Source organism: Cygnus olor, chromosome 1 (assembly GCF_009769625.2).
Source record: "Cygnus olor isolate bCygOlo1 chromosome 1, bCygOlo1.pri.v2, whole genome shotgun sequence".
Taxonomy (NCBI): Eukaryota; Metazoa; Chordata; class Aves; order Anseriformes; family Anatidae; genus Cygnus; species Cygnus olor.
The window spans coordinates 49,912,467-50,056,645 of record NC_049169.1 but is presented as its reverse complement, the minus strand read 5'-3'; the positions used below and the strand labels follow the sequence as shown (position 1 = coordinate 50,056,645).

Below are 144,179 nucleotides of genomic sequence, written 5' to 3'. Positions count from 1 at the left end.
AAGGGCTGTGCAGCCCTGAAGCAGGCTGCCCACAGGGAAGGTGGAATTTCCATCCTGAGACGTTTTCAGGATTCAGCTAGAATGACCCCATGGCTGACCTGATCTGGTGTTGGCAATAGACAGCCACTTTGTATGAGAGGTAGTCCTCAACCATTTCCAAAGTCTATTCCAAACAACATTTTTATGACTTCTGTTTCTTAAAGTTAGGAGACCCTATTATATGAACTGGATCTGTAAGTTTAATATCCCTTATATTCACATTGCTGTATGCATGCACACATATGCTCACACACACAGAAATGACAAATTGCCCAGTGTCAAGACAAGAGGCAATGGACACAAACTGGAACACAGAAGGTTTCACCTGAACGTCAGGAAGCACTTCTTTACTGTGCAGTTGATGGAGCACTGAGACAGGCTGCCCAGAGAGGTTGTGGAGTCTCCCTCCTTGGACATCTTCAAAAGCCACCTGGACATTGACCTGAACAACCTGCTCTAGGTGACCTTGACTGAGAAGGATGATTGGACCAGATGACCTCTAGAGGTCCTTTCCAACCTCAACCATTCTCTAATTCTGTAATTCTGTGAACCTGTACTTTTAAGAACACTAAACATACCTGCATTTTCATTCATACTTTGTAGACAAGTAAGTTCCAGATCAGGACTTCTAAATATCTGCTTGACCTATGTGTAAGCATTATTTTTGCCCTAGCTGTGGGCTGTGGACTCCATAGGCATTTGCAGGATGATTCAGGGAAGGGAAAGTTGCATGTAGAGCGCAGCAGTCAGCAGCAGCTCTGGTCCTCCAGGCTGGAGGCATGAGTACAGCTGCTGCAGTCATTTCAACTAGTTTGCCCTCTCCTGCCCAGGAAGAACTGAATGGCTGCTGTCTCAGGAGATAGCTCAAAGGTAATGTAAATGCGTGTCACATTTTGTAGGGCTTCGAGAGGTACTCATGTTATCTGCCTCTTGCAGTGCAATATTTCAGAGTTTTAAGGTTAGATGAATTGGACAGGTTTACTAGTGTTGCACTGCACGCCTCCAAAAGGGTAAGCTGGTTTTGACAATTAGACAAGGCTGTGATTAAGGTATGTTCAAAGAGCAGTAGCTCTTCTGAGCAGCCTCAATAAATGCCTGGGTATCTGGAATGCAATGAGAAGGGGAGGACACCTCTGTGGAGCAAGGCCAACCTTCCATTAACTGAATTCTGCTTTGCTGGACTGATGCTAATTTGCAGTGTATGTTTTGATGGGAAGAAGCAATCATTTTAATTCAAGAGCCAGTTTCATTCTAAGTCTCTCAGGCACTGCAATGCTACTTGAAGAAAAATTAACCTTCAGACCACAACTTGTACCTTTGTCAAAAGCAAATACTTCCAGAAGGTTTGGTATAGTCTACTTTAAAAATAACAGAGAACAGGCATTTTATTTGCTTTTAGAAATATTTACTAGTCTCAGAAGACACTGAAATTACACTCTTTATACACCTGTGCATAAAGCTTACAGAAAAAGAAACAAATACTGCAAATCTGATATGTTTAGCATGCTCACTACCCACAAACCTGGTTGCTCTTTTGTCCCTTTAAGGATCTGCTTTATGGTCTCCTTATGTAGAAAGAAATCTTCCAGCAGCCAAATAAGCTGTAGTTGCAATGCAGCATAAAAACTGTTCAAACATAGTCTAGAATTTGCTCTTACCACTGAACTACAGCACTGGATTGAAAGTACACTGTTAATAGATTTGTAGGATTCAAAAGTTACTTGATATTAGTGTCCTTGTTCTAACTACTCTCTGCTCCCCTCTCTAAATCCTTCCTCTCGAATCCTTCTGTTTCCTGTTCTGTGTTCTCAGCCAAGACACCCTTTGCAAAAGTGAGCTTGGGCTCTCCAATGCCCACCAAATCACACACTTTTTTGTTCACCTCTCCCTGATCCCTGATATTTCTGGCTCAGTGCAGTTCTTCCTCTTTCCCAGGCCTCAGTTTTCCAATACATCCTACCTACCTCTGCATGTTTTTGGCAGAAAGGGACAGGGGGAACTGGCAGCTGGCAAGCAGCAGCTCCCAGCAGATGAGCAGGGCAGGGAAGGAAGGAAATTCTGCAGCAAATGGTGCAGATGGAGCCTGACCCTATTGTGTTCACTTGGCCCTGCCATTCAATGACCAAATCCTTCCCTTAGCCAGTTCTTTCTGTGGCTGCTGCAAACCCAAGGCTAGTCAACAACTCATTACACAACTGGGCGCTAAGAATTTGCTTTCTTAAATGTCAGACTTGTCATGAGTTTAGTCTGTCATGAGGAGCAATAGTTTCTGACATATGAAGTAACCCTTAGAAACAGTAAAATAATGGGAAATTACTAAGAGTTACTTTAATAAGGTGTTAGGTAGGAGGCATTCCAGATGAAAAAGCCTGAACATCATTATTTTTGATAAACACAGCTATCTTATTGTCACAGATTCCAGGCAAGCAAGGGGCATAAGCATATATTACCCATAATATGCAACAAGCTGTCTTAGTGAGAAAAAGAGAGCCATAAAGTCTAAAACCTATCTTCAACAAAAATCAGAAGAGAGCTTTTGTATTGCATTGTTGTGTTACATTCTCATAGAATTCCCTCTAACACAATTTAGTAAATGATATTTTCTATTCAGCTTTAACCTACAGCTTCCTGTTTATTTGGAATTCTAGAATGGAGTTTATTTTCCACCATGTGTTAGTTTTCTTTGTTGTTCTTGTGCGTGTGTGTTTTCTTTTTCTTGTCTTTTTTTTTTTTTTTTTTTTTTCCCAAATTGTTTCAATGACTAGTAAAAACTGATGGGGAAGTTAGTTCCAAGAACAGAGTTAATGAAGGCAGTGGATTTTGATTCCTTACAGAATTAGAAAACCGTGTCCATGGAAACAAAAAGAGAAGTAAAACCTAAGATTCCCCTTTTCTTCTGTGCTGTATGATGTGATGAGAAATAATCAATGTAGTGATATCTGAGGACAAATCTTTTGTTGTAGTAATTCCAATACATGAGGTGCCAGGAAACTAGCATCAGACAAGCTCCAAATGATGACACATGCTAAAAAGTAACACCTGCAATTTCCCCAACTAGTGTTTCTTGGCATGTAGCTTTGCAATAAGTATCCCAAAGCTATGGGTCTGCCGGTTTGTATGGAGTTTGTATCTATTTATTCTGTATAAAAAGAGAAATTAATTTTGATTCTGGTTTGTGGAAATATCATGATAGCTCTTTAACCATGAGTTAATGTATGATCATAGCTTCCATGTTGCTAAAGTCTCAAACTTGACTCAAGAGATTATTTCCCTCACACAGCTATTTATTTTATTTTTTTCATTGTAATCTAGAAAGTTACAGGATATTTTGTGATGATGTGTCAGAAAACCTGATCTGGGGTGGCATTTTTCTCCAACTGTGTTTTCTATCTTTCCAGTTTTTTCATTTTCTATTTAGAATTGTGTGCACATACATACCAGTTATCTCTCTCAGGAGAATATGACATTTATAATATGTATTTGTAAAACTTTTGTTTTAAAAGCACCTTCTTAACAGCATAACTCTCCTCTCTGATTTCCCTCTGACATTACTCCCAACAGCCTTGTAACATCTTCCTTACTCTTCATTTAGAAATGTTGACCTCCCATTCTTTTAATTTTCCTCAAGAGTACAGACCTGCTTTCCCTACTCTTTTTGATCAGGTCAGTTTTTCTGTATCACTCACTCCTGGTGCCATTCACTGAATCTTTTCTGTTGCCACAGATATACATTAACCACCTCTACTTTAATAACTTGTGGCAGCCCTTTCATTTTAAACCTCTAAGTTTTTTCCACTTTGGGGAAATTTGAAGGAAGGATTTAGCAAACATAGTCATAGTTATGAAATATGAGTCACATCGAGGTAAACGAATACACACACAACACCCCACACATGCATGCTGGTCATGAACAGAGCAATTTCTGAACTAATTTGTTTTATTGACCAAAAACTGCAGCTCGACACTTACTCCAGGTAGAGTTTTACTATCAAAGTCTTCAGTTCTTTCAGAATGGGATCACAGGGACAAGAAGCTCAAACTTCTTTTTGACCAATAGCAGGAAACTAAATGCTTAAACTCCATAAGACAGTTTGAGAGATACTATTTTTTTCTTTATTTTTTCATCTAGTCAACACAGTCCAGTCATTCCTCCTTCTTTCATCTGCCTTTGTATCTCCTTTAATGCTAAGAATTCTTATTTAAGATGCAGAGCCCACTCCCTTATCTCCACAAAGGCAGTGCTCTAAAGGCTGGCTCCATCTGAAAATAACCTGGGTAACTAGCTTAAGTACCAGTCCAGCAAAGGGACAGTACAGAAACATCAGTAAAGTTCTCTCTGATTTAAAAATGAGCCTCTTCTCATTCATTTGCCCAACTGACTAGAAGCAAGCAGGAGAGATTGAGCTATAGCAAAAGTGATGGTACTTTTCCATTAAAGTATGCTGAGTAGCTTGAGCTAACTTATTTGGAAAAGTGCTCTTTTACTTCATCATAGTTTAAATAAAAAAATAAAAAAAAGGTAAAGCTGAGTCTAGAACTGGCAAGGCTTCAGAAGTATTCAGAAGTCTCCCTCCCCTAAGAAAAAAAAAATAAATGAAAAAAGTAAACTGTCTACCCCTTGGCAGTGATTAGTTTCCTTTGCATAGACTTCAGCATGCATTGTCTCCTGAGAGAAACAAGTGAGGCACATGCTTACGCATCAGTAAGAGCATATTTGGCTAAAAACCTCTCCCTAACCATACCTCTTTCAACTCTGAACAATTTCACCTATTGTTTGGGATATCTTCTACAGAAAGGTTGATCACCTAGCTTTAAAGGAGATTATCCAAACATTTCTTCTCACTACCTGAACATATTTCATTTCTAACCTCAGCTGGTCATTACTTTCATTGAATTGTCAGAGAGGTAGAGTGGGTGCTAAACAACTTATCTCCTGAACTGGAAGCAGCTTTACTTATGCTACTGCAGAACTCCCCTTGGGTTAATCAGCCCCAATGCAGGGGCAGCACACTGTGCTAACAGCTGTGCTGCTGCCAGGCCCCAGATAACTTGTACTACTGTGCTAGCTCATGTACCTGTGATGTCTAGACAAATCTGTAGTGCTGTATTTTCACTCACACTCCACAGAAAACTTTTTAGAAATCCAGGATTATGAAGTCTTTGGCTTCCCTTTAAAATTCTTTCTGGCAATTCCTGCAATTAGTCATGCGTGACTTTATATTTAATAGCTATAATTAAATCATAATTTATCCAGTGCTTCAACTGTGATCTACATGAACAGCTTTGCTTTCCCTAATAGGATAGTTACTCAAGTCAATAATTTCTTGGCCATTCCATAGAATCGACTCAAATGGTAAAAGTGAGATTAACCTCTGGGGAGTGCTGAAACATCCCACATTCCAAAGGACAGTTAAAGTGTTTGAACTCAGTTCTTTGCCTTGGGACAACAACAAAAATTCTTTCAGACACAAGGGTTTTATTATTCTTCCTAGATTTTTTTTGGGGGTAGGGAGGGGGGTGTGGGGGTTCAACTTACTTCTGGTATCATCTCAATGTCTTTGGGTAATTGTGCTTCCTACAGATGAAAAAAAATTCTTTCCTGTATCTGCTCCTTTTCTTTACCTTATATGGTGAAAATTACCGTAATGTTTTAGCAATGTCTTTACAAAACAAATTGCCACTTTTTAGAAGCCTGACAGTCTGTTTCAGATGTTTCCTGTTTTCCTATAATAAAAATGACTGATTTGTTATTGATTTCTGTGCAGTCTTGATTTCTGTTAGTGACACCTGGTTTACAGCTATGCCACTATGTCATTATTGAGTTAACACCCTATTTAGGCTGACTTCTGGAAGGAGAGACTGGTCCTTCCTCAAGAAGTCTGCAAAGACACACAGGGAACCAAAGGACAGACATGGTGAACTTGACTGTGACTACTCATGAAAATCCACTCAGAGTGAAGGACAGAGTGTAGATGTCTCAAAGTATGCCCAATACCTTAACCCACAGATCTTTCTTTCACTGTGTTATTGCTTTTCTTTCCTTTTTTCTATCTTTAAGATCATTCCAAACAAGTCACAATGCCTCTTTTTGTCCTTTGACATCTGTTCTCTGAAACACAATTAGAATAATCTAAAAACCAACTTTTAAATCTATCATTAATAATTTGGAGTAAAAACAAGAAAAGATGAGTATTCTTTAGCTTTATTTCTCTCTCTCTTTATCTTTCTGCCTTCCCTGCCTAGTGCTGCTGCTTTTAGAATCCTCTTACATCCTTCTTTCCCATCCTTGAACAAAATATTTAACAGCATTAGGTTAAAGGTTTGCTTAGGTGTGATTATCCTCTGTAATCTGGGATACTCTTGATGAAGGTCCATATCTTAACTTTCCTGCCGACTTCCCTAATTTCCCTTTATCTATCTAACCCTTTAGCAACAATTCATCACAAAGAACAATTCATCACTTCCAATGACACGTTTCCTATCTTGTCATAACTTCTTTATTTTGAGATTGTGCTTCTTCCAATTTTCAGTCTGTTATTTTTCTACATTTTATTTACTATCTTTAAAAAACAATATCTGGCTGAAGTTCTTTCTTTGGCAGGAAAGGAGTGGAACATACAGGTATAAGAACTGCTTTACCTGGGTAGATCAGAAATCCACCTAACCCATTCTGCCCATTTTGATAATGGTTACCAAAAGTTCTTTGAGGAAGGGCAAAAGTTTGTGCAATGAATTCAGTGATCTTTCCCTGAGAAATCAAACCTGCCTCTGACAGACAGTCAGCACACAGACTTCCTGAGACAGAGGTTGCATCCCAAATAGTTGGCAAGAGACGTTCTTGCAATAATTTCACATTGCTACAAAGAGTAGATCATGGCTCCCAGTGTTTCTTCTCTTCACCATATATGATATTAAAACTTCTTCCATAGACCACAGCTCCTTCCTAAGGTCAAATCCTCATCTTTATTTATCTAGAAGGAGTAGAATGGCCATTTCTAGAAGGGATCCAGGAACACTTTAGGCAGACCTGCAGTATATTTGATTTGAGGACAAACACTCATATTCCAAGCACAGCCTCTCCATTGTGAGACAGGTGGTGGTGCTCTGCATCACCCTCCAGCCATCTGTGTAACTCATTTTTGGATTTATTAAAATGTCTTTAAAGTCTGGGAAGTGTGGGGTCTCTTTGCATCTTACCCTCTCACAGGAATCTTAGAGCTATAACATGTGCATCAGAGTCATTGAGCAAAAATTCATGAAGGGAGAGCACAGCACCTCACAACACGGTGAGATCTTTCAGATCCAGCATATCCAGACCCGACCTGAGTTTCTGGGACATGCAGGTAAGCAGCCAGGCAAGCACCTATTTAGTACTCAGGCATCTCTCTGTTGCCACATTGCTTAAGAAAAATGTGTAATTACTCCAGCAAGCAGTTTTACATGATATGTAGGCAGACTGTCTCTGCTACGCTTTAACAACCTCTAGCTATAAATAACATTATTAGGAAAGCACATTGCCTTAGATGGAGAGAACAGAGATAATCACCTTTCTGACTGTCTAGAAATATATTTAGATTTCATGTTTAAAGACTAAAAATAGACTCAACAAATGCACTCAGTTTCAGACATTGTGTTAAGCTTCTTACGCAAATGATACAATTGACACAATAATGCCAACAGTTTATTACAAGTTTTAAAACTCATTAAAATACTAGTCAAAAATCTGAGACCTTGAAAGGCTCTGTAATCAAAAGGTGAACATTAGGGCAGTGACAGATTCATTCCAGGAGGTGTAACGCAGGTGGCTGACACAGCTACTCCCTAGCTGTACACTTCACTAGCCTCCCAATGGACACAGCTGCCCTGAACCTCCACAGGCTTCAGCTTAGGTTTCTACCCAGTATTGGGACTGCTTTATGTAAAATGCCAGCCTGCAAATTCTGGCTGGTTTTGGATGGGATATTCTGTGTGCCTCCCTGCGGTGTCAGGAACATTAGAAGTTAAAGCCATGTACCTCTTGTCCTGTCCACGTACCTCCTACATGTCCCAGAGCCAGGTGGTGGAGGAACTTGGAGTATCTTTCACTGTCCTCTTCATGGAGCAAAATGGAAGAGCAGTGCCTACAGTCTATCCCTTACATCCTTCTTTATGTCTTGACCCTCAACTCCTCCTTTACATGGGGGGAAGAAAGACCCTGAGCCCTGTATCTCTGCTTCTACTTTCGTGCCCCCAATTCAAGCATGACTGGCCCACAGACAAGCAGGCCTCTTGCAGTGTGCAGGTGTTGATGCCACAGCTTTCACGAGCATTGTTAGCATGCACAGAAAAGTCTGCATTGGGTGTCTGTGCCATACACACTTGGGTCCATTACAGCCCTTTATGATTTTCTTCCAGTTTGGTCCGTGGAAGGCCCTAGCATCTTCAGAAAGAGAAGCTGCCAGCCAGCCTAACCTGTGACCAGCTGTATCCAGCAGTGGGCTGTCAGGTGGAATTTCACCAAGCAGATATACATATCTCAGTGGAAAAAATTAATTGGCCAGACTTATCAAACCAGTGAACTACTTATCAGATTAGGACAGCTAGGTTGGACTTCCACTTTCTGTTTGCAGAGATGCAAAATAAATACATGCATACACTGAACCATAGCGCCTTAGCAAACAAAGAGCAGAAAGGAAGATGTAACTGGCCCACAGCCCATACAGGATGTTCATTCACACATGATACCTGCTCTGAACACTCCTTGCTATAAATTTAATTTTGGTTGTTTTCCTGGCAGAGTGGCAATCCCACACCCAGGCACTCCCCATATGTTCTCAGAAAACTTGTAAAACAAGCTCTCTGAGTCAGGAGTTACACATTGTGGGTAAATAAATCTGATAACGGCCCACAGTCTCCCCAGGCCTCTGTTTTACAAAGAATATCAGGTGTGGGATTTTATTGGCATACATGGTCCTGTGTGAGCACCAAATATGGTGAAATATCCAATGTAAGATAAATTATTTTATAGTTTACGAGGAATATAAATAAGATTATTTTAAATATATTTTTGTATTCACCATTTGGTTCATCTGAAATCAAATATTTGCATCTTCTATTATTACATATTTGCTTCTGTTCATCATCTATTCACCTAGCTGGAATGACTTGTCCTTGATCTTCATGCCTTTCCAAATTTCATAGCAGCTGGCTCTTTTTAGTTCCTCATCTCCATTATTGCTAAAGAAAGAGATAATGACCACAAATGCAAATGTGTCTAAACATGAAAACACTGAAAACATAAACAACTCCTTTATGTTAATAGTTATATCACGTTTAAAATACTGAATAGCTGAGAACACAAGTGACAACCAAGTTAAAAACACACCTTCATTATACGCCTGGCAGTAAGCATACAGCTGGCTTCTAAAGGATGTTCTACTTCCTTCTGCTTTCCACATATGTAATGTTTTTTTAAATTTCAGTCGACTTATGCAAACTGGACAGTTCTACAAACTTCTGATTAGATTGTTTAACTTTCTGGTGAATGTGTGGTACAAATCCCTCTTTGTGACAAAACCCAGAAGACAAACATATTACAGACTCTTGCTGTCAGGATTCGTCTCTTTAATTCAAACTGTAACAACTCAAGGTCCTGGTGTAATGGTGAAGAAAGAACCATCAACCTTGCTTACACACAGTATTCAGACAGTGGATAATTTTTGTTACATCTAATTTTTATTTGTTTGATTCTCTGAACATCCGCTTTTTGAATGGTAAACAGGGAGATTAGAAGCCTCATAATAAGATCTTCCTTAGTTAAAGCAAATTCTCCACAGAGGAAGAGGCTGTTACTGCACACTTTTATCAAACATGGTGCCTGTAAAGAAAGGTGAGTCTATGTAGTCTTTTTGCATAAGCATTTCTTATAGATTATTTTTAGATCAGTTTTAGTTGCTATTAATTCCCATGAATATTCCTGATCTAATCTCCTTTCTCACTAGGGAGAAAGCCCAGCTCTCAGCAAAATAGATGGGAATCTTTCCATTAATTTCAGTTGGAACTATAGTGATCCCTAATGATCAATTAGCAGATCATTGTTTAGTTATGTGCAAAGCTCTGCTAGGGGTGGATTTTACAACTATTTTGTAAAAGAGACATCTAGAAACTGGAATTTTTTTTCCTGTAGTTTTAAAGCTCAGAGTAATTCATGGCCCCATAGGGTAATGCAGTAGAATGCATTATGAGAGCTAATGTGAGCACCAATATATAGACAAATATCTCATTCACTGCCATCAGGGCTCTCGAAAAGAACACCCCATAAATTCTTAATGATAAGTACCTAAAATAAGTGTCACTGAGACACAATGGATCAAAGCAGAAAACAAACAAGGTATCATATTATAAGATCTTTTCAGTACTGTTTAATTATTACACCTGAAGAGGATATTGTCCTCCTTTTTGAAAGAAATATATTTCTAAAGGTGACATTTACATAGAACATAAAATAAAGTCTCCCAGTTATAGTAGATGTGGGGAAATCAATGCAAGAAAAAGGTTGCCGTGCTGTTTTGTGCTGTCTCCCAGCCAAGAGAGCCAAAAACAGATTCCAATTTCCAGATGAAACACATTTGTCCAGAAGGAAATATTAAGAGTTCTTGGGTTTGTTGGGTTTTGTTGTTGTTGCTATATGTGTAACAGTATAAAAACGGCATTGTAAATAAATATTAGTTAGAAGTGTAAAAGTAAATGAAGAAATCAAATAAAGTTCCACATGGTTTTACCACATCTGGCCATCCAGATATCTTTCTGTGATAAGATATTTGTCTTTCGGGATGAATGAAAGGTGGATAAAATATTTGAGGAGCTGGGAAATTATTAATTCAACAAAGATGTTTACTGAAAATGTAGGTTAATAACAAATAGAAGACAAGTGCTTTTAAAAGGGAAATTGGCTAGAGGAAAAGGGATATTGGCTAGAGGAAGACTAGGAAAGGTGTTTCTAAAAGATCAGCCAAGACACCCATCTTGTTCAATACTGTTATCAGAGAATTTGGCACAGGAATACAAATGAGCTAATGAAAGCTGGTGACAATTTTTACTTGAAAGTATTTGCCATCACATTGTGGGAACAGGCAAATTTAAAAGAAAAACTGGACAACTTTAAGATCTACAGTAAAAGAAGTGGCACAAAATGCAACATTATCATTGCAAAGTCTTTCAATTTGTAAAAAGATTATTTGCCAGAACACACTGCTTGGGAAAAAAAATGAAAGGAAGAAATAACTGAGAACATCAGTTGCTCACAGGATGATTATGAGCCACCAGTGTGATCTGACTGTGAAAAAGGCAAGTGCAAACCTTATAAACCTTATAAATCACTTTTTCAGGAGAGATAAGAAACTATTAATGTCATTGTACTTGTGAAACCTTCTCTGTGTATGGTTCTGATTGCTTGTGTTTAAGAAAGCTGAATGCAAGCTGAAGGAAATATAGTGAACAAAATAATGACAAGCAACTGAAAGTGCTTAACTTGTCTAGCAAAACAAGAACTGTGAGGTGATATGTTTGCTGCACCTCAGAGGTAAAAAAAAAAAAAAAAAAAAAGGAGAGAAATAATATATTAGAGCTGGAGGACAATGCCAGGGTGATTAAGTCCAAGTATAAATTGACCATGCATGAAAATAGCCCAGAAATTAAGAAAAGTTTTGTAACCAGCAGGATGTCATGAGCTGGAACAGCTTTTCTTATACAAGTATGAGGCAATACTTTTCATGAGCTTATAAAGAGAATATAACATGGCCACCTGAGATAGTAAAAGATTTGCACCTCTAAACAAGAGGATCACTTCCAATAAAAAGTTTTACATACATCGATTTCACTCTCCACTTCACTTAAAATCTCCTGGGGTGATTTTGATGAGTAGATAGGTGAATCTGGGTCACTCAGGGGCCCAACTGTAGTTTTTCCACAAGCCCTGGAGGCTGATGACTGGTTGCAGCAAGTTCAAGAGCACATTAGCAATCAGATCATGAGCCAGAGGTTGGATGGATGTAGCTTTTGTCAGAATGTTTCCCCTTGCTGTGGCACCACACAGTATGCATGCACTGAAGAGAAGGAACAAATTATTTTCTCATTCCCTTCCCCTTCGTCTCATATTTACCTTCATAAATGTAGCCCATTACACTGTCTGACGCATAAATATTCCCAGACGAGAAAAGCAGGGTAATTCGTATATTTGACCTATTCCAGGTAACAGTTGAACGTAAGATTATTTTCTGGGAACATTAAAATAGCTTTCCACAGATAAAAAACACAGAGATAATGGGTTTTACATGTTTGTTTGTTTGTTTTTCAATAAACGTGTTGATATCACCAAGATTTCTCTTCAAATCTATAGTTCTGCTAGGCATCTATGTGGTTTAATTGTAAAAGCAAGAACTGTTGCAGGTTCTTGAGAGGATTAAGATCCCAGCAGTAATTTTTATATGATCTACTTGTATTAGCACTCTCCTCTTTGCCAAAGGAATTTCACACGAAAACCTTCATGGTGTTGTGTGAAGTGTTGTTACTTGCACTGTACTCATGGGGACCTGAGAGATTTTATGACTCACTTAAAAAAAAAAAAAAAAAAAAAGTATAAAAATACTGTGAAGAGATCCCAAGCAAGATGTCCTGAGGCCTAAGTGACTGCTTTAGCCGCTGAGTAACCCTCCTCTTTCACCCCAGCAAACATCAGCTGAGGTTACTAGGGGTTCCTGCATGTGAAAGGCCAATGGGATTCTTGACTGGAATAGAAAGTACAGAGTGAGGCCACATATATTTCTAGTCTGTACAGCTGAAATGACAAACAAAACACCATCAGTATTTCCTACGGCATAGAAGAGATGTGGCTACAGAAGGACTCTTGGCACTCAAGCCCGTTAATTTTGGCAGTCTGAATAAAGGGTTGTGCTGTCCTGTAAAAAAAGGCATTCTGTTTCTGTTGTAAAAGGGGCCATGTAAGAATGGAGGAAGGCAAATACACAAGAGAGCTTAAAGAAGGAAACCTCTGACGCACTATGTGTTTCAGATCTTTATCATTGATTTAACTTGTCCATGGCAAGGAGCTGTTGTTTATAGACCTCATGTTCCTCTCTGATGAGTGATTTGGGCTGCGTTGATTTATCAAGTGAGTGGACTGACTATGCTTTTGAGTTACTCGCTTTGCCTTCTTGTCCTGTAGAAGCCACCAAGAAGTTTATCTGGGGAGATACTCTCTGTGGCTTCTGCTTACATCCTTTGTTCAGGCTTAAGAACCTACATCAAAGCTATAAGAAAAATGAGATAAAGTGAGTTACTTTTAGGAACATGAGTCTTTGTCAGACCCTTGAAGATCCAGTACTATTTGCACCTCAGACAGGTAATCTGAACAGCCTACTAACTGGGGCATTCGTTTAGAGTTAGTCAATAAGAAACACTGAGATTAGAGTTGTGTTGGAAATCACTTTTTCTTTGAGGGTTAAAGTCTTTGAGACAGAGAAGCAAAAAAAGATCTTACAATATCTTTGCTCTTCAAATCCCTAGACTGTCACCACTGGACAGGGTGAATCTGTATTTTTTCATTATGCAGTATCCATACAGAAGCAACCTACCTTTTATTATTATGGCCGAGAGGTTATAGTTTCTACTTTTGCCTGCACAAGATTAGAGCTATATCTCCCTTGTACAGTGGGATTACATGAATGGGCAGGTCATCAATTAGCCAGGAAGACTTCTCTCCCTTTGCTAAAGCCAGGCCAGTATGAAGCAAAGAGTTAAAAACTGGTGAGCAAGAGAAGGAATAGCTGCACGGTCCTAGCAGACAGCCTTTCCCTTAGACAGGACCTCTGCAAAAGCGCTATTACTTAGACACTTTTGTCCTGGCTCCTTGATGAGCAGTGGCATAACAGTCAGAAAAGGTGGCTTTTCCTGGGAGTTGGGTTTGAAATTCTGAGACGGGCTCCATGTCTTCTAGAAAAGAAGTATAAACTGTTAACACAAAAAAAAAACCTGATCTCCTAAACCCCCATATTTTCAAAAGAAAGCCAGCACTGCTATTCTGAAGGGCCTTATGCTATCATCATAAGTTAAGGTTTCTCTGAGCATGGGACATGTGTCTCGCAAGGGACTTAGATGATTAAACAGCTACTACTGCTCTCAGATGAGACCTGCAATTCCTTTTTCTCAGAAAACATTTCTGTGGATGAGCACAGAAGTATAACTCTATGCACTGCAAAAATGTAGGGTTAAAGACAAAGGCTGAGGTTAGCTGCTTTTTCTGACAACAAGGTTTTCTATCACAGTTTTGAGTTTAGTCTCCTCAGGAACATTTTGCTACTGCTTTAGGATCAGCATTCCCTACTAAATATAGCCCTTGATCTAGGCATGCACTTTAGCTGTAAAGTCCAAAAGCAAAACTAAGCATGAAATCGCAGCTTTGTCTACACAAAAATACTCACCAAAAGTGCAAATGCAAAAGGTCTCTGGAGACTGTGCCTTTGGATATGTTCTGTGTCAGATTTTGAACCCTGCTGACTTCAAAGGTCTCGCACTGCATGTAATTGAGAACAGATCTACACTGTGTGTATCTAAATTGCTTTGCTTTATATGCATTATCACTAGTTAATTCACCTTAGGTGGCATAAGTATCGAAGGTGTAAGTGAAGCTAAACTGGTAAATGATTTGTAGTGATGCAGTGTTACATACCCAAAAAGCCTCTCAGCTGAATTGTTTGAACTCTACCCGGTGGTACTGGCGATACCATGGTTTTAGTGTCTCCCAGACACTGAAGTAACATTCACATTGAATACGCCAACCTAGAAAAAAAGACATAAAGAAATCACATTTAGAGGAAATTCCTTCTCTCCCTGGTCACATTACGTTTTGAGAAGAAGTGGCAGGCACCAGCTTTGAAGTGCAGCTTTGCCATGCTTGGCAGCGATGTTCTCTGTGCCAGCTGCCAGCGGAGCTGCAAGGTGATCTCATTGCCACCTTCTCCTCAGCCTCATTTCCTGAGGAACTTGAGCTTTCCTATGCATGCTGTCTTTCCATTTGTATCTCAGTTTGTCTGTCATTCACCTCCTACCCTGGTATCTTCTAAATCTGACAGCTGTTGACAGTCATGTCTGACTGAAAGGGAGAATTTCTGATGGAGAGGAGTTCCTACAGGTCTCCTGAAAACCAACAGATTGGTAGAGGAAGGTGAGTGATGTAAATTCATCCATTCAGAGAAATGTTTCAATATGAGCTCCACACAACCTTGTAGCTGGACAATCACCACGTGTGTGCCTGCTTCCTGGTCAGCATGCACACGGGTCACAGCATCTGCAGTACTGCACTGTCTCAGCCCCCAGTAAGGGACAGGGGGTGAAACGAGGAGAGGAAAAAACAGAGAGTTATAGGAAACAAGAGTAAATTAGGATTGATTTGAGGATGTGTAGCAGACATGAGGAGAATGGAAATGTATGGGACTGGGGAAGTCTTATGGACTTTTGAGAGAAACTATGATTACCATGGGAAAGTCAGATGAAAATCCATAGGAAGTTGGGCTTCCGTGTTCTGCTTCTCATGAAAGGATACGTGGCACATGTGAGCAACTCCACTGCTGAAAACAGGGTATCTGGCTTTAAATTAAGGGAACACTCTCTGCCTCAAATTGTGAATGTGAGTTATTTTCAAGCATAAGTGATGTCCTCGCCATGGAAGAAGCAGGCCCCCACCAAAGATCAACAGAAGTCTCTTCTGTCACATACTTCAGCTTCCTGTTTGCTGCCAGCATCTGATCTTCTCATCATTCATGCTGCATATATGCTACCTCACTCCCAGGCTCCCTTCTGAAGTGAAATGACTAGTTTCCTTGGAGAGGAAGCCTAGACACAGTTGACAGAATAGTTTGCTCCAGGCTCTGCTCCAGACAGACGAAATGGACTTGGACTACAGCAAGTTTAACTCCCTCAGCCCGTGGCAGTCGTCTGATATTATTCCAATAGGCCTTGTGTCCTCAAATCCCCTACGTACTGTCATGGCATGTCCCAAGCAGGCAATGCTTACTTTGAATTTGGAAATTGCAAATGCATAATAATAGGCTCTCGGGGCCATTAGGGACCAGATGAGACCTGTGCCGAGCTCTATCCCATGTCATGCCATGCTGCCTCAACAAGAGCTGCTCCTGAGCAATGTGGACAGGAGTCCTCTTGCACCACTTGGCCGGAGGTCAGAGTCTACCCCAGGGCAGCTGCCTTCATATCACAGACGTAGCCGCAGAGAAGCCAGGGCAGACGCCAGAGCTCCCAACTGAATGACTTTGCTGGGCTCACTTTGGGCTTAGGGCTGGAATTTGAACTATTCACACTGATAGGTGCGACCCCTTGCCAGCAACTTTCACTCGGGAGGCTCACGAAGCTCCTCCAGTCTTTCTCCTCAGAGGCCGCTTAAAGTATTCTCTCAAAATAGATAAAGAGGTAATAATTTTATTTTCCTAGTTGCTTAAGAAGAGTGTTAGAACAGTTAATCCGGGGATCAAAGGTCTTTGTTAACAGAGTCTTTGGAATCCCATGTGTGCAGGCCACAAAAATAACACAGAAAATGTACAGATCTGAAAATGACAGCCAGGATGGAAACCAAATCAGCTTAACAGTAAAAAAAAAAAAAAAAAAAAAAAAAAAGAAAAATCTTTTAAAACCAAATCTGCTTAACAGTAGTTAGTGTTTTTTAAATGTTTGGGTCAAGTTTGATTTTGTTGTTTTGCATAATTTGTTGTAGAATTTAGCCAGCTGCTATATCTTTTCATGCAAGGAAAACTTTCCAAGAGGCCCTTAAACTTCAGTGACAAGTACAGTTATTTGTATGTCAACTGCAGCTTCTATTTATAGGATGATGAAAATACCCCCCAATCAGTAACTCTTTAACAGACAGGCATTTCATAAAAATAGATTACAAAAAAAAAAAAAAAGAGTAGACATAGTTTATGTTAACAAAAGCATTGATATTCCAAACTCTTGTTGTGACATTTATATTCAAAACGTTGGTAAATACAGATAGTAAACCCATTCAAACACAAACACACAAACCTTACATAGGATAAGGAATTATTTGGGTAATTTGGAATTATTTGGGAATTATTCAGGGAAAAGGAATATTAATATATCCTATAGTGAATGAACACGAAAAATAAGTGGAGGTTTTCAATGACTCACATAAAATTAAATTAACTGCTTTCTGTGATACCCAGTAGAGTCTGAATGAAGGCACTTAACAGAGGTGTATGTGTTTTTAAAGGGTGTTGATTTAAGACCTGATTTGTTTGAAGATTGACTTGAAAGAATTTCAAAGGATGTAGCTTAATTAAAAATATTCCAAACTTTGCATTCCTCACAGAACCTTTTGACCTCTCACGACATTTAATGCTTGAAGGTGAGGAGTTGACTGACTGCTTCTCACTTCACCAAAGGAACTCCTGATCCTTCCCCGATGCAACAGCCATCATTAATTGTTGATAGGTGCTCATTACACCAGCCTAAAATAAGCAGCTAGAGAAGTGGCAGATTGGTATGTCACAGGCATCTTGTGCACCAGGGCTGGGGGTGGGGGGCAGGTTTTCCAGCTGTGCGTCAGACCTGGCTCACCCCTTCCAAAATCCCAAGCACAGAACGCACACTCAAAGCTCTGCGTGCTGCAGCCATCACAACGTCTGGCATTCCCACTGAGGGAGAAATCAAACGGAGCTATCCATTAACAGGCCAGCGAGGAGCCATTAGAGGGACTCCTCTGCCCCCCACTGCTTCCCATGACGGATGGCCTGCTGTCACTGCCTCCGACGGGCCTCTCTCAATGCAGGCTGTTTGCATTCAGTCAACACTTTGCTTTTATAGGCCTGTGGAGCCAAAGATTGCTAGACTTTTGAACCCCAGGCTAACTTCTGTCTGGCTACAGCCTCATTTTCTGGAGCCAAAACCTTTTTTAACAACCACACAATAACAAGTAATTAGGGTAAAGTCTGCTAATCTTCTCTTTTGGGCCTGGAGGTTATGTATTCAGAATCAGTTGGGGTGAAGGTAGAATTACTGCCATCAAAGCCCGATGTTACTTTGTAAAAGGAGTTGAACTCCAGGTCAAGGAAATGTTAACTGGACAAAGAGAGATCAGGGCAGATAGTGTTAAAATTAAAACTGTCCTACTGAGATAATGCAGAATTGACTGCTTTGGCTCTGGAAACTCACTGAATGCAAGACGTGAAAGAAGGCAAGGACCTTTCTTTCAAAATGAGAAAGCATGGCTAGCAATAAAGAATCTATTGACTTGCTTTCATTTGGGAATGTATTTTTAGCCTTTTCATTCAGTAAGACAAAAGTAAAAGATCCTATTTTTGATGGCACCTTGTATTTGGGCCATCCCGTTTCCTAAAGCTGTACGGTTTACTGAATTAAATAATCTGTCTTAAATCTTTGTCTCTCACCAAAGCCCCAGCACAAAATTCATTAGAAATGGAGAGGTTGAATTAAGAGTCCTGGGAGCAAAAGGGACTTGCAGTGTGGCTGGAAGGACAAACAAGTCCAGAGTCCCACATGCAGTGGAGGAAGCATACGCCAGAAGTGTCCTGCATATAGCATGGGGCTGTGTTTTGTGCCTCTGCTGCTTGCATGTAGCACAGGTTGAGGTGAGATTTCGGTTTTTCAAGAGATCAGAGCCTAAACACTGAAAATTTGTCAATGTTCAAAATAAGATCACACATTGTGCCTGGAAATCCATCACAGGCCAGGGCAGCCCTCATTCCCCAGCATGGAGTCAGACCAAAATTAATTCCACTCGCTGCTGTCAAGGATAACAAATATTCCAGCACCGCCTCACCGGTATCAGAGCTGACAGCTCTGGCAGCATCAGTGGCACTTTGTTCTCCCCACCGCTGACAGCGGGCCCTTGGCTGCTGCTGCCGGTAGGTGTTGAGTCTCTACATGGGAGCAGAGGGGCAGAAATGTTGAGAGCAGCTATTTCACATGCCAGGTCCTGCCAAGCTCTGCCATGGCACCCTGGCCACCTCCTGAGCTTTCAGGAAATGGACAGAAACACTTGGGCTTGAGCAGGCCAGCGGTATCTCTAGAAATCCTCACTACGTGGTGGCAATTAACACAGCAGCGGACTTACATTGCAGTTCAGGTCTCAGGGCAAAGATGTGTTTAATGAGTTGCATTTGCCAGCTGGACTCAGCCAAGCACAGTCAGGCAGATATGGCTTTCTGCTCCCAAGCTGAGGGAAAGGGTCCAGAAAGGGTACCAGAAGGGTCCTCTCATGGGTCCTCTGCAAAGCTGGAGGGTCTCGGAGTAGCTGGCACAGGTACCGTGGTGGCTGGAAAGCAGTTCTGTAAAAGACCAACGATTCTCAGCTCTGTGGTGGGATGTTTGACAGCACAGGAAAGGATATCTCCAGCTCCACAGCTCCCTTCCAAGGAACTGGCATTTAAGAGCCCTGCCTGGGCTGTGAACAGGAGATTTTCTATACTGTCTGGGGAAAAAAAAAAAAAGGGGGGGGGGGGGGGGGGGAGAAAAAAGAAAAAAAAAAAAAGCAATAGCCAGGCTTGTTTAATTGCTTGTCATTTTGTTGGTATTTCCCAGGGTTTCTAGGAACCTGAGGCTGGCATCACCTTTATGAAAGCTTTATCCATACATGAACTAAATGAAACAGGTCTCATCAGTCACAGATTTCTTTCTTGATGGGTAGGTTTTGAATATATTTTCTTTTAATTATACTAGAGTAAAATAAATTATTGGTGATGACTAATCATGGGCACAAAGCTATTTTTTTTCCTCTGAAACATTCTTCTGACATAGAGTTAGAAAATGACAAGTGCATTTTTATGCTAATTATGGCCATGTGAATTACCCTAGATAGATAGCAAAACAGTGTGAAGGGTGTGTTTTTTTCCTCAGTCTAGGACAGGAGTAATGTCCATGGTACAATAGACATTGGGGTATGTTTCTTCAAGGATCAAGTTAGAAGTAACTGCTGCCTGCTACACTAGCAGCAACAAAAAATCTAGTTAAAACTCCTCACAGGTTAAACTAACCAGTGTAACTGTATCATAAAAGAGCTCTGTATTTGTGTGAATATGACAAACGGTCTTTAGTCAGATACTCTCAGAATGAAATGCAAACCTGTCTCCTGATTCAAATGCCCCCATCCATGCTCTTTTCTGGTTTTGCTCTGTAAAATGGCATTTTGCTTTTACCAGTGAAAACTGCCCATCAAAACACCACACAATGATTCTTCAGTTAGGAAGGTTTTTTTTTTTGTTTTTAGAACTCAATTTATAAGCACATTGTGGCTATTACACAAAGGTTTTTACAGAAAGGGAAGAAAAATCAGAAAATGATGATGCCATATAAAATACTGATCACCTTCTGTAAGTAACTTGTCATTTTCCATGTGGGAGTTACCCATGTTGCCAAGCCAGTTTGGTGGTCTTGCTGGCTTCATAGAATCACAGAAAGGTTTGAGTTGGAAAGGACCTTAAAGGCCATCTAGTTCCAACCCCCTGCCATGGGCAGGGATAGCTCCCACCAGACCAGGTTGCCCAAAGCCCCATCCAGCCTGGCCTTGGACACCTCCAGGGATGGGGCATCCACAACTTCTCTGGGCAACCTGTGCCAGTGCCTCGCCATCCTCAGAGTAAAGAATTTCTTCCTTATATCTAATCTAAACCTACCCTCTTTTAGTTTAAAGCCATTACTCCTTGTCCCATCACTACACTCCCTGACACAGAGTCCCTCCCCTGTTTTCCTGCAGGCCCCCCTTTATGGACTGGAAGGTTGCTATAAGGTCTCCCTGGAGCCTTCTCTTCTCCAGGCTGAACAACCCCAACTCCCTCAGCCTGTCCCCATAGGAGAGGTGCTCCAGCCTTCTGATCATCCTTGTGGCCCTCCTCTGGATTTGCTCTAGCAGATCCATGTCCTTCTTGTGCTGGGGCCCCAGAGCTGAACACAGCACTCCAGGTGGGGTCTCAGAAGCAGAGCAGAGGTGACAATCACCTCCCTCGCCCTTCTGGCCACGCTGCTTTTGATGCAGCCAGGATACAGTTGACTTTCTGAGCTGCAAGCACACATTGCTGGCTCATGTTGAGCTTCTTGTCAACCAACACCCCCAAGTCCTTCTCCTCAGGGCTGCTCTCCATCCATTTGCCTGTATTTGTGCCTGTCCTTTAAGACAGAAATCAAATGTATGAGCCTGGTGTGCCCTCAGGTACTATCCCATTTTAATTCTCGAAGATTTTTTTTCCTTGAACCCAACAGAAGCAGACATCAGGAGGCAGTTTGCTTGCTCAGAAACTCCCCAGCCTGTCTTTCCAATTAATTCTACACCCAGACACTGAGGGCATAGTTGGATTTTATAGCTAAGCCAATCTGAGATCAAGCTAATGCCCAAAGATTCAGTTCTGTCAATCCCCCTATTGCCACTAATTGCATTTTCCTATTCCCAGCATTACATTGTGTCTGATGTTTTTCTGACCTCACAGTGTGCTACATCAGGGACAGGTCACCAGAAAAAAAGAAAAAAGAAAAAGAGGAAAAAAAAAAAAAACAAAGAAAGTTTTGCTGAGCTTTGCAGACCGGCGATTGCTTTTGATAGCAGAGGAAGAAACAAGGGGCCACAACAGAAGGAGAAGAGAAGGGGACAGGCTGCCTTTTCAGAGGCATCTGATCATCTGACTGCCTGGCCTTGCATTAGTCAGTACCCTGCACCCCTACACCCTTGCCCTCCCTTCTATCTCAATGCAACAACCGTGATTGCTTCCCTTTTAGTCTGGTGACTTTTTTTTTTTTTTCTGTGCAAACAACAGCTTGCCCATCATATTCTTGTTTTTGCATGCACAGACCAAGCAGTTTAGTACTGCTCAAGCTTTGTCACGCACTCCTTGCCTTGGGCCATAACCCGTGTCTGCTTCCTACCATCACTGTATAAAAGAGCATTTATTAAATGCTCTGGTACTGAGTATGAAAGAACCAAACCCACTGTATTTAGCCAGGTCTGTGATTACCAGCAGATCAAAGACCTGCCTGACAACAATTGTGACTTCTAGGCAGACACCCAAAATACAAAAACAGCTAGAAACTTCTACAGGGAATGAATCAATCCTCATCATAACTGTAGGAAGGAGGCACACGGAACAGAATCATTTGGCTTTCACCTTGGAGCAATGCAGGTTCTTTCTACATTTCTGAAATAACAGTAGTTCACATTTACAAGAATACATTAGAAAGTCTGTTCTTCCATTTTTATTTTTTCCCCCAAGTAATGGCACTCACACGCACAGTTCCTGGGCCTGATTCATCACCTTATTACTTCATTACTTTATTATTTCAGGGACTCCATTTATAGTGCTGCACCAACATGAACTATGAGCTCTGTCTGTGATACTTTTAGAAACGAAAGGGTAAGATGGGCTTCTCCAAAATGGCTCGGGATTTGGGACCGACTTGTCCAAGTTCCCTGTTTGATGATCTTTTCCAGGACCAGACCCCCAGGGTGTGAGGGCTCTGCACCTCCCAAGCAAGCTGCTTCCTCCTCCCCTATGCTGAGCAGCTAAAACACAAGGGCATTTGGTTCACTAGTTAATTCAGAAAATTCCAGTGGTGTGTGATATTGCCCTGTCCAAAGATTCCTGGCTTCTTCAATCATTAGCTGATATTATTGATTATTATGCAGCCTGCACTCTGCAATGTGTTTTCACAGCCAAAAGAATGCCCCAGCGCCTGATTTTGCCAACAGTTAAGCATGTTAATAACTTTATTGACAGCAATAAGCTCATTGAACTCTGTAATAAGACTCAGCAATCCAAGGATGTAGGTAAGAACAGTCATTCTGGAACACAGCAACATGCATGTTATTTAAGTTGAGCACTTATTGAGTTATTTATGACTTACTGAGTTATTTAAGTTGAGCACACTGTACCTGGCTGTGTGGGACTCAGTAAAAGGGAAATTTTCTTTTGACCTCAGTTAATTATCATCTTTATTATTAACATCACAGTAATGACCCACAGCTCTAACCAGCTCTCATTAACCAAGGTACTGTATAAACATATCTGATGATTAAAATCCCTTCCAAAGGAAGCTTGCATACACTTTGAAGCATAAAAAATGAGAATCCTGTTAATTTTATTCCACTTCGATTGACAGGGTCTTTCAAAACCTTAATGCTCTAATAACAAACTGAGGGCTCAAGTGTGATCTCAGCTACTCTTGTGTAAAGCCATAGGAATGCCATTCGTTTAGACCTCATTGGAGAGGTTGAAATATGTATTGCTGCATGAAGCAAAAACTCTATTAGAAGAATACTATTAAGGTTGTGATGCCAAGCACTTTGAAGGCTACAGGAGAACTTGCACACCTAGCTGCCACCAGAGACACCTCCAAGTGTACAGTTTAGCTGCCAATGGACCCCTGAAACTACCATTTTCTCACCTCTTGCCTTTCCAGCAGCAGTCTCCAAGATACCCCACTTCTGCCATCCGATGTGCATTTTCTCCTCTCTCTAAGCTGAAACATGTTCACAGATCGCTGATCTCAGCCACGCTTTGCCCTGGGAAATGGGGTATAAGGGACATTTATACTGCATAGTGCAGGACACTCCAGCTAGCTGTGATCAGTACTGCTGAGGTACAGAAACCACACAGCTCCTCCTGAAGCACTGCATGGCCAGAGGAGCCGCCAGGCATAGTCCCCGGCCAGAGGGAAGCCTCTGCCCTCACTTCTGGGGCTGGCATTTCTTCAGGCTACTCAACACCAGGAGCCTGCTCAGCTGCTTTTTATTGCTGCTAACTTGCAAAGAAAGTTTGAGATACAGTTACTTGGTACGTGCAAATTGCCTTTTTCCAAGTGCTCAAACCTTGGGCAAGGAGAGTTTTCCAGGGGGGCGGTGGCAGGCTCGTTCCCCACACACCCTGCCAGATCTCTCGTCCCTTCCTCCAGGCGCCCAGCTGTTCAAGGAAACAGAAACAGATTTTGTTGTAGAAAGAAAGAAAGAAAGAAAGAAAGAAAGAAAGAAAGAAAGAAAGAAAGAAAGAAAGAAAGAAAGGAAGGAAGAAAAAGGCATCTTCTTTAGAAAAATGGGCCAAGACTTTTCAGATGACATTTTCAGAGGGATATTCATTTTTTTTTTATTTTTATAGATGAGCCTGAGGCATTTATATTCGAGTTCAAACAAAGTCTAGCAAAGTTGTAAACATCTGAAAAGAAAGTCCTCTTACAAGAGGAAGCATCAGTCCACCTTAATAATAGACATCACTGCCTGCTCTGACAATAATTTGCAAATAAAAAAAGTTTTTGTTCATGTACAGTAGCCTGCAAAATGTCAATTAAAACCAAAACCTGGGTGAGGGACTGTAAAGGTATGTGTGACGACTAATTTGTTGTTCCTGTTTTGCGTTCCCAGAAATCAGACACATTTTGTCTGTATTTATAACAAAAACATCCTGGACGGAGTCTGCGTGTTACCCAATTACCTAACAGTTAAATGAAGTATCAACTCCTAGCACAGGCTGAATTTCAGCCTGGATGAGGGGTGTCGAGCTACATTTCTTCACAGCGGGCAGGGTTGGCCTAGAAACCCCTCAAACAAATGAATGTGATAGAAGTACTGACACAGCAAATGCAATTTAGATCACTGATAGCACAGGAAATCCTCATCAGTCAAGCAACAGCTGAACTGTTACTGATGTTGAACTTTTTTAATGTGTCAATAGGGCCCCAGGACACTGAAGTATCATTTTAAAAAATAAGGAGAAAAGTTGTTTCTCGCTACTCTGAGATATTTTAACTTTCTAGTTCTGTCTTGTTCAGAAACCTAGAATATTACTGTATGCAGGGGGAAAAAAAGGATCTACAGAGATCAACAGTGTCCATAATGGCCTCTATATAGGTGCAGATAGCATCATCAAGGGGATTGAGGATGTTACGACCACCTGTCAGTGTCAGAGTCTCTGCTGCTATGCTGATTTACACCGCTGGACTGTTCAACCCATCAACTGAACAACTAATGTGTTTTCACAAATACTACATATTCCAGTCTGCTTTCAGTCTGTTTTTGTAAGGACATCGTTTCCCAGCAAAGGGAAAAAAACGCCACCTTTAAACTACAGCGAACTTTTGCCCTGAGTAAGGCAAGTGTCAGCCATCAATCTGTTTTTCAGATGGCTTCACTTGCAGATGGGAATTTATTTCCTGCAGAGTTGAGATTGGCAGGAAACAGAATGAAAAAAGAGACTTCCATGATGCCCCAAAACACGGCTTTAACAGAAAAACAGAGAAATTAATTAAAAAGGAAGTCTCAGAGTTATGAGAGGACAATGCCCATTTGGAAAGACGGAAGACCTTGGCAGCAGGACTTTCCAGAACACTTGTGCCTCTGGCAAAATGAGCAGAGTGCTTCACCATGGCCTCCACATTATGGTAAACAGACCTCCCATGTCGTACCATTTTCTGTCACTGGTATCTGCAGTGCTGGAACAGCCCGGAGATGGGAGAGTGCCAGCATTGCTGCACGCTTCCTGCGTCCTGGGGATCAAAGCTGTGAAGTAGAGCAGGGTGCACTTTCTGTTGCATCTCTCAAATATAGTCCTGAATGCAACTTCTGTCATTAAGAGATATTTCCTAAACAGACTCCATACCCCCACTTTCCATCTGATAATCATCTCCTTGTGTTAGCGCTAAGTCAACATCCTTCATCTGTGCCTTATGAGGGAAAGCTATGGCTGTGAGCGCACCAAAATTCCCTCAGCACTTGCAGATTCCTATGATAACAAACAACAGAAAGCAGCTAACAGGTGTGTTTTTTTTTTTTTTTTCCTTTCCTTACAGAGACAAGCACTTTACTTAAAAGACAGCAGCTCCTATACCAGCTTTCTGTCTGTGCTATCTGCTAAGTGCAGCCAATGCTTATCTCAGATTTAGCACGGAAGGAAGGAGAAACATGATGCAGCACCACCCCTTTCTGGCTCTTGGGGTAGGAAAGGGCAGGGTCCCTGTACCCTAGTGACCCCACGTGCCATGAGAAAACACCAGTGGGCATTTCCCTGGGGCTGTGAGGTACTTGAAGCAGACTCAGCCACCTTGCCTGTACTCAGCAGCTCACTGCAGTCTGGGAGTTACTGCTGTGTGATGGGGTCTGGCCCAATCCTTGTGCTCCTGCGGTAACTGAACGAGGCTGAGCACACACACACCATGTCCAACACATCTGTGCTGTACGCCCAAGGCCTAATGGAATATCAAACTGGGATTAGGAATTTGTCCTGCCACCTTCACCCAGGCAAAGCTTTTACTGGTTTACAGTGGTGTGATGAGAGGGTCTAGGCTGCAACCTCACTTAAGTGTTCAAGTGCAGCTGTTTTTCCCAGAGTTCTGAATGAAGTGTCATCACACTCCTCAACAGGGAACATTTTTTGGATAAGCTTTTCAGAATGCAAAAGAAGCTGAAGCAACACTCTCCATATACACAACCATTACATCCAGCTTTGATTTTGCCAGCGCAGCCACCTTTGGTGGCCACATGCTTGGTCTCTCCCTGCTTTCCATCCTTCCTGACCCTTTGGGAAGCCACACGGAGCCTAATCTACACAGAGACAGGGAGTGGTGGTGGGGAATAAGCTCATCTTCTAGGAGCTAATAAGAGGACAACTGGGGCCTTTTCTTACCTCTTCTGCTTATATACACCTTTCCTGTAGCTCACTAAAATTGACCTGGTCTATGAGACTCGTCCTGTCATTCTCCTTTTCACTGATAAAACAAAGAGGATAAGGGAGGCTTAAAGCTGGGACAAAGTTGAGTTGATTTAGGAAATATGAGGAAAACAGGAAAAGTGTAACAGGGGAAGGGTAAGAAAATGAAAGAGAAGTAAGAAAGGACCACAGAGTTTAGCATAAGGCCTGTGGAAGAACAGAAGGTACAGGGGAAGAGCAGGACTGAGAAAGGACAGTTAAGAGAACAGGGAAAGAGAAGATGATGAATACAATAACAACAAAACCAGAAGGAGGTGGAAGACATTTTGAAGGTGCCTGTCAAGTGGTCTGAAAGGCTGTGAGTGGGAAAGAGGAAATGTGAGAAGAGGAACCTGCACTATGAGCCACGCTATGTTATTGCACAGAAAGTGGAAAGCTAAGTGCTAATGTGCACCCAAGCGCTGAGGGGAACCTTGACCTTACAGGAGCAAAGGGGATGTTGATGCCACAGGACATAATTTCACCCTTTGTGTTAAAGACACAGATGGGTTATGTGAGAAAGTTCTGGTCTTGCGGGATTCACTGCTGGTGGTATAGGTTTCCTTCCTGATATCCCCATAGCTTCTGAAGTAAGTCAGTATCTCACACCCCTACATTATAATATGAAGCAGGTTGTGATTTTTTAGCTACAAAGCAGGGATATTCCTCCCCCCCCACCTTCCTTACACACATTGGGCCTGTCCCTACAGGCACAAAGGACTTATTCTTCCCTTTACAAATTACTTTACCAGCTGAGGAACTGCAATAACTGCCAAACGCCCCAGAAGACCAAGACCTCTGCCCCATCCCAACGAGGACTGAAACAAGGGAGGGGAGAGAGGATGCGAGTAATTAGGAAACAAGCGCTGGGGGGGCTGCAGGGGCAAACAGATCCCAGCCTCAGAAAAGCCAGCGAGGACTCGTGTAGCACGTGCCATTGCCTTCACGCTGCTGGGGCACAGCTACCGGGGCACGAGCATATGTAGGAGAGGTGAATGTTGCTGGGGAGAGACCCTTGCCTCTTTTTCTTCCAAACCATTTGTAATTAAGAGCTGGCACATAAGCAAGTGAAATTAATAATGATAATGATAATGATAATGATAATGATAATAATAATAATAATAATAATAATAATAATAAATCAGAGGTTTAACCAGTTTGGGGATCTGCTCCAGTTGTGGTTTGGGTTTGCCTGCACCCAGTTATTCTTGTGCAGTCCCAGTGCACTTTCAGCCACGGTTTCTGACCAACAGCCCTGCTTCAGGGCTTGTTTGAGGACAAACTATGGCTGGAATGAGTTTTCTGCTTGACTCTGCTGTAGGGCGTGTGAGAGCAAATCTGGTCTTCTTTGCTTGCTTGTCCTGAAAAATGATGAATTGCAGAACTACCCCTTGGTGTTAGTCATTCGGTGAAGCAGGAAGGAAGCAGGAAGCCCTTGTGAGCACTAACTCTTCAAAGCAGTTTGCAAAGAAAGCAAAGGCCCTCCCCTAGGCTACCTCATCACACACAGCTGCTTACCTCCTCACCTTAACGGCTACCTAGGCATGATTAACATTCGCAATTCATTTAGCCGGAAATATTTGCCCGGCGCAAACAGCTGAGGCACTGCCAGTGAGCTGTTTCTATACGCAATGCAGATCAAAAGGGGGAGGGAAGGGGAGCCCTACACTTGCTGAATGGGAGAGGCCTGACTGCGCTCAACAGGTTCGGTTCACACTGTGACCCTGCCTGGCTTCCTGCTATTCAGATGTGTTACTTCCCCTTTGTGGTAATGGCCTGTGGCAGCCGGCCAGAAAACACTATTAATTTCAGAAGTGGCCTGACAACAAACCCGCAGCGAAACGAGAGGAAGTGGCAGGGAGGCCATCTGTTGACTTCAGCAGAACAGTAGGGACACAGCTATGTAGGTTTCTACAAGGAAAGCAGATTAATAATCCACAAAGAGGAAACTGGCTAAAATTATCCTCAGACCATATTAAAAAAAAAAAAAAAAAAAAAAAGGAGTCACTTGAGCTGCAGCTGGACAGGAAATTGCTAGAGCTGCTTGCAAATCTCCACTTTGAACAGAGCAGCACAGGGAATGCCAAGAGCGGAAACCGTTCGAAACTGGATTAGCACAAGCCAAGTTTAACTGCAACCCACTTCTACTTTCACAGTTTATGCACTCAATCTAGGCCACTACTGCATGAGACACTGACTCACTTTTTTCCCATGTTTTGTTTGCTTTTCATTTCACACACTTGCAGTTGCTAAAATTACATGAAATGCGCTCCGGCTGCCAGGAGCTGTGCAGAACCCTAGCTGACAGCCCAAGCTGGAGGAGTTGTCCACCTCCCCTGCACTGCACATGGGTTTTGGCACCACCCTACCACAGGCCACTTCTCCTTAGGAAGGATGTTAGTACATTGCAGCAGGAAGTTTTGCAATCGCAAGAATCCCCCTTTTCCCTCCTGCAGAGACGGGGCTGTTTCAAGGGTCCAAAGAGGACGTGAGGTGACTATGGGTACTACGGGTACGTAGAGACTTTTCCTCCTTGGCTGCACGTGCTAAATTGCAGTGTGGCTGAGCAGCGACAGAAAATCTTTCACTGGCTGCAAAGTGTTTATGGGTTTCTGGGAAATGAGTTCCTGCCGGACAGATAAGGAGAGCACAATCCCCTCTCCTGTCATCTGTAATAGTGGCCAACACTTGTAAATAAACCCAGAAAGCAGCAGCTCCTTGATCTAAAAAAAATAAAAAAGAGATCCTTATGCCCCAGGGTTAGGTGCATCCCCGGGTTGTGAAGGGATCTTGGAATATTTTGTGATTAACCTAAAGGCCTTCAAAGTCTTCCCTTCACCAAAGACAAGAGCCCCGCATGTGCGCAGTTTATTCATTTAAACAGCAGTGGACCAAAGGGGAAAGCAAGGCTTTATTGTCTAAGGGGCTGTACAAAAGCTGTTGAAAACAATCATTACCTTTAAACAGAACCATATGTGTATGTGCCATTAACCACACCCACACAGAGGGGAAAGGGGGAATAAATGAGGCGGGTTCTCAATAGCCAAAAATAGTTATTTATTTATTAATAATTTAAGGTTTTACATTCTTATAATAAATTCCATCTTAAAACTTTTACACCGTGAATTACTCTCCCTTATTGGCAACCGTGTGCAGGTTCACTGTGCGTACACACAGGTACAAATGTTCGCACATACTTCCAGTTTTATACAAAAAAAGAAAGAAAAAGACGCAAAATATTGCATTTGAGGTGAAGCTCCCTGAAGAATTTGTACAGAGGTAATGCACTGTTTTAGCACATCTGAAAGTTTTAAAAAGTGATCAAAAATCTTTCGCATTCAAAGACAGATCTCCTCCCAGATGATCTATTTACAAAAGGTAAGGCAAAAAAATTAATTTAATTTTAAAAATATATATATCATGTGGAAACTACATCAAGAGTGTGAGAAAAAAAAAATCACCACAAGGGAAAGAAAAATATATGAAAGAAGAGACTGTACTTGCTCACAAACTTCTCACCATTGCCATTTCTCCCCCATGGAAAGCTTGCTTCAGTTGAACCATAAAATTAAGCATGCTGCAAATATATTCTTTGCAATAATAATCATTAAAAAAAAAAAGAACAAACAAATAAAGCAGAGTTTATGAAGAGAACAAAAACATAGATGTCCCTTGGATTGATCTCTTGAATACATGTGAATTCAAAAAAAAAAAAAAAAAAATCGCAAATCGACTCAACATTAAATATTTACATTGATCAAGTAGAATACTACTGAGCTCCTGGCAAACAAGTACTCCAAATACACTAAGCTGAAATCTCTTTCTTTGGCTCCTCTAAATCAAAACCAACCAACAAACAAAATAACCAGTCTTCACTGAAGACAGAGGTGTATGCTGCAGATCCAAAAGCGCAGAGGGGAGCGGGGCAGCTCCGGTCCCTGGGGAGCACGTGCTCGGCCGCATCCAGCCTCATCCTGCCCCGCCGGGAGGCAGTGAGCGCCCACGAGCCTGCCGCAGGCATCCCGGAGAGCTCAGTGCCGTCCCTCCCATCGCAGCCGCCCGCTCCATACCGCGTAACCTTTCCTGGCCTGCGCCGGCAGCCGCTGTCTGGTACTGCAGGCCAGAAAAAGAGAAAGCTGCGTCTTCTTGACCACTGCCGAAGAGAAAACAGTGAGGAATGATCCCATGAGACGGACAGGAGAAGGGAGGCCACGGGCGCTCACGTGGACTGCAGGGAGTCCACCTGGAAGACGTTCTGGTTGGAAGGGGTGGTGAAGTAGAGCTGCTGGTTCGGCACACGATTGTCACAAGGGCTGCTCAGCCCCAGGGTCCGCTCAAAGTCCAGCAACTGACCCATGAAATTGAAGTTGGGAGAAATGTTGGACTTCTTCATCTTGACGATGTCATAGGCATCATTCATGGACAAGTTGAGCTTCTGCATGAGGTAGGCCACCGTCACTGTGACCGAGCGACTGATCCCTGCTAAGCAATGCACCAGGACGCCGCAGTTCTTCCCCCGTGCTTCATCTGTGTGGAGACAAAGAGGCAGAGAAAGCCACATAAGACAGAGGGTTGGTTACTGATCTCACAGCACAAACAAGATTAGTAACGGGCAGGAAGAAAGGGCAATTCTGATCTCAGTCACCGGCAAGGCAAGGCAAGAGTTAACTTCACCGGCTTAAAACCAGGACAGGAGGCTAATCCACTCCCCTAAGCATATGTACAGGAGTCCAAGAGCTGAGAAAACTAAGAAGGAGACAAAGGGAGCAGGATACGCCGCATGACACTGTTTTAGAAGTCAGTTTTAAAAGACACTCTTTCCCTTGGAGATTTGCTGTAAATTCTTAGTCCCTTTGCCCCAGCATGGAAATCCTGCAATATGTCACTGAATGCCTTTTATACAGACCAGCAGACTGCAAAGGTCTATTAAATTATTCTCCAACTGTTGTGCAGCTAACAATGGAGGTATTCAGGCATTTTAAAAGAATGAGGGAAGTCACAGGGGACAGCCCATTAGGAGGAACAGGATGTCAACATTGGTTGAAAATGGGTTCCTTTGTAATAGGAAATGCATTACAATGCCTGGAGATTAGTTTCTTTGTGGCTTCCAGCCCACATTTCTTCCTGCTGGGCTCAGATTACCTACATTCTGCACTATTACCAGTATCATTCAACCGGATTACAGCACAGCTTCCCAACAGATAATGCGATGCCCACCCCACCGCACCCCGAGCGGGGCGGTTTTAGTCTGTGTGTGTACCCCCCTCCAAGTGCAAACGTGAACGAGGACTCCTCGAGCCCTGGGGGATGCGTTTCCAAAGCTGGCGGACAACGGCAAAGGGCTGCCTAGCCGAGGCACCAAGCCCGAGAGGTATATCATTATTACCGCAAGATTTAATTAAAGCCTTGACTATACATTTGCCAGGGATACAAGTTATGAGTAACTTGCATTTAAAAGCTACAGTTAGCTTCCCAAAACGTTTATTTTCATTACACCGCACTCCAGTAGCCTCAAGAGGAGAAAGGAAAAAAAAAAGGGGAGGGCATAAAGCCGCCAACCTCAGGCTCATTTGCCTTCTCCCTCTGCCCTACGAAGAAATTTCAAGATATGGCCCATCCCGAGCATCGCTCAGCCCCCAGCTTCCACACAAATGCCTCTGGGAAGATTTCCACAGCCAGCCAAACCAGGTAGGCATTTGCTACCTGCAAATGTCACTCACACCTCTCAATAAACCTGCAAACAGCACCCACCTCTCAACTTAAGCCAACTTTAAATAAATAATAATTAATTTAAAAAAAATCAGAAATTGGGGCATACCCCAGAGATGTGAGAAATGCTACTACCTCTCCTCACCCCAAATCTCTTTTGAATTCTACAAAAGAAATGACTTCTGCTGCTTGCTATGCAGCTGTTAGCAAATAACCATGTCTCACCTATGAAGGAGATGGCCTCAGGGAAGAACTGAGACAGATTTTGGCTCCAGTGGTCAGAGATCGGGATCTGCTTGTACTTGAATTCGCCAGCGTTTTCAAAGAGATTAGGCAGGTTGGGGGTAACATTCAAGATGTATTTTATGCCAAACTCTTCTAAAACGTCCAGATTCGTGGAGTCCTTGGCACAGCCTAAGTAGAGGTAGGGTAAAATCTCCACCGGGAAGGAAGGCTGGTTGTTGGAGAGAGGGCTGCCATCGGAGTCGGTGGCACTATTGGGGTCTCTGTCAATGTCAGATTCAATGTCTGATGAGGAATCGGAGCTGATTCGGAGCCCTCCTAAGCCCAGAACTGGCAGAGGAGGAGAGCTGCTGCTACACGAGCTGTCTAGGTTAGTTTCGCAGTGCAGGGCAAACTCGGCCTGAAACTTGCTGAAACCACCTAAGGAGAAAAGCAAAGCGAAAAAAAAAAAATGCAACCTGATATGAGACTGCAAGCCCGGTACAGCTCTGCCTGCAAGGGGACATCTGTTTCCCACCTCCTCGAGCCCCGGGTAAAAAAGAGGAAAACGCCACACGGCCACGCAGACTGACTAACCTAAAAGAAGGCTTTAGCAAAACCGCCCGCTGCGGCGGCGGGGGGGGGGCTCCGGGCGGCCGCGATTAAAGCCCAGAGCCGCTTCGCCCCGCGGAGACCTCTCGTGGACAGCCGGGCGGCACCTCCTGCCGTCCTATCCGGCTCCTGCCGGGGTTCCCGCTCGCCCCGTCCTCCCCTGGCTGCTGCAGCGACCCCATCCTCCGGGTGTCCTTAAGCAAAGCGCGGAGAGGGGCGCTGGGGGGGGACGCATGGGGACAGCCCCGCCAGCCTGCGGGCGCTGCCCCCCAACCCTGCCCCGGGCAGAGCCGCAGCCCCAGCTTCGGGGGGCTCGCCTCCCCGGCCCCCCTCGCTCACCTTCCAGATAAAACGCCTTGCAGCCTTCGTCTTTGAGGCGCTTGAGGAGCAGCCCCAGCACGGACTCGCCGCCCGTGTTCTCGTTCCAGTCGCGGCTGTGCTCGTCGTACAGCACCACCGTGTCGGTGCCGCACCGGCGGGCGAAACGCTCCCGGTCCTCCTCGCTGCTGGCGACGAGGGAGCGCAGGGGCAGGTTGCCCTTCTGCAGCCGCCGCAGCATGATGCCGGGGATGGCCACGTTGATGGCTGACTCGATGTGGGACGACTCGTACAACTCCTGCGGCCGGCAGTCCATCAGCAGCAGCCGCTCGTTGCCCATCTCCAGCTGCTCGTTCAGCCACGCCACGGATTTACTAATCGCCATTTCCGACGCGAAAGGGACGGGTCTGAGCGTATCTAGCATGAGGAAGGACGGGGGGCGCGGAGCGGGCTCTGGAAGCGCCCCTCTCTCTCACAGGGGCATGCGGCTGGCTGGCAGCGGGCGGCGGCAGCCCTCCGCCTCGCCACAACTTATCTCCCCCCGCCCCAGGGAAATGAATCACGCAGCCCCCCCGCGCCGCCTCCCCCGCGCCGGGCGCCGGCGAAGCCCCGGGGAGGACGCAGCAGCCTCAGCGGGTGCGAGCGCGTGCGACTGGGTGCGCGCTGCCAGCCTGCCCGCTCTCCTCTCCTCTCCTCTTTCCTTTTTTTTTTTTTTTTCCTCAATGAATCCCTGAATGAACCTGCCTAATCGCCCCTGCAGCCCGAGAGCCCTCGGGCTTTTCCTCCTCCCCTCGTGAATGAAATCCAATTAACGTGCCGCCGAGCCGTGCTGCCTCGCTCGGCGCGGGGTCCGCTCTCCCTTCCCTCTGTCCCTCCGTCCCTCGGTCCCGCAGCCCTGTGCCCGTGCCGTGTCCAGCCCCGTGCCGCGCCAGCGGGCGCCTCCCACAGCGCTCTCCGAGCAGCGCGCCTCAATGGGCCCGGCGGCGGCGCGCTCAATGGGGACGTCGGGCGGCGCAGCCAATGGGGGCGCGCGGAAGGGGCCTGTTGCCGCGGCGACGGGCCGGCTGGAACAGGTCGCGGTGATGAATCGGTAATGAGTTTGTCATTCACAAAAACGGAAAGGAATTTCCGCTCCGGATAAGCCGAGTGCAAACAAGCGGCGGCCGCGGCGCGGCGGGCGGAGGCCGCGGGGGCAGGTGAGGGGGCGAAGCCCTGCCCCTGCTCCCAGCAAGGCGGCCCCGGGGGGGCACCCTCCTGTCCCCCCTCCGCGCCTTCCCTCCGAGTCCTCCGCCTGCGGGGAGCCGGCTGCGTGTCCCCCCATCACCCCCTACCGCCCCCCCAGCCCAGCTCCCCCCCAGGAATCGGGGGGGTGCAGCCCTGTCCTCAGCTGATCCCCACGGGATCCCCGCCCCCGTTAACCCCGCAGCCCCTCCCGCCCCCCCCCCCCACACGTCCCCGGGTGGAGCCCCCCGGCCACCGCCGCCCGTCGCCCCCCCGCTGTCCACGCGGTGGGCGGAAGGAGGCTGCGGCCCCGCGGCGGGGGGGCTGCGGGAACGGGGCCCGGCGGAGCGGCGCCGGGGGAGCCGGGGCCGGAGGGGGGGGGGGGCAGGAGGATCGGCGCCGGGGGCGGCGGAGCGGGGAGCGGGGGCGGCCGGAGGCCGGGCGGGGCGGCTGCGAGGTGCGGCTTTAGCGCACGGCTGAGCGAAAAGCCAGGAGCGAAAATAAAGCGGGAGAAGTCTCAAGGCTAATCCCGCTGCCGGCGGCGTCTGCCCCGGAGGAAAATCGTTCCGGTGAGGCCGGTCCCGCCGCTGCTGCGCTGCCGGGCGGTTATTTTTAACCCCGGCTGGAGGAGGCTCCTCAGGTAGCGAGCGGCTGCCGGGCAGCCCCGCGCCTCCCCCCCCCCCCCCCCCCCCGGCAGAAGCCCCCCGTGATGCTGAGAGAGCTGGCACGGCACCCGCCGCAGGGTCAGGACAGGCTGACACCCAGGTGGCACCAGCGACAGCCGCCCCAGCAGGGATCTGGACAGGATCGTCGCTTGCTGCTTGTTTCAAAGGCTTGGGAGCGGGGCTTCAGTGTTACATAAATTCTTCGCTGCCCCTGCTCGGGGGGATTTGGCCAGGGTGAGACACAGGACACGCACACCCCCCCCCGCTTTGTCCCACAAATTTTCAGGGCCACCGTGCCCACCACGGCCCTGCCCGCTCTCCTTAAAGGGTTTCCAGGCCGGTGCTGCCAGGTGCTTCCCCTGCTCGGCTCTGTATTTCAAGGCACACTGTCTAAACGTTCAGAACCGTGTTAGATCCAAGCAGGAGCCTTCGTGTATTTTATTATGATTTTGTTTTTTTTTCCCCTCTCTGCTAAGCCTTTTGTTCTCACCCGGGCCAGGGCTCAGGCAGGACAGCAAACTCTGGAGCTGCCACCATCGGTTTCTTTTTATCAGTATGGCAAATAGCACAGTCCCGTGCTAAATAAATGATCAGATCATAATTTTAAGTCGTACTTTTTCCCTTGAAATTGATACCATGGTTATTCTTTATCTTTCCTCGCAAATATAACAGATCAACTTAAAATTTTACAAACTAATAAAACCCAAACCTCAGCCTCACTATCCGTGGCTTTCAGGTTTAAGAAACTGAAGGTCTGGAAACGGAAATTCTGCAAAGCGTGAGCAACTGGAATGGAAATTCCCAAACCCGCTTAATAGGGCCTAAAAGAGAGGTGTTTCTCTCTTAAGGTGCAGTATATTGCAGTGCTTGTCTTACAGCCATGTTAAACATTTCTCCTTACTCATTTATGCCATTAATGTGTATTTTCTCTGATAATCTGTGTCCCAACAGGAGCCACAGCCAGAAGAATCCTCAAATGACAAAAAGTTAGGTCAACTTATAAAGCAGAAAAACAGAAGGAGTCACATCAAACAATGGTGAGTGTGACCTGAGAGTTAGAGACAGGGACAAATTCAGCAGAACATTGTGACAAGTCCCAGCAAGCTTGACACAATGATAAATACAATTCGCTCCTTGTAATCCACATTGTTATTAATTTACATCTTTTTTTCAGGCTTACGTTGTACATTGATGATTTTTTTTTTTTAATGCAGATGCACAGAAAAACTTCAGCACATTTTCAAAGAGCCTGAATTTGAAGAAGACAACAAACCCCAAATTATTTCCATCAAATACTTCCATATTCATATAAGGTAAACTTGCCTCTCTGATGACTAAAATATTTTAGGAAGAAAATACGTTCTGATTATCATCTTCAGGGCATTTTCAGTGACGTTTTATGGCAGTGGTTTAAAATAAAAATCTTAGTCATTCAACATTTTAACTGAAAGCAACATATTATGCAAGCAGTTTATCAAACCCATTGAGATACCTGCCTCATAGTAATCCAACAATAAATAATGACAGCATTTAAAGAGATTTTCATCATTAGTACTGTCAGATCTGATTGAAATGTTATGAATGTTAAGGTTAAGTATATGAAGGCAATAAAAATTTAGATGAAGCATGCTTGGGAGAGTTATATTTCCCAGGAGGATCTGGGGGCAGAGACTTGCTGTGAGGATGGCTATTGCCAGCTCACTGCATGGCAACAGTTTGGGGGTGGCGTCTGCTGAGCTGAGAGACAGGCAGGAGATCCTGCTCTGCAGCGGAGTGAAACAAGTGAAACAGAAAGGACACCGGCTGTGCCAGGACCTCCCTCTGCACCCCCGGCTGAAGATCACTGGAGGAGAGTGAAAGCTCCATTGTACTTTGCTGTCTTTGTGTTTGCATGCATGTGTGCCCTCACTGTCCCTCTCTCTGGCTGGACCACTTTGTCCCATCAGTCCCTGAGGGCGTGCAGGAGTGGACCACGCTGCCATTTGGTGCGTTATCAAAGACCGGATCTACAGGCCAAGCATCACCAGGTCGCTTATCCTTCAACTTCCACAAGTTTTTATAGTACCCAGGCAGCGAGAAGAGCCTATTCCCGTTCACCACGACTCCCTCATTCATACAGCCACAGGAAGGGAGAGCTTTTGAACCTTGCAATTTTTGTCTCTGGGTGGTTTTTGTTTGCTTGATTTGTTTTGTTCTATTTTGTTTCATTTTGTTTTGTTTCATTTTTTCTGTGTATATCTCCCTGGCTGTGAATGAAACCTCTTCAGCACAGCTCAAAGCATATTTATTGCAAAAAGCCCGTTTTGCTGACTTTTGGACCAGAGACCTGCTCGTTCTTAGCATGTGTAGAGGCCCAAATCTCCATAGCCTGAGCTTTTCTTGGCCAGAGATGGAGACAAGAGTGGAGCGTGGAGATTAGAGTTCAGTGTTGCTTAGCCCAATTCCTTCATGTTTTTCCTTGTAACAGAAAACCTTGCCCTGAATTAGGCAGACAGGATTTCTACACAGTGTAATGGGAGAGAGAAGTACCAAAGAAGGCAGGTATCTATGACATTTTGAAACTGGGCCGGCTGGGCCACTGTGAGACACTTCACAGCCTGGGATGCTGAGGCAGCGGTGCAGGGGCATCCTCAGGAGGCTAAGTACTGGTGAAGTTTCTTCTTGAATTAGACACCAAGAATGGGAAAGTTTTTTTCTTTTGTTAAGTGCTTTCTTTCTCTAAAGATACAGGTTCACACCTCTCTTCCATATGTTTTGGAGCAGAATTTGACAAGAGCCTGTCTTTCTATGGGAAAATGCAGGAAAAAGAAGTAGTAAAGACTTTTCTGTGTTTTTTGGTTTTTTTTTTGGTCAGACCTTTCCCATGTTGTATACATAAATATTTATGATAACAGGGGGTCCAGCCTTGGTTTTCCACATCCCACTGATGACCTGAATCAAAATGGCAGAGCAACCCTTGGTCTTGGCACTGCTTTATGTCAGGCACGTGAAGTATGCTCTGAGATTTCCTGCTGCAGGAGGCCAGAGAGCACGAAACACGCTGGCGTCAGGATTTTGGTTGAGATGTAACTCAACTTGATGCTGGGTATGCAGGTGCTTGGAAAGTGTAATGGAAATATTTCACTGCTGAGAAGTCACAGTTAGCCATGAATTTTGAGGCTCTTGTCTGTCAGCCTTGGCTGAACCAGCCCGTGATGGCAGCCATTTAGTTTCAGATGTCAAAAGTTAGCTGTTCCCCTTTTAACAAGTTCTCTCTCTTAATAATCACTTTCAGAGGGTCTTCAAAGAGGACAAATTGTGCTATAGAGCTGCTCGGTTCCCTCCACTACCTCTAAATGGAACCTAGCATAACCAGCCCTTACTTAAGTAAGGCACTTAAGTGCCTAACTTTGAAGCCACGAGTCTTGCCTCTAGGTTTGCCTGCAAATCCCTTTCTGTTTCTTTTAATTTCAGTGGAAGTGAGAATTAGCAGCCTGTCTGTGTTGGCTTGTGTGAATGACCTATTTGAACACAGAAATACACAAATCACTGTAGACTAAACCCGCCATAACATAGAGTGCCTTTGGTGCAAAAGCGGTTAGTGCAGGGTGCCGCAAAGGGAGCACAAAAGTGCCCTATAAAGCATTTTACTTGTTTTATGCAAAGCACAAACAATTTATGGAAATGGTATTTAACTGATTATTCAATGTCCAATTATTCACATCTAAAATAATTCCTGAAGTTGGAGAAATAAAACACTGAATGACTCCATTTAGGAAATCCTTTTGACTCAAGTGCTTTCCTTGAAACAGCAAATAGCTGGATGACCTCAAGCACATATTTAATTGTGCCTTGTAATAAAGTAATGTAATTAGCAATTACTTAGGAATGATGCTTTAAAATACTTAACAGCTACTACAGAAATGCATTTATTCAAGAGATTTTGTTTTCTTTTGACTTCTAAGACAAAGTAAAAGTTTCTATCTGAATGTAGCTCATACCTGAGTTCCTCAAATTGTTCCCCAGGGCGTGTAAAGGTGAGCAGTTTTATTTGACAGCAGATCTCTAATGGCTGTAGGGCTATCCTTTCTTAGAGGATAAAACTAAGCTTGCAGGAGGGCAGTACAAGGCACCCATTTCACCAGGCTCACACAGGGAATTGGCCAGGCACACAAGCCGGCACTCCAATCTTTTTTTTTTTTTTTTTTTTTTTTTTTCCCCCTTTGTGCTTCCCACTAGGTACTGCCTTTAGTGGCAGGTTTGGTGGCACTCACCTGTGTACCACTTCATAATGGTTTACATTCTGCTGGCAACAGAAACATGGCACAGGTGGGCATCTCTGCCTTGAAAACAATAGACATGAAGAGAACAGAAGGCTGTGTGTCCATACTTTTATAAATAATTACATGTTAATTTGAAAGCTTTCAAGTAAAAAAAAAAACTGTATAAAGAAGGCAAAAAAGAGAAGCAGACTAAGATCTAAAAGGGATACTAGGGCAGTGATTGAGAGAAAATACTGATATGCCCTTAAACTTGGTAGCTGTAATAAATTAATAAATTAGCTTACGAGTTGGAATCCAGATTTGTATGATTCTGTTATCTGTGCAGAGGAAAACAGCAATTCCTATTCAAAAATCCTGGTCTGCACTGCAGGAATATCCTGTGGTTTGTACAGGGCCAACAACGTACTTATATTATTCTTCTGCCAATACCAAAGAGTTCAGTAGTGTCCGAAGTGTTCCCCTGTTCTGTGTGTTGGTGTGTTTTTCTCTGACGTTGCCTTCTATTCAGGGGCAGCCTATGTCATGCTATACCGGGCACACACATCACAACAGATGAGGCTGCTGAGAAAATGCTATAATCTCTTTAGTGCAGCCCATTTTGGTGTGCTTGGAAGGCTTTATTAGGCACTAGCACGTGGGCTTACCTGGGGAAGCATTAGTGCTATCGCTACAGCATGTTGCTGCACTAGCACAGTCCCATTTTCATCCAGTTCACTCATCCCACAAGGAAGCAAACCTGACAGCATCAAGCAAGTGTAGAAAGCAACTCTCTGTTCCCAATTCTAAAGTTTTATTTTCCTCCCCACTTGCAGGGTCCCCAATCCCACTTCTCTCTCCAGTCACTTGCTCTGACCGTGGGAATAAAGCCTTCCCATGGGATGACTGAAGGCTTGTTCTAGAGTGTGAAAGGAGTAAACAGGCACTTTGCACAGTGCAGGTTAAATCAACTGTGCAGAGAGCAGAGCAGGGACAGCAAATTACATAAGAAAAAGATCTTCATCCTGGGACAGGCATATTCAGGAAAAGAAACACAGCACGGCTATCTCATGTTCTGGTTCCAAAGAGAGGCAATTAGGAGCCTAACCCAGGCATGAACAATTCAATTTCCGCTGCCTGTTTTTTATATGGCCACTGGAATGTGGCCTGGGGACCTGGTGGAGCCAAGCACACAGTTTCGCTCCAGGATGTCACAGGGGTAGGCAAGTGGATAGATATATGTCCTGGCACCTGCAGCCCCCATTTAGCACATCTGCTTTACTTTTCACAGATGTAACCCCTGTGGGGACCTCTCCCAGGCCAGGCAGGACCTGTACCAAATGTGGTGAAAGCACTGACAGAGGCAAGAATTTCCTTACCGCTGGGACTGGGGGTTCCCTAGATGACATGCTGCTGCCAAACGCAGTTTGGTAAAATTTATTGAGGGGAAGCAGCAAATTGGTGATCCGACCGAGATGCTAAAATGTCCTACTTGATTAAAAAAAGACCTCAAATCACATGCTGAATTTGCAGCACCAGTGGCTTTGCTGGCGTGAAGGGGACAGCGTGTGACTGGTCTATGTGTGTTTGTGTCCTGTGATGCAAGAGTTTGGCTTTCTGGTGTAGTTTGATATATTTCCCCCCACTCCCAAGTAAGTAGTGGGAAATAAAAACTGCCAAACAGTGGTCTCAAGGGGTCACTGCACCTCCTAATTCCCACAGATCCACCTACTAATTTCATTTTATCTGGAAGTTTGAGAGACATTGGGTGGTGGAAGAGGGAAAACAGTTGAAAGAATTTGTAGATAGAACAAATGGGGAAAGGATAATCCCCTAAATGTGGAGCAGCACTTAAAATGTCTGGGGCAGTACTGGGTTGTGCATGCTAATATGAAAGTATATGTTTATAGTCCTTCTAAAAGGCATACATCTCAAAGTATGGACAGAAATGGGTATGGTAGTTATTTCTGCATCCCTGATCCAGCATTTAAGAGCTTTGCAGTATACAACATACCTTGAAGATTGGGAGTGTACAAGTGTAATTTCTGCAAATGTTGACAAGAGAATTCCTGCTGGTTTTCACCTTGGCTTTACTGTGCTTAGATATCAATGAGGATGTTGTGGTAGAACTGGCCCATCTAAATACCAGGTCGTCGCTTAGTGTGTCAGAGCAGTACGGCGTGATGATCACAGTGCTGCTTGTGGTCACAGCTCATCTTACTCATTTGGTGCACGGTGCCACCAGCATACCACAAAGGTAAATTGTATTAAATTTCTACTTTCTCTGAAGAGGTTTATAGTGTAGCTGTGAAATATAAACTATTTTCACAAAGCTTCCCATTCTGGCTAAACTGTGCAGCTAAATCTCCCTTCAAGTGTTGAGAAGAGGTTGGTGTACAAATGTCTACACCCCTGTGCTTTCCAGTGATGCACTGGAGCTTCCCTGCTCTCTCTTAGTGGTTTTCTTCAGTATCTCTTATAAATGGTTTTTGTTTTGGTTTGGTTTGTTTTTCTTTCAGTCCCATTTTGCATCAATCTGCTTCATTTCATATGGCAGTCCCATCAGATCAGAGAAGTCAAACATTTTTCGATCACATCAGAATTTGAATGAGAGAGATATCAAATAAGACCCAAGCATGCAGAAAAAAAAGGACCAGGATGCAGCAGTGGGGTGCTCCCTTTCCAGTCTGCCCCACGACACTGACGTTCTTGGCTGCTTCTTCCCATTCTGGATGGGCAGGATCCTCAAGAAATGGATGATCCTTCTTTTTTTTTTTTTTTTTTTTTCCTGAGTGAACTGCAACTTATTGAATCAGGGAAATCACATTAGAATTACGCTATGGATGATGTATCCTAGATGGTTAGGTCCTCAGAAACGTAGAGGAACGCTTAGTGAGTCAGCCCTGCAATTTTTGGTGGAGTAGGTCTATTCCGGTGTGTGGGTGTTCACAGAACAATTACGTAAGTGTCAGGGTAGCGAGGAACTTTTGACATTTCTGGCAGCTTAACTGAGTTCTTTTCAGTCAAAAATACTCTAATTGTTGTTCTCTTGCATTAAACACACATCATTGCCTTAACTGGATTGGGGGGTGGGGGGGGGGCGCATTTTTTGAAGCGTCACTTGTCAGGGCAAGATATTGGAGCAGTTTTATTCCTGAGAAAACAGGAGATTTTTCACAGTTACAGTGAGACGAACATTTGTGAGAACCGTTTTAAATCATATAAGAGGGTGCGAAAGTTGCCATGCCATATGCCTGAAATTTACTATGGTAGAGCTAATTGCTGCCACTGAATGTAAGGGCCCGTCAGCTTTTTCATCATCACACCCACCCTCAACACCTTTTTTTCTTCCTTTTTTTGACTTTAAATTTGCCTGACTTTTTTGCCTGTATAGTTTTTGGGCTGCAGAATGATAATGCAACCTCCAAACTAACCCTCTGAACACCTTACATCCTATATTCAAGGTGACTAGGTTAGGTACCCCACTTACGTGGGGTGGATTAAATTCCAAGGCAACTGCTCTTCTACGTGTATTACACGGGGAAACAAGGAAAACTGGTTTGTCTCCCAAGAGCAAGATACCTAAATTAGTCAAACTAAATCAGTGTCCAAATGACATTTTCAGGGAAGATTTCTCTCTAAAGATCAGTTAGGAAAGAAACAAAATATGATAACCATTTTCTTTCTTGTTTGATCCAAGTTGCACCTTTGATACCAAAAAGCTCCCATCAAACTAACCAATGTCTGTTTGTTTTTTTTTGCTCTGGATAAATATTAAATCTTTCAAGTGATCATGACCTTGAAACCCTGTCTATTCTTCTACATGGTGCCATAATGAGGCAGGTCACAACTCTGAACGGTGCAGGGCATCCAGCTGACATGCCTGAGTGATCATCTGGCAAAACAGCATTAGTCCATGGCTGCTGGAGAGTCAACAAAGTGATGTAGGATGTTTTCCACCAAAAAAAAAAAAAAAAGTGTATTTTCTGTCGTCAGACACAGAGAAGGGCTCTGTTACCTGTCCTCTGGGGACAGAGGGAGAACTGGACCTGTATGGGGGTGCTTGTGCATTAGCTATGTTAGGAAGTCCTCACTGAGACTGGAAGTACATGAGATGAGAGCTCTACCAGTGACAGTTCGTGATGAGGAATCACTGAGATAACCTGTGTTCTTTGGGCTCCAACCAATTTATTTTTGGCCAAGAATTTTCCCAATTAGTGAGGACAACTTCAGCCTGGGTGTTCCGGCTTACTGATATGTACATTATTCCAGCTCAGACTCTTAGCATAAGGGGGTTCATTTTATCACTTGCCTCTGAAATTCGCAGATTCAAAGTTTGAATCTGCAGTCACTGCAATCATCTAATTGCTTCTCAAAAAAAAATAGAAAATCCTGGAGATCCACAGTGTGGATTTATATCACTTGTATCCTGGTGGACTGAAGAGATTCATTGTTCTGGTGTGTGCAGGAGGAATTGCTTAAATCCAGTGAGCAAAAACAAAGGGACTCTCAGTGCCTCATACTTCCTCCCCAGGATTTGTGCAAAGTAAATAAAGGAACTAAGCCTTCTGCAGTGAGTGCTCAGTTTGAGAGCACTCTTCACTCCAGCTCAGTGCTTTCAACTGCCACCCATGTCAATTCACGTAGTTACGCAGGGAAAATTGGAGGCAAATAAGCAGGAGTTCTTGCATAGCAAGAGCTCTCTATGCTCACTGATAACATTTGTCTCTCCTAGGTTCAGACACAGACTAATTATTTAAAAATAATTTCCCCCACTCCTTTGATACCCATTGACAGCGCATGCGATGCCTCTGCTATGTCAGGTAGGCATGAAGTGTTACATCCTCATAGGGAGAGGTCACCTACCCCAGTGCTCAGCGTGTGAGCAATGACAGCCAGGGCAACCTCCTGAATGTACAACAGGATATATTCTTTAAAAGGCTTTGTTAGCTGGTCTTTTTTTTTTTTTTTTTTCCTGAAAATCTACAAAAATAAATGTATGAATGCCGTGTTATTAACTACTAAAGCTAGGAGATATATTGCTATGGGAAAATACTGATTACAATCTACTAATTGTCAGATGCAAATCTGCTGTTCTCCGCTGAGGAAGTATCGCTTTATTCAATCACTTGGCTGATTTTGTCTCATCTGAGTAAGGCAATCAGTATTCTCAAGCTAACAAGTGGACTGGAAACAAATAGAGCAGTAGATATTCTGGCTTTAGTGTCAAGGCAACTGTAGGTAAATTGACCCAATTCTCTTCACTGATATATTCCATAACAATTAACAACTGTAACATTAAAATAGTCGCAAGAAGCAATAGCAAAGTTCACAACCATTAGAGTAACAGCAGTTTGTGCAGGAAAAAAAAAAATTTAAATTGCAGTGCCTCACTTCCCTGTGAGTGGTGTTATAGCAGTTTTTCAAGATTAGCTGACATAGTAAGGCAACAGCATTGCCTGGAATAGGACCCATGATGTTGATTGTCTTGTTCTTTTCTCTTGTAAGTATAGCCCACATTGATTTTGCAACTGAGTCACTGCAAAAATATATTGCATATTACTTTAGAAGGCAAATGAGGCCAAAATTACAGAGAAATTAACCAAGGGCTTTTTATTCTCTAGGCTTGGAATTGATTGGGGGCTCTAATAATCCATTAAGCTGAATTAAGCACGTCACCTTTAGAAAGAAGGGGAAAATGAACTTCTGACCGCAGAGACAGCAGAGATGAGATGGGGAAGACATGCCAGAAGGACCAGGTCCAGCTGTGGCAAGGCGAGCGAGGTCCAAGCAGGGGTTACAGATAAGGCCAAGGTGACCCCAACACCTCCCCTACACCAGCAGCTGCCCTGTAGATCTGTGCAGCTCCTGCCTGGTGCCCCTTGTCTGCCTTCCCCCACCCGACCTTCATACTTAAGCCTCCAAAAACTATGCAAGCTGCCTCCATTCACTATGGCTTACAGTTTGCCTAGGAGCAATTCCTGAGCACCAGAGGTATGTCCTACAGGCAAGGTCACGTGGCACACTGTGACAAAAAGGTTACAAGTACCGAGCATTTGCTGAGGCTGTTTTTGCCTAAGGCCACCCTTCAGAGCAGAAGCTCGCTTGGGGGCAGCCAGGGGACTTTCTGCTTGCACAGGGGGTGCTGAACTTGGCTGAGGTCAGGGAGAAAAGAGCAAGGGCTGGGTGAAACGGAGCTGCTGGACCTGAGATAGAGCCCCAGAGGACACATGGTCTCTATCTGAGAACAGGCTGCCTGCCTGATCCCTTCTCCATCTGGGCTCTCATGAGCCTCTCTTTCTGGGAGAAAGGCCTTAGATGAAGTATTCTTAGATAGAGACTGTTTTCTTTAGCTCTTTGTAATCAGCCCAGCAAGGACATTTGTTGAAACTCAAGGTGTCTGTTTTCGTTTCTACTGCTGGGTGAGAGGGCACCTCACACTCGCCTGTGGGTTGATCTAATCCACTTTTGGAGGAAGTGCTAAATGCTTCTTGAGAAGTGGCTAGGAGGGTTTTGTTTTCTGAGTCCCTTACTTCCCTCAGGTTAAAAGAAGGGCTTCTAGGAAGCAATTTGCATTGTTTTTGTTAGAAGACATAGCACTTCTAGGAACCTATAGTCAGTATATACTTGGAAGAGAGAAGACGAGTGTATCATTTCAGAGGAATCAAAATGAATTCCTGAGATCTGTATGTCAGAGATTTCCTCCGAGGGTTTTCTTAACATAAGATCCATGTTCTTCTGAAATTTCCCATATGTTCTCAGGAATATGTTCTCTTCAGAACATGTGGGCTATATTTTCTATCGAGTGGCCCTTAGACCAGGGTGAATTTACTTTTCAAGAATTGGGGGTTTTAACAGAAGTAACCCAAAGATCGTGTCAAAGGATGTTTTTGCCCGTCTGTTGGTGACATTTGTGAATGATGGAAAACCATCCATATGGCTAAACAGACTATGTCCACTCCCCCACAAGTAGTGACTTAGAGGATGAAAGAAATATTCATCCTGATCATCTGTTTTGTAACAGGATATTTAAGCTTTCAAGAATGTCGTTATTATTGGGGAGGAGGGGAATGGGCAGCAAGACAGGATCTGTAATAGATTACTGATGCTGGGAAGCAAGTAAGCCATAGGGCAGGAAACCTGCCTGAGCCCCACCAGCCCTGCTATTGCCCAGGAAGAGGGGTTGTAGGCCTGCCGTAATACGAAGAGGAGGAAAAATGGGAAAAGGAGGCAGTCTTACCATGGGCAGTTAGGAGGTCAAGGAGAATAAGTGGGTTTTGAAAAATGATAGGGTCTTAAGAAGGAGGGGGTGGGGGTGGGGTTTGCATCTCTAATGCATGTGAAGAGAGGACAGAGACCAGGGATAGGGCCGTAAATCTGTTTCTGCAGACACATCTGGGAAAGCTCACCCTGTTGCGTTGCAGGGAGGCTGGCAGTAGAGGAGGCTGAATCTCAGCTCTGTGTCTCTGGTCCAGTTAAGCAAATGGCACTGTTCTGACTTACACTGGCCCAGGGCTTGTGGCTATCTGAAAATGACCTTATTTGAACTCTGGTTCTGAACTAAGGAGCATGAAAATTGCAAAGCTCTTTGCTTCTAGTCAGGACTTCCAGGGTTGGCATTAATAGCTTTGGTGAACTGTAGTCCATTGATTTAAAGCACCTGTGCTTCTGCAAGTCAGGACTTTATCAATTTTTTATCACTTACACAGGAAGAGTGCTGGGCTTAATGCTATTTATCCAGCTGGACATATTGACTTTGACTTAGGAGATCAAAGCATTTGGGTTAGGGATTGTGTAACATCTTCATATAAGAACTGTCAGGGGTAAATTTACCAAAGCCTGAAGCTTTGATTGATGATCATTTTGCATGAGTGTTCAGCGTAAGGAAGCACACAATAGACCCTTTCTCTTAATGGACCTGCAGGCCATGGCACTCTTAAACATACATATTTTGAAACACGTTTCATCACCTGCTGGAACGTAACACTACATAAAATTCTGGAAGGTACTCTGGAACAGGAGCTTTACCTGTGTGAGTAAATGGCTCCAAGGAGGTGGCCCAAGACCCTTTAAGATGTGACTTGCTGTGGTACCAACTGGGAGCCAGTAAGGAGGATGCATTATTATTATTATTATTATTATTAGCCATTGTAATAACAGCACTTCCCGGTAGGTAGGGTGCTGGTAAGTGCTAGCTGTGAAGCTCACAGATTCAGTTCTCTGCTCCAACGCAGCACTGCAGGCAGCAAAACAGCCTGGAGACAGAGCAAGCCCATCCTCCCAGGAAAGGTAAAAGAGATTTGTCTTCTAGTCCCAGTTGGCAAGACATGCCACCTTCTGTGGAAGGACTTCCCTCATCTATTAATGTGTGAAAGGTACTAAATACGCTTGTTAAACACTTTGGCATCATATATCACCAATTACTGGGTTTTATTCATATCCTCTAACTTTTAAAATGCTGGACGCTGGTCCCCAGCTTGGAAGGGCACACAGCCTTAGGGGCACCAACTGACCTCCTGTGATGGAGAGTATCTTCTACTGTCAGCTATAAAAGGAGCCATGGAGATAACAATCTCTTATCTCTGTCTCAAAATAAGCCATGCAGAATACCTGTCCCAGCCTCAGTGGAATGAAAACAACAGCACTCCCCTCATCACAGGAGGTGTTAGCAACATGGATGTGTACTCTTTGGATAGCTGTCCTCACTACATCCCCCAGTAGTAGGGGTCATGTACAGAATTAAATCAGATGGAATATGGTAGATGGTTGTCCGAGCTTTTCTCTCAACATTAAATGAAAATCCAACAAGCTATGGATTAGACCAGCCCTATTATTAATCCATGGTTTTTAAAGCTGTGCAGAACTTTGACAACTATTGTCGCTCCCCTTTTGACTAGGTGCTCAGGGCATGGACCCAGCCCAGAAGACAGGCTGGCCCTGCTGGGCTGGTCCCCTCCCGCAGCTCGTCCAAAGTGGGGGCATCTGCAGCCAGACTGCAGCAAGGGCACTGTGAGCGGTGGGAAAGGGGCTTGTTGCTGCCGCCACTTTGTCTGCTACTCATAGCCTTCATCCTGAGTGTGCCATAGCTTGTGCACAGCAGCTTTTCCTTTCTTTTTTCGTTTTTTTTTTCTTTTTGCTATAAACAAACAAACACAACCTAAATATTTGGAGCACGGATTGCATGGCTCAAGGACTCAGGATGATTAAAAGCAGGAGCCATACAGAGACATCCAGAAATGATTGTTTTTAACAAGACAGGAACTTTGTCTGAAAACAGGATGACCTGCTACAAAAGACGCCAGCAAATCCCCGTAGAGCTTTAGAAAAAACAAGCAGGCGCCTGAGTGTGCTTTAAAAAAAAAAAAATCCCGCCTAGTAATAAAAAGGCATGTAAGGGTAAACAGGAAAAGAGCACTCCACACTGCGAGCAGCCTGGAGGAGGAGAGGCTGGGAAGAGCGCTGATCTGAAAACCTGATATGGAAACAGAAGGGAACGAGTTCTTCATATCCCCGGGTACAAACTGCCTGTGCAAACACAGCGTTGGGGCAGCTGGGAGAGGCGCTTGCCGCCTGGTTTCAGTGTGCCTTCCTTCCAGTAGCGTGGAGGCTTTGGGACGGCAGTGGGGACTCTGCAGGTGGTGACTTGCTTTGGTGGCTTAAAGAACTGTCATTTCAGACTTGCTGGAAATACAGTTTTTTGCATGAATACAACGCTCTCAGACATGTTGTCTGATTTTTGGGTGGTCCTCTGGGGGCCCAGGAGTTGATGACAGGAATCAATGGTTCTTGTGGGTCCCTTCCAACTCGGGATATTCTATGATTCCATGATGCAGGCTTAAGAGTCATTTCTACAGCAAAACTTTATTTCCTGAAGATAAAATTACTGCAGTTCTGCACACCTGTGCTGCATTTATACAGCACTCTCCTAATTTTAGTGTGAATCTCATGGCAAATGTTGCTAAGCCTCAGCTCCCAAGGTCTTGTAATTTCATGACAATCTCATTCTTTATATATATGAAGTGAGTCTTTCTAGTCTCCATGCCTAAGAAAGAAAATCTTGAAATCATAGTGTGTAGACCAAAACCCCTTTTATTGCTGTTTTTGATGGCGAATTTTAAAATCAAATACTATCTTGAGGAATTAGGATATTGATATTTAGACTTCATCATGTTGACAACTCCTCCTTGTTAGCAGAATCTGCAGACTCAGCTCCTAAGCATGTTTCCCATCTCAGCCTGCTTGCCGTCAGCCAGAGGAGACCCATGACAGTGGCCATTTTGGGACATGTACGTAGCACCAGGCCTGGGGACTGCGAGCTCCAGTGCAGCAGGTCTCCCCTTTGTTGTGTTCCAAAGCCAAGTACTCCTCAAGCCTGACATAACAACTTGTTGTACCTTGCGCTCACAGTTGGCCAGAAACAGACTCCGGAGGCCATACAACCCACCAACAGGAGAAGATTCATCCTCTCAGGCATGGGGCCCAGCCCCTTCAAGAGGGACAGACAAGTGGCTTGGCTCCATGTCGCTGCTTGGGCTGCTTGGGGGCTTTCAGCCCAGAGGTCGCTCCCTCCCGGACACCTCTGCGCTTGGCCGCAGGGTGCAGCCCTTCTTCTTCTTTCGGGGGGCCTGAGGAAAACACTGAGGCCTCCATGGCCTTGCAGACACTGATGCAAGTTTCAGAGAGGTTTCTGGATCGCTTTCCCTGGGCTGGGCCCTAAATTCCCAGTGATGCACATCAGCTGCCCCCGTTGTCTCCTGTGGGGTGGTTGCATCCCTCGGGAGCATGGCCGCCACTGGTGCCAGGCGGCCGCCCGGAGAGGCGCCGGTCCTTTTGGGAGGGAGGAGCAGGGGAGGACAGCTTGTGAGAGAGCTCCGCAGATAATGGAAAAGACATTAGTCTCCACCCTTTTCTGGGTATTGCTTTTAGGCTGACAAGGAGCTGCTTGTCCTTGCCCGTGCGGAGGACCTGCCGTGCGCTCAGGACGTAACCTCCAGTGGAAGGCCACATCCTGCGGTGGGTCTGGGCTCTGCAGCCAGCCCTAGATGCTGCCCCACACCTTCTTGGCCCCCACACCTGATGTAAAGCACCTCCCACCAAGGAGCTTGCTGGTTTTGGTTCATGAGCAGCTTACTTGTGCTGTTTGATTTTGCACCTGCAAACTGCATAGTTTGCAAAGCTCCCAAATGGCCACTATTGGGGCAATCAAGTGACCTCCACGTACGGACCCATCTGCACAGAGGTGCGTGTCCAGGCGGTGGCCAGGCTCCGGGCAGGCAGCAGAGAGGTGGCCGGCTGCCCCCCATCACTCTCAGCCTGCTGAGCAGCCTCTTGGGAGGCAGGACATGGCTGCGTGGGTCAAGGAACATAAAAAATACCGACAAGGAACAGACCACAAACTGCACCTTCCTTTTCTGAAATGGCTGGCAGGACTCTGCCCCATGGAGCTCTGGCTCTGTCCCTTGTAGGACAAACACTTTCTGCTCGTGGGACCTCCCGGGGTCTGACAGACACACACCTTGCTCACTCGTGCCGTGTGGGCCCTGTGTGTCCACAGGGCCACCACCTGGCCTGGTCCGGCCTCAGGGGAAGAGCTAAGATCAAGCTTTCTCCAGCAGCCACGTGGGCTGGGTACAGCTTAGTTTGCGCACTGTTTCATAACAAAATGGACTTGTGTTTTCTTCTTTCCTTCAGTATTGATGAAAGGTGATTTGTCACTGTTAACATCTGTGACCATGCACAGAACATGTGACTGCCCATTTTCTGTGGCCTGCAGCACCCTTCAGCTCTGTACTGCTTAAGATGAAGAATTGCATAGGAGACGCTTTGATCAGGGAAATTTCCCATTTCCAAGAAGTGAAATTAAAACTGAATGAATGTTTTATCTCCTCAAGATGGATAGAAGTGCCAGCTGCTGTGTCCACTGGTTTCATAATTATCACATTCTCACACACATGCTCACAGCACATGACTCAAGCATCTATAGCGGCGCGCTGCGGTTTGCCTCTATCTTCCAAACTAACCATGCACACAAAACACAAAACCTCTTTGCTATTGTGTATGTAAGAATGTCTGTGGAAGGATCTTGAGAACTTTATTCTTACAAGATGTTCTTGTCTTCCTTGGACAAGGAAAGACATAATTTCATTTATATTGGTCTAAGAAAAATGAATTCTAAGTAGACATGTCAAGGCAGTGATGGTTTGATTCAAAAAAGATGGTAAGTAACATAAGTGCACCATGTACTTAAATACATTGCTGGGAAAAAAAAAAAAAAAAAAAAGAGAGAAAAAAAAGAGAGAGAGAGAAAAAGTGAATTCCCTCTCCATAAGAAAGAGATGCTTTAAACTCGTCCTCAAAATGCATGCAAATTGGGTGAGATATCTCAGGTCTCAAATTCATCTCACAAATTGTCAAAGGAGCAGAACAAAAACAGCATGACTGGAGATCTAGCATGGAAAAAAATGTTTCATTTATGTTAAAAAATGGCAAGTTCAGGGCAGTTAGATTTCTGCAAATTTCTTTTTCTCCCCGCATAGCTCTGTAATGAGTAAGAGGTAGTAGCTTCTGTTTGTCACTTTTTGGTGTACCTTATAAGCCTTTTGTGTGTGTGTTTGTGGACATTTAACTCTTTCAAATTAATAGTTCACCTCAGACTCTTGTAAAGAAGTCATGGAGGACTGATGCCATGAGTGCAGGACAACTTTTAGCCCGTTTACTCTTTAATGGGCTGTGAAGTTATTTGCTATTTTGGTTCTGCCCGGCAGGTTCTCCAGCTTGGTCAAGTACTGCTCCCTCAGTGGCTGCCATCCCTGTGCCCTGCAAATGCCTGGAAACACAGCCTGCCTTCATGGATGAAAGAAGGCCATTCACATTGGCTGTTTTGCTGTAAAAAGCTCACTGTTTGGGGCAGTGGAAGCGTGGTCTCTTCATGATGCCACCGTATCTCCAGGGAGATGCTGCCATCTGTGAAGGTTGGCCGGGCAGCGCCGTGGTGCGGGGCACATGGAGGCACAGCCAGGTGCTGGCGTCCCCAGCAGGGCATGGCCATGGCCACCACCAGACCCACACAGAGAGGTGGCTCCTGTTTTCATGGAATACCATCACACTTCCTTACTCATCAGGGTGCTCCTGGGTGGGGGAATAATCCTTGCCTTGTCTTCACAAATTTGCTTTTTGTCCTCTAATCACCCAGCCACTCACTTGACAGAAAATGCTGAAATATTAGAAGGACAGATTTTATATTCTGCAGAGGAACCTCGAACCAAACAGCACAGGACTGTTTCAATTCCACGCCAATCGCTTTTGGTGGAGAAAAAATATGGCTGAGATTCTGCATCTCTAGGTGTCAGCGGTGCAGAAGCAAACCCTAGCACAGCTTGTGGCAGATTTGTGATGAGGAACTCTGAGTTAGGAAGGATGATGCTCCAAAGAGATTGTTTCAATGAAGCGCTTTTTCTTTGTATTTCATGTAGTCACAGATTTTTTTTTTCTCGCTTCAGATATTATTTTGCATCATCCTTGCCATATGGAAGAAAGGAATGAAGCTGTTCTGATCTGCTGCCATAAAAATATGAAATGTTGTTTGTGTGATCTTCAGAGCAGATTAGAACTGGGAATTTCCACTTTAGTGGGATTTTCAACATGTTGAAATTTGTTTTCTTTTCAATCTGGACAAGCTACAGTAGTGTCAAGTTTTCTTACAAATTAAAAATTCCCTCCCCAATCAGATTTGTATAATACATACATTTTATTAATCTCTATAAACAGTGCTTCAAAGCAAGATGTTCATTTGTAACTTTCTTTTATTATTTTATATAACTTGATTTTTAAATTATTCAGTGGCTATTCTGGGACTCATAGCTCATAGTTAACCATCTAGATTCTCAAACTGTTTAGGGAGGGAGGATTCTCAGAGACCATCAGCACCAGTCTTGCTGCTCCCTCTTGATCATTGACTTTTGTGGACAGAACATGAAAAAACACAAGTGCTTTCATCAAACCCAACATTAAAGTACGCTATTTAGAGCATTGAGTTAAAAAAGAAATACTGTGAAGGTGGTAGCTGCAGGGGATGGGTTAGCATCTCTCCAGTGATATGTGTCACCTATGATCTGCTATACCTGAGCAGCAAGACATGACGATGGAGCAGTCAGCCCAGGCGTTACTGTGGTTAAGTGTCAGTTTTCCTAGCATTACAAGATGACATATGGATTTCCTTTACAGGAGGCTGTCTACTCCTGGTGATGGAAATAATAGAGACAGCACAGGTACAACGGCTTCTAAGTCTCAGAGCGGGCTTAGGTGAGGCTGCGTTACACCCCCAACACTGGCTTCAGAAGGGACACGCACGCTGTGGTAGCACTGGTACTGCAGGGGCTTGGAGAAGAGCCAGCCTGGATGTAGGGTTGAGGCACCAACAGACCCATGCTGGAGGCAGCCTGGGTCTCTCTGAGCCATGTCCCAGCCACTTTTTGGTGTCAGAAGGGGGTGTGCTCACCTCCCAGCCAACTCTATGTAGAGCTGATAGTGTCGGGCTTAGCCTCGTGGGGACACAGCCATGCTCCTTCCTGACTCATCTGACTCTGGGGATGGTGCAGTCATGTTTGCCCGGTATTTCCCCCTACCAGCTGTCCCTTTTGGGCTGGGCTGAGCCAAAGGGGGGTATCGTCACCCCAAGGGCACTGTCTGTCCCCGAAATAGTTCAGCAGCCCAGGTACTGGGAGGAGAAATAGACTCACTCAGGGAGGGCAGCTGGCAGCATTACACCTCTGTAAGAGGCAGACAAGTCTGTTGCTCTCAGAAGGGCACTTATTGTTAGGGGAGGTTGGACTTTACATCATGGCGTTTATATGCTGTGGTCTGGGCCATGCCAGCCCAGTCCCTCATTTCTTAATCTGACATAAGTGATGCAAGATGGAAAGGTGCAAAACAAAATGTAGGAAGATTTATTGGGGTACATTACAGCAGTGCTCAAAAACAATGCAGTAAACCCCAAAACAACAGGCTGCTAGCACAGAAGTGTATTCACATCCATTTGGGGTAAGTGCTTACAGTTGCATGGAACCAGCTTCTGAGGCATTTGACATGCAGAATGCACCTTATGGCCTTTCCTGGTATGAAATTCATAACGGTTTCAAAGTTTCTTGGCACTGTAGATGGCAAATTGCTGTTGACTAGATGAAGTGATGCCACAAGTGGGAAGTGATAGGTGAGAAGACAACAACAGCGCTCTGGGGTGCAGACGGATGGGTTTCCACCACAGTGCAGGGACAGATGTATCTTGTTCAGTCCAAAATTGCTTGCAAATTGTTGTTGTCCAGTGTCACCACTGAGTGAAATAAAGCTGAGGTGATTACTAGTACAGAGTCTGCAGGCCTTTTCCTATAGTGTAAATTTATACATTACAACTCCAGGTTAAATCATATATATTAGCAGCGAATATAAAATAGCTACAGAGCTCAATAGTACAGATGACTGGGGAATATTATGTTAATGAGATAAAAATTGTATTTTTCCTTCCAAATGCAAAGGGGCTATTTAAAGAGGAGGGTTTTCCTTGGTGTAAAGATGATTTCTGAGGGTTGATTTTTTTTTTTTTCAATTGTTTTTCAGCATCATTCCAGCCAGGCTACCAGGAATTAGGCAGTATTACCCATGAGTGATGCAAGAACAGCCGGGGAAGAGGAAAAGAAAGCCAGAAATGAGTTGCTGGGGGAGATATCTGGGGACACTGGCAGTGTGTTGAGCCAGCTTCTGAAGAAAACAAGGAAGAGTCTGACCAGAGCCGAAGCTGTGGCATGAGGGATAGGAGGAGATGGGGGTGGATTCTCTTCCCCACAATGATGCCATGGTAAAGGAGGAACCAATAGGCATAAGGAGAAAAGACATAATATAAGGGCCTAGTGGAGTGGCTTAGTAAGGAAGAGAAAATGCCAGGCCTCCTCATGGTCCACTGACTCCCTGGCCAAGCTGTGTCCCACAGCTGATGGATAGCCCTGGACAGGGAACAGCCAGCCAGGGAATGCATTTCACAAGTGGGGTGTATATGAGGCAGTACTTCATTCCCAGGCTTGGTGGAGGACAGGGAGCAGAGATAAGGTCATGACAGGAAGGAGCAGGCATAGATGGGATGCTCTTTCATCAAGCTTGTTTACAGTGTGGCAGCGGAGCTGAACGTGCTCATTTATATTCCCTTGCACGGTGTGTGAGTGCTCAGCAAACAAAGAAGCAGGTATCCAAAAACAAGGTGTTAATGCAGGCTGCAAATCAAGAGCATGGTGAACTAAACATTGTCACAAATAGGCTCTAATATTGCGCCGCAGGACAGTAACTCTCCCACTAAACCAAGAAGGGGTTTGAATGATTGGGCTGCTGGCTTCACACGCTCTGGCGAGGCCCACCACACTGATATTTATAATGTGTGGGTGACTGGCAAGGGCAGACTAGTTCTCCAACAACACTGCAGTGCAGGAGTGCACTGTTTAGGGGTTTGGGTCACCCAGCAGCAGCCCAAACCCAGCCAGCCATGTCTACGCACCTGGAATGAAGTCCTCCATTGGGGCATTGACTTCGGAGATGAATGACCAAAGCACTGACATGAGAAAATAAGCTCTTGGTTTGCCATAAAGGCATTAGTTAAGCTTTCAAGGGTTGAGTGATAAGAATGCAAAATCTCTTTCAATTTGGTGGCAACAGGCAGCTGAGAAGGAGGGGTACTTGTCTGAATTAAAGAACAGCTTCTGCTCAACTGGTGTTTCTGGCAGGTTACACCTGCTTCCCACCCCATGCCTTGCTGCCACTCTGTCTGGAGCAATGTGCTCTTAACAATAGCTGGTGGCTGGAAGGTACAGAGTGTGCTACACTGCTCGTTTCCTCTTCCTCCCAGACTGATTGTTATTGCAGAGCTCAGGAGCAAGAAGGGCTCTTTAACACCACTAAGCCATGAGAAACTGTGTCTGTGATAGTGAGGGTCCGATTTAATGCAATATGACTTCAAAGAAAAACATATAAAGAGAGAAGATGCCTCTCTGTAAGTACTGTGTGCTGTAAAGCTTGTGTATGTACACAAATGCTCACATGCACACACATCCGGGAGGAGGTGTGTGTCCATGGGGGGAAATCCTGTCTGCACCAAAGTCAGTGACAATATTCCCACTGACCTTGGCAAGGCAGGGTTTCAGCCAGTCTGTGCATGTGGTGTGATGCTGTGCAAGTGTTCAAGCAAGATGCGGGTTCACTTACTTGCTGTAGCACCATGGGATGGCATCCCGAGCACGCTACCAATGCACCAAAATACAGATGGGGAGCGAGAGCTCATCCCCAAGCCAGGCCTCGAGTGCCAGCAGTGGTACATGGCCGTGTTGTCCTGTCTGTCTGCACCACATCTGAGCTGCTGCACCTTGGTCTGCCTGGGAGATTTGGGACCGTCCCCAGGCACCGACCTGGGCCATAACTTTAGTTATTATCTTCAAACTTCCTGTTTTAATGCTTATTGTGATTCTATTCTATTGATTTTTTTTTTAACTTCTTTGAATTTGTGCAGTTCAAAGCATTGTTCAGTGATGTTATAGATGGAAATATAAGATCCCAACATTGTGAACATAAGTCTTGTTTTCTTGGGTGCCTTTTGTAGATCCACTAAAGGTAATTTAGGGACTCATGGTTTTAAGACCTGCTTTAGTATGTTTAACTATAAAATGCCAAACTCGAGTGGTTAATTTTATATCAATCACTGCATGCAGTGAGCCAGCCACCCAATTCCCCTTATGTAAAATGTATATTGTGTTTATGGATTCCTCCTGTTCAGAACTAACATTTTGTAACAGCTGCATCCTCAGTTTTGCCGTCCTTCCATGGCACAGCAAGCACCACAATCCCGAACCACCACGTCTGAAAGGCACTCGTCTGCCCCCTTCATGCCGCCCACACAGTTCCTCTGTGTGGCACAGAATTAGGCCAGTCCTGACGTCAGGGCTGTCACTCCTGCCGGAAAGCACTGCGCATCCACGACTGGGACCAGATTTGGGGCAGCATGCCAAGTTCTTTTGAGAGCTTGGACTTAGCTGTAAATATCATAGCTGATGGCTGCCCACTGCTGAAAATCTGCTACAATATTATGGGTGCTGAACATTTGGTAAATGTGGTGGTGAAGACCAGCAGTCAGTCGCATGCTCTCTCTATCTGAGGGTGATGTAAAGGAGAGCGGAATAGGGGCCAGAGCTGCAGTAGAGAAAAGCAGGAGTGCAATCAAAGTCATACATAGTGTCTGTGCAGGATTACAGATAGCTGGCAAACCAAACCAAAAAATGGGTGTTGCTAACAAACATCAGGCATACCTGTTTCTGCATAGCAAGTATAAAATGTTAAATCACTTCCAGAACAAAACGTCTGAGTTACCATTACAAAAGACTAGCGTGTCCTCAGCTCCTGCAGAAGCACTCCAAACTAAGGCCCCAAATCCAGAGCCTTCCCCTTGCTCTGAACAAATGCATCCTCACTCCCATGCAGAGCCGTGGCCCCTTGACCATGCTCTGTGTTTCACTGGGAAAGCTGGAAATATTGCAAACTCCTGAACAAGAAAAACTGCTGAACCACTTTGGAGCACTGGAATCTGGCTGTGTGAAATTCATTACAATTTATTATTATTTTTAATCCATTTTAAAAATGTGGATGAACTACTTGCACAAGTTTATTTATTTATATTTATTTATTTTTGGTGAGTCTTTATACTTACTCTTCTTTATATATTCTTTACCTTCTCCCTTTGGAGCATCCTTGTATATGGAAACCTGCACCGGACAACACATAAGCAATTGTGGTAAGCGCTCTATAAAGCTGCAAAGTGCAGTTGTTGCCACAGTACTAACAAAGATTCTGTAAAATTTGCCTTCAAACAAGGCTCTCAGCTGCTCCAGACCATATCTGGATGACCCCTACATGTGTTAGCAATATGCTGAAATGACATACATGTGTTCCTGTGCAGCCTATCCCCACACAGGTTTCTTTGTTCAGAATCACATTATGCATGTGTTTGTTATTCATGTTTCTGCTTCCACAACTTTCCTTTGATGTAAGTTTAATACAACTTTTTCATCATTATTTGAAACAGAAACTGGGAGACAAGGAGCATCAAATATAGGAAGTACTGAATTGCATTTAGCCAATGGTTTATTCCTTTTCTACATCTAAGACATAAATATATATATATATATTTCTTTACAGAAGAAAAATAAACATCTTGACTTCTATTTAGGAGCTAGAGGTTTAGCATAAGGAACAAGCTGGGATGCCATGGCACAGTGAGCTGTCCGAAGTCTACCACAGAGGGTTTGTGTCAGGGAAGGCAGAAGCAGATTCAGATTGACTTCAGTAGTGCTGGAGGTATTTTTTCTGAAGTGGGCATTAACTACACTTCTAGGTCCCCTGCAAGTCCTCAGAAAAAATAAGTCCTATACTGCATCATATACATCTTTGGAAAATAACTAGAAAGAGGCTCATGTGAAGGCTGGGAAAGATGCTTAATATTAAACTATAGTTTCCTCTTTAAATGTTTCTGAGCCACAGCTTCACCTGCTGTTAGCTTGCACAGTATATGAAGGTATGCTTCTCCGTGCTTAACCTTTAAACAAAATTTCTGTGATTATTGGCCTTCATTCCCAGAGCGACTGTGAGAAAACAGGGCAGATGGGAGCAGGCTTTCCCAGTGGATGCTACAGAACATTTCTGTAGTGATTTAAAGCTGTGTTAAACAATAACTTGTTCACATTCAAAAGCAGAGCATCCAAAGATGCTGCATGAGGCAAGGGAGAGAACTGAAATTGCTTTTGCGGAGATGCTAGGCATAATTAAAGGCTCATGTCTGAATCTTACAGCTAACAAACTGCTGTACATCAAGGGAAATGGCTCCCTAAGTAGCATTTTACAAAACACTAAATATACTGTCATAACAATAAAACCTAACTATCCAGCTGCCGGGGAATTGTGTGCCTGTGGTACTGTGGACATCACGTTCCCGCCTCTCCCTTTGAATCCATCCCCTTCTGCTGCTGGAAATGAGCAAAAGTCCTCCCAGGAGCAGCTGAAAAGTTTAATAAAAATAACTTGGAGCTGTTTAATCTGCTTTTGCAATCTGGCTGTGCTTTTTCTGAAAATCAGGATCGTTCCTTCAGCAAAGTTGCAGGGGAAGTAAGGGGCTCTGAGCATGGCCCAGGAGAAAGGGGAGAAAAAGAAAGCCTCTTGCTGTCTCCCCTTTTGACATGACAGATAAAGGCAAATGTGTGAAGAAGGTATTAAAGCCCCACTGCATAGCAGGAAGAGGAAAACAAACGACACCACACCATATGCCCATAATCCCAATTAAAATGCATTCAAACTCATTTCTCTTCTCCTCAGCTTCCCTTTCACACCCCAGTGAACAAGTGTGTTTGACAACCCAGTGTTCTAGCTGACCGAGCAGGTTTCCTTCCCCTTGCCCAGGCATCTGCCTGAGGATGCTGCCCCAACCTCGCTGTCGATGCCGAGGGGAAGGCAGTGGGGAGCATCCCCCAGGCCAGCAGGACCTCCTACCTTTGACAGGTGCACAGCAGCAGGCATGGCACCCGGGGTGGTGCCTCCTGAGGCTCAGCACTGCTGACAGGAAGGGGGCAAGGAAAAGTGCTGCAGGATGCTTAGGGGGCTGGAAAATGCTTTGGAGTCAGCAGGGTCAGGAGCATGTGAAAGGAAGGCAGCATGGGCTGCTCATTAGAAGCTGAATGGACCAGGAGAGGGAGAGGATGTTCGTATGGCAAATCAATTTGCAGGCATCAAATTGATTTTAAAAAATGCAAAAGGATGCATGCACCATTATAAAATCGAATAGGAAGGGCAACGGATAAACATGGCCTACAGTTCATAAAACCACAGTTAGACAGACAGCAGAACCTTTTTCTAAGGCAGAATAGCAGGCAGCATGTCCCGGTGCCTCACCTGCAGCTTTTCACATTTCTGTTTTTCACATTTCTAATGCAGAACTAATTACTTTCCTCCAAAGGCTCCTCTTCATCTTTCTATTGACATAAAAGCTATTGACTGGACCTGTAATCACAGAATTGCTTTTCATTATTTGTCTCTTGCTTCAAATTCTGTTGTTTTGTCCCTTGTAGCATCTCTGAGATCTCAACCAAGAATTCAAAACAGTTGCTTATAACTTTGCAGTCTCCAGGTTTTGGGTTTTACATCCGCCTCCTTGCCATCCTTTTCACATCTCCATCCCACTGCTTCCTACACAGAGTACAGCTGCCAGGTTGATGATACAGATGCGGAGATGAAATCCAGTTCTCCAGAGCCGCCTTAGTAATACTGTTTTAAGGTAGTAGCTCCAGATAGTTTTCTCTGTGTGTATTTCCTCTGTGCTTTTAGGTTCAGCACACTGACCATTGCCTGTTGAGCAGATGGAGTGCCCGACAGCTGCAGCAGGGTGCTATCCTCCACGCTTGCTCACACTGCAGGGAAATGAGCAGCTGGGGGGGAACCAGCCAGGTTTGACAGGTGTTGAGTCAAACAAGAGGTCACACTGCAAACTGGTCAGAAACTGGCCGTAATGGACCAGGATCCTTTCTTCCTATTGCTACAAGCTTCATTTCTCCCAGCACTACAAATCTCCTTGATCCTGCTTCTAACTCCATGGTATCTCATAGCATCCCTCTTCAGCACTCAGATCCCTTCTGTTTCCTCACCCCAGCCTCAGACTCCATGCTGAGCTAGCCTCAGTCCCACCGTGCCTGCTTTCCATCTGACCTGGGCCATTCTCCTCAGTGGCTTTCAGTGATCTGCCTGCCTGCGTCCTCAGGAAAAGTGTTTCCTACAGCAGTTCACCCCCATCAGTTTTCCATACGATTTCTGACGCCAGAACATCTCCAGGAAAGATCCAAAGGGGGTTACATATTATCTTGTTCTCTGAAAAAGCTGAAAATTTCCTGAAAATTTCATCCTGAAATGGGTACCAAGAATGGAAAATTTCAGTTAAGGCAGTTAAAGTTCAAGAAATTTGTGGAACAGCCTCTTATAAAAAGAAATGTAGGAAATGATGGTTATCTGTGGCATTCCTAGTCTGTGGTTTAGATAATTGTAGGAGCTCTTGCCCACTGCTTTCACAACCACGACCAAGGTCTCCCAAATGAGCTAAGTAATTCTGTATGTCAAGCCATACTAGTGCGGTATGAGCTGTAATATTTATTTAAAGTTCTCCTGCAGACAATGTACCGATTCAAACTCTATCCCATAGCTGCTGCACACGATGTCATTATTGCACATCCCATTATCCCACGACAGGTGGCAAAAATGAGCTGGGCAATTTACACCCAACTTTGAAAATGTGCCTGCACTTTTAACCATGTTAGCAGTCATGACTTCTTCACAGACACTTGAACGGGCAGCTACCAAGCAGTGCTGATGGTGCTGAAAGAAAAGAGGGAACAAGAGCCAGATCCATCCCTGCCTCTGCTCTGGTTATGCTCGTGGTCATTCCTTGCTGTGTGACTGCAGAGACCACGGTGTCTCTGCTGTAGGAGGTAATCCACAAATGAAGTCTGCAAGGAGGCACAACATTCTGAGGCTGCCTCACACTCTCTGGAGTTTGGCAGGCCTGTTGTTTATACAACACTAATACCAGATTGATGCTTTTGGGAAACTCCACCCATGAGCGATCCAGAAAATTTCCTGATATGCCCAATGAGACTTCAGCCAAGTGCATTAATTGTAGGTTGCAAAATATTTTTTTAAAGGAAAAGGATGGGAGAGAAGAGAGAGTGAGAACAGAGAGAGGAAGAGATAAGCAAAGAACTGATGGGCTACGTCAGGACAGGCAGTATAGGAAGGGATGAGGTATTCGTGCAGAAGGAGGCAGAGGTTGTGGGTACATTTGGGAAGACCACTCAACCTAATTATCAGAAGCTGGGATCTTCTCAATTTTGACCAATTTAACCCAAGTACACAGACAAATTAGCAACTGATGAAACTTTTAGGCAGGAGGAAAAAAATAAATCTTTAGGAGCTTGCTAGAAGCTGTGAGTCTGGATTACAGAGGCAGATAAAGCTGACTGCCTACAGCCCGAGCCCCAAGGTGAAAGAGAAGCTGTCCGACATCCCCAGCGTGCTTCACCTGAGCACCCAGAATGCTGGGCACATGCCTGCACAACGTCCTGCCCTCAGATAACCCCGCTTTAAAGAGAAAAATGAAACAACCGCCACCCCCCAGGTGATTCAGAGTTAAGTGCAGGGAAATATTCTGTCTCCAGGTGAAGATGGGGCAGATAAAGCAGGAAGCAGCAGCAGAGCCAAAGCACAAGCAGCTGGCTGCTGAAGCAGATTTCTAGAGTAAATCTCAGTGCCTAAGGTACCACGAAACCACCCGATGTCCACAGCAATGCCCAGCAGCCACAAGTGTCCAGAAGAGACCTGAGAGGTCGGTGCAGCCTCTGCACCAGAAACTGGCTGACGAGAAGCAAGCGAAGGAGGCAGCGCTGAAGGGTACTGCTGCTTCAGAGAGACCGCAGTGCAATTAAGTGTTTTAGAAAATAGAGAGGAGGAGACAATATTGGCACCGGGAGGTCTCCTGAAAGTGTTCAGAAATGAAGCTCAGTATGGCATGAAATCTATTTCACTTCCAGGGCAGTTTAACCTCTAGCAGGGAGGAATGCTATTCTGGCTCTCCCATGCAACGAGCCAAGATGGGCTGTGCGATGTCATCACTGTAAAAAACAACAAAAACCCCACACCTACTTCTGAACAATCAGAAAAAGCCAGGCAGGGCCAATGTGTATTTCTTCCAAGACCTTTTCCCTCTAATTACAAAAGAGAAAAGAAAAAGAAACCAGGAAGAATCCCAGGTTTAGAGCAGAGCCGTCCTGGAGCCGTGGAGCCTGGAGAGCTGCCAGGCAAGCTGGCAGGAAATCAGGCAGGCTTGTGATGGAAACCTGCCTGTGTTTCGGCGGAAGTTCATCCAAACAGATACGTTTCTGCGAAACATTTTGCTTACGACAAACCAGCATTCACTGACAAAAACCTGTTCTGTTGGAAAGCTCCCAGCCAGTGTTTATTATGGCATCATTGTTCCTCTAATAACTAAATACAAGGAAAGTGGGTGTGTCAGAGCTACTGCTAATGAGCTACATTACATATATTTTTGTAAGTGACTCTTTATATGGGGCAAATCTTGAAAATGAGACCTTGGGTGTTTCAATCTGGTTTTGTTTTCCCAAGGAGGGCTAAAGGCTCAGCTGTTACTCTGTAATGTATACAAATGCAAACAGATCTGTGAGATGCTGGGTGCGAATAGGGTGATCTTATTGCATCCATAATTTTTCCATCCTAAACAGCATTTTTCAAATATTACACATTGCTAGTTTTATATATTTCCCTGTTCCTCCCAAATCAATTACACAGAAATAAACATGGATTATTCCCTCCCCAGTACTCAGGTTCTGTAACAAGGGCGTAACTCTCTCACTTTGAAATGATTAACTTGATCATTCAGAGAAATGGGGGAGAAATGTGGAAAACACATACACAAGTTACAACAGCTGAGTAGCTGAGGGCATTTTTCTTTCTAAAAGGAAATAAAGACAAAATGAGTGATATATATTTCTTCTTTTATAGTTTTGAATGACACTGCTAGCCTCGCATTTCAGCATCTCTTCCTAAGGAATATCTAGAAGGCTGGAGGATAAGGTCTGCATGCAGTCGGGACTTTGTCCTACACACTTTTCATTTACCTGACCTCCAGGGCCAGACCTGGGAGGCTCTACTTCAGACAGCTGTGCAACAAATAGCAAAGTACCCCTTTAGACTAACCAGTAAGTCAAGTTCTCATGGCTATATTTGTTTGCCATGTACCTTCAGAAAAAAATAGCCCTCAGTTCCTATTGACATTTTCTTTCTCTGTCCCTCCGTTACGTGAATATAATGTACAAGATTAAGACACTTTCAGCACGTAACTTCAAGCGTGTGAGAAGTCCCACCGATTTCAGCCAGCGACTTCCTATTGAGTCAGCAGCGTCCTGATGCCTGTGTGCGATTCAAGACGGTGACTAATCGCGCTGCTGGGTAGGTACGGCCTGCAGGATGTCCTGCGGCCCCGGCCCTAGGCACCCGCCCTGGCGGCATCCTGGCTCTGTGCTGGGACCAGGCCGGCGTGACCATAAGCTGCTGCATGCCCTGCTTTCGTCTGGAGAGGAGCCTGTGTGCCTGGACCTGGTGAGATGTGCAGTGCACGTTGCGAGCACTGCACCCAGGGTGACTGGGAGGATGGCTGGAGGGGCATCTGGAGGGGCAGCTTCGTGCTGGGTATTACCCGTGTGCTTCAGCTCTTCGGTAGCTCAGAGCACTACCGGATCAGCACAGTGTGGCTGCCACAACTTCTCTAATGAACCTCTTACAGCCTCTCGATAATGTGGCTATTTATAGGCTGGGTCTATGCTGAATAGATTGCAGAAGCTGCACAAAAGCTCACAGTGTTTTAGCAATGAAGCTGTGCAGAGACATCGGTGCAGTCTGAAACCACTCAGTATGGTTACGTACAATTAAATATTATAATCTACTATGCCTGATTGCACTCACTGTTTAACTGAAAAGTTAATAGTAACTTATTGCACTTATGAAATTTTCTTAGAAGTGAAAGCTGGTCTTGTGAAGTACAGGAAATTTCAAGTCTTACAGACTAAGAGCTAAGTTCTGCTTTTGTACCAGCATCAAATTACAGGTGTAGCATCGTTTAGCTTTAACAGAACACCCCCAGCAATCAGTGCAGAAACTGGTCATAGTCAGAAACAACCATCGTCTCTTCTTTTGCTTTCAAGTTGCTCTTTTTAGGCTTTAGTAAATGTACCAGGTCTTGTGCTCCCAGCATGTATCACAGGATGAAAATAATTATAAAAAGAATGATTAAAAAATGTTAGACAAGTGCTCTCATGAGGAAGAATTGCTGCTAGGAGCATTCTGTCCTTTTCACCACCCAAGTGTATTGCATCTTAAATGTTCCATTTTGAGAGATGTGAACAAGAAAGGCAGCGTGAAGCAGCAGAGCCCTTTGCATATGGCTCACCTGAATCTTCCTCAAAAGAAATCAGACAGGATTTTACTGCTTTGAACCTCCCAGACTTCTGATGCTGTGACAGTTGTTCAGGAAGCCCCAATAAACAGCAGACCACTGCAAACATGCTGTGCTTCTGAATGATTAATCTTATGACAGAACTGACGTTCAATACAGGCACTGCCATGAGCACCACAAGCCTTTGGCTTCCATCACAGTGGCCAGAAAAAGCTTCAAGTGAAATCCTGTGCCATGGAGACTAGCAGTTCCTGCTACTTTTCCTCTGTTCTAGTGTTTTTTCTCTCTAAAAGGAACAGGGATTTCCTCCAGGGATTAGGAGGAGGAAAAAACTTGAGACAGAGGTACTGTTTCATTACAATACAAAGCACAAAAGCATGAAAAAGATAGCTAATAGATGTCTTCTCTTCATCTCCTGACAATTGCTTCCTCTTTAGCAGCTTTGAAGAGAAGTTGGGTTCCTCCCTTTTATCCTGGTCTGTAAGGGCTCAAGCCATAAAAGTACTTACAGATCTAACTACTACTCTCAGTCTCAGAATCCTGCATTTAGGTGGCATTGACAGGCTTGGCTTTTCTTCCCAGTCCACTCCTGTCTCTGCAGGTGTTCACTGATGCCCAAGGCTGTGATACATGCATGTGAAAAAGGTGTGACCCCAGCCACTAGCAGATGGTATTACCGGTAATGCTGGAGCTCCTGAGGGATTCTTGAACTGTATGTTCTTGCACTGGTCTAGACTGTAGGTCTTGATCTAGTCAGAATGCCTATTGAATTTGGCCTAGAACAAAATGTAACCAGGATCAAGATTTCTTAAAAATGTACATATTCCCTTTCACCACCAGCTTTCTTCACTGGTTGGAAATCTAAGCTCACCCACCCCATGTGAAAGGCCGTATTTCTGCTGGCTTTGGAGCAGAGGCCCAAACCCAGCTGCTTCACCACAGCACAGAGCTTTAATTCTGAGGTTGCTGGGCTCTCCAGGGTGAAGCTGATGCAGCTGCTTCCTGGGCAGCCATCCCATTTCACAGCCAGCACTCCTTAGGCAAGAGTAACTTTTCAAGAAGGTTAGGTTAGGCACATGAAGGTTAGGTTAGGTTAGGTTAGGAACATGGATCCAAACCAAAGTCCTTACTTCGTTGGTCTTGTATGAGTAGCCTAGCAATTCCAATAGACCCCCCAGAATTAAATGATTAAACTATCAGACAGTAGGTCTTTCAACCTGCCACACCCAGATGGTTTTGTTTTTTGCTGTGTTGTTTTTTTGATTTGTTTTATTATTTTTTGCTTCTGAAGACAGGGAACATGAAAGGAGGCCGGGTAAAGAGCTCAATCTGATTGTGTGACTTTGTGGCAGGAAATGCATTAATGAAAATAAGCAATTTTTCTGCTTTAATTTCCAGTTACAGTAACACCTGTGGTACCTCTTCTAGACCTGCTGACTCTCTTAGATAAGAAATATGTTGGAAGGGGAGACACATTTTGTCTTGTATAAGATTTCTCAATGCTCACCAATAAAATCCTTCAGCACCATTGAATAAACAAGGACCTGTTTTTCATATTATTAAGATGCTTAAGTACAAAAATAAGTTGTAAATATGTTCTATAACAGAGGTAATAGATGCAGCTTATCATTCACTAACTAGTTTAGAAACTATATTTTTCTGCTGGATTTAAAATTTATGGTAAAATTGGTGAGGAGTGCACTCAGCATATCCTGTTAGCTGAGTCAATTGAAATTGCACCTGTTCTTGGATGCAAGTCATAACAAATGCAATCCATATACATTGTAAAGAAAAGGACTTGTCTGCACTTTTTCCAATTAACATCTGCCTTTTGGCAAGTCATTAACCTATTTTCTCACAAAGAAACGGCTTCAATTGTATTATGCATCTGAAGCGTGCAAAAGTCCCTGAGGGGGCACTCTGACAAAAACATACTGTTCCTGGATCCAATGTGAACATACATATTCATTAATTGTTTGGGGCAGAGAGTACAGAATTTCAGATTTTTACAAGTCTTACAGCGTAAACAGTTTACATAAAGCTATGTCCTTGGAAACACATTCTGATCCCAGCTACCCTTGTTTAGTGTTTTTGTGCTGTGATATGGCAATTAAATAACTCAGCAACCCTGTAATAAGACTTCTAGGAAGAAAAAAAAAATTACCTTAAAAATAGTACAGCATATTTATTTATAAATAAAGATGGCAATTTGTATTTCTGGAATCCCTCATGCTACAGGGATCTACTCAGGCAATCCCAAAATGGCTAGACAAACTTAGTCTACCACAGTTTTTCTAGCCAGAAGATAAGTTTAATCAGAATTTAAGCCTACAGTTTGTTTCTCATGATTATGACAATGAAACACTGAATTATTATCTTACAAGCATAAAAGCAATAAACAACAAACCCCCAAAGTTTGGGAGTTATTCAGTTACATTTGCCTCCAGGAACTAGTTTGCCAAAACACTTTCTCAAACCACCACCTCTAATTATACAGACATGCCAGGTGTCATGCATGCTGAGAATTTCACTATCAACAGACTACCTGATTAAATGACAAGAACATATCTTAATTTGGAAGTGTTATGCTAGTTGACCAGGTTCACAAACAACAGAGGAAAAAAATGTATTAAGTATTAAATGCTCTCGGTACGTAGGTACTAAAAAGCAAGAAGAATTAGTAATTGGAGCTAAGGCAAAGAGAAAGACATCAGCAAAGATTTTATTAAAAAATAAAGATTTTTTAAAAAAAATTTCCAAATATTGCTGATAAATAATCCTGAAAAGCTGAACAACAACAACAATAAAGTATAGTCTATATATAAGTAGTACATTAAAAGAAAACAAGAAATAAGCCCGAGTTTTTAATAGCTACGTGGTTTTGTGTCCTCTAATGGAACTAAGAAAAGGCCAAGACCACAAGAGTATTTCCAAATGCAAAACTCAAAGTACATCTGACCTAAAAGGCAGTATTTACATAACTATGCATTATATAGCATTATAAAAAATTGCATAATCAAAGGTCAGGCTGTACACAATTGAATATGTAAGGCCATCTTTTCACAAAAAAAAAAATAAAAAAAAATCTGTGCCTAGGATGTTACATACAAATAGTTGTATCTGAAAAACTTATAAGAGGCTGTTTCTTCTCAATAAACAGCACTATTTAAGATTGAGCTGAAAATAAACAGCACTTGGTGGCAAAATTCAGGGCTTACTAATCAACTGAGGTGATTTCTGGCTACCCAAAGGCGATTACTATAAGAGAAAACAAAAAGTTATAAAAGAACATTTGACTGCTCGTTACTTTAGCTCCATCTGCAATGGCATTTGCACAGCACTCCTGTACTTAAATTGAACTCTGTTAATGTTAATGAGGCTCAGCCTGAGAAATGGGCTTTATCTATATACAGTCAGTTGGAGAATTGGATTAAAATGCTCCCCCCATTTCAAGTGTCCTATTTTTCAACATACAAAATGGGAAGTTGCAGAAAGAGATGACTATCCACTTTTGATTGTGGATATACGAGAGATGTTCTGCAATTGCCATTAAAAATAAATAGGTAGACATAAAGAAGCAGAGATGTTCTCTTTTAAAGGACAATAGCTACAATTATGTCTTTCTAAAAACCACTTTTTTATTACAAATAAAACCAAAATTCATTATACTTTGCAAACTGAATCACATGACATCTTTACAGATTTGTAGCTTAATTTGTAATGCGTTAAGCTATGGCGGGAATTCGTAGCATGTGAAATTTGAGCACCTGTGGAAGTCCCTGGAGGATGAGGATCTTTTATATTTCTGATATAAACTTTGCACCATTATGTGTTTGGTTCAGATATATTCCTCAGAAATGTACCTTCTAAATATGAAAAATGGATTCTGGTGGAAGTGCTAGACTGCACATCTTGCAGCTGGATTCACACAGATCCCCTTATTGTTTCAAAGTTTAAGTGACCTCATTTTCATATTTTTAACTAAAAGTTATTACACTAAATCTTCTCACAATCATCACTAAAATATTTAGAATATGAGCAGTAACTGTTATGAGTTTTTGGTAAAATATTTGACAGTACGTAAGAGACAAAGAAAACCTCTGGCATTTAAGCAGTCAGGGCTAATTAGGCCTAATTTAATTTAGGTGCTAGAGTAATATTGCCTTAGTACAAAGAGGTTTTTCCTTACCTGAGCCGTAAAAACCTGCATAATGCACTTCCACAGTGATTGCTGTTCATTTAAAAAGATATAGCTGCTTGTTTAGTTTTAGTTAAAGATTTTACTGGGTTGAAATAAGAATCCTGTAACTTTCATTGGGAATGATTTTACAAAATATTAATTTCATCTGGGCTACACTTTATTAAATGTATAACCAGACTATCTGCTTGCTACTAATGTTTAAAATGTCATACATATTTTTTTCAGTTTTTATTAGATCAACAGTTAGAAAAGGAAATTTTTTTTCCAATTACAGTGAAATCCAATGAAGCAACATTTATTGTTTCCTTGTGAATATACAAAACATACTCATCAATACAGTTCATTTTCATCTTTTATTCTTCCTGTCTTCCCTGAAGTAAAATTTTTTGCTGATTTTCTAAGCATTCTTTCAGTTTATCTTCAGTCAAAGTCAGACGTTGTTCCAGGATTGAAATTGTCTGCATGAAGGGGACAGTAGCAGGTTTTTTTTTAATATTACTCACGCAGTATTTTTAATATTACTCACGCAGTATTATAAAAGTGTGCAACATAGTAACATAAGAAAAATAATTTTAACTCAACAAGAAAAATAGTCTAACATGGCTGTGCCTTAGCTATTCCACTATTTACAATCATATTTTAAAGTGATGGATTTGTATCTATGAAGACTATCTAAAAGTTTTATATTGTTTTTACAAAATATTTTCCCTGGGACTCTGTATATGTATGTATGTATAAATTACTCAGAAATACTACATGGAAGTTGCATCCATATTTCAATATAAAAACAGACATAAATGGTGACCCCAAATGATGTCTTCCAAAAACCTAAAAAAACCCTTCTAAGACATCAAAAAAAAAGCGTGAAAAAGTATAAAAAGCATATAAATGTAAATAAAAACATAAAAGCATATAAATATAAAAATTACAAAAGGCATTCTCCAAGAGACTATCTTCCTCAAGAAAGGTGGGTTCCTGGACATATTCTGAGAGTTTCTTTTCAATCCAACTTACTTCACAACGAATTTTCAATGATGACTTGACTCTATACTTTCCAAAACTTGTTACTTAGGTTAACATATATATTGCAGAAGAATGCAGAAAAATCTTAACCACTCCCCTTTAATGATTAATGTTAATATATTCTAGACTATAAAATAGTGTTTTAAGACATAAATTGGCTTAATTTGGATTATTTAAAAAGAAGTATCGAGCATTTGCAAGCGACTCAGTCACTGACTGAGACTAATATTTGCGCTGTTTCAGTGACACTTGGAATTATTCCACTGCGTAGATTCCTACCTAAGCCAATACCTTGAGCACTGAGTTTGAAAAAGGATTTAACAGTGCATTGCCAATTTACTTTGTTCATCCCCTGCTAATGCATGACTGTTCAAGCCGGAATCTGACAATGTCAACTCAACAACTGACTTCTGGTAAACCCACACTAGATCTCACTATTGAAAAATAGTGACTCGTTTCCTCCAGAGTTAAAAACACAACAATAACGTTTATGATTATGCAGCAGGAAGCTTTCACTTTAGGGAACACAATACATGCAATCAGTATCTGCTGAAGGGCAAAAAAAACAAGAGTCATTTGACTATATAACTATTCAAAATGACCCTATAGATTTTAATATTCTGACTTACGAACATGGTTCCTGGATTTTATTTTTTTTTTACCACTGACATTATCATTTTCCACTGCAAGTGTTATCTGTTATTGCATACTTACTAGAGTCAAAACATCCAGCTGTTCCACAATGTTCTCCAAAGCATTACCCAGAGATGGGGAGATGTCTATTTGCTTGTCCACATTATGCATAGCTGATTCACTCTCGTCCTCTGACTTCCTCTTTGAACTTGTTGCCAAGACTGAAGCAGGGGGATACTGCAAATGTTCGTGGCTGACATCATCCTTCAATATAGAAACACCATTTGAAGATTCAGTTGCCCTTGCTTTTATTTAATTAAAACCATACAAGAAAATAGGCAGAAAGGTCTGTTTTTAATTTAAAAAAAAAATCTTTACACATGTATACACACACAAGGGTCTTCAGATTTGCTTCTTGTACCAGGTCCAATTCATAACACTTCAATTCCTTCTGACCTAAGAGGAAATTTCAGCCATGATGGATGAGGCAATAAGCATACACCGTGTACAGAGAAATCTCAGCAGTCTTTATGAACAATTTCAACTTGAGCAAGTTTCAGGTACGTGATTGAGGAACTAAACGCTTTACTACTAGAACTTGAATTAAAGTTCAAATAAATACTATTGGTGACTGGAGTTTTCTTTACAAAGATGGCTCTAGTTCACAAATTCATTCACAGCAGTCATATGGATGAAAAATCCTTATGTGATCAACTTCATAGTATAAAACTTGTTTAAGATGAGTTATCTTGCACTTTCATAATAATATAGAATAAGTAGTTTTTAGTTGTTCATTCAGTTGCATTACTTTCTGAGAAACTGATTCCTTCAGGAAATGGGAGGAGAAAACAACATAGAGAAAAGAAACACAATGCCAAGTGAAGAGAGAAATAACTTTGATGTATAAATATTGCTTCAAGGTAAGTGAAAGAGCATGATCTTCCCAATCACTTTGGTTTTTATTTGTGCCTTGAACTTCTTAAAAGCACTTTTGAGTCAGGATTGGTTAAATCATCACTAATTCACTATACGGTTCTTCACAACAACTTTACCTGATTTACTAATGTCGTTTTGTGATTTCTCTGAAAACTTATTCTAGCTTTAGACAGTATAAAAATAAACCAAAACTGAAATAAACTTGAGGCAGTCCAATTTTATTATCTGTAATTATAATTGCAATACCTGCAACCATTACAAAATAAGCGGTTACAGTTGAACAATTTCTCTGAAATGTCTTGACAGCTGATGAAAGTATCCATTAGCAGTGCAAAGAGGATGTTTTAGTCTTTTCTGATGTATTTAAAATACACACTATCTACAACATATCCAAAATATTTATGTTGTAAAGCTGAATAGATTTTTCAAATGAAAGTCTTAAAACCAGTGTGAGCCATCAAAAAAACGTTCTTCTAAGTCTTTATAATAATCTTGTAGAAGATAAACTGCTAGGCAGAATTAGTGGCAAACCTTTATAAGATTACCAAGGCATGTTGATGAGTCACAGAGGCAGGGGACAGGAGGGATTTAGAAACAAGTTAGACAATTCTCTGTCAAGAAAATTTTCTCTGTAGTAGATCCTGCCTTTGAATCAGGTAGGATCAGAGACTGATGGATGAAATATGATAATATCATGGTTTTAAATATAAGTAATACTAAATGATACCAATATTATCAGGAACTTATACCGCTGCGCTATCCACAATACTATTCCCATATCTTCAGTGCCATCCTGCAGTCCTGACTAGCTACATTCTCTGTTCTCTGGACTCAACATGCTGATTCTCCAAAATCTTTTTTCCCTAAGTGCTGGGGTTGTGCCACCTACATCGATGAGAGAGAACTGAGACAAGTTACGTCCACCGTCTGTCTGGCAGGGCTTTTCTTTTTACTAGCAAAGCACAAGAACAAACCAAAGAGAATCAGTAGAAGACCATGGGTCTAGGGTGGAGAATGACTGAAAGCAGAGATTGTGCAGGGGTAAAAGGGTTTCATATCTTAGAAAGAAGACAGCAAAGTCTCACCATCCTCTCTGGGCTAAAAGTTCCCTTGTGCAGTTCAGGTCTGCAGGGACAGGTCTCAACCCCCAGGCAGGAGGCCACCAAGTGCAGAGAAAGGAGTAGGTGGAGGTAGGGGGAGATATCCATGTGTATACTTCAAACCTTAATGTACAATGCTACAAAACCACATGGAACCCTCTTCAAGGTTTGATAGTACCATAGTATTTGGTGATACGCAACTTACATTGATTTCACTATGGTGAAAGAAATGGACAAATGAACTAGAAGATACCTCCAGTTCCCTTTCATCTTCTTTTCTATGCTTGGTGACTGATTTATGCAAATGAACTAAGAAAGTCAGAAACAAAGATCCAATCCAGGTAATGCTGAAATCCATCATTGGTTTGTATTGATGCTAGACTAAGTCAAGAAGTGTTAAGATGTCAAACTAAAGATTTAAACAAATATTAAGCATCCGTAGGTGTTCTATAGAATCTCCTAATGGTTATAAAACATTTGCCTTGGACTGAAGAGAATTCCCTTCTCAATCTAAGGTTACTCAAACTCATGGCTCACAGCGCAATGCTTTGTCAGCTAGGCTGCTGCCCATTAAAGGCATGAAACAGTGGAAGAAAGGGTATTCTCCTGGTCCATGATGTTAAGAGTTTTGCCAACGGCCAACAGAAAGCAGCTTTAGTTCAGTGGGTAGGATGTTTAGACAAGAGCAGGTAAGTTTTGTTCCAATGAGAGGCATTATATTTTATATTAAATAGCTAATTTTATATTAAAAAGCTATTCATTTGATTTAATGAGTAAAAATTCATTATGAAAAGGGATTGGAACCCAGAGTTTTGGCACTCCTAAATACAGATTTTAATTACAGGCTAAAGAGTTAGTTAGCCTTTTTCTTTCCAGTACCATCAATTTCAATTTCTTTTCAATATGAAACATCTTGTGATGTCAACTTCAAATTAATCCAAAGAATTGTACATTGTGAAGGAGTCACTTGTTAGCACAAAATGAAACAGAATGCAAATGGTTTGATTTTTGGACAAGGTAGGCAGAAAAGAAAAGTGAATTTCCCATTTAATTTTAATGTGCTTTAGCTGCTTGTTTTAAAGCATTAGAACTTCTCCAAAGAAAGTACTCTGAGTAGCTCAGAATATTCTGGCTCACAATGTATCCCCATGCAATTTTAGATGTGCATGAAGTATATAGGATTGTTGCATCTTAAAACTGCCCATTTCTTCCTTTTGCAGATTTCATTACATGAGATACCATTAATTCACATCCTTGAAGAGCTCAGACTCACTGTGTTATTTCTGACTTACCAAGATATATCTGATGTCCTTGGGAAACAGGATTAATGGAAGCTTTTTGGCATGCTTACTAATTCACAAGATGGAGATATTCTCAAATGCTGATTAACATGGAAAAGATTAAGCTCAGTTTGGCACCCAAATGTTGGGTGCCAACAACAACAACAACAAAAGTTCCCATACATTAAAGAATTCCTATCTTACAGCCAATCATACTATAAAGAACAGTATCCTTGCATTTAACCACATCAGGAGAGTCAGTTAGATTAGGATTTAGTGAGATTTCTATAGAAAGACAGTGAGATTACAGAAAACTTGCTTCTCTCTGAGAATCTTGATTGCTGCACAATAGCTTCCAAATCCCAGCCAGGATTAGAGAAATTTGACAAGAGAGGTAGAAGGCCAACTGATTAAGTTGCAACAAATTTCAGGAAACTTGGAGACAGGGTAGTTGGGACACACACTGAAAGAAAAAGAGGTAGAACTCGAGCATTATGTATTCTAAATGGCAGCAGCACACCTGCCCGATTATCACATGCCTTATGAAATGCAAGCAGTTGACAAGGAGAAGTTGAAAGTGTCACTGAAAAACAATCAGTTGATATAGAAACTATTTGTTTGCATGCATCCTCTGAAAATTTTGGCACCTTTTGCTGATTTTAATCAAATCTAATGAAGAGGTATGGGTATCAGAAGTAATTAAGTACTTGAAAACTTCAGAAAACCATTTGCCAGAGTTTCCCACCTGAGATTAATGTAGCTGTACAGGTTCGCTCCTTTTAGTTCAGAAGGGGAATAAGGACATGAATTCCAGAAGTGCAGGAAAGACCCAGACTGAAACTCATGTCTTCTCAGACACCAGTATCAATGAGCCCATTAGAAATAAATCTAATGTAGTTTGTCTACTGTTAATAGAGCTACTTACTAATGTTTTGAGAAGTAAATTAATTTTCTTGCTGTTTGAACAATACCAGTAGTTACATAACACAGCCAAAACAGACGTAACTGTATTTAAACTTCAGTCAATACTCTTTGGCTTTGGTTAAGGCATACTGCTTTGGAAATTCAGTCTTAGGGATAATCGATTAATTCTCAAGTACTTAAAAATAATCAAAAACAGATTCAATATACAATGGCACTCAAATTTTTAAAATGCTGTGATTTAAAGTATTAAGATTTACAATTAGTTTAAATTAATGCAGGACGAGAGCAAAACAATCTGAGGTTATTAGACATTGACATGTTCTTCTAAAAGCAGCTCTACTCTGAAATGTGTTTCTCAGTTTCTTTTCAAAAAAGCCTTCAGACAGAAAATAAAGTAGAGATTTCATTTAAGCTCCCACAAACTGATGACAAATTTTGCTATTAAAGCCAACCTAAATGGATTCTTCCAAGCCAAGAAGGAAAGTTGTCAGCTCAGGTAAACAGAGCAAACGCTAAGCTACTGAAAATCTCACCAAACATTCTTTCCTGCAGTAAAACCAATCCAAAATTCAATGTACCAGACAAATAGGTTGTGAAAAATGCTTTATAGCTTAGTAATTGCCACCAACATTGCCAAGTCACAGTACCGGAAAAACCTTCTTGCAATTTAGTGGATTAGACAATAAATTGTGATTCTTCTATTATATGAACTCAGAGACATACATGGACAAAGTGATATGGAAGTGCTTATATGAATAAAGCAAAGGCCTCGGTGTCTGTCAGACCTAAGAAGATCAAATACAGATAAACAAATAATTGAACTTTCAAAATTAGTAGGAGAGAAAGGAAATAAAATGGCTTCAAATGTTCATCTTATTTAAGTTGTGACAAAATGGTTGATACTTTTATCATATTCTGGAAATTTGTAGAGATTTTTAAATGCTGGCAGGCATCAACTAAGCTGTTATATTCAGGAGGTGTCTGGTTGACACTTAAACCTTTTCTGTTAATCAAATTTATCCCCAGCTCAGTGAAGGGGACAGAGCTGCTGAAATCTAATGCAACACTCATGTCAAAACCTGGTTATAGATGGGTGACGCTAGTCTCAATAACTTCCTTTACTTTTTGATACCTATCAGTTCATTTGGCATAATCTTTTTATATAAAAGTTTTTAAAGAAGCTCTTTCTATGCGACTTTCTAGTTCACTAAAATTGTTTCAAGAATTAGGTGTTCCCTTTCCTTCAAATTAGCCCCTTTCTAAAGTACTTTAAATACTACCAATTCATAAACAATAATTCCGTATATTGCCAGCAATATTGTAAAAATGCCTCATAATTAAAAAAAGCCATTCTGGAAGACATCAGAGATGTAGCTTATTTTGAGGGAATAAATTTGAATAAGGCAACAATTTCAAATTGTTACTTCTGAGCAAACTAAAAAGAAAATTTAAATGTGTACAGCGTTTTCATCCACAGCCTGTTAGTAATAAAATAGTCACATTTGGGCAACTTCGTGTGAGTTACAAACAAGGAGGAGAAGGAGCAGATTTAATTAATCAACAGGAAGTTATTACCATGGCATTACCAAGCGGATGTTCAATAGAAAATTAAATTTAGCTTATAAATGATGTCATAAACAACAAACCGTAATCGCTCATCTTTGTTTTCTGTCAAGCAAAATTGCCAAAACTCTGTGGGTGGTACTTAATCAATTTGTAAAAAATCCTTACACGTAACCCTATCACCTCTGCATAATCCCAAATGTTTTCCCATGAGACGTTCACAGATCAGACAGAAACAAAGACAGTGTCCCAACCTCCCTTCACTTCGTGATGTATAAGAATAGAATTTGAGTAAAATGCATCCATTTATCAAGATGCCTGGGTTGTTCTATTTATAGAGAACCAAGTTCCCTAAAGGAAAAAATATGAAAAAATTCAAGTCTATGTCACTCAACTGAAAATCATTAGTCTTCAATCTTCTAAGAGCTTTGAATTCAGAAAATATACACAACAGCTTCCAAATGAATATCCTAATGATCTTATAATTAAGATGGGCTTATATGAAAAAGTGACATTGGTAAGCTTCCTAATGACTCACAACAATTTGGCATGGTCTGCTTTTTAAAAATAATCCTTTAAATTTTGAACACATGGTCCATTTGCCTACTAATACTAAAACATTTCTGATACTGTGATTAAAACAACTACAAACAATTAGTCATAAGTAGGGCATTAAGCTCAAACAGACCAACGAGCAAAGACAAAACAGTCTAGTCTCCCATCTTACCAGACCTTGATTTCCTGTGGTTTTTATTTTTTAAATCATGGAAAGTTTCTTAGGAGAAGTACTACGCTATTGTACTAGATACTATTGTTATCACTGCTTTTTCCTCTATCTTGCAAACCCACCCTCAAACTAAAATGTTTCACTGTAGATATGCTAAATTCAACGATTTGGGGGCGCTCTCTCTCTCTCTCTCTCTCTCTCTCTCTGTAGGTCATAATTATACACAAATAGTTTCTACTGCTTTGAAATTATTTTTTTTTTCCAATGAATAAATGATTCACATAAAATAGAGTTCTCTGATCTGTTAGGCTAACACTGCTCATGCTAAATCACAATCTGTTTTATCAGTTTCTATTGCAGAAAACTTGCCTGTACTTTCAGCTGATGACAGCACTCTTCATTTCCTCTCTTCTCTTGCACGCACATGAATCAGCATTACGCATGGCAAAAAATTGCCATGTGCCAAAGTGCAGTTTTCTGCCCCTTGTTATCTGATAAGGTTGTTTCTGGTATATTTTATTTGCAAACTTTAATTGAAGTTTTGCATTCAAGTGATAATATACAGACAAACTATGCAGTATGTCTTTAAATAGTTCAACCAAATACTTTAGTTTGAGCAGAACACTTTCAGAACAACTTAAAACGCAGAATTTCACATTTCATTCAGTCTTTCAAAGTTTCTTACACATCTTCTCTAGTTCTTAAAAGAATGTCCAAGCTAAAAGAACCCAAACATTTAAATTGAAAATACTTATTCTAAATGCCTCTCATCCAGTCTGACAAGGAAATATTCAGTCTCCTCTCTCCCACAAGTATCATCACAGTCGATAAGATATACTTTAATGTAAAACCAAGTCATGATTGCCAGTGGTATCAGGATACAAACACACAGCCAGCATAACAAGCAACACTATTCAGCTACATTCCTTAGCAAAACGCACATTTTCACTGACAGCAATTTCTTAGTTGTGCAAAGAATGTAGTCAATTTGAAGCTAGCTGAAGTTATAGAGGTCAAGAGGTCAATACAGTACAATAAAAGCTAGCTGCTAAGTTGTTTTTAAAAATACAAGTGCAAAATTAACTGAAATCCTGATGCCCTTTTAGCTATGATCTGATTAATCAGATTTATTTTCTACCAGAACTACAGCTATGTTAAATTTAGCATTGTTGTGATAGCATAAAATATTAAACATTTCTGTTCACAGGCACATCTGAATAGAGAGTTTTATGATAAGAAATGATATTGTACTTTACAAGTATTCTTTCAAATACTTATAGAGAAACTGGCTATGTTGTTTTGCTGTACCAGCTTTTTTCCGTAAGTTTTATTTGCCATTGCTGCTTGTCTGAGAAAACACTGAAAAACTATGCACATCCAATGTACTGATTATTTTGCAACTCCACATGTAGAGAACCTAGAACACAACAACAAATTGTTCCATATTCCTTTCTTGTCAGGAGAACATGGAAAAAGAATCAAAACCAAGGCTTGTTTTCTCTAAGAAGTATAAAAATTAAATAAAATCGCCCAACAGCAAATCACAGAAGTCCATAAATATATGGGTACATACAGCTAGAAACAAGTCATATTTCTCCGAGATTTTTCTAAACTCTTAGATTACCAGTAATATCTAAGCTTTACTTAAGGACACAAAAAGTAATTTTCTGAGTTTGCTCATTTTCTGGTATTGATGTTAATTTCTAATGTCAACAGTTCCCTGCACAGTCAGAGTCTGATCCAATAAACTGAAAACTGAATAGCTATGCTCTGTTTCCCCTGGATTTGGATAAACTAAACCCTTAAAATGAAATACTCAGTACTGTACCTCAGTACAGTAGCTATGCAGTTTGCAAAGAAAGAAGGGAACCATGACCCTTTAAACATGGTCTAAGTAAACCACTCTCTTTCTTGGGTTTAGAAAAACTGAGGTTTTCCCCCAGCAAAGCAAGGAATACTGCTGAAAAACAAAAGAAGTAATGAACATCCTACACAAACTAGAGACAGAAATCATTAAAAGTTCAATTTCCAAAGGGAGAAACTCCCTGCCAGGAAGTCAATTCTAAACATAACAGTTCAGGAAGACCATATTCAAACACTTTTATAGATGGTAAAAATACTTACACCACAGGGACTGAAAATAACAATATGTACCCTATGGCATAAAGGTAAAGGAGGGTAATAAATGATCTTCAGTGTATCTTCACCTTCAGCAGGAAGCTTTGTAAAACTGAGGACAAATAGTGTGAAACCACAGAAACGTTCCCCCTAATCACAACTGCAAAATAAAATAGCCTTTTTTAATTAAGCAAATTACTTTGGACTATGTATGTGCACATCGAAGGGAACATCTTATAGCTACAATCAGTGCTAAAGTTTCAAGCGATGACTTGTTTTTACCCATATAGAGTGCTAATAAAAACATTAAATACTCTGCATGAACTTCTTATCCATACTAGGGCAAGGAAAAATTGGAGGGCAGGAGGAATACTTGTAGCAGAAACTGGAAACATGAAATAGATATTAGAAATGAAATAATGAAGTCAGATGAATAACCCTATATGGACAAGACCTCCTTTCTAACACTATAAATAGAATATTCTGCTATATTTGATACTACAAATATTAATGAATAAAAACAGATCTAAAAAAAAACCTAAGACTTTCTATGTAGCACGTGGTTAAACTTCCTATACTTGATTTAGCAGACTGGGGGTGTCACAGAAGGCAACGAATCCATGGAGGGAAGGAGGCAGGGTTACCTGCCTTAGTGTGAGTGAGAGCACAGCATCTTCATCACATTTACTCAGAGAAATGATAGCTGTGCTTCTGGATTGCCTGCTCATGACTTCTTCCCATGTCTTCCTTCTGCTTAAGAAACTAACTGAAAGTCTCTGCTTTAGACCAACAGCTAGCTAAATGAATTTAACTGAACTTTATAAAAAAAACAATAGGTGGTAACAGTATGATTTATTGAGCGGAGTCTTAAAGAATGTGTGCTAGCACTTCATCCATCTCATTCAAATGGCTGGCAAAGTCGCCTATTATATTAATTGGAATTGTTCAAAAAGCATTTAAAATAAAAAGAGACTGTTCAACAAATCCAAATGAAGAAATTTCCCCACTTGAAGACACATTTAATCCTAAGAAACCCAAACCACAGTAATTCTTCTAAACTTTAATCTCTCAAGCTATGTAAAATACTTCACAATATGTAATTGATTGCTCTTAGATAACTGTTTGTTCTACTTAACCTGTTGGGGCAAAACTAATCTTTATCAAGTTACACTGTATTTAAATGAGAAGAGCTAAAGGACACACATTTATCTTCAACTCCACCTCTCAGTAAGAACAAACAAAAGATTACTTAAGAGAAAATCCTAAAAGACAGATTGTGCCAGGACAAAAAGAATTGAAGGATATGTATAACCTCCTCCTAAACCCTGCAGAAAGCTGAGAAGAACTACAGTCCTTGTGCTCCAGTCTCAACAGACAAGGGGCTGGTGCTTCACAAGAGTGGGAGGTTGTTGCACAGGAGAACCAGAATAGAGCAATCTGTGTTGCATGGCCTCTCTTCATCTATACACACACAGACATATATACATATTACATTATCAGAGCCCACGGTATAGAAGAGGCATATAATGATACCGCACATCTTTTTGCCAACCTGCATATAACTGTATATATACACGTATATATATATAGGCATAATACACATATGTACACCCATACAATCTTCTTTCAAGCTATATGCAAAGCCTACAAAGTTCTTTTCTGTTGGCACAGCAGCACCTCTGTCCATGGTTTTGTTCAGTACAACAGTATCAGTGATATAGTGTGATTTTTTTGGGGGGTACTTCATGTCAACATAATGCTGACACGAATGTATGTCAACAAAACTTCCTTGCATAGAGAAACCCAGCTTGCGTCCCAGTAGGCGATGATAGGAAATGCAGAATGTCCATATAGAAAGATTTCACAGACAAATCTTCTGTTGTTAGTTGAGATCTGTCAGCTTTGACTTCCGCTCAGAGTAGGAGTAGCAACAGGAGAGTATACCACTTGACCTGTGGCTGTTGACAATATCACTGTGTTTTTACTCCTGCTTCTATAGAGCAAACAATTTCCTCCAGTTCAAATTACTTACAAGAAAATGTCAAGGAGTAAAAAGCATTCGGAACTCAGTTAGCAATCCAGCACATTAGAGTCCAAAGTTAAGTCCAACACTGCCAGCACAATTGCTTGAAGACTTTGCCAAAGAGCCAGATGCTACTATTAGAAAAAATGATGCACAGTATTTCGCAACTTGATATTTCAATCTCCTGGATATAGCCATTTTACTATGTAATGAAGGAACACTGTTTTATTAATTGTTAGCTTTTACTAATTAAGTGTTACAGACGTGTAAGAGATGATTTGGACATCAAATACTTTAACAATTATGTAACAGAAAACTCCCATAAGGATAAAACAAAGCTTGAAAAATTTGTGAAAAGTTAAATTCATGTGCTTTTGTTAGGTTTCAATTAATACCTACAGAAATAAAAGTCTACACTGGCCTATTTTATTGCTCAGCATTATTAATAGGCTGAAGTTTTGGACAAGTTGTCCAATTTGTCCAGGTAGAAACAATGCTCAGCACTGCTGAGTTTAGTTCAGAGGTGGGATTTTCAAAATTTGCTTTAATAGCATAAGCATAATTTTGTTCTTACTTAAATCAATTGAATTTTACAGTTTACTATATAGGGAATAAAATTAGAAACTGCAGAAAGCTTTTCAGGATTCCACACAAACATGCAAGAAATGTTAACTTTGGAGTGGTCTGACATGTCTGTTTTACTCTTGAAATATCATTTATTTTAATCAGTATTCTATTACAAACTTCTGTCAAAATACACACACTGTTCAACGCCAATTAAAATGCTAAATGTGTTGGCACATAAGAATGGTAGGTAGATAAGTTCTGCTTGGATGTATTAAAAAGCAATTCAACTACGATAAAAATTACAGTTAAAGCATTAAGGTTGCCAATAATAGTGCTATCTTGAAATGCTTCATAATTTTCTACCATTTTTGGGCTCTGACAGTTGGAACTTTAAGAAAAACAAAATAAACATCTTACATGATTTAAGAGTATCATCTGTAGTTCTGTCAGTTCATTAAAATCAAAATTCAGTTAAAAAAATCTTTCTGTAATAAGCTGAGAAAGTGGGTTTCATTGCTCAAGGAATTCATTACCCACCAGGCTTTAAATATTCATCTTCCTCCTATTTGTCACTTGGTATTTGTATTTTAGCCCATTTCTTCCTACTTAATGTGACAAAAATTAACAAACATTGGGAGGTGACGAAACTGTATGCACACGATAAATGGTAACACCACTCTGACCAAATTTGTGGTCGGGGCAGGTGGAAAGGTGGAGATTGGAACAGACTCAGTAAAATTGAACTCCAAGTACATTTGTTATTCTTAAATTTCACAGGAATATACTATTAGAAGAGGTCTTCTTGATCACTGACTCCAGTCCTCACCTACAAAATAGAGTCTGCACTTAGAACTTTCTCATGGAACAATCTCTTATTTTGGAACCAGCATCTCACATGATTTTTATTTTTATTTAAATTTTAAAAAGACAGAATGCAAATACATTGAGAGTCGACAAAATGTAGTTTATACAGATTATGTTATTATCACAAACATCACATCCATAGTTAATGACTTTTGTTAAAATAAATATGGATAAACTATACTGAGAAAAACAAAAGTAGTCAGCTAAAATTTAGGGGGTTGTTCTCCACTTACACAAATGATACTGGGAGAAAACCAAAGCGCAGAACTCTGAGCCAATAAGAAGGGTGAAGAAGAAAAGTAATGACTTTACAAAATGCTGTCCCCTTTTTCTCAGTCCTTTGAGTGGGAATGTCTTAAGGATTAAGATGCTGATTCATATTATTAGTGATGTGAAATAGATGGCTTCTTTGTAATCAGCTTATCCTTCCTGACAACTGGAAAAAAAAAAAAAAAGTACAAACTGCTGCCTCTTTCAGCAGCAAAATCTTATGAGGTAAACAGCTTGAGGAAGCTCTGCCTCATGATTCTTAAAGGATCCCATTGCCACACAGCTGCAGAAGGGCAGTTGGTGAACACAGCAGAAGAGAAGCAACCTGGTCTAGTGTCCATGAAAACTCACAACTTTGTGTTCCAAATCCAACTACTCTCACATCTTATTACTCCTTCTTCGTTTATGGGAGAACTCCAGTTATCAAAACTTACAGTTTCCATTCTTTGTAGTGATGCTTATGCAACTGGAAGAGTTGAGGTACTACAAGCAGACAGACAATTCACAAAGAACGTTTCGTTCAGCAATGCATAGCATCTTTTCCACAGAATAGGTTCTGATGAATAGGGCCACTGTGAATTGGCACATTGCTCTTCATTTAAAGTATATAAGTAGAAAACATTAATGTAATTTGTGATTTTTTTTAAAAAAAGAATAACACCATACAGAGCAGTAAAATACACAAACAATATCGCCTTAGAATATAAGGATATATATATATCCTTATATATATATAGATAGATAGATAGATAAAGTCTCTCTATATATACATACACACTTACATATATGCATTTTATACATATATAACATTTTTTTGTGTGTGTATACATTAGAATGTATACCTTACATTGTATACCTTAGAAGTGTGTATACCTTAGAAGAGAAATAAACCACAGGTGTGCCTGCTACAACAAGCAAAACTTTAAAATTGTGTGTGTGTGTGTGTATTAGGAAAGTAAATAGAAAACACCAGGTGAAGGGTTTACCATTTGAAGATAAATATTAAATTCCACTGGTCACAATGTATTATTTTATTCATACTTCCACCCAGATTTAAATTTGTTAAACACCCATGCAATTCTTCTGCACACATTCCGTATTTAATTATGTTTGCTGTTACTTTACTAGCACTTGCAGTATGTTTTATTTTTTGTTTGTTTTGAATGGCCACATTTAAAACATTAAAATTAGTATTCTGTGTTCAAAATGGGAAAAAATGTGACAACAATTATACATACAAAATCACTGTTTAACTTGCCCACCTTCCTATTGATTCAGAGTTTTAAAAAAAAGTTTCTTGGAGTGATATTTGTATTAGTGCATATCAGATATGAGCTGTCCCAGTCTAAACAGTACTTAATATCAATTGTCTTTTTATAGGCCTACACAGTTAAGTATATTCTTGCATGACTTCTCTACCAAAGTCCTGACACAAAAGTTAATCTATACCAAAAAGAAACATTTAATGGCGCAAAGAAGCATCCTTTTAATGTGAGTAGTCACACTGGCAGCTAAAACAGAAGCACCAGTATGCTCCCCAAACAGGGCTGAAAGCCAAACTATACGTAAAACTCAGAATTGAAGTACAAGTACAGGACTCACTTTATGACACTATACTTCAATAAACTACTCAATTTCTGTTCTGGAAATCTGGTCCTCATGCTCAACCAGGACAAATTGAAACTGGAAACTTTTATTCTGTTCCTGCTTGCCATTTCTTTAGAATTGAAGTCTGATGCTTTACTGAGCAATAGAACAGAAATTTTGTTAAGAATCACCATGAATTTAAATTAAAGCCCTTGTTTTGGAATGATGACTAAGTTGCAGCCACTATTCTTTATTTTTTAGGGAAAAAAATGTAGTAATACTATAAAAGTTTAACAGTTATAAAAGGAAGATCACTTTGATATTTTATTATCACCAGTAGCAGCCTAAAAGATGCAAGAATTTATGGAACGCTATGTTCATGCAAGATAGAGGAGATATACCGTTTCCTGTACTTCAATGAAAACACATTGTGTCACTGGTGCTCCCTGTCATCTATCTCCCTGCATCTTAAGGAAATGATTTCTAATAATAGTGGACGATATTAACACAAAATAATAGTGGACGATATTAACACAAATCTCTACAGAACAATCAAGTTAAGTGAATAACATTTACAAAGAGGATACTCTCAGCTTTCAGCTGCATGGGATAGCTAAACAAGGTGGAATCAATTATATACTACCAGTTACGACAGGTAGTGGTCTAGTCAGCACATGGAGATGCCACACTCAGTGGGATATGGAAGAAGACATAACCCTGCTGTGTACCACACTCTATACTGGAGAAGGTGCTAAAACGAAAATAAAAATGAAAGCAGTTGGCACTATAATACCAGATCAGCAGCTGGTATTCCTATCCTAAATGCCAGATTTCTCTTGGGGAGTTTGAGCCTTCACAGATAAAATGTATTGTTGCTTTTTACATCTTCTGCTTTTGCTTTTTTTGCTTTTTGCTTTTGTTGCTTTTTACATCATTTTACATTTTTACCATTTATATAATGGTAGAATAATATAAATGACCATAAATTAGAAATGACAAAATGTAGCAGATTGGGATAATTGAAAACATCAGTAAAAATTCTATAGCCATTAGAATTAGAAGCAATAAAAAGGACATTTTTGTCCACTTTCCTAAGGAAACAATACTTACACTATCATTTCTGTCTGCCTGTCTCCACACCTCATTTGTAAGTTTTGAACTTGTTGCAGATTTAAGAGGGTCTGACAGAGATATCTTAGAGAGCTGATTTCTGATAAGCTTCCTGAGAATAGATTGCCAGCTAAAGGACAGAAATCATTAAGTATTCCCACTGCGATAGAGGCTCTGGCACAAGTTTACATGTTATTAGAGACTACAGAATGCATACAAGAGAAATAGAACTTACAATTACCTCAAAACAAGGGAAAGGGTTAAAACAAAACATTTGAAACATAGATTTGTAGGAAGCTAGCCTACATTATTTCTGTCATTCAGGGATTATTTGTGCTTTACAAACATCAGGAACAAAAGAAATCCTAGCAATACTAGAAATCCTAGTATTCTTAGTAGCCAGAAATGTTAACAAGTGATACAGAAAAAAAAATTAAAGTGGTTAATAAAGTACCTTTATCTTCTGTTTAGGAAGACAACGAATGAAGTAGTTGCATTTCTTGCAAAACACTTCCCAACCCAACCATAAGTAAAAAAAAGACTATTAAATAACTTTCATGGTATGCAAATATTTTTAAATCTTGGGTTACGTAGTGTATACTCAATGGGTCTAAACTAACTTAACAAGTAAATAATGGTGTTGTTACTTTTTTTTTCTTATGTCCTGTAATAATAGAACAATACCAGAGGAATGGGGAAGCTAACATTCCATCAATACTTAGAAAGGATAAACAGGATAACAATGTGGTCACAGGTCACAGTTGGCTTGAGAATAATGTCAGGGAAACACTGAAAAGTTGATTTACGACACAACTGGTAAGTATTTAAGGCACAATATAAAGTGAATCAATATGCTTTGAGAAAGAAAAGGAAAAAAAAAGATCTGCCAAACTTAAGATTTCTTGCTAATTAAATATTTAGTCAAACTGTTCCTGATAAAAGTAAATATATATACTTTTCCATAATATGCATGCTACAATTCTAATTAACTCATTTTAGGTCAAAATGCAGTATGAAGTAAATTATCTCTAGCTAGTGTTTCTTCAAAACCAGTAAAATTAGGAAGTTACTATGGAACTATGGTGTTTTTAATGATTCCACTGAAATCCGTTCTTGCCTCTGTCCTATGCAAAATGTGCCAGTGATCTGAAAGATAAAGTTTACATAAGTTGCAAGAAAGACATCCTGAAAACTAAAATAGTCAAAGCTGCTTGGCAGTCTGACTTCACTCAACTGTCCAAATGCAACATCATGTTCAAAGGTAAGATCTCAGAGATGGAGGTGTTATTGAACAATATGCTCTAGAAAGCAGAGTTTTGGAAAATAATTACAGTGTCATAATATATAACTGACTGAAATAATAAAATTTAATGTGGTAAGGTTATTGAGTGAAAAATTATGGTAACTTCTATGCAGTTTTAACTAGCTGAATCTACTGAGCAAGAGGTAGTATTATACTGTTACATTACACTGGCAAAAACATGACAAATTCTGCATCCATACTTCCTAAGTGATGTGAAGGAAATGAGAAAACACCTGTTAGAACAAATCATGGCTTGGAAGAGTAATATTTTCAGTGAGGAACACTGTTTACAATTTACAAGTATATTATAAGTTTATAAGTATTAACACTGTTTATCTAAGAACAGGTTAAGGATGAAGTAATTAATTCACTTAAACCTTTATGTTAAAAAAGGGGTCTTCCCATGCTGTAATAAAAGTGCTGTAATACTGCATCAGAGGTTCACGGCAATGCCTGTGCTTCAGGTACCTGAACTGCAGTGAGGAAGTGGCATCCTGGAGTTTGGGAAGTACAATTTCTACACAGCACAAAGGAAGACAACAGAACCCCTCTTCTCCTCCCAAGCACCAAACTGAGCTGGTTCAACCAGAGTCCCATACTGTGAAGAGATACATGGCATTGCTGTCGGTCACACAACTCCTACATACCTTATTTTGTTGTTGTTGTTAAATACTATTTATTGCAAAATGCATAAAGAGCAATGGAATCCAGAGGTTGTTCTTCTTGTGTGTTTTTTTTTTTTTTCAGAAAACCCTAATCATTGACAACAGACATCTTTCCTCTGATGCCATACACTTTCAACTTTTACTTTACAGTGCTTCAAATTCAAGCATGAAGAATGGAGCAGGCTCCATTCAGCCTCTGTCTCCATTACCTGCTGCTTAGTTTACAGCCCTGCAGATGGAAGAAAGCAAGCTGAATCCTCTCACCCTGAAAAAGAGAACTCGATCCAAGTCACCTACAGTCTGAACAACAGGAAGCCATTACTAACACCTTCTTTGCTCATGTTTTTCCATGGATTGTCTCGTAAGAAAGACCATTTTGGGATGTGTCATGCATTCAACACACCCCTGTTATAGCACAATCATCGCAGGTGACCCTTCTAGATATTAGATATGTGGGCTCAATGGACATTGGTTAACCTAAACTGGGATACAGCCAGCACTAAACTCCTACTTAATCTCCAAATAATTTTTCCCACTATTTCCTTTGTGCTGGTATTACTGCTTAGATAGCTGAGCAGATCAGGGAATTGACTTGGATGCAATTAACCAGACAAAAACAGTTTCTAAGTTAAAGTGACTGTGAAATCATCCTTTGGCATTGTTCTGCCTACTTTCTGACCTCAAAACTATTTTAGTGGAAGATAGGACCCAAAAGGCTTTCAGAGTTTTTCTGCATCAAATATCTAAATGATGAGGCTAGTATGGAGAAACATTTTTGCTCTTGTTGCTGAATTTTGTTTGAAAAGTCTCAATTTTTAAGTCCTATTTTAAGTAACCTATGTCATTTTTTAATTCAAATCAGTCGTTCCATTATCTCACATGCAGCAAGTAACTACATCTCTTATAGCAAACTAGCTAGCAATGCAGCAAGGTCTTCAAGGACAGATATGTTGTATTAGAACAACTGATATATTTGGAAAATGCTCAAACGACTTTAGGCAGAAAGCACCCTCTGGGTTTAAATATCACTGTAATCTCAGTGATAAACAGAATTTGCTAGCGCTTGTTCAAGCACTGTCATCTAGAAATATAAAAAGAGATTTAGATAGTATTAGTGTTTTCTTTTGTAACAAACTTGCATTAATCATTTTTTGAATAACACATTGGCCGAATATATTTCATTTTATACTCAAGGTTGCACCACACATTTGCAAGCATGCTGCACTAAACTTAGACTCCAATAATATTTAAAACAAAGGGCAAGCCAACAGCTTAGCATCTTGTTTTCTAGCATGCTTGATCTGCAGCACAGCTTTATTATCCAGCTTAAGTTAAACAAAAGTAAAACCTTGTAACCTTTTCAAAAAGTCACACACTATGAACTGATCCAAACATTCCCATGTTTCTCTGCCCCACAAAGTGTGGGATTTCAGAATTATTGAAGGGCTGTGAATAATAAGAAGTTCAAAACTTAACTTGTACTACTGAAAAAAAAAGAAAACAACAAAAACAGGTGTTTAGAGTAACAGAGCTACTGAATGCTAACTTCATTAACTTCCATTAAGCTAAATGATTCACAAATGGCATTTAGATCAGTAGTAAATCATCATCTAGGTCAGCAGGAAACTCATTATGGACTGACAAGCCAAGCGACAGAGACACTTTTCTGCAAGTGCTATAGTAGTAATTTCCTGTGTGAAAGGCTTGCTGCTGTTTGTGCATTCCTCGGGGGATAGTTCTCAGAGGATGTTACTCTTCCCCAGGAAGAGGAAGGAACCAGTTGTTATTGGATGTGTGGGTTGATAGCTGTCGGGCATTTTCTACATGCCTCAGAATCAGCTGTGAGAACTGTGAATGCCGCTTGGATTCCCAGCTGGAGTGGGAGAGAACATGACTTTGGCAGACAAGGTCAGAACACACGAGTACAGTATCTCAGGAAGTTGAAATAGTAATAATACCTGGAACTTCTGAGCCTCTAGTTCCCAGAAAAGTGCTGATTTGCTAGAGGAACAATATTAAGACACGGGTCAACCTGAAAGCATTCCTGAGGCATTGCACTGTTGCCATGACTAAGACCTTATACAAAGTAAAAGTTCTTAAATCATTCTCAAGTAATTTATAGTAAACCAATTACCTTATGAAATAATACCAAAAGTTCAGCAACAGCATCCATTAAGAATGTCACTATTAGGCAATGGCAACATAAGTACATAGACTGCTGTGTGAGGAAACTAAGTATTGAAGCTTAGTCTTTTATATCGGAGTGGTGAGGAGGGGTTCCTGTTAGGCCCCTCTCCTGAACTTGCTGTCCTGCTGTAACTAGCTCCCTCCACATCTACTGGGGCACTTACAGGACAGGTCATCCATAGCTAGTCCATGCCTAGTCCAGAATCAGTGAGTTCAGTGTCACATCCCACCTATTTTTTCTTTAGTGGAAGCACTAGTTCTTAGTTTATTTATTCTGCCAGCTGCTAGCTTCCAAACTCAGTAAAAAAATATTAGATTTAAAAAAAAATGTATATATATATAAGGGAGATGGGAAAGAGACAGACATAAACAATACAAACTCATAAGCTTCATTTCCTCAGGAAAGCAGGTTAAAAATAGTATAAGAAATATTATATTCTTGCACTCTCTAGTGCCCAAATTCAGAATTCCGTCTCCAGTGAAAACTTGACTCTCTCTCAAGCTCCAGTTCCCTCAAAGAATATAATGAAGCCTATTAGTGAACATCAAGACATGTATTATTACCTAATTAACTAGCAGCACAACACATTTCCTGTTTTTTTTTTTTTTTACTTGTAAACCTGCAGTTACATGCTGTGGTAGAATATCATCACTGCAAAATGCAAGGGTCATTTGGATCATATTCTTCTTTTATTACAGATATTGAGTTCACCTTTACGTATCCTGATCGTTGTTATTTGATGCTTGTATAATCTTAAAAGAGTTATGCTTTGATAAAGTACACCAATCTTTTTAAACATGCCTGCACCTGTATAAAGATATTTAAAAGTTTAGAGTTTCAGTGTTCAATATGTCAAATGTTTCATCCTTTTGGCACTTAGGACAGAAGATTAGCTATTTTGTTTGTATATACCCTGCTTTCTTTGAAAGACCCCTAGCTGGGCAACAGACAAGGCTGTTACTACTGCCTCATGGCTTCCCCATGGATTAGGGGAACAACCTCCCTTTCGGAGAGCTGGGAGACTTTCCTCCCCTGAGAGCAGCTGAACATGCTTAGCTGCAGAGCTGGGGTGGGGGAGAAGGCAACTTATCTTCTGCCCCCAGCCCCAAGCACTGTACCTGTAGAGCATGCAAAGAAAAGAAAGGTCTGTCTGCTCTAAACCCTGAGGACACTAACTATTGCTTTTCCAAGAGCAACACTGGACAGAGAGAAACATTTTTAGAGACACAAGAGCAGAGTTTACAAATTCTTACTTTTTATTCTGTCACAATGAACACCTCTGAGTCCCTCTGTTTACAACATTTATTCTTCTAGTTTATGCTTTCATAAGACATCAGAGAGTCAAAGATTTTGAAAGTTTTTAGTATGCTCATCTACAAAAAGCTGCAGTTTTAGTTCACAACTTTGCAGAAGCAGGATCTTTTCACATTATCCCATAATTTCATTCTGTGTTTGTGATTTGGAGTCTGGATCATGGAGTTTCCAGTTTGTTCAAACCACATTTGCTGGCAATCACAAGAACAGAAATATAAAAATATAAAAAATATACAAATAATTTAAAAAGATAGATCTATACTTACTCAGAGAGTAGCCTTTGTTATTTTGAGATTAGTTTTCTATTATGTGGTGTGAATGTTAATTTTGCACTTTGCAGTGGTGCTAAGGCTCTGTATGGAACAGAGGAAGGTAAAGCGGATGGGAGAAAGACTGATGGGAGAGGTCTGTAAGTGTCAATTTTGATCAAAGCCCTTCTACTGCTGGCATCACTCCTCAGTGCTGAACTCTGATTTAGTCTAGAGTTTTGGGCAAGGAACACAAGTAGGGCTTTTCTTTTGTCTTTTCTTACAGGACAAGGATTCCAAGTCTTCTTATTAAAAGGATAGTGACATAACTTTCCTTTGGTAGAGACAAGCATACAAACACCATGCAATAATCTGAGTTAAAGTGAAAAGCTGAATGTTGAAAGTCCCAAGAAAACACAAGATCCATGAACTGTGGAAAACTGTTGTGCTTTCAGACAAACTTTAACAACTGCTGGGCACAGGGAAGTGCCACAAAAATTCTGCTCCACTGGATGTTCCTTTCCACTTTGGACTCAGGGCACAGAGGAGGTGATATAGCTGTAAAGTTCTTATTTTTCTTCCTTCCCTCCTTTTCCCCTTCCCTTAACCTCAGCGAAGAGGGTTCGTGTTTATTTCCAAGTAAAGCTGAAGCCAGGAAAGAATGCAGATCATAATATATTTGAAGTTGCATGGTAAGTAAAATACGCAGGTTTTAGCTTTTAAGATAAAATTCTTTTGTCATGCTCTTCTATAGAATTCTAGAGTTGGATTAAGGAAGAGACAATATTCCCAGATGATCTTTTCAAAATAAGTTCCCATGAGAAGAATAGTTGTGTAAGTTTTAATGTACACAGAGATGGAAGAACTAGATGCAAGTTCTGAATTTGTAATCGCTGCCACACTTTACTACTTACATGGGGTTGTTTATTTTTTGGTTGTACTAAAAATAAAGGCAGTAAAAAATGTGTCAAAAATACGTACGCCCTGGAATACATACTGAGGAAGCTATGTGCATAGGGTAAATGAGAATACAGATGCTTCTAGCATTTGCATTAAGAGACTTAACACAAAATCAATACAGATTGATTAACAACATCTTACCTCGAGGAATAAAAAATTCACATGATCTTATTTTCTTTAAAATATTTTACAGGTTTTTGGGGAGAAGGAATTCATTAGGTCACTTTCTATTTTAAAACATAGTATGTCCTGTTACCATAAACAGTCATTATCTTTCCTCTTCCAATAATGAACCCATACTCTTAACTTTGTAGAAACCATACTGAAAAAGAATAATAAGTATGTCTTACTTTGTGTTAACTAGCACTAGAAGAGAAAGAACAGCAAACATCTCACAGCCAGTGCAGACTTTCTGACTTCCAGATTACAGTACATTGCTTTGCTTCCTCCAAATCCTGTTTACATGAGCAAGGTCAAGGGACGGAACATTAGCGAGCCTCTATAGTGATTTCCTGCTGCTGTCAGTAAAAACTACTGAGACATCATCAACTTTCCCTTGTTCCCAACAGCTTATCAGGGACTGGAGGTTATCGATGTATTGGCTTACAGACTTTTTTTTTTTTGCCAACTTCTCTCCCTCCCTCAAAACTACAAGATCAGAGGATGAAACAGGAGAAAATAGTTCCAAAGTAATGTTTTCAGGGTCGTCAATGAGATAGGAACGAAAAAGAACTCACCCACACAGCTGCCCCAAAATCTTGACCCCCATTCAGTGAGCATTTTCACAGTTTAAAAGGCTAGCACAGACCTCATTTCTAACAACTGCAACAGATGAAGACTCCTACCATTGGAAAAGTCAGGGCATTATGAAAATACCAGTTAGTTAAGCATAGATAACTTGTTTTTATACTCATTTCAGTAACACATGGGAGACCTGAATAAATGAATCATCAAATTCAAAACTATTTTCCTGAAAATATCAATATACTGACATAATTACAAAGACATTAAGAAATTCTAGTTCAAAAGAAAGCAGTTCTGTACCGATGATTACACAAGTTTTTCCACTGATACAATGATCATGTTCCCTTCACTAAGTTCACAAAGGAAGTTGCATCAGTTTGGATCTTAGACAAAAACAGGTTTTTCAGTGTTCAAGAACTGGCTTTACAACTTATAAGTTAAAATAAATGCTGAAAAGATACAGTATTTAGAGTTTAATTATTTGATTGTTTTCCAGCAAAACCCCTACAATAAAATTATTTCTGTATATCTTGGCTTAGTTTTCACTGCAAGAAAATGAAAGTAAATTTGGAAAATAAAAACATGTGAGTAGGCATTTTCAAGTATGGAAGTTATGTCGAATTGTTGGCTTTGATAAAACAATAAATTAAATGTCTGAGGACATTAAATATTCCTTGAAAAGAAGAGGAAGAATGACAGGAAAACATAATACCAGTATTTCCTCGTACAGATAAATCTCAAAGTATAAATAAATAAATAAAATATATTTTAAATTCACAACAATAAAGAGTACTAAATTCTAAAATACTTGTTTTTAAAGTTTTGTCTGTGCAGATTGCTGTAAAGGATAAATGACAATAGTACTTAGCTGCACCTTAACTATCTGGAGTTGTCTTCATTTTGGGGCTTCTCAATACAAGACAGACACTGACATCCTGAAACAAGTCTAGATGAGGGTGAGCAAGATGGTGTGGGTGCTGAAACACATGATATGCAAGGAGAGGCTGAAAACGAGGTTTGTTCAGCCTCATGGAAGGTAGGATGGGAGATCTTACTGCCATCTCAGATATCTAACAGGCAGATAATGGAGAAGTCTGAGCCAGACGCTTATTAGAGAACTACTGTGATAGAATTAAATGCAACAAACTGGGACATGGGAAATTCTTAACTACACATTATGGAACACCATTCAAACACCAGAGCAAGCTGTCTAGATGGGTGGCATAATCTCCATCTTTATACATGTTCACAAACGAACTGGATGAGGCCCTTAGGATCCAGCTTGGCCCTGCTTTAAGAGGGAGGAGAGATGAAATTGGAAGCAATGTCTGGAGTAACCTATACTGCTCCATGAATTTTATTTATAAATCTATACAGAAGGGAGAAAAAGGAGTAATTCTTTGCGCTGTTGCAAGTCATCTTAATGGGCAGTAATAGCACGTTTCCTGTGACTGGTATAAAGGGACAAAGTTCCAATAGAGTGAAGAAGAGATTGTCAAAAGGGAGAGCACAAGAGAAAAAACAGATAAAGTGGTCTTTCTCCTATTTCCTGAAGTAACTTGATATCTATGGGAGTTTGCCCACTTATTGTTAGTTCTTCTGATAATCATTCAACAAAACCTTATAAGGTTTGGTACAGACTTCCACTCTCCCTGAAGATCTTTCAGGGAGTTTTAGGAAATTCATCACACATCCTACACAAGCTTTTCATTTGTCACAGAGAAGCCTGTCTTTAAATACTTGAGACAGCAATCCAACAGAGTCTGTATATCTTGCCTTCTGTAAAAAAAATTAAGTACATCTGTTGATTAGCTACTGCCAGCGGTCCAGCGACTTGCCAAAATGTCTCGTAAGTTCTCCTTAGGGCCCTGCCATGTTACATGCTTGATGGTAACAACACTGAAGAATCCTTAAGGATGCATAAGTGCAAAGTGTATTTTTCTCTCTAAACATATCAGAAAGGCAGAAGAATTACTTAAGCTAAATAAAAACACTTGAAAAAGAATAATGTAGGCATACATGGGTCTTTTTTAAAAAAGAATCTGGCAACCTAATCAAAGATTTTTAGCTATCTGAAGGGCAAGACTCTGGAAGAGAGTTCTTCCAGTAAAGATAGGACTGAAAAACCACAAGTAGATTCAAGATGAGTCTTGAAAAGCTTACGGGAAAAATATACAGTTGTATTATCTTTGATAACTGGTAGGAGAAGAGCAACCTGGGGGTTTAGAATGATGTTGCAGGTGTAAGACATGAGGGAAAAGGATGAGCTACACTAGAGGCTGATGATATCTGCTAATACACAAATAATATACAAACACAGTACCATTCAAGTGAGGACAAACAGTATCAAGGGGACAGCTGGCAGTGAAGGTGGGACCATAAGAAACCCAGCATCTGCCCTTCCCCCTTCGATTTTCAGGAATAAAACATGAAGCCTCTTAGAAAGGACCTCTACATATTAGGGCAATTGAGCCAGCTTCAGATGAAAAGGTCCAAGTCACAGAGATGTAGAACCCTTTGGAAACAAGACATGATGAGACTGGATGGCTGACCCAATTAAACAGGCAATCATTCCACACAGAACAGAAGCTGGTAAGGCAGACACTGGACAGGATGGCAACACTAGAAATGAGAGAATGAGTAAAGCAGGGAGGCACAGATAAGGTTGCCAAAGCTGGGGAGTGTTACTTACTGTGTTGGGGAGGGAAGCTAAATGAAGAGAAAATATGGTGTATTGGACAGAGCAGTTGTCCTTACAGCTGTAGTCTGAGTTGCATGGACACAGAAATGGCAACAGATGGAAAAAAGATGCAGATTGAGTGTTGAGATGCAGAAAAGTGAGAGCCAGTGCTGAATAGGAGATCAAGATAATAGAAAAAAATGTAGTGATTACTGACACAGTCAAAAGTCAATTTTGAAGCAACATTTTTGTAGTAAAGACGACTGTAAAGCCATCTAGACTGAAATCAAGAAAATGCTGTCCGTAAAAGGTCAACTTATTCCTAGAATTAGTTCTGGGCATAACATTTTAAAAAATACTTTCCTATTAAAAGAACTAAGGAAAAAGATTAGATGATTGGAGGACGTATAGATATGTAACAAAGAATTAATGTAACCATACATTTGGATTCTATGATCAGCATTAAGACCAAGAAGTAATGAACATAGCACATTTTAAAGCGATGGTCAATAAATTATATCCACTAGAATTTTCACCGTCGAGCCTTCTAAAGAGACATCTTTAAGTCTTAGAATTACTTTTGACAGAAATTATCTTAAATATCCATATTATGAAAGCATAACACAACAACTGCTGAACTTTAAAATATATGAAACTATCATCTCTCAAATAAAATTACTTTATGCTTATTTGTTTTTGAAGAAAAGATTTCTTTTTAGATGTGAACCTTTTTCATGATTTTCATTAAATGATCTCAAAGCATTTTTATAAACTACCCTCACGACATGCCCTTTTGTAAAGCATTCATGACAAAACAGAACAGCAGAAACCACACCTGCTGCCCATTCATATGTATTAACTCTTCAGCCACACAAATTCTTGTTATGGTAATTAAAATTGTTCAAGATACAAATCATGCCTTCACATGAAGGGATTTCGAGCTAAAAGAGACATTCCCAGTTTAACCTAATTCTAGAACAGTACATCTTTTAGGACTTCATACTAGGAGAGCATATTTTTCCTCCTACGAAACTACAGTTAAAACATTGCCTTCCTTTCCTCCCACATGCCATACCAATGTCATATAAAAAAGCTAACACTAGAAGGAACTAATCCTATGCTAACACTAGAAAGAACTAATCCTATGATTCTTTCCTAAAATGTGTTACTTTGTTTTTTTTTTCCCCCCTGGAAAACTACTAGATGCCTTAAAAGGCAAAAAAAATGAAATAGCAATTCTGGAATTTTATCAGTGAGGCAACTACGCTTTGGATTTCCCATTATTTGCAGCTAAGGACAGTTACAGAAAGTGTTTGAGGAAAAAGCAACAGATTTTAACGGTAATACCTAGATATAGTTAATATGGGTTTATAATTAGGATTTCTGCTTAGTACATGAGTAAAATTAATAGTATAATGTGAAAGCTTCACTTGTTACACCATCTTCTGGTTAGCCTTGGGAACTGTGAAAGAAAGCTTAAATTGAGAAGTTAGAATACTAAGCTCTGAACAATTGACAACTTTTTAAAAATTATTTTATTCATGCAGACAAAAAAAAAGAAAAAATTACCATTAACATGTTTAGTTTAAGCCAAACTAGCTAAACTTTCTTCCCACTCTTTCTTTCTCAAAAGGCAACTTACCAGAGTACCGAAGGATGGAGAAGTAATCTCTACAACAGGTGGGTCAGGAGTTTGTGTATCAGTCACATCAAAGGTAGGGTTGACCTGTTGAAAATTAATTACTATCCTCATTATTTCAGCACCAGTACAAGAAGGGAAATAAGACTGAAATTAAAAGGCTTACTTGCTTCACTGAGACATCACTGTTCACTAAAAGCTAAAAACAGGCTTTAAAAATAAAGGAAGGATGCTACCCTCACAATAATGTAAAATGCAATCATACAATACAGAAAGAGAATACAGACATATGTTTATAAGAGGTGTCATTTATACTTTACATATATCTGTCACCTAAACCTAACTCAAAGATTCTTACCCTAAATATTAAGAAATTCAGTTTATGATAAATCAATACAAATGAAATAAAAATACTAGTTTAAAATGGAGCTAGTTTATATACTCTGTAACTACAAATAAAGAAACTATAGCAAGCTGTAGCAGTGACATGTTTGCAGCACCCATACTGCCTGCTTTAGTTTGTCTTTGGTTCACACCAATTTCTTCGTATTTCACTTCAGCTAAACCATACAGAGGCTCAAAAACTATTTCAGATCTTTGCAACTTCACCAAAACAGAGACTTCCAGCATGCACATTGATAGTATATGTACAACATTCATGATCTGACCACCTAGCTTCATGATATCATGATTCAAAGAACCTCATAGTTCAATGGTATGTGACTAAAAACCTGCATCATACCAATATGGGATACTCCCACCTGCCCTGAATAACCTTTTTTTTTTTTTTTAAACTTGGAAAAATGAGAACCCACATAGGCATTTTAGGGAGGCACAAAAGCCAAATATTTCATTTCCCAGAAATCGTGTTTTGTGCCAAGCACAGCCAGTTATGGAAATTTACAGCCCAATGTGTCTGGCTATTTGAGCTGATTATGTTCAAGGAGGAAGCTTGCCTAGCTTGTAAAAGCTGAAATAAAGGGCACTGACTAATTTCAGAGAAAGATTAGACAATGTTTAAATCACCAAGGAGTCTGGTGTAATAAAGAGAAATGAACACACTCTTTTCCAACTCAGCAGCTTTATCAAAGATGGCATTAATTCTAGCCATTTTACTTTAAAATGGATTTAAACAAACCCTACACCAAAACAGAAGGTTCATTAGATAAAAGGATCACTTTGTTTTGCCTTTTCAAGAAGGGCCCACCATATCACCTGAAGACAGACAGAACTCTGGTTAAACCAGAGATGCTCACTCAGTAACAGCTTCAGTGGAATTTCCTGAAGCAAAAGGACTTGATGCTAGGGTTCTATCATCTAGGTGCACTGATGTATAGACATTTAGGTCAGAGATCCATTTGTTAAGTAAATAGCTAAAATGAGATGTTAAAACTGGAATTAGTAGCCAATGAAGGCAGGCAACTGCATCTTCCTACTACTACCTGAAGCCTTTTCATTATGTTTGGTTTGGATTGTCACAACTTTTATATATAAATTCAGGTTACAAGAAGCAAATACTAGAAGCAAAGTTCACAATAGTAAGATCTTCCTCAGCAAAGGGGAAGTAGGGAAAGGGTGATCACAAAATTTACTAGCAACCTAGAAAGCAGAGACATTTAAATACAGATGTTACCTGATCAATCAAGTGGAAAATGATGCTCTGCAGCACTAGTAAATCAGAGATAGATGCCAAGACTTGAATAATGGGATGTCTTAACTTTGCTTTTAATGTAGCTCACTTAGCTGACTAGCACTGCCTAGCTCTTTCTTGGATTCAGTCTCGACAAGCCATTCTTCAATCAAGAGCTTTTTTTTTTTGTAGGTATTCTGTCTTTTAATTCAGTTACAATTGGATCAATTGAGAATGAGCTAACCAGAGGCAATAAGGAAAGCCAGTCCTGCTCCAGGGCCATCACAGCTGGTAACTTAAAATTCTTCCTTAATTTCTAGACAATAGCATCAAGTGCTAATTCATACCTTTTTTTTTTTTTTTTTTTCCAAATGGACTTGGAAGAAAGAAAGGGAAAAAGAAGAATCAGTCAGGTAACATGGTCTAGTAATAGTTTTCCATTTATCTGAAAGTTCTACCGTTTTATCTGGACTGCTTTAGTTTCCCCTCTACAAAAACATGACTGTCCAGTTTCACTCCCCCCAAGCTCATCTCTGCACTCTGTCTATTTAGATCAAACGGACAACAAATACTGTCCTCAAGAGCTTAAATCTTCAGTTCAGTGTCCAGCATAACTAGGGTCATTTGTGTCTGATTTTCAGACAGTCCTACAGTAAATATAATTAATACATTATCTGAGTGTCAATCATATTATTGGTAGCTGAGCCCAACATTTTTTTCTGGTACGTATTATTTGGGCACTGAAGAGAGGGCACTGCACCTGCAGGACCCTGCAGAACAAGCACAGCAGTTCCTACCCCATACCAATATTCTAATGTAGAGGAACTAATATATGATTACTGTTAACAGCTATTTAAACATGTACTTTGAGCTATCTCCTTGTTCCATACATCAAAGCTAGTGTGGAACCAGGTAAATGCTTTTCCTGATTTATGTTTGCTACAAAAATACATGGTATGATTAAGTTAAGGAAACATGCTCTTTATGTGGAAGTATCACATCCTAGAGCTGGAATGAAAGTCTCTTCTGCATACAGTTCTGCTTACGACTTTATCTGAGATAAGGGGACAGAGATGTGAATTGCAGACACTGACTAGGAGAGCAGGAACTATCTGAAGTTATATTAAGAGAGCTAAATATACATCGGCTTGTTAAGCAACAAGTCAGGAATAGCAAAGTGTATGAAAAAAGGCACAAAACCCATGAAGGTTGCAGCTAAACCCTTCTTCCTGTAAAACATGTTTAATTTCAAATTTAAAATTAATGAGGTAATGGAGCTAAGCTAAACATTAAAAGTTTCAAATGACTAGACACATTTCTTGAGAAAGTGATGTGATTAGCTGTCCAGCAATCACAGCATATTTGGAAACATTCAACTTTAAAAACAAGAGGGGAAAACCAGAACACTAAAGAACAAGGTAGGGAGAACCGTCTTGTATTAAAGGTCTTCAAAAACCACAATTTGAAAACTTCACTTATGTATTAGTTTAACAGATAATTACTTTCATTATCTTCTTCCAATATGATGATGCAGTTACCACCTTTGGATTCACAGTACAGGAAAACATTTTTGAAAGAAAGATTCAGATGCAGAACCTTTCATGTAAAAAAATTTGAGATTTCTGAAGACTAAAGCAGAGCAAGACCAAAACACATTTCTTAAAAAAAAAAAGAGCCAGGAATTAGGATCATTGCTTAGGACAGCAAAGACCTAGGGGAGGAGCAAAAGAAGCAGGCTCAACTAAGTACATTAATTCTTAGCCATGTGTTTCAATTAAATGAATATGCCCCTATAGATATTCCTCTACTGATTTTAATATAAACTCCAATAAAAAAGCCCTTCAAATTTTTAGAATGCATTTCATAAGACATTGATGCTGTATTTAAAAATAATTAATTAATTAATTAAATTAAAAGAGGAAGTTTTAAATAACTCGTGTAAAACACCTCCTAGAAAAGTGATATAGCTAGCTGTAAAAATTTAGCTTTGAATTTGATTAAATGCTGTTTGTTTGTTTCCTAGACTGGAATCCTCAAGCCAAACAAGCAATTGCCATATATTCTTATTTCTACTGCCACCTAGTGTAAATTTGGATTTCATACATCTAGGAAAATATTTACAACTGAAATTACATTGAAAATTTTAATATGAAACTAAGTTAACAGTAGATTTTCAGGCTGAAGATACAAACTCAACACATCTTTAAAAATATGTAACATTGGGATTTTAACATGTTAAATAAAATTTCTTTCACCTACTTTGAAGAGGTCTCTAGTACACAAACAAAATTATCTACAAACACAGAAGATTGATAAATATAACCGTCAGCTAGTGGAATGCATTTCTTTTGGTATGTTGCACTAAAACTGCCCTCCTGATTGAACATACTATTTTCAAATACCCTCAACAGCTCCTTATCTCAAAAGCAGACAATGACTGGGATTCATCTCAGTTTAAATTTAGACATACTGCTGTGTTTGAGCTAGTCATCTGAGCTAGTCATCTCCATTGATAGTAGTAGGCACCTTCAGAGAACAAGTCACTTAGTTACATTTCCAAATTATCTGAGTAATTGTAATGGTTACAAGCTTTACCAAAAAAATGAAACATTCTAGAACATCAGTTGTATCAATTTCTACTTACTTGAATAATCAATAATTGCATAGACGCAATGCAGGTGGAGAACAGCTGTAAAGATTTTTAAGCTAAGAACATGAAAAACTGTGTGTTAAAATTCAGGCTACTGTCTGTCTAAAGAGAAGATACAAATAAAGAATTTCTTGTAAATGTTAACTGTGCTTCAAAAAGTTGGCAGAAAGGGAGAGAGGAAAGAAAAAAAAAAAAGGTACCTTAAATATTATTGTCTCTGCGTATCACTTTGAAGAGTAAGTAAGGAAGAGTTGTGACCAAAAAAAAAGCTCCACGTGTTAGTCACTATTCTGAACGGCAAAATACTAGGTGATTCCAGTCAGCTGCTACAATTCTCAAAGCTCTTGTGCAAGTTGTTTTGGTCAGAGCAGCGTTTCCTAATTGGTGATATGTGAAAACAGTCAAAGTTTCTGAAGCCATTTGAAAAAATTCTGAGCAAAGCCTGCTCCACTTCATATGAACCATTTTCCCCAAACCAGATTTTGAGATAGCAAGGACCTTGCCACACCGAGGCAAGCACACACTGAGAAGAAACAACTATCAGAAAGCAGCAAGAAACCTGGAGAGGCATGAAACACTAGCAGATAAAAAAATAATAACAATAATTAAAAAAAATAATTAAAAAAAGCATGGACAGAATTACAAAATTACTTGCCTCTTCAGTTCTCTCTCTCTCTACATCTGTTGAATTTTTAGTGTTGTATAACCTCGGATTTTATCCTAAGGCTATCTATCTTCATTCTTGCTAGAGGTGACTAAACTTAACCAGGTCAGCATAACTCAGGGCTATGCATTTTAACACACCATAATGTCTAGATGACATTGTAGTGGCTTGTAAACCTTAAAAGGTCATCTGTTCTTCTAAGTATCTCATATCCGAAGTCTCCTCTGCCTGCCTGTACAACTTAACTATATTGCTAAGCCTTTAAAAATACCATTACTTCAGTTTAGTAAAGATCAATCATCTTCCCCTGTTCCTCATGAAAAACAAGAAGACAAATAGAAAGCAAGCAATTCTGCATTTTGTCTGAGGCACAGATCAGATACTAGGAAAAACTGCTTTGTTACAGTTGCTGCACAGTACTGGAACAGGTCTCCCAGAGACTGAGGTCTCCATCCCCCCCCAGGGCTCCCTAACTAGACAAAGCTGAGGCTGACTTGATGTACTGCTGGCAACAAGATAGATAACATGCAGAATCACCCCCAAGCTGACATGTCTGTGATTCTGTTACTCCCTCCCCTGTACCTTAGAAACATGGTGAGCAACTAGAACAATGAGGGTGGTGGTGCAGTGAAAAAAAAAGTGTTTGCTTTAGTTGCAAAAAGGGACAATTCTGGCCCCTGCCTCCCCCAGAGTACAGCAGCTCTAGAAATGCTGCATTTTTCAGTTACGGGAGGCAATATTTAGGAAGACAGAACACTGAAAAATGTCAAACATAGCTACAGCAACTAAGGCATGTTAGTGTTGGTAGTAACCTGATACTAGCTTTGTCCTGATAAATTATGTCTCTGCCCAGGTGGTAAGGTCCATTCTTCTTCACCACAACAAAACAATTTATTTTTGTTGGTACAGGCAGGAGGAGCAGAAAAAATAGAGAGAGAGATGGAGCAACAAAGCCTGATAACTTCACTTTAACACTTTCTAAACTATTAGATTATTATATTAACTTTGAAAATAAGCTGTAAAAGAGATTCTAATCATTATTACTTTTATTAAATTGCTCAATTTACAATAATAACAGTATAGTATGTTACAGTAGCATTAGTTTTGTTGAACCAGTAACTGTTCTGTCTAAAAGAACATAACATACTTCACATTTATGTGAAAGTAAGATAATGGTATCTTACAGTGATTTACATCACTGATAATGCGATGTAAATAGAACACTGAAAACAGCAACCTTATTCTTAAAAACCTTAAATTGGTCCAGAAGAGAACTGTGACAAGATATCAGGAGAGCCTAAACCTTTGCTAAGACAAATGACAAAGCCATCGAGCCCTTTCACTAGGAGGGAACAGCTAACCCAGCAGCCCGCAAACTGCTACAAATGTTACAGCCAAGCAGAAAGGCAGACATTAGACTAAACAAAATCTGTCGAAGCTAGTTTATAAATAATTTCTTGACATTCATCATCAACAATGTGCCCTTGTGGCCAAGAAGGCCAATGGTATCCTGGGCAGTATTAGGAAGAGCATTGCCAGCAGGTCGAGAGAGATATTGCTCCCCCCTCTCCTCAGCCCTAGTGAGGCCTCACCTGGAGTGTACTGTGTCCAGTTCCAGGCTCCAAAGTGCAAGAGAGACATGAGGCTCCTGAAGAGAGTCCAGCAAAGGGCTGCTAACATGATGATGGGACTGGAGCACCTCTCATATGACAGAGGGCTGAGAGAGCTGAACATTTTCAGCCTGGAGAAGAAAAGGCTCAGAAGGGATCTGATCTATGGGTTTAAGTTTCTGAAGGGAAGGATGTCAAAAGGATGAGGCCAGACTTTTCTTTCTCAGTGGTGCCCAGTAATAGGATGAAAAGCAATGGGCACAAACAGAAACACAGGAAATTCTGTCTGAACAGAAGGAAAAAAACTCTTCACTGGGAAGGTGATTGAGCACTGGCATAAGTTGCCCAGAGAGATTGTGGAGTCTCCTTCCCTGGCGATATTCAAAGGCTGTTTGGACGCAATCCTGGGTATTGTGCTCTAGGGAGCCCTGCTTGAGCAGGGAGGTTGGATTAGATGTCCAGAGAAAAAACATGGAAGACTGCGTTAGCAAATACTCATACCTGTGCTAAGTATATGAGCAGCAGAAATCTGGAAAAATTGCCTTGAAAAGAACTCCACTAAATCCTGGAACTATAAGCTGATTGTTTGTTTAGCATATGTTGTGTGTGTAATTTGAACGGGTCTTGAAGTAAACCCCTGATGCAGGAAGGGTGGTTTAAATCTGACGGTAAATGCTGTGTCTTAGTTTGTTCTAGCATTGACTATCTATACTGAAGGCTGCTACCAAAGGGAATTACAGTTAATTTCATTCATTGACCTTACAATGAATATGGCATTGTATGGCAGAGTTTATTAAGCAAGCTATCATACATACAATTGTCCTGCTCTTATTTTGATCATAATCAGAAAGCTTTACATCTAATTTGATAACCAAATTAGATACATGAGAATACTTAGTGACTGATTCTAGTGGGATTCCCCTCCTCCACCGAAGTATTTTCAATCTTTCAATCAAATTGCATACATACTCTCTCTACAAGTGTGTAATACTACTGTCCTCAGGTTCATTCCATAGAGAAAGCCAAATGCATGCACATGCACAGATGCACCTCTCAGCATCCTCAAGTCTGTGTGTTAAAACTCTGAGAAGGAAATAAATTCCAAAGCAGCATTTTATACGGAGGTAAAAAAAAAAAAAAAAAAAAAAAGATAATGGTGAATTTCTATAGAACTCAATTAGTAATGACAGAAAACTAAATGTTCCTGGATTTATACATTAGATACAACTCTTGGACAATAGAGACACCTGCAAAACATCAATAGACAGACAAAAGTGTAGGTAATCACCAACCAAAAGCTAGCTAGATCTACCAAGGGCAGTCACAAACACATCCCTAGTGTTTTACACATAAATAACGGTCTTGTCTATGGCATAGTATTGTTTACCTATTTAGCATAACTTTCAGACAACCTGACAAACACAGTATATTTCCAAATACCAACAGGGTGTTCAGCATTTCACTTTGGTTCCCTAATTCCCAATACTTTTAAGGGTTCCTGGTAGGTTTGATAGCAAAATAGCTACAGAACAATATTAGCAGGAAATCAGACTACAGGGACATGTGGTTTGAATGTTGAGTGGAATCAGGAGTTGGACTCGATGATTCTTGTGGGTCCCTTCCAACCTGGGATATTCTATGATTCTATGACATACTACTTCATAGTGACATAAAGAACACTACTACCCTAGAAGGGCTTTATACATTTTTAGATCAATATCAAGATCTTCTCACAATACCTAAAGGTTTTGGAAAGAGGGACAGCTTGTGATAGTCTAGTTTTTGACTCTCAGTAACAATGTCACCTTTTCCTATTTATGATGTTTTTGGCAAGATCCTAAAGCTCACTGAATATACAGATGTTTTCAGCAACGGTTTGACATTGTACTTCAGCAGAAACCAGATTATCACCTACACGTTTGGGTTTTTTTGTTTGTTTTTTTTTTTCTACTAACCTTAACATGAATTCATAAGCTATGGTTGCTTCCAGTATACTATACACAATAACAAGAAGTTTTCAGGTATACACAGACTACATTTAACTAGAAATGATAGACAGACAGTGTTTACAGAAGGTTCTGGTTTCCTATATTAGAGTACTTATTTCACTCACCTCAACTGACTGAAGCTTTTCATCATGGAGATGAGGTGACCTTGGGTAAATATCAAGAAGATGAGGAGGGTCATCAGTATGTATTCTTCTAATGTGGTGTTTAAGAACTTCTTTATAATCAAATGAATCAAAGTTGGTTTTCCATAGTAATACCTGTAAAAAGCCACCACATCATTTACTACTTCAAGCCAATATACCAAACTGCTGAGAAACAAGAGTCATCTTACTCATTCTGTGACCCCACATGCTACTGGCTCTACAGCATGGAATCAGAACAGGAGAAAGGCAATGACACTACTGCACTGACTACACATACCACCTGGTGGATTCAGAGAACCTTGCAGTAAGACAGGCATTCCCAGAGTATGCCAGCATTTTGTTAGGCTTAATAGTATGACTCCTCTAGCATTGTAGCTTAACAGATTAATCTGTTATCATGTAATTTAATACACAGTTCACTTCCTCTCAGGTTCAGTATAATATACTAATCCTCACAAAGCTCAAAGGCAGTGCTCATGAAAATAAGGTCATCATTTCAGGATTCCCTAAGAATCAAGTTTTCTTTTGGAACAGAAAAAATCTCACATGAAACCTTCAATATGGAAAATAAAAGATTGCATTAGTGGCTCAAGGAATATACTTTTTTTCTTTCCCCTTCAGCTTGCAAAATTAAGATCAGAAGTTTGCTGGCAATTTCACTTTTCCAATAGTTGCAAATCTTGGCATTGCTTCTTACTAACTCTTTGTGATACGAAACATCTTTAAATTATTTTCTCTGAGTGCTTTAAACTCATTTCTAGAAAGAGTGCTACCTGAAGCATCAACTGAAAACCAGGAACAGCTGCTTTTCTTTCTAATTACACTGAAATTGTTAATTGAAATGCATTTACTATTTTCCAAGACCATCTCTGTTACTAGCTGAAACATTTTAAACTCAACAGAACTCATTTTACTGGAATATAAACATGGTTTATGGTCACTTCAAAAGATCCTCATTTCTACAGTATGGCTTCCTGTGTTTACATTCAGCTCTTAAGTTTTTATAGACAGGAAACAACAAATATGACAACAAATATTAAAGAAAATTTCAATCTGTGAAACACTAGTTGCTGGGCAACACAAATTCTTTCTTTTTGGAGAATGTAAAGACCTGATAAAGATGATCCCAGGCTTGATAGTATTACTGTAATTATGAGACAGATCACAGCAGATGAAGATTAATTGTATGGTTTTCTGTTTAATTACAGAGAACATTTTTGTTTTAAAGATTCAAACAACTCTTCTTTGTACAAAATCCAATACTTTGTTTTTTTGCCATTACAAATCAGCAAAAGTAATAAAAGATTCTTTTTCTTCTCCAATTCTAGCCATAGTTTTCCCAGCAGCACACCTTAGTTCTTATGATTGCTAAGTAGTGACTTTGAAAGGAAAAACAAGTGGAGTGTGTACACATTAATACTAGGTGCAACAAAATTATTTTTGACACTGAATTGCAACAATTAGAAATATTTCTATTACAAACCATTCCCTTACTATAATTAGTATAATAGAGAAGTACCTAGTATCTCTCCCTATAACATCCGATCAAAAGTGGTAAATACATTATTTAAAAACTTGATCTTAACTATTTTTCGCCTTGAATTTAACTTTAGGATAACATACTACTAGACAAAATGCAAACAATATCAGTATACTGTAATTGTATACTGTAATTAACTCCTATCCACCATAACAAACATTGAGAAGACATTTAATTTCAACAGACAATACCACAAACCTGGCCATCTGCTCCACCTGAGGCAAATTTTTCACCACCTTTTGAAAAAGCCACAGAAAGAACAGGACCCTGAAAGAAGATATACATATATACATAATTTTTATATATATAGTAGAATTAAATGCTATGACTGTAATCACAGTATTTCAATGCACAGAAAAAAAGAAAAAAAAAACAACAAAGTTTTCTAATATAAATATTTTTTCAGATTTAATTACAAAAGGAACAAATTGGCTAGTGAATATTTGCAAGACAACTTGACTGAAGGATTAACGTTGCGTATCTTGGTAAGATAGTTCATTATTATTACTACAATCAATACTAGGAAAATATGGGTACACTCCACAGATTTTAAGCAGAAATTAAGTAACAAAAATATCAGATGTATATTACAATACTCAAGAGAATGTGCTTAAGTTACCACAAGTAGGATTTCTTCTGCATAAGGAGAAAAGGAATAAAACATCTGCCATTCTTCATAAAAACATTTCTTCCATAAGCTTCCCCCCTTAGAAGCCCTGTTTTTCAGTAGACAAAAGACTTATATTCCAAATAATTAACTCTCTTTATTTTCAAAATAAATTATTAATACAGAACACAAACTATTACTCAACACAAAGCATGCATGCAATAGTGGCAGATTGCACCGTGGTTGCTAAAATTGATGCACTGCCTTACACACTTGTTACAAGGCAAATTAACACAACACTTTGCTGTCCACTGAAGTTTATCTGCTAGTTGCAAGATACAAGACCTCAGAAACATTACTTTCCCTTTAAAAAGATAATGAAGAACCTATTAAGATCTCCACTTTAACAGGCTTATTGTGAATACCTTGTGTCCATGAAGCGTGTAAATAAGTCTTCCTTCTAAGAGGTCCAAAATCTTAAGGGTACCATCAGAAGAAGCAGTGATGAGATAGTTACCAGAAGGATGGAACGATACACAATTAACCCCAGCTCTGTGAACTAATTTACAGAAGACAATATTCAATAACTACATACAATAGGAAACGTACACTTCATTACTTTGCTCTTTTCTACTTGCCAAAAAACCAACCTATTCCATTTAAGTGACAAAACAAAGCACTGGGGATATAAGAGATGCTCCAATCTACTTGTTTAATGTTATTCTAAAAATTGAATAAAGTATTGCAAAGAAATAATGACGATTCATTTTATGCGTATTTTTTTAGGGTTGCTGGCCTACAAAAAACCTCAGTATGACCTGTTTCTCTACTTCCCCCAATAAAATCAAAATAAATTAAATTTTGTTGCAAAGAGACCCATTCTAAAGAAAATAACAAACTATGTTGCTTTTACCTCTGTAGTGCTGTATTAGCTTGTTCATTCGAATATCCCACAGTTTCACCGTATGGTTAGAACCTGCAGAAGCTATACATGTACCACTTGGGTTGAAATCTGCAAAATTTGCAAACCTAAACACAATTCATGAGAACAGATCGATTACTTGTTTGGGTAGAAATATTTGTATTTTAATAATATTATTAACACTGAGTTGCAGCCAGCTTGTGTGGAGTCCATGTATATGAAAACTCAAATAAGGTACTTCTAACAACTGAAATAAGCATGAGTAAACAAAACATGCCTTATAAATGAGACTATATGATCAAGTAGCAAGTAAAATAAGTTTGTCTAAAACCAGAAAATCTAGCTATGACAGTCTCTTAGCTCAGAAAAAAGAGAGATGGTAGCCATAAAATTAGCAAAGCATATATACAAGATTAATATTCAGTCATTTGTTAAATAAAATTATGGTTCCAGGATGTTTAAGAAAACTGCTGATAAGTAAAAGCAAGTGTTTTCTTAGATACGACAGATCACTGAAGCTAACAGAATACTGTCTTCATGAACAAGGAGAGAATTCTTAAAGTGTTATTCTTGCTGAAGCATCCAATATTAAATAGCATTATCCACGTAAAAGATAAACATGAGAACATTTAAAAATGTACGACCAATCTGACTTCTCTCTGGATTATTTCTTGACTAAGGGAAAATACATGAGTAAATGCAGCCAGTTAACTTCTTTAGAAGAATGCAAAATTAATTATTTTAGTTTATATGGATGGTAGAAGAATTTTTGATCTATTTTCAAATAGCGTACAGATGTTAACAAAATGAAACATTAATTTGATCTAATTAGAATCATACATTTACATTTCTCCTTTTTTTACAGTAACACTTACCCTCCATAATCTATGAAATTATCAATACATATTTTATTTCTTGTATCCCAGATCTTCACAGATTTATCCTCACTGCAAGATGCTATTAGTCTTCCATCAGGTGAAAATCTGGAACGTGCAAATGTACACATTGCTATTCTGAGTTGTATCAGTCATTTAGTATTATAGACATAAGTATCAAAGCACCAGAACCAAGAAAGTCCAGAATTAAAATGTGTAACTTTCAAAGGACATTTTAATTTCTCATGAAGTAATAAAACTGAAAAGTTTCTCTGTACAGTGTTTTTTTTTTGTTGTTGTTGTTGTTTTTGTTTGTTTGTTTGTTTTTCCCCACAATTGACAACAATTAAAACTAGGGCCCTAAGTGATGGGAAGAGAGAAGAAACAACAGTAAAAGCAGCCTTAGGTTGGCATTTCAGATGCCCAGGAGAACATTACAGAAAACTATAGGCAAGAAAAAGAGGACACAGTATAGCCTTGTATTCAATTTTAGCCTACATAAACATTCTCCTGTGAATTCTCTTTAGACTTCCAAATAGTCAGGAATATATTCATGATTATTCCTAGACTTAGCAGACTAGGCTTATTAAACAAGAAAACTGATTTGCCTATAATTTCACCAATACTTATTATTTCTCATATTGCAGAACTGCACAACAATATTCAAGAACACTGATATACTATTTTTAGATCTTCTATGTTTCTTCTCAAGATTAGATACTTTGGAACTTTGTAGGGCTCAGTACTTCACTAGCACTAAATTTCTTCACCAAGATGTTTAAAGCAGGCCTCTCTTAGCTGCAGATTTTTCATTAATATGGAAATAAATCAGCAAAGAACAATCTTTTCTCGTCTTTGAAGAACTCTGCCTTTAAATAGGTTGCTAATCTTAACTTTCAGTACAAAGACTTTCTTTTACCTTCTCCGATTCTGTACATTTAACTCACTTTGACTCATGACCAAGAATGGTCGTAGAATATCTGAGAAAACCACTACTATGAATAATAAAAATAGACATAAGTAAATGCTGCAAAATAAGTTGTTAATACAGCACGAAAATATACAGGATCAGGGCAGTGAACAGGATACCGAGTGAAAACAAATATGGAAAGATATACCTGTCCTTTAGTGTTAAAAATATATATATATATTTATCAAAAAAATATATGTAACAATCACTAACAGATTTCATATGTGCACATATTAACACAAAACAAGCATCCAGACTTCAGTTAGGATATACGTACAAAATGAGTGTGTGCATGTATATATGAGATTGGTTTATTAAAATTTTATTCGTAGTGACAGAGCAGCTTTTATTATTCACAGATTTTTCCTCTTTTAGTTCTGCTCTAGGAAATAAAAATCCTTTGCAAGGAGTTCTGGATATGGAATCCACCATAACACCCTCTTCACAGAGAATAAAAACAAAGCTTACTTGGCACAGCGAACCCAATGAGTGTGTTGGAATAAGGAAAACAAAAGTCGCTGACGGTGAACGCTCCATATTTTTATCGATTTATCATTGGAAGCTGAAACTAGGAATTGGCCATCATGCGAGAAGCTCACACTACGAACAGATGCTGTATGACCTTTCAGTACTGATGATTCTCCATGACTGAAAAAATAACAAAACCAAATTCACAATAATATTTAACAGAACTAGGGTTTAAAGAAAAAACAAAAACAAACCAAAAAACATAAAAAGTTAATCTACTTGGAAGACTACATCCCATTCAAACAAAAAAGCAATGCACACTAAATCATTGTCGCTTTTTTTTTTTTGCCTCATTTGTAGGTTAAATATTAGAATACAAGCAGTAATCATATTTAAAATGATGAATTTTAGAAAACGTTGCAATTAACTAGCAGTATTAGCCTTCATGCAGTATTTAAAAGACTATTTATTAAATCTTTTGATACAGTAATCTACAAAATGCTTAAGAGTTAAAATAACACCAGTCTTCCTAAGATTATTCTGAATAGCTTGCAATCACTACTACTTGAGAGTAACAGTCTAAACAGACAAATCAATTTTTTTTTCCAATAACATTATTTTTGTTTCACTCATCACTTGTCTCTCCAAAATGAAGTGCAGTCATGCAATCCTCATAAAAGAAATATACCCTTTAAGCCAGAGAAGTATTACCAAGTTTAATTCTGCATACTCATGAAATTAGAACATCTAAATTGCTAAACCTTGGAAAGGACAACGTAATCAGTAAAGAACAAAGTAACACAGTAAAGAACCATGCTACTTGTGCTCCCCCATGACTAGGTTGAAGCCCAGTCAGGAATGTGGGAAGGCAACAGAAACATTTACCAGGTAAGACCCCCAATATTCACGTTACACGTGAAAGAAACATACAGCCAGCATCGCCCAATTACACTTACATGCATGGGATCCATAGTCTGACAGTACGATCCTGGGAACTTGAAGCAAGTAGCCGCCCCTCTGGTGAGAACTGCACGCTGGTCACAGCATCCTCGTGACCCACAAATTTGTAAGCTCTGCACTGCTTCTTCAGCTTCCATATCATAAGAGACCTATCCAAAGAAGAGGTAGCTAGCAAGAAATAATTAAAAGATATTATGAGTCTGCTTGCTGTTATTAGAAAAAACAGAGCTAATTAATGTCTATGAATTTGGATTTACCATGAACTTACTGGGTTGCAAGAATGTTAGGGAAGGAGGAGTTACCGTGTTTTAATGGATAGTTTGGTCTGCTTAGCCTGATTGGAAGCCCGGCAGCCAGAAATACCGCCAGCAGACTTTTGGCAAGGACATCAGAAGACCGGGGAAGTTAAGGCTAACACTTAGCTCTCCCACATACTGAGCAAACTAGCCCAACATCGTGCACGTGTCCTAAGTATGAATCCAGACTCAACATTACCAAATACTAAGTGTCACTAAAAACAAGAGACAAAGTTTTCAATGATAAGTTCAGAATCTCACTTTGATCTCCGAGATGGATTTTTTTTTCCCCAAGCATCTACTATTTATCTCAGAAGAGAGGCCAAATTAAACTCAAGATATCATTTCTAACACTTCATACATCTAAACGGAACCGAATACCTAAATATAATTCTGTAATCCTAATTAAGTATCAAGTTCTTAACACTATCATTTGTATAGCTCAGAATACAATGTGAAGTTTTTGGTCTGATAAGAGAAAGCAATAGAACCTTTATTTTTTGCAGTCACAAGTTCAGCACGCTATCTACATTTGAGAAAGGAGATATAGCTTTAACCGGAGACTGATCATTTTCAGGAAACTATAAGCAGCAAAAGCAACAAGAAGCTTAACTAAAGTAGTAAGTGTGATATTCCTACACCCCTATTTTCCTCATCTCTCCTAAGTGCTAGCACACAGGGCATAACTGAAAAGAAGGGAATTGCACATCCCCCATTAAAAATAGACAAATTCCTACCCTTAGTACAGAAAGGGAGGGAATAGAATAGCTGGAAGCTGAAAGGAACAGAGGAGGAGGGGGGACAAGAAAACAGGGATGATCTTCTCCTTCCAGCCTGTTTCATGGCACTGACAGCAGTGGAAGGAAAGGAGTCAGATTATTAATACACATGTCAAGGCAAGCCCTGAATAAAATATTAGATTTTAAACTCTCCTTTGGGACTTGGCTCAGAGATAGCATTCTCCTCCAAAAATGGCTTCTGGTAAAAGACATGGGACCAGACTATCCCTAAACCTATATCAGTAGGTGTAAATTTGCACACTAGGTAGGTGTAGTATTTTCCCAAGGCACCCAGGCTAATGCAAATCTGGTCCGTAACACATCTCCACGGACAATTTTTAGTGTTAGAAATGAAACAAAGAGAAACACAGAAGTACCAGAACAGTGTTTTAAGATGGGCTAATAAACAGGTCTGTGGCACGTGCTCCTCAGAGAAACCACAACATTTCCTGAAACATGTTCAGACGTGAAAGATTAAACAATTTGGCCCTGCTGTAGTAATGGTAGTAACAGACCAAATGCAACACATAAGCAGAAAGAAGAAAGCTGAAAATTCACACTGAGTTGACTTCAATATGAAACTTAGTCCAGCTTATAACCTCAGTGCTTTCTGTACACACCCAAGCATCACTGAGGTTATCTCTAGAAAATATTTTCTGGTTATCAGTCAGAACAGAACAGAACAGCAAAGAATAAACACCTGGCCTCATGGAAAGGTCAGGTTTACACATCGCTTTGCTGCAGGTCTCTAAACAAATACCTGGGCATTACATATCCCAGAAAAATGTTTATGGGCACTTGCAATGAAACCAAGTTCAATTTTGGCTCACAGAAGTTCTGTGTATTGATGATACCCATTTTCATACAAATGTGTGTCTGTACACACATAAGCAGAGACACGAGGTGCCACAATATGGAATTACCATTACACTCCCATTTCCCGGAATACCACAGTAGTGACTATGAGATGAAGTTGTGCAAAAGATGAGAAGGATACACCTGCCAGGCTTTACCAGAAAAACACACCACTTGGTCACCCTTTCCCCCCCCAAAACTGAAACATCTCCAGTATAATTACCTCACCCATGCAAGGATTACAGGTCAAATAGAGTGCAGGGACTTGTGTGTAAATGAATATTTGAACAACAAAACAAACAAAGAAATCCCCACGTTATAGCAACCTTGCAAATCTCGTGATAAGGTGCAATGTCGCAATACAAACACTGTTAACATTGATTCTGAAGATTTCCTACTTAAATGAAAACTATTATTATTAATTAAACCTCCATCCAGGCAATCAATCAGGATTCTAAGCACAGCAGATACAACATTTTAACAACATTTTACAACTTTAATAGCTCCCATGAAGTTCAAAGTACCTAATTTTCATTGCATAGTGTATGTATTCACATAAGTGGAAGAGGACTGAAAAAAAAAAAGCACACGATATTTAATTATCATTCTGAATTTTATTTTTCAAGAGAAACCTCAAAGCCCTCCCACATTTATTCAGTGTTAAGTTTACATTCAGTTTCTTAAATGACTTAAAAATCAGTAGTTTAAAATATACAGAAGTGTTCCCCAAATTTTCAAAGTCTAACACAATAAAAAATCTTCCATAGTTTCAGATTTGCCAGAAATCTGTAGGCACTGGAAAACAACCAGATTAGAGTATTTCTGTAGAATTACCACAACTCAGTTTAAGCCTACTTGAACTCAGAATGGCAAGTTTTTTTTTTTTCCCCTCTCTCTTTCCTTCCCTACCTCCTCTACTTCAATCTTTTTTATTTCCTTTTGGGAAAAAAAAAATATATATATATATATATTAATATATATACTTTTTTTAAAAATGTTTGAAATCCAGGTTGTTTACTTTTGCCTTTTTTGGATTTTTAAACCTGTAGGTTTTTTTAATAACCACAAAAACAGAATGGGAGGTGGTGGGGAGAAAGAAGAAGGGTTCAAGTACATATAGTGAGAATAAGTTTTCAAACTTTAAGAGGCAGTTTCACTTAGAAGATTTATTGCTTAAATAGATAAGGAACAGTTTGAATGTCAAATTCAACAAGTAGGTATTCTTTATACGAAATATAGTTTTTGTCAAGTCCTAAAAAAAGTTAATTGTATAAAAGTTGCATAGTCTATATTCACACTATTTAATTACTTTCATCTGAGGAAACATGCATTGCATATACAACTGATGTTTCTGCCATGTAGGAGAATCCAGGTCTTTTTCGTGTTGTTTCTATTGAATGTAACAGTTTACAGCAAGCGTTACACAAAAGCACATACTTCTTATAATTTATTGCCCCAGTACATAATGACTGGCTGCCTTTTTAAAATTTGATCAGTGATTCATAACTTGTAGGTCCACAGAATAATTCCTTGCTGCAGTGGAACGGAATTTTTCAGGAATGCCTCCCTTATATAGTAAAGAAGTTCCCTTTTTCCCAAAAATCATTTTAGGGAGAAAAAAAAAAGTCAAATTGCAAGTAACCTCCTAAAAATAAGTTAAAGGCTTAAAACAACCCATGCCACACAGTGGCAAGCATTTTAAGCATGATTCAGCACTACATCCCCAGCTCCAAATTTTTTTCCTCTGTTCCCCTATGCCCGTTTGCATAAATATCCTTCGACTCTCTAAAGTCACTTAGATTCAAACATATAATCTTAATTGACTCTCACTTTAGTTTTAGAATATCTTCACTTACTTCAGGTCTCACTTAAACCCTTCTACCTACCAATGCCTGCAGCAAACCCACGCTTACCACATTCCTCAGGTGCCTTTATCCAGATTCTTACTGCCCACAAGTTAAAGTTCCTACCTACCAGCCCAGTGACAAGGATTTCTGTACTGTGGCTACCAAAAAGCATTTACCACTTCAGTGAAAGTAACTGGAAATGTGAAAGAGCTGGAATGCCTGAAACATTAAAGTAAGTGTTTAACTTAATCATATATAGCTAAAAACAGACACTAAGACATTTTTTTCCAATACACATCAGTCACATCTACTGCCTATAATCACACTCAAAGCAAATCAGTGACCTGATTCAAGAATCAGTATTATTGAAAACTTAGCGTAACAGGATACAGAAAATGGTAAGATGTCCTGTGAACCACCTAACTATCAAATCTTGTTTTCTTCCAAGCTGTCATTTGCCTTTCCAACTCCCCTTACCTCAGTAACTCTTGCTTTTCAACCTTTCCCGAGGTCTCCCACAACACTACAATGAGCAGGAAGAAGCTGTGTGTGCTGTATTATCTCAGACCTCTACTGCAGTTGCAGAGCGTGCCAGCTGGTGCCAAAACACATGACACAAAATAAAACAGCCCAACTTTTCCTTTGTGTTCCTTTCCCCTACCCTTACCCTGCCGCCAGTCCAAAACCTGTAAGATTTATCAAAATCCAGAAAATGGATACATGGCATAGTCACACAGACATTGTGTTCCCAGGAAGCCAGGCTTAACAAGGAAAAGTTTACACAAAGATGATGTAAATGTTAAATATATAGCAAAGAAACAGCAGTAGCTAATGCTGTTCTGTGCTTTCTCTCCTTCTCCGTTACCTTTAAGCAGAACTCCTAACCACCCCTCTTTCTTCCCATTCACAGTACCTCTAGCATGCCCCTGGTTCCAGTGCTGCTACTCTTTTCCAAGTGCACAAGCTCCTGACTCACCCTTGCCAGGTTAATCTTTCCACAACAGGAGCAAGACTGCAAAGCAGTGCCAAAATGCATCCACTAAAAACACCTTCCTTTTCTTCAGTGGAGTATAGCTAGAGGTCACCTTAAAACCCTCAATAGCATGTAAATTCCCTAGAAACCTAGAAATATTCCAAGGCTTAAGATTCAACTTTCCACATCAATGTCAGTTTGATCACGTTACTGTAGTGTCACATAGGTTGTTAGATATGTATATTACGATGCATCCACAGAATAGGTCAGTTAACACTGCTGCAAGAACCTTAACTTTTCCTGACGTAAGTAAAAACATCTTTGCTTTCATGTCACAATATCTTGCAGGTTTAACATGTTTAGCTTTAAGAGCAAAAAAAATATCCCTCTTTAGTCCACTGAAAATGATTTGTTTTCCCACATAATCAAGACAGACTGAAATAAGAAAATAATGGATCAAAGTTTTACAAAAATAGAAGGCATTAGATCTGTAATCACTGTTTCAGAAACTAAATCCCAGTATTCACTTTTGCTTTCCATACAGTTCACCACAGCAGACATGTTTTCTATGCTACTACAGGGAAGATGCATCTGAAAACATTCCAAGGTATACAATCGAATGTTATCATCTGCTCTCGCACGTAAAAACCTTGGAGACTCTATTCAATTTGATTCTTACTGCTGGTGGTGGCTATTTCTCAAATTTCCAGATCTGATTTTTATCTGCAGTATTGCAAGTTCTCATTTCCACATCAGGACGCCCCTCAGTAGTACGATAAGCAGTAAGGCACTTTCCAGAATGAGGATGATAAATGGTCCCGTCTTCCTTGAAATGCCATATAATAATTTCTGGGATAGGAGATCCATCTTTTGGGCAGCTCCTCATACTTATGTAATGCTCTTGCTCGGGGACTTCAGCACATAGCTCAGTTACAGAGTTAAATCTAATCTCCTTATTTGATGTGTATTCAAAAAATTGATTGCCTCCCTGACCATGACATCCAAAGAGAGAAAGGTGAGCCCCGGTAGGATTATGTTCTGGTAAAACGTAGTCTAGGCACTCTGATGATATTCCTGCACTGCGGATGGCACCATGCCAGCCAGGACGATCTTCTGGTACGTGCAACTCCGAAAATACGTTTTTTAAATACCAGTTAAAACTCCTGCATTTCAAACGCTCTCTTAGCAGCTTTCTTTCAGAAATATCTCCATAGTTCTCTTTTCTTGCTGGAGGATTTCTGTTGTAGAAGTGTTCTTTATACTCATCCATCCATACCTCAGCAGCACGTGCTGTGTTCTGAAGGAAATTTGGTCTAGCATATGGTGCACGCTTTGGAAACACATGGCCTACGTGAGAGCACGGATGAATTTCCAGCGTGCCTCCACACTGCCAAACTCTAAATGACAGTTCTAAGTTCTCCCCTCCCCAAACATCCATTCCCGTATCATAGGTACCCAGGTACTCGAAATACTTCTTGCTGACAGCAAACAAGCCACCGGCCATCGTCGGGGATCTGATTGGGTCAGTGTCAGATTTGCGCCTCAGACGTTCGTGTTTAGGCACCGAGTGCCACTGAAACGTCAGCCGCCAGTCAAAGCCCCCAATCATGGGCTCTGCTGATTGCATGTAGTATTCGAATGTGTTCCAGTCAATGGTGTCAATGACGGGACAGATCACAACAGTCTCGTTCTCAGCAATCCTCTCGAGCAGCGGCTCTAACCAACCAGAGACACACTCGCAGTGACAGTCGAGAAATGTAAGGACATCGCCAGTCGCAAACGTAGCTCCAATCAGGCGTGCGCGAACCAATCCTTCTCGTTTGTTGGTCCGTATCAAACGAACTCTTTTCAGCCTGCTGATGTATTTTTCAAGGTCAGTCTTCAAATACACTTTGTCACTCAAGTCGTCCACCAAGATAATTTCTTTTAGGAGCACCGAAGGAGAGGTTTCAAGAACGCTGTGTATTGTCCGCAGCAACGTCGACCAGGCTTCATTGTAAAAAGCGATGACAACAGATGTTGTGGGCAGTTTTCTGTAGTTGTAAGACTTCGTTTTACAACCGCTCAGCCGGTTGTCTTCGATGTGCCGATGCAGAGAGATCTTATCGCTCACGTAGATGTTAATCGCGTACTTCTCAATCAGCTCCTCTTCCTGCTTCTTCTCCTCGGGGTTCAGCTGCAGGCGAGTGGCTTTGCCCCATTCTCCCGGGGCGTAAGAATCAGGCGGGGACTTGTCATACACCGGCCGCGCCAAGTCCACCGCCTCTTCAGCTCCGCCGGAGAAGCGCCTCTCCCACCGCGCCCCGGCGGTGCTGCCCCCGCCGAGGGAGGCGCCGAAGGACGACACCGACAGCTCCACCGCCAAGTAGGCGGCCGTCAGGAGGCCGAGCAGCGCGCAGCCCCTGCGCACCCAGGGCCCCCTCCTCGCCAAGCGGATCCTCATGGCAGGCTCCGGGCAGAGCCCCTCGCTCAGGGCGGCTGCGGGGGCTGCTGCCGGGCAGCCGCCGGCGGGTCCGGCTGCGGGCACCCGGGGGGGGGGGGGGGGGGGGGGGGGGGGGGGGGGAGAGACACGGCACGAAGCGGCCCCTGGCCCCTGCGGCCTCGGCACTCCCCTCGCTTACTTCCTCCTCCTCCTCCTCCTCCTCCTCCTCCGCGCTCGCCGCGGGACAAACCCCTCCCTCTCCCCGCCTCGTGGTTTGCTCAAAAAGTTGTCGCTTAAGGAAGGGGCAGAGACTCTGGGGCCCGCCCGGGGGAGGCCGCCCCGCCTCCGACCCGGGAGCCGGACCCGCACCCGGAACGGCCCGGCCCGGCCCCGCGCACTCACCCAGCCCCGCGGTGTCCGCGCTGAAGCCGACGCCCGTCACCGCCGCCCGGTGGCCTCGCAGAGGACGGAGCAGCACCGGGTCCTCCTGGCGGACAAGAGGCGCACCGTCAGCCACCGTTATCCACCCGCCCCCCGCGGCAGCCCCTCGCCCTCCTTCCCCGGCTGCCGGCTCCTTCCTTACCAGCGCGGAGGCCATGGGCGCAGCGGGCCCTCCGCCCCCACCCCCGGCCTCCAGGGCGCCGCCGGTTCGAGCCCCGCGTCCCTCGGTCCGCCCATTGCCGGCCGGGGCGGGGCCGCCCCCCGGCAGCGCGGCCGGCCTCGGGCACGCCCGCACCAACGGCTGCAGGGAGGCCTCGCCAGCCCTCGGCGGTGTCGGAGGGGCTGGGAGGCGGCCGGGGGACGGGGCGCAAGGGTGGGGGTTTGGCTGGCCCAAGGGAGCCCCAGGCTCCGGCTGGCTCAGGGAGCAGGGTGCTGCAGCACCGAAGTGCGAGGCGCAGGGTGTCACACTTAGGGGCTTATCGCCAGGGAGCACACACACAGTTGTCTTTCAACAAAATCCCAGTTTATCTTCGCTCTAGGAGTGCCATCCCTGGGCAGCAGCCAGGAGCACCCCGGGGAGGTATCAAGAGGCAGGTTTTCTTGAGTAACCGCACCGCTTTTTGTAGATTTGCGTCTAAATCTGCCAGAGCTTTTGTTTGCCTCTTCTTGAGGGCCTTTCCTTTCAGGTGAGCTGGGGAGGAGGCAAAATCTTCAAAGTTATTGGAAGCTCTACCCCATCTTGCCTGGATCTCGTGACTTAAATTGATGCAGGATGACAGTTGAACTAAGCAAGCTGATGAACTACAGGCCTCCTTGTCTGTTTCCTGTGCTTTCCAGGTGTTTTGACTGCTTTTCCAGTCAGTACTCGTGGTTGTGTCATACCCAGTTTGTCCTTAAGCAGTCATTTAATGCTTTAAAAAAGTACAACTAGATTTTGCTTTGTTCTTTTAAACACAAAATTTAGTGTTACTGTAGCACTGTGAATGCAGCCTCACAGAAAGCTGGATAAGGGAACCAATCTCCCTGGAAAAATAGCTCCCCAGCTCCAATAGCTATGCTAGGAGAAACAGGGGTGACAAGAATTAGCAAAAAAAGAGGGCTGTACTAATAATCTGTCATTCAATATGCAAGCGTTCTCAAAGAGAGAACTTATACTGCAATTACTTTTTTTTTTTTTTAATATCTAGCCTGCATTTTACAGAGTTTCATCTGACATTGAACTCAAACATCTATAGAATCAGGTTAGTAATTAGGTCAATGTGTAAGATTGGTCAGTTACAGAACACTTCTAAATCGATTGGGTTTAATCATGAAATGCAGATTTAAAATAGTAATTTAAAAATGCTGAAGAAAGCAATATTATCACAAGTCTATAAAAAGTTTCCATGAAGATCTTCTAACTAGTCCTTACATCAATATGCAGACTGATGATTTGCCTGTACAGCTTCAGAACTTAAAAGAAGTTTTTTTGAAGAATAAGTGGTGGACAAGACACGTTGACTTTAATTCGGACCTACAGTTTTATGTCATTACTTGTTCTTGGTTTGGCATTGTTTTTTCCATACAGTTCACTCAACCATCCCTTTGTGTTAGCTTCTATGACTGGTAATTGTAAATTAAAAATGTATGATTAAAAAAGTTTGTAATGATAAGACCTGAATATCCCATGTCCTACCATGTTGTAGGAACAGTGAGTAAACTTCAGTTTACTTGACCTCCTCGCCACTGTTGAACTCTTCCAGGCATTTCTCAACTGTTTTTCCAACTATCCTGTTTCCTAGGGTTTATTAACTGTGAATAATGCCTCAGAAGGTATCAAACAGCCAAGCTACCTTTGGGAAGCAGTTTTTGTACCAGTTCAAGTTGCTGTGTTCTGTTCTCTGAGAGAAATGACCTTCTGCTTCTGTAATTGTGTATTACGGGATCTCAGTATTTCTGGTATCTTGTGTTCCTAAAGCCCCTTAAAACCCAATGGACAGGAGCACTTGTTATTTTATTTACAGGCTGAGATAAATGAGAGTTCTCAGTCATACTGAATCTTTCTCCGTTTGCTGCCTTCACAGCTGCTACATTTCCAGCAACTTAATATCCTTTTCTCTTTTTGGGGTGTTGTCAATAAACTAAAATCTGTACCTGCCCATAAAATTCCTGAAACAGTGCCAAGTGGTAGTCTGTTTGCTTTGTGGCTATGATTACTGAAAGGTGGGTGGGTATCACTAGTTCTACAAAGCGCTGGTAGAACGTTTCTCAAATTGTAGGGTTTACAAAGTTAATCTCTTCCTTGCTGTTTTCCCTCACCTGAAGGCATTTTGAGGACTCACAGATGATTGTAGGAAGCAAAGCAGTCCCTTGCTGCAGTTATATAATTAGCTATAATAATTGTAGTCATAAAGCTGGCAGGTAATAGTTTTTATGCTGATTTCTTTTTTTTCTCATTAGTATGCATAGATTTTATTTTTAGAATAACTTAGAGATTCTTGTAACTCCTCATAATTTAATACGAGTTGGCATTGTCTTTTTAAGGTTGAAAGTAACTGTTCTGTGATACACAAATGCAATCTACGATAGTGGGTTGTTGTGCACTCTGATGGCAATGATAAACGATGCATCATAAAATAACTTCCAAACATAATGAATGCCTCAGCAGGCTGTTGTTTCAGCATCTGCAATGTTTTTCTCAGATACTAAGTTAAGGTAACAGGTAATCTAAAGGTAATCTAAGCAGAAATTATATATATGGGGGAATATTTTAAGGTTGTAACTCAAGGTTTGTGCAGGTGGTATGGTCACAGTAGGAAAAGACCTCATTAAAGTGCACGTTGAATTCAAGGGCATGTAGACAAACTGAGTAACTTGTGTGTGTTTATGTTGCAATGCGTGCATAAATTACACCAATATATTATTTCTTAATGAAATAATTGAGGTAAAATAACGCATGTGCACAGGGGACAGATTTAACATAGCAGCCCACCTATTCTGTGGAGTCGCATTGGTGGCAGCTGCATTAGCGGCAGAACCTTTGGAATGCTAGGAGAAGACCTTGGCCTTGGGTCTGTGGCAGAGGGGGAGGTACGAGGCTGTGATGCGCCCTGGGCGCTAGAGGGGAGTGTGAGATCCGTTTTGCCAGCGGGGGTCGGTTCGTTGTTCAGCTGCTTGAAGGAGGAGAATGTGGTCTCAGGATGCGTAGATTTAATTATGTGCCGTCTTGCAGTTGCAGAACTGTTACATGTTCTGCCCCCCTGCGTCTTTCTAACCTCTAATCCTGCCTTGTTTTCTGCTACGTTTTAAAAAAAAAAAAAAAGTTGTGAAATAAACATTGAGATTGTAACTTGTGGAGTACTGTTGGTTTGGAGGAATTTTGTTATCGAAGCCATATTAAAGTCTGTTTACCAACAACAGCTAGAAATTGGAAAAGGATAGCAAGCCTATACATACAAATTTGATTCAGAGGATGATTCAGAAAATAGTTGATGTTAAAATTAATCTAAGAAATGCATACTTGAGGAACAACAGGAAAATACATGTTCAGGATGATAGAACAAATTATTTGAAGAAAGTCACATGAAAGTCTCTTTTTTTTTTTTTTTTCTTTAAAGACTTGTTGAAGATCATCCTTAGAAGTTTTAGTGGGAAAGCTTGGGTATATAGGGTATATACCTAGGTATATTCGGTTTGTATTCTTAGGCCCTGTACAAAAATAGCTATATTGTATTATTACCATAGCCTTATGGATCAAATCAGTTGAATCTAAAAGAAATTCAGGTTTTATAAGTGACCCACAAGTGGGCCTAAAGTAAGTTGCACAGTGTGTTCTAAGTATCAGAATGTGTACGTGTATGAGAAATTGAAGGAAAGTTCAGGAAGACTTCATGTTTTCGCAACCACTTGAAGGGAGACATAAAAAATAGCTATGCTCTATGCATTCATTGTTCATCTGTCTGTTAACTCTTCATAGGACTGCATATCAGTGGACATTAAGAAGTGCCTAGGTAGAACCAGATCTGTTTCCAGACAGCATGCTTTCAGCTAGGAGGTAGCTGCAGCTCTTTCAAAATACAGTGCTCCTGGCAGACCGTTTGTCAGCTGGACTAAAAAGCTGAGGAACAAACACTCCAGCTACAGAAACTGTAAGTTTCATGAAAACCGGTTGCTTTTTTTTTTTTGCCAGTAAATGCAAAAGGGAATCATAGTCAGATGCATCAATTTTATGTCACAGCTTTCTCATATTTGCAAAAAGAAGGTATTGAAGGAGAAATGAGTTTCATATTAGTGAAGTCCACATAACATAGTTCAATACACAGTAAAAAGCCTGATGAGGCTCTTATCAAAGTAGGGCACACATGGCAAATTACCTGACATTTAAATATTACTAGCTTAAGAAAATTTTGAAGAAATATTTTTACATCCAATTCTGCTAATGAGGTAGCTCAGGAATCCTATTAAGTCATTGAATATTGAATAGTCTGTATTCACTATGATTGGTGGCAGCCTCACATAGACAGTTGTGGAGTATTTTATATTTGTTATGTGTGTAATATATTTCACTGTTCTATTTCCAAATGCTTTACGTAATCTCCAACATTAGTCTTTTTTAATGCAAAGGATTTTCAACTTTCTGAATTGCACTGATTATAGCTATTGTATTCACCAAAACACTGGATGGATTCTTTTTTTCAGCAAATAGACAAGATGGATATTACGTGCAAATCACGTGTATTTCTAAGTAGAAATTTAAAGAGATCTATATTTCTGGAACTGTATAGTGGGATGGGTTAAAATATTAAAAGGTCTGCTTCCTTAAATAATTAATTTTATGTCTGTGTAGATTGATGAAAATTGGCAACAAACTTATATTTAGTCAAATGGCTTTGTAGAATGTCATTGACTTCAAATATGGCAAGAGAGCAAGGACGTGTAATAGGGACTTGATTAGGCACAGTAACATAGAAGTAATTTTAAATATTGGGCAGTAGCTTGCAGCTGATAGATTTTTAAGATTTTTCCTTTTGCAGAAAACATAGTATTTCTACTGAAGGATACATAAGAGAACTTAAAGTGCCTGAAGGGAGATGTGTAAAGGAAAATAGCATAATTTTAAAACAGTACTGTAAATAAAATAGCTATGTAGATCAGAAGCTGAGTGACAGTTACTGGGCCAAAGAATTTGTCTTAAAGTCATTAGAATTTGCATAAAAATGGGCATGTTATTTAGAGGGTTCTTTGGTTTGTCCCTTTTAATTAGACACTTTTATATAAAGGATACATATTTTTGTAATGACTTCAGGGATTAAATTCCTTAATTGGAGAGAACCTTTGGAGAATTCCTTAATAGGGAGAACCCGAAGTACCCAAAAAGCATGCTAAAGATAACTCACAAAATAATATGCAGTTGAAGCATGCAATGAGCTGCATGTAAACCTGCCTTAGTGTTATCTTCAATGTTAGATTACAAGCCATAGTCTCTATAGTGTATGTATATTATTTGGATTTGTGGGAATGTTTGCAGCCAGTGTTATTTTCTGATAATGAGATTGTTCTGACTAGAGGAATCTTCTGGGATAATCCTATTATGGTGCTTTATTGCAATGACATCACTACCTGTATACCTGCACACAATTCTAAATTTAAAGAAAATCTCTGTCTGTCTTTTCTTTTTGTAATATTTTAATGGATGATCAATAGCAGTAATATCTGCTGTGCTGCCAGTAACATTGGTGTGTTGGTAAATAGATTTTTGCTTGCATTTAGCTTTCCTAAAAATAAGTAAAGCAGCTGTTTTTTAAATAGATGTGTGGTATGATGGCCGTTTGCCATTGCATACAATGCCTGACAAACTGGCTTATTCCAAAATTCAATGTGTTGGAACCAAATTAGCTTAGCAAACTGTCTGGTATGGGGTGTTTCAAATCAGCAGCTATTAATGTATTTTATTAGGTTCTTGAGGGTATTGATGTTTTGAAGAAGTTAATATAATGCAGAAAAGGTTAGAACAAATTTATTGATGCTTTGGCAGATGCTGCGTAGAGCGGTGTTTGCAGAGTATCTCCATTTAGTACAGCTTGACAATAGCATCATCTAGAGTAACATGGATATTAACTGCAAGAGTGAGTTGATGAAAACTGGTGAACTGTTGTGTGGAGATACCTAGCTTGGTGAAGTGTCTATCTATGTATCGTAAGGCAACAATATATCTAAAGAAACTAATAAGGAGAATAAACTAGGAAATGGAATACACAGGACAAAGAGAAACTACAATAAATTTAACTGAAGATAAGCTTTTTGATCTTTCACTTACTCAATTTTAGTAGCTTTTGTTGAAGTCCAGACTCTGTGAAACCAAATCCTGGTTTAGCTGCCTAATTTTTGAATAAAAGATGGCAATAAATTTATTTTCTGGGTGCTAAGGATGAACTTGGAACGTAACAGAATTCATATTAGCAGGTAGTTCATGGGGTTTATTTTAAAGCAGACTTTGCTAAAACTAGATGGGTGAAGTTTTCAACATTTAAAGGGAAGACGTAGAAAATATAAGGAGTGATAAAACCTTAGTGCATCATGCTTGACTAATTATTTCAAAAGGAAAAAATTCCGTATGCGTTAGATTTAACCAGAAAATGTAGAAAAGCACCTGTTCTTGCCACCTGCAATTACAATTGATCAGAATATTTCACGAACCCAGAAAGTGGTTAGAAACATTTTTTTAAACATACAATTTTCCCCTTGTACATAGATGAACAATTAAGTTGTGAGACAAACATGAGGAATTGAATGAAAGATGTTCAGATCTGAAGGCTGTGTAAAAATCCAGAGCATGCCAGTGAAGGTGGCTAGCTAATGATATGTCAGTGAAGATCAAAGACAAGAATGTGGTAGCGTTTTTTTTTCCTAAACTTGAAGGAACAAAACAGAAGGGTGGTAGTTTCATGGTGGTACACAGGTGGTACTTTAGGCTTTGGGGAACTTATGTGGGATTGTATGAAAAAATAGTAGATGTGTACGTTATAGCTAAGGTAATCAGATACTTTATATTAATTCGGTGCTTTTTATTCAGAGATTGCAAAGTATTTTTCTAGTTCTACTAGTCATTTATTCTATAAGTAGAAATTTACTTGCTTTTGAATTTTTGTAGAGTTGCACATAGTGGTGAACACTATTTAAAAACTGCTGTTAGAAAGGCACAATCCAAGGAAACTAATTTTATGGGAAATTGTCATAGAATCAGAGACAGAATTCATGTCTGACTCCAAATTCTTATTTCAGTGCTCCAAGAAATTACTACTATGCCCCTAGGGAATACTTTAAAAAAAAAAAAAAAGAAAGAAAAGAAAAGTGTAGAAATAAAATTCAGAGTTGTAAGAGCCATTTTTAATTAAGGCTACTGGTTAAAATTACCTGTAGAAGAGCATAACACAATCTTACTTAGATAATGATGTTTTCTGTTCAATAACCCTGATGTTATTTCCGATTTGACCTCTGTTTTGTGTCACACCTTCCTCAGATGTTATTTCTTATTGCTTATTCTTTACATTTTGTTAAGTTTAAGACAGAAATAATCACTTCTGGCATGTTAGCTGGTTAAATTTTGCATCAGTAGGATTATATTTCAGAATGTCTGTAGCTTTTGTTTTCCACTAGCTACTTGTTTTTTGTTTTGTGGTATCAGAGTCATATGGAAGAACAAGGGAACGGCTATTTCTGTTTCTTGCATTGGCTTGGATATTTGCCTAAAATTTACATGGTCAAAATAATTGAACCCCGTATTATAGGCAGTTCGTAGCAAGAGACATTAGGTATGTAGACAGTACTTGGATTCACAGTATGTTTTAGGACTGAGTCAGAACCCACAATTTGTTTTAAATACTTCTTGCTTATGTTGGTAAGTTCTAAATTTGGTTTAAGTGTCTCTTAGCTCAGGCTGAAGCTTAATGCACAGTCCAGTATCAGCAAGGTATGTCAAGGTTTGTGAAAATTTCTTCATCTGATCAAACTGCCTTCTATTCAGTATGTATAATAGACAATGTGGAATTTGCCCCACAACCTTGAATTAGACTTCTTTATTTCATGTTTCTTCCTGTCACATTGTGCCGAAATATGATCTTTTCATGAAGGTTCTCTCTACCCTCCCTGCATTTTGACTGGGTAAGAATACCTCTGAAATACCAGGTTCCACCATCTCCACAAATTTCTTCTTCATCTGATGTTCTTGTTCTGTCTGAGATTGAGGACAGGCTCTGCTCTCTTTTCTGAGATGAAATTGCTTTTTTATTTATACGGTTATTTTCACAGTTGCATTTTATAGTTTGCAGTTAATAAAGCACAGAATTTCTCCCTTTTTACGTATTGAATTTTATAGAATTGACTCCCCCATTCATATTAGGGTGCTCATCTATGAAGGTGACTCTCTGTAGCATGCTTACAAAGGCAATTACAGGTGTCTGTGCTGGCAAGTACTAGCATTTCAAATAAAATCAATTCTTTGTTTCCCATGGGTAGATTATTTAGGTTGTAGATAATTGTATCACAGGAGTAGAGATAGTTGAGCTAATTCTACACACGTCACTATTAGTTCATGTGCAAATCCCAGCAGGATCATTTTTGATAGTGTAATACTGGCAGTGCTCTGCTGCTTCTAAAACCAGCTTCGACTTGAAGAATTATAACCTTGATGATTTTGTGATGAGTCAGACATCACGAAGTTGTAGAAGAAGCAGGTCAAGTGCTATACTGTGATTGCTTTGCATCTTTTTTCCTCCAACTTACCTTCCATGTGGTTTGCTGGACACAGGCCTGTTGCACTGGAATGTCTTTAGATAGATACATGATAGTTCTGCTTTCTACTGTTTTGTCAGAACCTGCACTGGAATCTGGCAGTTCTGGGTCTGACACAGGCAGCCAGGGTGGGACAGACCTGGCTTCACTTCTCTTGTTCTGCTGTGTAAATTTGCAAGTAATGTCAGTAGCTTCAAAATTCTCCTCGTGTCATATCTGCCAGGTGATGCTACATGCCTGGATTGTTACTCAGGTGAGTTTTACTGATGGCCTCACCTTTGACTGTGCTATCCATCCTACATACAGCCTGAGTGTATAAGAAACAGTGACTACCAGTAGAAGTGGGTGAGGCAACAGAGAGACAAGGAAACACAAGATTGGCTGTAGAGGAAGAAGGAAGGCGGTTTTAACATAACTACATGCATACACAAAGATGGAGTGAAGAAAGCCAAAGCTTAGCTTGGAACAAAGGATGGATGTGAAAAGCAACAGGAAGGTCTTCTTCAAGTACATGGCAGCAAAAGGAAAACTGAGGAAAGTACGTGTCCATAGCTCAGTGGGACAGGGGAACCACTTACTGAGAAAGGACATGGAAAGGTTTGAGCGACTTGATGCTTTTTATGGCAGTTTTCAGTCATGTTTTTCCTCCAGTTTCCCAAGTCCTTAGCCTACTAGTAGTTTCTGGGGTGAACCATTATGCACAGCAGAGGATGGTACAGTTTGAGGGCACTAAAACTAATCAAATATACATAAGTCCATGGGACCAGACAAGATGCATCAGAAAGGGCTAAGGGAGCTGACTGGTACTGTTGCCAAGCTGCTCACTCTCACCTTTGAAAGGTCATGGTGGTCAGGGGATGTTGCTTTTGATCAGAGAAAAGCAAATATCCCACCCAACTTCACAAGAGCAAAAAGAGGGTCTGGGGAATTATGGGCTGGTGAGTGAGCCTGGAGCTGGTGAGGTTGTGGAGCTAATCGTCCTCAAGGCTGTTCCCAAGTATCTGAAGGACAAGAAAGTGATTGAGAACAGCCATCACGGATTTAGCAGGGGCGGATCACACCTGACTAACCTGATTGCCTTCTGTGATGAGTGACTATGCAGTGACTATGAAGGGAGAACAGCCGATGTGGCATACCTTGGGTTCAGCAAGGTCTTTTGACAAGATCTCCTGTAGTATCCTTACACTCAGTCAGTAAGGCATGGTTTGATTAAGTGGACAATAAGGCACATGGAAAACTGGTTGGACCATGAGGCTGAAAGGATGTTGATCACCAACAGTAAGTCCGTCTGACAGCATGTTTGCAAACAATATCAAATTGAGGAGAGCAGTTGGTATGTTGAAGGACTGCAGAAACTTCAACAGACTGGAAAAAATGGGCAGATTGCACTTGACATCACTGAACTTTGTGAGGTTGCTAAGACCTGCATCTGGGATGGTAGGACATGGAGTATTAGAACGGGTCCAGAGGAGAGCTACAAAGATGATCGAGGGTTCTGGAGCACCTTTCCTACAAAGACAAGCTGAGGGAGACATAGCAGTTGTGGTGTTAGCTAGGTTACAGCAGCAGTATGGGTAGTGTTTGGTCCATGCCATTGCTGTCTGATAGATGCACAAAATGTCCTAGCTAGCTTTCTAACAGTACTGCAGGTGTGCACACTGGCTGGTTTAGGTAGGTGCATAGCGCCTGTGTTCTGCAGTTCAGCTTGGGCAAAAGATAAGATGTACTTTGTGTGGGAACGCTAGCGCCTTTTCTGCTTGCCAGATGTCTTCTCTGCTCCTGCCCCTGTGAAGGTGATGACTATTTCGCTGGCAATCTGACCCATCACCTTAGGATCTTTAGTTATTGCTTCAGTAGCTGCTGCGCATCACATGTTTGGACTTGTCTTCCTTTCAGCCACCCAAACAGCTCAGGCTTCTGGTCAGACTAACTGGTCCTGTCCATTTATGAGAACTGTATGAATATAGAAGAGCATGTGGTACCCCTTCTTGCTTCATTTGGTTTAACCAGTAATGGCCATCAGGAAGGCTCATGTTATAAAGGAAGTCTGATTGAATTATTAAATACATAACTTACTATGGTATACTCAGTTTCATCTGTTTTAATAGCCCATGGTTATTTTTTTCTGCTGCTCATGGGAGGGGAAAATGGTAATTACTTTACCTCCTGCCTTTTATAAGCTTGCTTATCTGCACTTACCCAAGCAGGACTAGGGAAAAACACACATGAACATATCAAATATGAGTAAGCAGTAAAAGTACAACAGAAAAATGAATGCGAGTGCTTGAATCCAGTGACCAGAACTGCCAGGTACAAAGTATGAGAAATTATAATTAATGTTACTACAGAAACAAGTGAGGAGAACCAGTACGCCCCTCTTGTTGGAAATTGAGGAACTGAATGGTGCCTAAACACCTGCAGCTACAAGTGGAGAAAGGGAAGATGTAGCTGTAAAAAATAACAAGGGGAGATCACTGGGCCAATTGATTTTCTGGGTCCTTTACTTCGGCTTAAAGTTCAAGAGGTCTGTTTATAGGGGCAAAGATCAAGGAAAGTAGTATCCAGAGCCATGGAAATGGAAACAAGAGAACACTTGTTGGAGGAGGGGTGGTGTTCTGCTGCACAGCTTGTTTCACATACCTTATTTTATCAGTGGCATTGGTTTCCGAATTAGGAGAAGTTGGTTCCACCCTTCCCTTAGGTTAGTCTCCAGAGGGATGGGAGTAAAGCAACGTGTTTCTGACTAGCAGTGGCAACTGCTTGTTTTGGAATTGTTTCAGAGAAGATCGGGTTACGTGAGAAAGAAGAAACCTTACATATTACATTTTTGCCACTTCAGAGACAACCCTGAGTGCTAACTGATCTGCCCCTCTTTGTTGCTGTCTCAGAACAGGCAAGTAACTACTTTGTCTGGAAAAGGAAATGCTGCATCTTTACTTTTCGTTTTTCCCCCCTCTCCTCCTCTTCTGTTGCAGCACCGGCTGCTTCAGCAGGCAGAACTTTCCAGTGTGTCGGTTAGCAAAACCGACAAATCATAAGTAGTGACAGAGTACCACAGATGCTTCCTACTGCTACCATTTAGATTTTCTCTTGACTACCTACTTGCATGGCTGATGCATACAGAAAGATGAAGGGGAATACTAGTAGCTTATAATTAAATACTGTTCTGTTTGCATTCCTGCATCAAGCATAAAAGCTTCCACCTTAAATGAGACATCTAGACACTAGTCTGATTCAAAGAGAGAGTGGTGTAATGGTATCTTGACAAATGCTGCTTATGAAATTATAAATCTAACCCACAGGCCCTATTCCACTGATGAGGCATATAAGTCTCATGAGTTATTTCGGGGGTAGAAAGTCTGAACTATAAATATCCCCTTCTACTCATCTTTTTTTTTAAAAAAAAAAAACCTCCCTTTCCTCTCCTGCAGGAAGGCTGTATAAATACCTAGTTTGATGCGTCAGGTTGCTTTAAGACTTCTTGCAGGGGTACTAATAAAGTAAGACTTTTTTGGTGATCTCAGCATAATGAATGCTTTTGTTTTAGAGAGAAGACTTGAATAACTGAACAATCCCTGTACTCTGCAGGGGAGAAGAATAGAAGGTAGCATTTGCATATCACACAGAATGGAACAGAGGAAAATGTCGCTTGTTAAAACATGTTTGAGAGAATTGGTCAGGTTCCCTGTAGCATTCTGTCGTATTACAAAAAAAGCACCATTACTTGTGTTTTTATTAACCACTTTGAACACTTCTAATCACAAGGCATATGGACACAGTATACCCCAAATCTCCACCACAATACAGTTAGGCTTCTGTAGGGTGTTTTTCCATGGAAGTTGGTTTGCAGGTGTTATGGAGGCTGGTCATATCTGTGGGGAGGGTAAATAGGGCCTGTCAGTAGCAGACCAGATATGTAGCACATCAGTGTCATTACAACCGCTGAGCAATAAAGAGAAAACAGAAGTCAAATGGCCTTCCCTTTTGAAGTTAGAAAGGTTATCTTGACATAGCAGCTTTTGCAGATGAAGTAGCAGGAATTGCACACACATGGTGTTTACTTAGACTGTGTAGTATTCCAGTCTTGTTACAGTCCCTTCAACCTATCATCACTTATGTGAAATCATACTGTGACCCACGTTGGTTGTCAAATTTCAGCATTCAAATTCACAGCATAGGTTCTCCTGTAAACCAAAATAAGATAGAAAGGTACCTAAATGCTCAAGCAAAAGTATGAACTGAAAGAGGGACACAGTTCATAACCCTCCTGTTAGTGGCCAGAGCTGGAGGAACTTATGTTACTAGCTACACCTTTTCCAACCTGAATATGCATTCTTCTTGTTCCTCTCAAGCCTACCCTGTTATATAGAAGGATATGCGATCAGCTCGCTGCTTTGCTTCCCTTGGAAGTTTCTGCAGCCTCCTCACTGCTCATAATTTTCTTCACCCTCGCCCCTCCCACTTCCTCCACCTTTATGTTACTGGGGTATTAACCACAGAGGGAGCAGCTCATACAGCTGATAACATGAAAAACATTTTTTGCAGCAGCAGTACTAGCTTCAGCAGCAGAAGTTTAACCAAAAGACATTCTGGTGCGGTTCACCACGCTGTCACAGAAAGTTGAAATAGCCCAGCTGACAGGATGCTGCAGGAAGACATGAACAGAGCAGAGGAGGTAACCCAAGCCAGCATCATGGATTATGATCATCATCACTGCAGTGTGAAAGGATCGATTGCAACTTGATCAGCATCCCTCAGAAATGGTAGAGAGCAGTTTGCTCAGAACAAGTAGAATTTCCAGAGAATGGTGCTGGGCAATGAACAAGGCTGGTTGTACAGGTATTTAGCAGGTTGCAATTTGTCCACACTTTCCAATGGAACAGCAAGAGATCCTCAACACCCAGACATCCTCCTCAATGAGTTTCTAAGCTAGTTTAAAAACTTGGAGATGTTAGAATAGCAACAGCAGCAAGCATTAACATGGAAAATAACACATCTGCCTCCAGCTTCATTCTTGTAAGTGGCTAAACCATTTTATTTCATATCATTACTCTTCTGCCTCAGAAGCAAACATCTTGAGCTGTGTAATTTTAATAGGGCAGTCAATAGTTGAAGGCATTTCTCAATGAAAAATCAGATCATCGAGGAAATTTAAGTTATAGTACAAGTATCAGGCTTTGTATTACTGAAGTGGCTAACATTACTCTGTCCCAGGTGCAGCACCCAGCACTTACCTTTGTTGAACTTTATGCCACTGATGATTGCCCAGTGTGCCAGTCTATCTAGATCCCTATGCAAGGCCTTTTATGCCTCCAGAGAATCAGCAGCCCCTCCCAGTTTAGTATTGCCAGCAAACGTGCTAAGGATACATTCCACTCCTGCAGCCAGATCATTGATAAAAATGTTGAACAGAATTGACTCTAATGTTTCAAACTGGTTTATGATAGCATACACAACTGTTTCAGTGGCTTGGTCTTTTGACAACAGTTAACCAGGATCAAGCATGGCTCTGGAAAACCCACACTGAGAGATCTAATGGCTGTGCTGATTGTCTTTGGGGACAGTAATAAAGAAAGCTGGTATGAAGTAGTATTCTCAGGTGGTATTTTATCAGCTCATGATCCTCATCCAATGATTAGAAGTCTGCAGCACTTCTTCATTCAAGCAGAGAAAATGTTGATCTTAGCGATTAGTAGCAAGCTGACAATCCAGTTGATATTCAGACTTGCACTGTCTAGTCGTTTCATAGAGTGGAATCAATGAAGTTTAAAGCTGTAGTAAATGTATTCAGGTACTGACATGCCTGCAGAATGCTTGGCAACCGCTCCTAAGCTCAAAATAGTAATTCAGAATACTTTTAACCTTTCGTTATAGCATTTAGTTCATCTTTTACTGAAACACTAATACCTTTGAAATGCATAGCAATATACTGGCCCTACAGAAGAAAATTTAAGTGATTTCTGCACCATTGGAGAGCCAGAACACAGTATATTCAGATTTGGTGTTATAGGCAGTCCTCCCACATCTTCTAAACATATTCATTTTAAATCTTTTTTGGTTTCAGAAGCCTTTTCTTTTGTTATAAATAACACATTGCTATAGCAACTGTTTTGCAGAAACTCATCTATTTTTTCAATAGCTAGAATGTCAAATTTCTATTTGAATCATCTCACAACGTTTGGTCAGTCAGCTAGTTTTACTATATGTCTTATACTTGAAATATTTGACAGCAGTTTTACCTGTTCATTCTTTAAGACCAGAACAGCAACTTTGTAACATCAGGCATCCTACATTAGCATAAGATTACCTTCAGACTGCATTCATTTAAAATTTTGCATGTAAAGAGATGCACAAAGCTGATAAAACACTGTATTCTGCAATGGTGACAATGTATTTTTGTAAGCTGAAGCAAGAGGGAGTATTTATATTCGGTCACGAAACTGATACTGCATTCTATTTCACTTAGTTTCATAAAAGCCTGTAAGAGAACCACCCTATGAACTAAGGTAAGGATGAGAGTCAGCTTCTCAATTCCATTTAAATTACAGACTTCTATTACTGAAAGTGTATTTTTCAGTGCTCTCAATTCTTTCTTGATGTTAAACAATAATATAGATTTCATTAACTTTATGCAACTGCAAAAGAACCTTCTTTTTCAGAAACCAACATCTGAAACCAGAAAAGTAACACAGCATCTTTGAGAAAAAGGAGCAACTTCTTGCGAGTATTCTGAGTAGACAGCAGTGAAACTACACAAATCAGCAAATAAGTCAGCTCTTTGTTTTCCTTACAAGTAGCTACAGTTTTTATTCTTGAAAGATTTACACTTGAAAGATTTGAAAGAGCCAAATAACTGAGTGACAAATTATCTTCTTCCTTGAGGAACAGCTGCTTTCCACACAACTGCACAGTATAGCTTTCTGGACATCTCACTTTCGAATCTGTGGGCTTTCCTACATATCACAGACTCGTACCTCAAAGTATACCTAAGCATGTCTTGTTTGTATTTTGAAAAAAAAAAAAAAAAGGCATAAGAGAAGTTTAACAGATACCCACTGAAGACTATTTAAAAGTTGGATCATAGGACAATTCAGAGTGGAAAAAACCTCAGGAAGTCATCTAATACAAACCCCTGCTCAGAACAGTAGAACTTCTTGAAGTTTCACTCTTATTATTTCATGAAGCATCTTTCCTTTAATAATTGCCAAGAAAAAAAGGCTGTGAATTTTACTTACTTAAGAGCTATTTTCTGCTGAATAGTCTAACTGTATTTAAAAAAAAAAGGAATAATATTTTGTTTTGGATGTTTAAATACTTATTTAACTGCTACCCCTTTTTACAGCTCAGAATGTTTTCCCAGACAGCTGTCTGCAGAGCTGCATTGCAAACTAAGGAAGGAGAGGAAGAAGCAGGGATTAGACACCACACAAAGTCTACGTTGTTCAGCACTGAACTAACAACTAACCTGTGTTATTTCTCATACAGATTTCTCTCTTAACAGGAGGGGAAAACATCTTCAAGTCCTCTTTAAGTTTCACTGGTCTTTGCTAAAATTCATTAGAAAGAAAAAAAGAAAACACAATGTATATGAAGCTTCTTACAAGATCTTCACTCAAAACCAGTAACTTAAATCCTATCTATGACATTTAAAAACATCACTGCTGAAATCCTCAAGATCAGACTAAATTCAGCTTGCTAGAGAACAACTCTAAAAACACGTCAGTAATACTATTTGCAGCAAGCTTCGTGTATAGCTGCATTAGTCATAGATCAAAATTATTTTTATTTCATTTGGAAATCATAAAATGGTTATGAGAAAGAGCTGCTAGAAGAAAGGAAAAAAATGCATGCTTCTATTTACTAAAAGGTGTTTCTGCAGAGGAATAGGAACTGCAAGGCTTTTTCTTTTTTCCCAATGCACATATGCAATCCCATTTATTCTGCACATAATGCCCGTATATTTCCAAAAAATACCAAAGCTGCTTAAGATATTTTAGACAATCTGGTTGCCACGCTTGTAAAAAAATCCTCTAGGATACCCAGCAGCCTTGCAAACATAATGTATCACTTCACATGGAGTAACTTAAAAGTCTGAAAGTTGTAGCATTTTAGATGAAAAGCAGAAGCAAGGTGGAGTTCCTTATACTTACTGATATCGTTTTAGAAGAACTTTTAAAATGGCATTGTCTTCCAGTACTGTAATCTGGAACAAATATTTTTTATTTTTTAAAGGTAGAGGGATAGCTTTTTTCCCCATTAGAAAAACAACAGCACAAATTTCATTTAAAAGTTTCAAAGCCCAGAAGACCAACCACCAGAATGGTTTAACTGGTTACTTAATGGATCAGGAGTCCAAGATTCCCCTCGTGTCTTCACGTTTTAAGACATTAATTTTTGATCCTCCCAGTCAGTCATCCTTCAGAACATTTACAATAGCAGAGGACAGCAGAAGTGTCCAGAGCTTTTGCTACCACAGTAAGCATTACAGCAGGAAAACACTAGGAAGTCCATTTGTCATGTCAGTTTAGGGTAAACAGACAAGCAGCAGTCCCTTTCTTGTTATGGCTCAGCTCTGATTGTTCCAGTGGCTGTTTTCTTTGTTGAATTCCATCTATTTACAAATAACATCCATGAGGCTAATGGGGAAGCTTTGCAGAATTACACCTCTTGGTGATTGTATCAGTTGACAAGGGAAGACAGACTGATGTCATCTACTCGGACTTCTGTAAGGCTTTTGACATGGTCCCACATGACATCCAAATCTCTAAATTGGAAAGATATGGATTTGAAGGGTGGACCATTCGGTAGATCAGGAATTGACTCAATGGTTGCACCCAGAGAGTGGTGGCCAATGGCTCTATGTCCAGGTGGGGACCGGTGACAAGCGGTGTCCCTCAGGGGTCTGTCTTGGGAGCAGTGCTTTTCAATATCTTCATCAATGATATAGATGATGGGATTGAGTGTACCCTCAGCCAGTTTGCAGATGACACCAAGCTGAGTGGTACAGTTGATACAACAGAAGGAAGGGATGCCACCCAAAGGGACCTGGACAGGCTGGAGAAGTGGGCCCATGTGAAGCGCATGAGATTCAGCAAGTCCAAGTGCCAGGTGCTGCACCTGGGCCAGGGCAATCCTGAACATGAGTACAGACTGGGAGAAGAAGTTATTGAGAGCAGCCCTGCAGAGAAGGACTTGGGGGTTCTGGTGGATGAAAAACTTGGCATGAGCCAGCAGTGTGTGCTTGCAGCCCAGAAGGTCAACTGCATTCTGGACTGAATCAACAGAGGAGTGGCCAGCAGGCCGAGGGAGGTGATTGTTCTCCTCTACTCTGCCCTCATGAGGCCCTACCTGGAGTTCTGTGTCCAGGTCTGGGGCCCCCAGCAAAAGAAAGATGTGGACCTTTTAGCGCGAATCCAGTGGAGGGCCATGAAGGGGGAGCAGGAGAAAGGGATAAGATACCAGGTTTTAGGTCATGTCCACATTACTACTAGATGAATTACTATGGTCCAGATGATTTGGTAGAAGGAAAAAAAGCTAGGAATTACTCATCTTTTTGGAAATTAAGATACTACAGAAAATGTTCTGGCGTATTTTTTTTTATTTTTTTTTTTAACTATGATTTTAAAATGCTAGTTTAACAGCAGTGATTGTTATCCTAGTCCTCAATGAATTAGACTGTTATGTGTCAGAAAAGATGTCAGAAAGAATACTGAGGCCCATGCACACAGCCAGGGAGTAAAGATGTACCATCTCATCTAAACAAGTATTGTTCAGAAACTAAGTCCTAGATCTTCACACTAAAATAGCAATTCCAAGCTCCCTATTTTAAGCAATCTATGTATTCATGTGTCCTTTGACAAGTCTTATGACAAGAATCTGAATGTTTTCATTTGATAATTTTGCAGGTTTCCCCTAAAATTGCAGCACAAAACAATATGCAATATCTGCTTAGCACAGCATTTGAAGCGAGTTCTCCATTTCCCCATAAACATCAGCCAAATAGCTGCTTACCTTCAGGAGATGTTGAGACAAACTTAGGTTAAAACTAAAGATGTTTTGTACCTACAAAGAGAAACCAATTTGGAGAAGAGGGAAAATGTCAATTTAAAGCTGTATTTGTAAAACTGAAATTGTTAAAAATAACGGATGCATCTTCTGGTGTTTATTTGTAGGGGGTTTTGTTTGTTGTTAATTGTAATCAGAATTTTTAGGAGGCTATTCACACAAAATTTAGAAGCATTTGAGCTATATGCTCTGTTTCTGTAGAAATCCTTAATACTATTAACAACCAGAAAAATAAAAACAACCACTCCCATTTTCTATTTTGAGTCGTTCTGCAACAAAATTTGTTTACATTTCCAGTAAGTCTAGAAATACAGTAGACTAGAATAACTGAACTAGAGGGAATGAATGCTGCCTGAAGGAAACTTCACTTTAATTTTGAACTCAGGTTTGCTGACTAGGTTAAAGGCATGTCTCTGTTCCTAAGCTTAGGACTTATCACAGTTTTCAGTTTGTTTATAATGTGCTATATCCAAGTAAAAAAGGATGCAATTATTTTTAATACTTGGGTAGGCTGTTTAACAGTTACTTAATTCTGCTTGCATACAGAAAGGCAGTAAACTCAGTGGAATTTGATTCTTTTGAAGTCATTATATCCTTTTAAAGTGACACAAGCTCCTTTAAGCAAATAAGTTCAGTGCTTTTGAACAACGTGCATATTCAGATACAGTACATCTATAATGATCTCACAGATTCTGCAAAGGGCTTTTGCCCAGGAAGTTAGATCATTCTGTTCACTTTCATATAGTGAAAAAAATACCTACTCATTCCCATGTCCTCCTTTCTAGACAAGGATGGAAAACACATCCTCTCAGTGTGTATTCCAAAACCATGCTAATGCCAAGTATCACTCATGGTGACTCAAAGCTTTAAATAGGAAACACTAGTACTCACTTTGTGCCTTATCAACTATCAGAGCAAAGTTAAGATCGTGCCTTTGCTGAGGAGGAGGAAGCCATAGAAGGCTTTTCTGTGTGATTGTACTTACAGCCTTTCAGCATACTTCAGCTGTATTACTGTCCTTCCAGGGTATGAAACCCTGGAAGAGAGGCATCTTAGGGAAGCAGATGAAGGTGTCAGAATACTGTTGGATATTGCTAGCTTTATGATGACTCAAAGGGTTACAGAATACATACTTGCATTTCAGTGAGCAACTGCTGTTTTCTGGTTGGACTGTCCCTTGCCAGAACACCAGAATTTGAGACGTCAGGTGATGTTTCAGTATTCTTAAGCACACACTTAAATCAAAAGCTCAATTTCCAGAAATCCCTTTGCTAGTATCCTATCAAGCTTGAATTCCTACCATCTTCCAGCAGGGGCATGCCAAGGAACCTTTTTCAGGCTAATGTTTAAAAAATATATGTATTTTTTAAATATAAAAGGAGACTTGTTGGATGAGTTTAACAGTAGAGTAGGGCATTAGAGGAATTCACTAAATCTTGAATGGCTGAAAACAAATTATCATCTATCTTCTACAATACTGGGCATCCTTATGCACACTAAGAATACATCCATAAGATTAACAAGCTATGAAGTGGCTATAAAATTGTATGTGGACACAGAACATAGTACCCTGCTTCCTCCACAGAGGGCAATAGAAATCTGCTTGCTTCTTTGCAGTTCTTAGTATTTTGGACAAACCATGTCACTCTTCTCGTTATTATATGATAATATATATTAATGCTATAAAGTTACTAAAAGCATAGGAGCCATATCTAGTTTGTTTACCCTACTGAGGAACAGTCCCTGCTTTGCCAGATTTGCAGCATAAGTACCTCTTACTGTATTTTTATGCATTGTAACTAGAATGGTGTTGTCACTCCCTAGTGAGTTACCTATTTCATGCTGCATTCTCTCAGGTATTTAAACCCATCCCATAAGCAAATCCTCATCTTAGGTCTTACTTTGAACAAAAAGGGCAAGTAGTACCTGTAGGAGGCTTTTGGATTAGACATCGTGTAAGCCAACTCCTGGATGGATGCTGCAGTCTCCTGAAGAAGGTGGTTAGTTCTGTATACAGTCATGGGGAGAAGGTAAGCAGGAGCAGCGCTCAGGCTCTTGACTCTGACCCAGAAATTTTCATGACATGGCCCTGAATAAGCAGACCAGTTCCATCTGAAGATAACTTTAAGTCGGAGCTGGACTCTCCATGCTGGTCAGACTCATCCAACAAAGTTAAGGTATTTCAGTGAGGGCTTGGAATCTGTAGGATCAGAAGATATGCACTGCTTGGGGAAGGGGTGGAAAAAGCAGCTCTTTAGAATCAAGCATTTTGCATCATAAAAGCAGAACTGACATTAAAACATTCTACTTTAATTTCTACAAGGCTTAATATGATCTGAACCCTGCAGAAGCTGAACATATAAGGCCTCTGCAACAACTTCCCAATACAGTCAGACATACATTAGTTATCCTTTTATGAATATTACATTTGCTTGTTCACTTTGAAACGTACTGGAAAGCTTCCTATTGTTCAAAAAAATCCCTGGGAGTGTCAGTTCATTTTTGGATGCTCACATTTGCTACAAACCCCAATCATTGGTTTGGCATTATGGCATTTGTATCCATTATTCTCTTCAGAATATTCCATGATGCAGCACTTTCCTCTTCCTGTTAAGACCAATACAGAAAAAATAAATCCTCTTTATAACAGTTAACTTTTCACTCCCCTTCCCCCAAAACCAAGATTAGGTGTCCTACTTTTTGTCTTATACCAAAGTGTATTAGATATCCTACCCAAGGCACTGAATTCAAACAGAAGTCAGCCTAGAACTGCATTTAGGTTAAAGCTGGTATTGCTTGATCATAATACCATGTATACTGTAACTTCTTGAAAAGGAACAAGCTTAAAGTCATTGCCATAAGAGCTGTTTTTATAGAATTAGCATGCATTTCAGTTTTAAATTAGTACTGTACTGACATTCAAGAATTTCAGTCCCCATACAGACTGAGATGAACAGCACATTTATTTATTTCAGTTACAAGAAAGACAAGTAAACCTTACAACCAGGAAGGCAATGAAGGCCTCATTAGCTTAGTGATAACCATTTCATAATCCAGGCAACATGTTATGATTTCTTGAGATCACAAAGAAAGCATACTCCCCCCCCAGCAACTTTTCCTTATTTAGTTTTCACTTACACTTCCTATAAGAACAGCACACTGATATTAACAGAACCAAGAGGGACCACTGATGTACTAAGCCTACATTCAACTCCCGTGTCCCTCCAGAAGGCTTAAGTGTAGAATTTATTCCCCAAAAAAATGATACAATGCAGTCATGAACACAACTAGAAGACAGAAAAAATAAAGTACGTTTTCAAATGAAGTTATGATGCGTTGAATCTTCTCACATGGTAGTGTACTTTATGGATAAACTTCCCGCATTTTAAGCCAATGCTCGTCTGACTTTTGTAGTAGGGGAAGAAAAACACAGCTTACATAAAAAAGAATTACTCCACCAAGCACTCTGAAGAAATCTGAAGCGAGGGAAGTGCTAGAAAGGTGGGAGAAGTTATTATACAAAGTGTCAAGTGCAATCCCCCCCCTACCCACTCTGCCTCGAATTCAGTGTGTTCACCTAGGTGCAACATTCATGTTGCGTTGACATGAATGGTTGACAGTGGGATACAGTGCTCTATGTCCAACATTAGCCATTGAAGAAAACAAACCCAAGCATGAAGGTATCCCACCACAAGGGGAAAGATGCTCGAGCTCATCTTCCTAACCTGCTCATTTCTGCAGTTTGCTCTAGTGTTATCTCCTCCCTCATTACCAATTTAATTCCTTTCAAGGGACCCCTTTAAAATTCTCCAAATGTCTGAATTATTCTGGAAAAAAACACCTATAGAGATGCTATGTTTAAGAACACAGAGCTGTCAAAAGAAAAACAGTATGAAATTCATGCTCTTCTGAACAGTAATGGACCTAGAAGACATGGGAAGTACCAGGTCAAGTACCAAGTACTGCTCCACCATCCTTAACTGTTTCAAGAATCCAGATGAGGCAGACCATGTCTTTTTCAGTCTATCACTAACAGGTCCGTTTTGGTACATGAACGTGAAAAACATACTTTCACTGGTGCTATCAGTCAGTTCTTCTTCTCCTTCATTTAGGTGGTCAGGAATATAGTCCTTATGCAGTACTCAGAGTACATCTCAGAATTTCAGCCA

The 144,179-nt window shown here is 40.6% G+C and overlaps 2 protein-coding genes and 3 long non-coding RNA genes across 9 annotated transcripts; 2 read left to right on the top strand and 3 right to left on the bottom strand.

Moving 5' to 3' along the window:
- Positions 1–29,820: 29,820 nt before the first annotated feature.
- Positions 29,821–34,638, bottom strand: DUSP6 (dual specificity phosphatase 6). Of its 2 annotated transcripts, XM_040557893.1 has the most exons (3): positions 33,663–34,632; positions 32,715–33,152; positions 29,821–31,307 (listed from the first exon to the last, which is right to left on the bottom strand). In XM_040557893.1, exons 1-3 carry the CDS (start codon positions 34,063–34,065, stop codon positions 31,000–31,002), a joined length of 1,149 nt encoding a protein of 382 aa, XP_040413827.1. In that variant the 5' UTR covers positions 34,066–34,632; the 3' UTR covers positions 29,821–30,999. The 2 variants fall into 2 exon arrangements, with proteins under 2 accessions (XP_040413827.1, XP_040413838.1); XM_040557904.1 differs by lacking the exon at positions 32,715–33,152 and having other exon boundaries at positions 33,663–34,638.
- Positions 34,639–35,306: 668 nt separating this feature from the next.
- LOC121070557 lies at positions 35,307–37,151 on the top strand. The gene is made up of 3 exons (XR_005820132.1): positions 35,307–35,761; positions 36,479–36,564; positions 36,742–37,151. It is a non-coding gene; the product is annotated as an uncharacterized LOC121070557 (long non-coding RNA).
- A 17,530-nt stretch (positions 37,152–54,681) lies between these two features.
- LOC121070574 lies at positions 54,682–64,397 on the bottom strand. The gene is made up of 2 exons (XR_005820148.1): positions 58,499–64,397; positions 54,682–55,093 (listed from the first exon to the last, which is right to left on the bottom strand). It is a non-coding gene; the product is annotated as an uncharacterized LOC121070574 (long non-coding RNA).
- A 5,071-nt stretch (positions 64,398–69,468) lies between these two features.
- Positions 69,469–121,465, bottom strand: POC1B (POC1 centriolar protein B). Of its 4 annotated transcripts, none has more exons than XM_040557848.1 (12): positions 121,319–121,464; positions 121,138–121,222; positions 113,560–113,731; positions 112,604–112,783; positions 111,166–111,273; positions 110,282–110,397; positions 109,794–109,927; positions 108,960–109,028; positions 107,183–107,335; positions 98,519–98,602; positions 71,787–71,969; positions 69,469–70,507 (listed from the first exon to the last, which is right to left on the bottom strand). In XM_040557848.1, the coding sequence occupies exons 1-12, from the start codon at positions 121,331–121,333 to the stop codon at positions 70,403–70,405; spliced, it is 1,404 nt and encodes a 467-aa protein (XP_040413782.1). In that variant the 5' UTR covers positions 121,334–121,464; the 3' UTR covers positions 69,469–70,402. The 4 variants fall into 4 exon arrangements, with proteins under 4 accessions (XP_040413782.1, XP_040413792.1, XP_040413802.1 ...); XM_040557879.1 differs by lacking the exons at positions 69,469–70,507; positions 71,787–71,969 and adding exons at positions 92,168–92,447; positions 93,711–93,774; XM_040557858.1 differs by lacking the exons at positions 121,138–121,222; positions 121,319–121,464 and adding an exon at positions 117,818–118,991.
- A 130-nt stretch (positions 121,466–121,595) lies between these two features.
- Positions 121,596–137,099, top strand: LOC121070565. The gene is made up of 3 exons (XR_005820139.1): positions 121,596–122,417; positions 125,132–125,303; positions 132,785–137,099. It is a non-coding gene; the product is annotated as an uncharacterized LOC121070565 (long non-coding RNA).
- Positions 137,100–144,179: the final 7,080 nt, after the last annotated feature.

What these genes read in the sequence shown, in the direction of transcription:
- DUSP6 (XM_040557893.1), bottom strand. Translation starts at nt 34,065, where the DNA reads ATGCTAGATACGCTCAGACCCGTCCCTTTCGCGTCGGAAATGGCGATT. An exon ending in CAAGGCGTTTTATCTGGAAG is followed by an intron (nt 33,153 to 33,662) that starts GTGAGCGAGGGG and finishes TTTTCTCCTTAG; the next exon opens with GTGGTTTCAGCAAGTTTCAG. An exon ending in TGAGGCCATCTCCTTCATAG is followed by an intron (nt 31,308 to 32,714) that starts GTGAGACATGGT and finishes GTCTCCACACAG; the next exon opens with ATGAAGCACGGGGGAAGAAC.
- POC1B (XM_040557848.1), bottom strand. An exon ending in CATTGGGTTCGCTGTGCCAA is followed by an intron (nt 111,274 to 112,603) that starts GTAAGCTTTGTT and finishes TGCACGTTCCAG; the next exon opens with ATTTTCACCTGATGGAAGAC. An exon ending in AATTTCATAGATTATGGAGG is followed by an intron (nt 110,398 to 111,165) that starts GTAAGTGTTACT and finishes AATTGTGTTTAG; the next exon opens with GTTTGCAAATTTTGCAGATT.